Source organism: Harpia harpyja, chromosome Z (assembly GCF_026419915.1).
Source record: "Harpia harpyja isolate bHarHar1 chromosome Z, bHarHar1 primary haplotype, whole genome shotgun sequence".
Classification (NCBI taxonomy): domain Eukaryota; kingdom Metazoa; phylum Chordata; class Aves; order Accipitriformes; family Accipitridae; genus Harpia; species Harpia harpyja.
The window spans coordinates 33,878,480-34,021,465 of record NC_068969.1 but is presented as its reverse complement, the minus strand read 5'-3'; the positions used below and the strand labels follow the sequence as shown (position 1 = coordinate 34,021,465).

General features: G+C 40.2%; 1 protein-coding gene across 3 annotated transcripts; it reads left to right on the top strand.

Annotated features, from left to right (window-relative positions):
- The first annotated feature begins 31,391 nt into the window (after positions 1-31,391).
- Positions 31,392-142,650, top strand: VCAN (versican). Of its 3 annotated transcripts, XM_052776822.1 has the most exons (16): positions 31,392-31,621; positions 39,596-39,671; positions 48,431-48,802; positions 58,037-58,211; positions 58,326-58,453; positions 70,728-71,021; positions 83,199-86,396; positions 106,185-111,644; positions 113,797-113,910; positions 116,273-116,386; positions 123,179-123,337; positions 124,105-124,187; positions 139,057-139,201; positions 139,441-139,569; positions 140,347-140,529; positions 141,005-142,650. In XM_052776822.1, exons 2-16 carry the CDS (start codon positions 39,602-39,604, stop codon positions 141,133-141,135), a joined length of 10,755 nt encoding a protein of 3,584 aa, XP_052632782.1. In that variant the 5' UTR covers positions 31,392-31,621; positions 39,596-39,601; the 3' UTR covers positions 141,136-142,650. The 3 variants fall into 3 exon arrangements, with proteins under 3 accessions (XP_052632782.1, XP_052632783.1, XP_052632784.1); XM_052776823.1 differs by lacking the exon at positions 139,441-139,569; XM_052776824.1 differs by lacking the exon at positions 141,005-142,650 and having other exon boundaries at positions 139,693-140,490.
- The last annotated feature ends 336 nt before the right edge of the window (positions 142,651-142,986 follow it).

Sequence of the window (142,986 nt, the reverse complement as noted above, 5' to 3'; positions counted from 1 at the left end):
AAAGATTTACAATATTTTTTTCAAGAGAAAGAAAAAATGTTCTGAACCAAAAAAAAAACCCCTCTTCTCTTGAGGAAGTGCTGTATAAAGTATTGCGTTTGGGGTGAAAATATTTTCATTCTGAGATAATGTTTTGGCAATCTATATCACTGTTTTAACTACCTTCTTACTATTATTCCCAAAAGTAGACACTCGTGTGTATTTACGTGTGTATTAGATACATTGTTCTTCCTTGCTTTGTACGTGTAACATATAAATGTTTGTGTGTATAAACATGATTCCCTGGCAATGTTTAGTACGGTCTGGCTGGCTTTGACAACTTCTGCAGTTTGATCTAGCAGCCTGGAGGTACTTGAGGAAAGAAAAAGCCTTTACACATGGGAATTCAGATGCTGCTAAATGTTTAAGGTAAAGCTGCTTTTTTCTGGCTTGCCATCTGCTTTGTGGGAAGAATAAAATGTGGAAACAGTGAAGTAAGAATGGTAGGAAAACAAGGCAATAAAAGCATGTCCAGACTGCGTAGAGACTGAAGCTAATATATTTGAACATCTTCTGAGCAATACTACTATAGAAAAATGTGCCAGGAGCTGGTTATCCTATTGAAAGAGGAGCAGCTAAAAGAGGGTTTCCATCTTCTGGAAACCCTATTCTATTTCCTTTTGTCTCCAGTAATGCATCAATCCTCTCATCAGGAGGGCTTAGTACCTCTTTTCTGCTAAATATTTTTCTGCTCTAATTTTATTCTAATTCCCTTCACAAAGTCTGAGGTCTCATCAAATCTTTTTCCTAAATTTCCATTTGGCAATCTGTCATCCTCTGTCTCATTTCTTTTCCATATAATGTTGGTCAACATCTGAATTTTCATCCTTCTCTGACCATTAAATGATTACCCTGCTGTTACACTCCAAAACCAATTTAATTCATAAAATCTATCAGTATTAATCTGCTAGTGTTAGGAAAATGAAACACTGTATATTTTTAAAACTGACACTACTGAAAAGGAAAATACCAAGCTGAAGGAAGATTACTTCTGGAGGTCCTTAGGGATGAGCCTAGGGGCCAATCTCATGCAGCATTTTCACCAGTGGCATTGGCACAAAAGGTAGGAACTCCAATGAAACCTGTTGATGATGTGTATCTGCGAAGTCTTATGAGAAATAGCTGTTTCTTTTTTGAAGTAGAAGCAGCTGCTACCTTTAAACAATGCATGAGTAAGGCACACAGGGTTAGAAGTTTCTGATGTGTGTTGTGTTGTGGAGGTTTGTATGCCTGTACAGGGAGGGGGAAAAGCACAGGGGGGAAAAAACAGTAAAGCAGTGAAAAACCAAGGGCATGCCTGAGAAAAGCTCTAGGAGTCCAGCCTAAGAAAGAGAGAGAGAGCATGTGAGAGATGGCAAGAAAGAGAGAAAGTGAGAGCACTTTTGGCCTAAATATTGACTGGAAAAGGGAATGAGGACTGAGCAGAGACACCTGACCCTGTTTAATTCATTCTGTTTGGGAAACAGGATTGTAGCAGATGCCTGGCATTGTCTGATCTTGAATTGCCTGCTAATCCCACTGGTCAGAGGGGATAACAATAACCACAAATTGACCTGGAGAAAAAGAATGACCGTACTATTTTCAGGTTAATTCTTGGGAAGGAAGGATAGCCCTGTTTTGGGTTTTTTATGGCTCTATTTGTCTTGTGCAGAAATATTTAACTGAAGAAGATTTTCCCATCACATCTACAACATCACAGAGTCACAGGACAGTTGAGGTTGGAAGGGGACTCTGAAGACCATCTAGTCCAATGCTCAGAGAAGGGTCAACCATAGCAAGTTGCTCATGCCGTGCCCAGTCCGTTGTGATTTAGTAAGCAGAGAATAAATTTAATCTGCATCTTCCAAAAAACTTTAATATTTATAAATAGCAGTTCTGAATGTAAATCACTCTGCTGGGATTTTATGAAGCTTCTCCACTTACCTGGCAGCACCACTAATGAATGCTGCAGTCCCATCCTACTGCAAGTGTGTCTCTGTCTTCAGTGCTTATATGTGCCCCAGGTACTGTAAAGGTTTTCTTCTGCATGTTAGCTTTATGCCTCTGCTGAGACTTAAGCCAGTGGGTCCTAGCTGGAATAGTCTTCACAATTAGGAAACAAATACATTAAACCATTTTAATACTTAAGCTGAAAACTGCTGTCCTTATTATCCTCTGTTTGTGAAGGTCCTCTCCCACACAGAGTTGTCATTTATTTGAGAGAGACTGAGAGGAATATCTAATGGGAAAATGTAGATCCAGAGGTAGACATCCACTCTAGTACTTTCTGAAGGGCATGAAGATACATGTTTAATTATCTGGTTTTATGCAACTACTATTGTTATAGTATTTGTCGTGTAGTAGTCATCACTATAGCATGAAGTACCTATGTTGCTCTGAGTAAATTAAATAATATCACATTGTCCATCTTTTCCTGCTTAATTAAATATCACTTGGAAGTCCTGCCTCTCTTTTCTAGTGCACAGTTCTCATTCACATTGCTTGAGCCTGAGATCTGGATTTAATCAAAGCATCTACCCCAATTTTCTCATGTAGCCTGTTAGCTTCTGCTTTTCTTTCTGGGATGTTACAAGATCCTCTTTAACTTCCAAGGTAGTTGAAAGGTGATTTTAAAAATCAATTTTAAATTTTAACCAAAAGCCAGGGTTCTAAGCAGAAAAGGCTGGAAATAGTTGCACACCATCCTCCAGACTCACCTCCAGACTGCTTGGGCCATGTAAAACATAAAAAGGTAGTAAAATACATTTACAGGACTATTCACAAACCCCATATGGACAGCTGATTCCAGAGGGAGATTAAAATCACTGCCCAGGACCACTTAAATTTAGCGCTACTCTCATTGTCAAGTGAGAAAGAAAGAAAACCAACTAAGGCACAGCTTTGCTAATGCTTCCTCAGTGCTTGGCTGTTACTAATGCTTTGAAGTGCAAAGGGAAAACCTGTGTCATAAATGACAAAAACTAATGATGGAAAAGCCCTACCCTGTTAAGTCATCTCATTCCCCCTTTTGCCAAACTTGTGGGGAAAAACTACAAGATTGTGCCCAGAGGCGCTGGTCAGAGAGGTGAGGCATGGGTGGAGCTTGGGAAGGAAGTGAGCACAGTTCCTCCTTGGATGCTGGAGCTGCTGAGCCACCCCACACTGGAGTCCTCCTGGCCAAGTTGGCTTTGCCTCCAACGGTGAGCCCAGGAACATTGAGCGCAACCGATCAGCCTAACGTAGTATCCCAAATGGTGGGAAGCTGCTGCACGTGAAGGATGTGAGTGGAAAACTCTCTGGGCTGGATCATGTATGAGTTGAGATGTTCAGTCACCCCAGCTCCTTTGGCAGCAAGGAAGAGTTGGGTATCTTCAGCTTACCTATCTTGGAATGAGATGACTTGCTCCCAGATGATACCCTCTCTTTCTTCATGAGTATTGAGGGAATGTGGATGGCAAACATTGAAGCTTGTGGCTGCTTGAAGCTGCTTGAAGCTGCTTGAAGCTGGGTAGGTGACCATGGGTGGCCAGGCAGCCACTGTTGTGGCTTCTGCACTCCCGAGAGCGGTGAAGTGGTTCAGAATAGCTGACCTACAGGGTTGTCAGACCCTTTCAAGGTGGTGGGCAAAAGAAGTCACAGTGCACAATGACGTGTCTGTAGGCAGTCTCAGTGTGGTCCTTTTCATATCACCTGGGCACAGCTGACATCTGGACCCTCAAGGCCTGCTTCTGCAGCACTCGGGGAAAGGCATGTTCTCCTGTTGCCTTCGCTGCTGTTTGTTCCTCGTGTATCGTGCAGATATCAAGCAAAGTCACCTGAAAGAGGAAGCTGGCTTTTAGATTTTGATTTACAAGGATAATAGAAGAGCTTTTATGCCACAAAGAATTAAGGAGACAGAGAAGCAAAGAAATACTTACATTAAATAGTCGTTAAAAAATATATCAAAATATGAAATTCTGTGATCAAGCAGAAATCCATCTGCAATGACACAGATTAATTCGTTAGGGTTCTTGATATTCTGGGTAATTCAAAGACCTGTCTTATGAGTTTCCCACATCATCCAGGTGAATTTTTTTCTCCTTTTGACTTCTTGCTACATTAGGAAAGGAAGTACTAGCAATAATCTCCCGTACCATTTCCACATGGCGAGCCCATGGTTAATTTTCCTTCATATGGAGGAAAGAAGTTAAGCTTTATCCTTTCCGGTAACCTGCTAGAGAGGCTGCTGGCAGCCCTGGAGTGCAGCCTGATCTAAATACCATTTGCTCCATCACTCCTAGCCTCTGTCTCGCAGCCCCATCCAGAAAACCCTACAACCTGTCCTGAGCCCAAAGGGCATTTATGAGTATGTTCAAACTGAAATGCTGCCAGGATGTAGCCTTCTCAGCGCCAAGCACAACTGCTCTAGCACTTGGCATTCAGCGAGGCAGAGTCCCATTAAACGTGGCGCGGTCCAGCTTTCTCCACTGCACTCAGAGGCATTGTGCAGAGCATCCCGTGGAGCTGCTGGCACGCATGAGGCTGCTAGCACGCAGGTAGTGCAAACTCCTTCTGCGAGGGGAGTGGTCAGAGCAGAAAGGATCCTGCATTCGTACGAGCTGCTGTAAGTTTACTTTGGAAAATCAAAACCTCGTTAGACATTGTCTGCAGGGAACTTTTACCAGACATGTTGAAGTAAAGTTCACTCCACCCTCTTTTCAGCAGCTGTGGTGGAAGCCAAGTGCAAATGTTATATTAGGTGTGGACGTAGCGAGTGCAGCAGTACGACCAGTCCTCAGGAATGGATGTGTAAAGCTGAGCACTCAGATGCCTGACACGCATAGAAGAACACTGATATTAAATAACCAAGGTTCAAAACTGAAGCAAATAATGTCTGCCACATCTATACTTCTCCTGGGATGATCCCTCTACAAACACTGGTTAATTATTCTCTACAGCTGATCCAAGAGGCACATAGCCATGACGGGTGACTGAGGATGAGTGAGCCATTTACCCCCAGTTTTCCATGAAGTTGTTCAGATGAGAGTGGAGAAAGCTCAGCAATGTGGAGCACCAGTTTTCTGCTCAGATCAGACCATCCTCATCTCATTCACCCAGGAGATTGCAGTATAGTGATTTTAAGTCAGGGAAAAGTAAAAGTTAAAATACACGATGCTATGAATCTTTCCTACTTGTGAGTTAGAGGCATGTGTTCCTGCACACCGTTTTTTCAGCAAGACAGCCTGTCTTAGGTCAACTTTCATTCAGTGGTCATGTTCAAGGCTTGCCTTGCTAACCACATTTCTTCCACAGGCTGTGGCAGGTCTGTGGGAAAAGAATAGCTGAGAGTCCGTTTCTGAGCAGTTTCTCGTCCTCCCCTTGTTAACCATGCAGTGTAGTGTCAGTGTGGCTGATAGAGAGAAAAGCCTCTGTCCTGCTTCTTATGTCTGTGGGTATTTTAATTTTATGACTCCATATTTCCCACAACAGAGCCAAAAACAAAGAGATGGGAAATGAAATCAGCTGTCTAGAAGCTGTACTAATAAATATCTATAAAAATAAGATTGGATTTCCAAGAACAAAAGAGCAATTGAGACATTTAACCTAAACATCCATAATAAACTAATCAGAGCTGATTTATGGTGAGAAATTTTATGCTGCAAAGGCATGGAGGAAGTGAAATAATCTCTGCCTAACACTTGGCCTCTTGCAGCCTGTCTTGTTCCTCCTCACGCAAGCTTTGGGAAGATGTGACAAACCTCCTCATGACAAATTCCAGGAATGTTGTGTCTTCCCCTTTGACTTCAGCTGAGCTGAGCAGCCAAACTGGATGATGATTTATTGCAACTGCTCAATAATAAGGTGCAGTAAGGCCAGAATAAGCTGTTGTTTTGTAGTTTTTTTAATCTTGATTTTGGTTTGTTTTGTATGGAGGAACAAGTTATCAATTTTCTAGCTTTGCAGCCTTCTTTCTCCAACTGGAACTGCTGTGAGGACCTTTCCTGTTGCTCTCACTAATTTCAATGGATGATTCGTCTGCCCTCAGGTCAGCTTTTTGCATCGTTTAGCAGGTGCATTTGCTTAATTAAACTTAATCAGAGACATGTATGTTCATATGATTGGGATTCAGGCCACCAGAGGAGGTAGGATCAGTCAATGGAAAGACTCAAGCAGGACTAGAGATATTTCTTTTTTAATGGAGTGTTTCATTCAGATCCCAGATGGAGATTCAGGTACCGTTCCCCACTGCTTAGAGCTGTTCCCTGTCACAAAGTTCGTGGACAAACTTGCTTTCATGACACCAGGGCATACCTGACCTGTCAGTAAGATTCACAGGAGAAGTAAAGTCATGTGAAGTTCCTCCTAAAGAGCAGGGGTCCACACCATGAAACCTGCAGAATTGCTTGATGCAAGACTCCTGCAGGGGGGACATCTCTGGAGTTAAAGTCCCCAAATTAGGCAGCCGGGACCAAAGTTTTATGCATGAAAACCACTGGCAGTTCTCAAAACAATGGGATGTGGGAGGGTGACCCTGTTTGGTTTCATCACTCCAGTTCAAGACCGTAAAATGAGAAATGAAACTTAACTATCACTAGAAGATACACAAGCCAAAAAATGAAAGATGCAGTTTCTGATTTCAGAAAAGATATACATAGGTTTCACAATAACTTCTTCGTATCCTTTCCCTTCCCCTCAGCACATAAGTGATTTTGAGAGAAATAAAAAGATCAAGCTAAAGTGGAGGCAAGCACATTCTGGGCAGCTTTTACTGTTTAATAGTGATTTCTCTTTCCCAGCTCAGGGGAAAATGTTCAAATTGATGTTCACATCTCAGTAGGGCTGGTCTGAGGCTCTTTGTTCTCTTATTGCTTGTGATTGTAACACACTCACCCTCCCTCTCACCGGACCGGTTGCCAAATAGAAGTTACTCCACACCCAGCCCTGTGATTACAATTTGAATAGAAAACTGTCGCAAAATAAAATCCCTTTGAGGGCCTTGAAAATGTCTTAATAAATTCTAGTGACAGTGGTGCTTTTTCTTTATTTGCCTGGCTAGATTTTTACTTTAGCCCTTTTGTAATGCATTGCTTTCCATTGTAGCACATAATTACTTGATAGAGTTTTGCTAAGGGGGTCTGTGAGTCAAGTCCTCACCTCACTGCAGTCAAAACCAAATCTTATGTGGACTTCAGGGAAGCAACGATATGACCCACATGCTTTTTAAAGTTCATAAAAATGGTACTGCATGGCTAAGATGACAGACTAGAAGCAAAAAAGACAGTACGTAGGGGCACCTTACAGGCAGGAGGGCTTCGATGGTTAGGGTAATGTATGAAAAGGGATCTCCCTTAGCTGTGCTTTGGAGGAATGGGGTAGTCCTTGGTTGAGTTTTTGAAAAATGGGAGGTTGATTTTTTTATTTATAGAAGAGAATAGCCTAGGCTGTGGTACCACCGGTGGCCCCAGTGCTAAAGATGGGTGCAGTTTAACAGGTCCTCCCTGCCTTTCTGCTCTCTCTGCTGAGGGATGCTCTGAGCTGTCCAGGTGTGCCAAAACCAGGACTAGGGCTTTGGGTAACTTCTGAATTAAACTCACACACCTTTGAGTTTAATTGAGTATAGCTGCCCTGAATATAGGATTGACTGAAGAACTGCAGGCCTATGCAACCAAAAACTGCCTTTGCTGTACAGAAATACTGAGTCACATCTCAGTTTCCTCTGCTGTTTGTCATCCACAGAGGGTATGTAAGAGGACTATAGCATAAACAAAAAGGGTTTGGAAGTTAGCATGAGGCAGTGGGGAATGCTAGAGGGAGCGAGTAACAGAGCTTCAAACATAGCTAAAGAAGAACTGACAAACAAACTGAACAAACTAAAACAAACAAAAGGAAGCAGCTCTTCATGCAACCCCTGGAGCTCGTTGCCAAAGACAGGGTGGATGCGAAAAGCTAACACAGCTCCAAGAGGAAAAAGGTCAAGTGTTCCGGAACAGGGTCACCAAATGTAGGTCCAGGAGGTCCCCTGGGCTGACAGTGTCTGGGAGCTGAGAGAGTACTGGGGGAGAAGTGTCATATGTATTACCCTCTTGCTATGTGTCTCTTCTGCTTCTTGCCACTGTTGTGGACAGATGCTGAACTGAGTAGTCCTATGGTCTAAGCTAGGAGTGACTGTTCTTATGGGTATAGCTTATTAATAGGTTGCTGTATGCCTTGCCTAGGAACTAAAGCAGTTGCAAGAGCAAATGGGAAATTCCTACACACATTGGTGTTGTAATGAACATGGCAAATGTTTGCTTACAACCAATGAATGGATTTATCAGGAAGGCAGGTTCTAATCTTCTCAGTGCTCCTCATTGCCCATCTCCTATGTGTGTACCCCTGCTCCACATCATACGGCAGCACCAAATGTGATCATTGCATCCTTCCATCCAAGGTCAGAACTGAGTCTGGCCCTGCACTAAATTGTCTTCTCTTCAGCCTCCAGAGGTTAAAGTAATGCTTTGCCATGGTATTTGGTGTGATAAAGTGAGTTGTGTTTCAGCCAGTGTAAGAAAACTTCCTATTCAGGTGTTTAAATGTGACACTTTCAGGACACCATATAATCACTTTTTAAATAAGATGCGTATGTTTGCAGCTGCTGCAACAGAAAAGCCTTTGCTATGCAAGTCAACATCTGGCCAGCTGTTGACATGGACAGTTATCAACATATAAAGGGGTGACGTTAGGCACAGGTACAACTGCAGAGCATCCTTAGGCTTCCTGTTGGCAGTCAGTGGTAGAAAAATTGTTTCTGTTCCAAGAGTAGGAGCTGTAACCTTACAGCTGGACAAGGTCTAACTTGCATTATAGCCTGTTGTCTACCTGTGTGTCTTCTTGTAAAACATCTTGGCCTCCACTTACTTTTCTACATATTTGCACAGTATTGCCCTGTGTGAAAAACATTTCTTGTGTTTCAGCCTGAGAGACACATTTCACTGGCTAATTATAGTATTTGGTTTCCATGGCCAAGTGCTTTTTGATTAAAGTGCAGGGTTCTTGAGATATTGTTATTATGATTGTTTGATTTGATCATAAATGGATAATAACAGACCTGGCCCCAAGAAATCAGCCCTGGTAGCTGCTTGCTCCCTCCCCTCCTCTCCCTGCCAGCTGCGTTGCTCAATCTGTTGATCTGAAGATCGTTGCAGTGCAATTGCTTTGTTAGCTGTCTCTATTAACATACCAAACACAGCAGCTTAGGGAGGAGGATTGGTCACGGTGCCTCGTTTTCCTGTTCATATCTCACACTAGTTCATTAAAATTATGAACATGTTGTGAAATGAAAATAAATATAATTCAGGCTTATCTGGTGTAAAACTAGCTTAGTCATGCTGAGATAGTGACTGTCTACATCTGTTAATTATATCCTGACAGGCCTCAGCTTGAGACTTTTCAGACATCATAGGATTTTCTGAGGTCTCTTGATATAAACTTTTTCCCTAAAGTGCAGCAACAAGGGCCAGAAAAATTTTTTTGCTCTTAAAGACATCACTACGTTTAGTCCATCAGTCTAGATGTGAGTTACGCTTACTCTCCATTTATCTGGCACACAGGATTTGTCTTCAGAAAACCCATTGGCCATGGGCTCACATGCTGCCTTCATATCTGCACACAACGGCGTACACCACCCAGCACGGGTGCCTGTCACACTGGTGCCGAGGCGCTCCAAAGACTAATTCTTTCGAGAGCTGACTTGACATCAAATAGCTTTCATCAAGAAAATCTCTTCTCTTTCTCCCCCAGAGTGCTCTTAGCTTGAGGAACAGCAAGCATCAGTTGATGCCCTGTGGATGCTGGAGGTTAACGCTCGCCGGTTCCTCCTCTGAAACGTCTCCCTTTAGTGGTGGATCTGCTAAAAGTCCACAGCTGAGATCACTTCTTCATGCAGTGAGCAAGGCAAGACAAAAAGGCAAACCCTGTTTCTCATTGGAGTCCCACGCTCCAGGATATGCATATCTCACCTTCGTTTTAATATCTCATGTTTCTCTCTTGGGTCTCTTGAGCTGTACCACTCATACGTGGTAGATCTATTCAGTGTACTGATGGTGATGGTGCTACCAGCAGCGGTGTATTGCAGACACACCTAAAGAGGGCATTGGTTTCTCTGTTAGACAAGTAACTGAACCTCATACAAAACAGAGTGCTAACTATTGTAACTTAGAGGGGAATCTTCACTACAAAAACTCTGGAAGATAATGTTATCATTTAATGCTTAAAGCATTTTTTGCTGTTTTGAATTTAAAAATGCTGTAGAGAGTCCAACAAGTAAGTGTTAAACCTTCTATAAGAAACACATATGGAAGAGGAGAGAGTTGCTAAGTACAGGCCAATGCTGGATACCTAAAGCCCAGAGAGAGAACAGATGTTTTACCACCTGCACACTCTTTTCTACCAGAAAATAATTCAGATTTGGATGCTCCACACTGGATCAGTTTTTGTTTCTTTTTTAAAGCTGAGTTCCCTTCTTCTTATATTTAAAATGTAAGCAGGGGAAAACAAAAAGACATTAGTATTATACCCTAGGTTTTCCCAGTGCTTACAGGAAAATGTTAAAATGAAGTTTCTGTCTCTGGGGGTTAATAATGTATGGTTAATGTAAGGTTGTTATGAAAAGAACATAGTTACAGTGAGAGCATATGGCCAAATAAAAGAAGGAATCCAGCCTTTCGGAGATGCTGTTCTCATGGAAAGGGAAAGGCACAAGCTGACTGGAGCATAGACATGTTGTTAGCTGCAGCTTAAAGCTGCTTGTTTTCCTTCCAAAATGTGAGGATATTCCTTCAAGACATGCAGTAGGCTTCAAGGGTGATTTTTGGTGAAGAACTGTATTTCAGCTGTAGGGGTGAGTTTTTAGGCAGAGACCTGAGTGAAGTGCAACCACTGTAACACAGAATCACTGAGTTTAAAAGGTGTAAGGAATGGCTTAGACTGGGGTGGAATCCAATGCGTGTGCCTTGCCTAGGGGTAGGAGGTGATGGAGATTATTCCTGGGGGACTCTCCTCTATGTGCTAATGGATCAGACTACAAGAGAGTAGCAGGAAAGCCAGCCACAAAAAGACTGAATAAAGGCGTAAGTTAAATTAACACAGATACGATTTCTAGGTGTGGATCTTGGTAGATCTGAGCTAAGAAACAGAATTAATTTTACTTATCACAGAATCATAGAATGTTTTGGGTTGGAAGGGACCTCTGAAGATCATCTAGTCCAACCCCCTTGCCATGGGCAGGGACATCTTTCACTAGATCAGGTTGCTCAGAGCCCCGTCCAACCTGGCCTTGAATGTTTCCAGGGATGGAGCATCTACAACTTGCCTTTGACTCTAACGATGCAAGGTCATTTCTGTCCACTGTCACCCACGCAGGAGATCTCAGCTTTATACTGCAGTGATCCTGCTGAAGACAACAGGAGTTTTGCCTCCCGTTGTGCAGAGCATGGCTTTCTAAGCGCTGCCGATAATGTAATGATAGCTCATACTCTGCCATGAGCGGCACAGTGCCTAGACGCAACAGTGCAGAATACTTTCATTTCTAAACAACTAGAAGAGAGTTTACTTTACTGACAAATAAGCAGGAGGAGGCAGCTGTAAAAAGAATTCTATTGACCACTGACCTGAAAACATGTAGTTTTCCATAAAATAAGCACAAACTAAATAAAAGTGAATATCTAGATTCTGGAAAAATACTTCCTACAGAACCAAACCAATTAATTTTAGAGGGTGATATGAACTGAATATGTGAAAAGGGAAAAGGCATGGCTTTCTAGGCTGAATTACCATACATTTCAATATTACTAAATGGACATCTTTACTCTCTCAAATTAGACTAGAGCAGATGCCCTGACTGCTTCTGACTGTACATGGACCGATGATGAATTCTAACTCTGGCTTCACAGAACAAGCCCAGTTCTACACAGAGTAGGAAGCTCCTATTCCAGTGCCTTCAGTAATCTAAAGAAAAGTGTTAGTGACACAGCACTGGAAATAGCCCTGATTTTGTTGGTTCTTTTGATTTTGGGGTAGGGGGTTTTTTGCTTGGTTTTGATCAGGTTTGGTATATACCTAAAACAAGTATGTGTATGAGGGTTGGAGGTTTACGTGGAAGCCATCTTAGTCAATTCTCTTCTTCACTTGCAAAGACCAGAAATCAATTTAGTGATGGCTGCAGTTAATATATGCAAAGTTAAAGACAGAGGAACTTACAGCAATCTGAAAACTGGTCTGTAACCTTCCAGTAAATAAAAATACTGGTTTTTTTGTTATCATCCCCAACCACCTTCTCCACAACAGGTACCTAAATTTAAATCCAGCTGCACTTCTTAGCTGGGATAACAGGCTGATAAATGAGAGATATCTCGGGAGTTGGGTTGGCATCCCAAAATATAAGAGATTTGTTTACCTGAATTTGTCTAAATACTCCTGAAATCTTTCAAGAACTCCAGTACCTGAGGTGCCTGGGAAAGATGACCAAGCTCTGTACATGTTCTCTTGAGGTTACCTGCATTAAAGGTCAGATTGTCTAAGCACTAAGGTTACCTGTTAGAAAGTTTAGACCCAAACCTGAACATCCACCAGATCCTTCCAGGACGCTATCCTCGGTACGTAACTCCTGTCCAATACCCAAGTTTTACTGTGACACAGCTACAGCTGGCTTAAGGGTTTGAGCTTCTATATAGTATTTCTCTCAGGTATGACCTGTGTTTACATGCAGACTGAAGGGTAAAACTAGGCCTGGTTTGGGGAGGAGAGGGAGAAGAAAAAAAAAGAAAAAAAAAACTGTCAAAAAAAAATGTCAAGCCATTCATCTTCTAAAATAATAAAACCACTCTTGTTCCTTATGGGAAATTTTACTTTTACCTGGATGCCATAGTGCATGACTACTACTCAACCACTGCAGATCATCTAATGTATACTCTTTCCTACCAAGATCGGACTGACAGATCCAAGACAAAGAGCAAAAAATCCTAAAGAAAATCTAAGGAGTGAAATACTGCCAGCAAGCTCTCACAAATAAGTCGTTTCTCTATGAAGCTTGAAGGAAATGAATGGAAGTCCTTGGGCTGGTAGAAAGTGCCTGTAGAAACCACATACAAGCCACAGAGCCTGAAGTAGTAGTAGAAGATGGATACACCAGGCCACGTTTGGTTAGAGATGCATCTGAAGAACATGTAAGAGGAGTGACCACCATGAGACATGTTATTAAGCTACCTGCAAAAGCAAGCGTGCTCTTAGTGGTTGCAAGGAGGCAGCACTTACAGCTCAGCTTCGGCAATAACACGGCCTGGGAGAGCGGCTTGAAGCACTGGCAGAGCTGGCTCACGTCAGTGAAAGATGCTGCACAGACAGCCTTTGTCTGTGAAATCACAGATCCTTGCAGACACCCAACACAAACCATCTGACCCCAGGATGCTGCAGAGCATCGGCACCCTCTCACTTTCTGTTGAGCAGCAAACAAGCAGTGCTCTTGGCCAGCACCAGCCTCTTCTCTTGATGCTGCAGCCACATCCAGGCATGGTGAGCTCATGGCTCGGTGGCTTGCTTAGGGGTGGAGGACTTCTGCACCTTGCTTTACCTTTGCATGTCTGAGTTGCTTGTGGATCATGCTGCTGGCATGTCTTAGTTTGCAGCGTGGTATTTTAAGGCAAACAAAAGTTGGCTTTGTTTCCAAGTTCTCGCTGTATACCTTTTTGATGCCATACCACATCCCTATAAATCCAATGAACCTGAAAATAGTAACTATAGAAGAGTGAAACACTGCTTGGAGAAGATACTGTCCTACACTCAAATAAGGGAATTGTTTTTATTTTCACTTCCAACTGATGAATGAGTTATTAATGGGAAATAACCACCTTTCTGAGCTGTATTTACTATGGTTGCCATATGAGACTTCTGTCTAGTAGATTAGTTTGTTAGAACTGCCTAAAAATTTTTCTATGAAACATACATATGTGGTGATATCATAACATTTTAGAAATTCAAATCTGATTTTTGCCAAGTTGTTTGTCCTATAAAAATTCCCAGAAAGTCCAGGAAAAACTGGAAGCCAAAAGGAAACAGAAGTCCAAGCATTGCTTCAGATTATTTTTGGGATTTCCATTCAAACTTGTTTTTTGTTCCTCGGTTTCCTTAAGTTAGAAGTCTAAATCCAAAGCAAAATTATTTTTTAAGAATGAGAAAATAATGCTTAATCCCAAAGTAATTTTTTAGTTGACTGAAAGCGATAAACTTTGGATCAGCCTGAAATAAAGGTCCTCTTTTCTATTTGTCCTTTATTTTGTTTGTTTCCAACTAGCAGTTAAAAAAAAAAATCTGTTCTCTCCTCAGCTCTGGTTATAGGCAAGAAGTGCCAATAGAGCTGCTGGGATTTATTCAAATGAAGCAATAAGGAAAGTTTGACCTTTCCCTATCCTCCCCAGGCAGCCTGACTCTTCTGCCCTTGGGGCCTTCTGAATATATTTAGGAAAGGTGAAGGATAGAAACTCCCTCAGATGTGAGGTTGTCTTTGATGAAGAGTTGCTTTAAAAGTTACATCTTTTGCCATCAGCATTAATAAGCTTTTTCAAGCTAAATTTTTCTTCTGTTGTTTTTCTACTTGAAACAGGTTTGGGGTTTTTTTCAAATATTCTGATGTATAACTTGGACTGACGAACACCAACTGATGGATACTCCATGCTTTTTTTAACAACACATGTTAAAATGGGACCTGCTTGGGCACCTTCTTGGTGGCAAACCACCAGAATTTTGGTACTTGACTTCTATCTAGTGGACATCTACCAATTTGGCTTAGCAGGGATCCCCTTGGGATACCCCCTTTTTAATGCCAGTTGGACTTCCTGCAACTGAGCAGAGCTATAAAGCTTTTGCTGGTACTAACCATACCTTTTCCACTGAAGAAACAACATAGATAACATGTCATCATGAAAATAAAAAAAAGTGTTTTCCAATGCTATCGTATTATCCAGAGGCATTGTTGTTATCTTGTCAGTTGGTTTTTTTATCATGCAAAACATACATGCAAAAACTGGCTGATAAATATTATAGTTGCTTTCAAAATATGAAACAAATGGATCCTACAAACATCAGCCAACAGCTACATTCTGGAATTTGTTTTCAATGCAAGAGAGACAAGTGTGAGCTGAGAAATTAAGTCCCATAAATCTATCCTGTGCACATTGCCAGTTTATTTAAGTGATACAGTGTTATGTTAGTTGAAGTGATCATAAGAGAGTGCTAATAGCAAGTGATTAGTTGCTTAGGCATATTTATTTAAGAAATATAATAGATTAAAAGCCTTCTGGTCAGGGTAGATACTCCATCATGTTTAAAGTAAAATAATTCCTGCAATTTATGACTTCTTTTGTCATAATTCAGGCTTTAAAACCATGAATCACAACTGAATTGCTGTTGACTGGGCTGTAGGCAGAGACATTTCTAATGACGATAAAAAGAAAGTGGAAATTTATGATTGCTGAATTTATTTTCCTCTTCAAATAGGTTTCAAAAGAGAACACTGAAATGCTCTTTTCTAATGTCCCCATGCTTCTGACATTTTCAACTTCAAAAAGTCTCTTTAGCAACTGAAAGTACTATCACATTGTATAATAAAAGCATTTGCTTTACATTTTCATGGTAAGTGGAAAATGATACATGTTAAAAAGACAGCAATAAGATTTCTGTAAGCCTTATGTATTAAACTCTTTGTGTTATTTATTGCGTTGACATTCTACATAAGCACCATGAATGTGATACTTGAGCGTAAGTGGTGTGTGAGGCTAATTATAAAAACACAGCATAACAAGGAAGAGAACAGAAACTTCAGCCGCCGTGTGCTGATGGCCCCAAAGTCTGCATAAATGGGAACGTTAAAGGAGCTCATCAGGACCAGGACTATTTCTCTCACCTCTTCCGTGGCAGCCTTCTGATAGTCTTATTTCTGCACACCGGTGCCTTACCTCTGGGTAGAAAATTACTTACAGAATAAGCTGCTAAAAGGAGAGAGAACAGCAAAAGATCACCTGTAATTTTTAAATCAAAGTGGGGTTGGTCCCTTTTTCTATATACACATGGCTGCTATGGTCTTTTCTGTGCATCACGGTATAGCCCAGCACTCGAACAGGAACAAAGGCAACTGCCTCTCAGCTGCTGAAAAGTTTACATGTTGAGTTTATTTTCTGGAGGTGAGAGACTAGCTCAGTCTCGTTACCAAAAGATCTTGACTTCTTTGCCATGACATGCAATGGCAATGACATCTCAGTAAGGTCATGCCAAGTGTCTGTCATATTGTTTTGGTGTGACAAAGAATAAAGGTGAAATCACACATTGTGCAAACAGCGGTGAACACTGGTTACGATGCTCAGATACAGCTGAAGTGATCTGAATTTGATCTGCTGATCTCATCTTCCTCCTCACAAATTTCCTCTCCAAATTACCGTACATCCTTGTAGTTCATATAATCCCCTATATGCTACATCTGCCTTGTGACTTTAGTTTATCCATCCACCTTGCTTACCAAAGACACACTCAATCACTGCTTAGTGTTTGCTCGCTATGAGTTCCCACCATTATCTGACTCTTACTTGCAGTCTGGCTGCCTCGTAAACATTACAAAAAGTTTAAGTTATTGCTCAAGAGTGGAAGAAATACAGTATTGCTGCTCTACAGCAGTTGTGTATTGGGTGACCATCTCCCAAATTATTTAAATGTATCTCTCACTAGATGTGAAGCTCCCTCAAGTTCCAATACTTCTATCTGAAAAGTGGTAATGTAGTGATATTTTACTCTGCATTTAGAGAAATGAAAGGATAGACGTGGTTTTGATATCTTTATGTTAGAGTGGTGGGATATATTTTATACCATATCCACTTCTGTGTTCTTACAAAGATACTGAATATTTATAGACTAGACTTTGTCCATGGAGGTAGGTTACCTATTTCATACTAGTATGGGTGTAGGTCAGGGATGGGTAATTAGAAAGCCTTTTGGGAATGAATGCTAAGATTTATTGGACAATGCCTCACACCAAACTAGAAATGGCTACAATATTAAAGTACCTGCTCTTTCTAGTTTGCCTGGCTGCTAATAGAGTATTTGTTGCTCTAAAAAAAGGGCTGGCTATATAACTCTCAATCTGAATAGGTCATTGTGTAAGTCCTCTTCTGCAAGAGCTTTCATTTGCTATCTGGGACTCAATAATGGAATTGCTCTGTATGTGGGAGCACTTTTTCAAGTTAGGAATATGAAAAACATTCTTGTGTGACTTGCTGCATGGCAGTAGAAATGTTAATATATGTGTAATATGTAAGCAGAAGGTCTCTAATATCAAATCCTTCTGAAGGTGATCTGAGGTTGAACTAAAGCTTCTTTATGCTACACGCCAGCAGGAGTTGTGGTACTGGTGCATTTAAGTCACAGCTTCTCAATTCAGAGCTTATTTTTTCATTGGGCCAGTCCTTACATGAAGACTATAGCTGGGCTTTTCATAGGAGTCTGTGGAGCCTGCTCATATTTTTCCTCCAAGCAGATGATAGATGCATAGCCCAATCTCCCAGAGTGAAAAATCTCAGTCTAAAGTTGTGATCATTTTCCTGATTCAGTCATCAACATTTGCTGTGTCCATAAGACAGCTGCAACTGCACTTAGATTAGTTTCCTTCCATAATCCTTCATTCAAAAAACACTTCACCTGTATACATAAAAGTGTTTTTTGTATGAGTACCTATGTCTAACGATACAAAATTACCAGGATTATCAAGAAATCATTACATTGGGCTATATTCCTCTGTTTTAAAAATAATATCTATTTTTTCCATCCTAGGGATGGGCTCAGAAAACAAAAAAGCCAACGTTCACTTTCTGACCATTCTGTAGAGGCACCATTCAAAGATACCTCCTGCTCTTTCTGACAGGCTATTGTACACATGCTATTAACACACTGATTTGTAGACCGATAGGATGAATACCCAGGTGGTCTCCAGTCTCCCAAAGGAGTGCTCCCTCTCTCTCTGCCTTCAGGCAAAAAGAACCGCTCATTTAGATTAATGCTACCTTATCTTGCCTTTCTTCAAAGCTTGCCTAAGTCAAATCAGGGCTCAGCTTTCAGCTTGCAAACTCAGAGTTGTGAACTAAGCCCCTGAACTGAATGTTAATGTATTTTTTCTGAGGGTAATAGGCACGCAATAACAAAACCCACGGAATACTATTAGTCCTCTCGATAGGTGAAGTGTGTGGTATATGTATGCGTGGGCATGGGTGCATGAACTCACACAAACAGGGCATCCTAACTTAGTCTATTAAAATAATTGCATTATTATGTGAAGAGCTTATTGCAGTCTTCTGTGGAGGTTTAAATGCCTGGCCCTGAAAACATGCATTTCAGAAAGATAGCATTTTTCTGTTTAAATGCTTTCAGGTTTCCTTTTATAGAAGTGTAAGCACAGACAACATATTCTTTTTGTTTGGCAAGGGAGCCATAAGTTACTTTGCTCATCCAGGCTGAAGAGTGTGGTACCGTTAGGTGGGTACCAGCTATCCTTTGACAAAGTGAAGACTGTAAATGAATACTGAAGAGCTATAGCACATAAGAAATAGCTATTTTTTTTCTTGACTTAAATCTTTGCTATCGTTTTGCTGCACAAACCATTAACTCTTATGCAAAAGTTATGTAGAGACTTTCATGTAAGGTATTTCTATCCATGTTATGTGTGTTACTTTCAGTCTTAGCACTCAGTGAGTATCTTTGTAGCTTTTCAGCACCCGAGGATCATCAGTAGTTGGATAGTTAATACATTCCAACAGCAGGACATTGCTGGGGACCTGTCTCAGGGATGGCACTTACATATCTCACAGGTATTTTAATTATGACCCTAACTATAGTGAATAGCTTATTACTACTTTATATCTTAGGGGGCATTTTTGAGCTAGCTCCTTAATTTATCTTTACCATTTATTATCCGTAAAAGAATGAAGCAAAATCTAACAGTCTAAAGATTTCCTCAACTTTCCTGCTTAAGAGAACTTTATTTGCTTGGGTTTTTTTGTTGGGATGGAATTAACTCCATTCTCTTGTCAAAAGAAAAGCTTCTGCAAAAAGTTTGAGCACAGAGCAATGAAAGTAAAAATCTTTTTTTCCTCTGTTTGCCCTGTTTAGCCCTCTTCTCCTTAGTTTCACAGTTGCTTAATTTAATTAAGAGGAACAGGGATTGTGAAGACAATATGTGCGACGGGGGGTATTAGCACCTATGATTCAGTCTCCCTCGTGCTGATGGAAGTGATTATGATTTCGGAAGCAGAATTAGTGCTGCTGAATGCTCCTCAGACACAATCAGCTACTCCGGGGCACTGGGAATTTGAAGAACGATCCTGTGAAAATAGATGTTGACAAGACCTCAGATCCTGTTCTCCATCAGCACCCTGAGATACTGTAAGCATTCTTGTGTGGGAACTCAAACACAAACCAAGAGTTGGGATTTTCTCGGCTTTTAAGTCAAAATAGAAGGAGTGTTTGCCCAAGAAAAGGAGAGGCCCTGGAAGGAAGCAGACATGTTATACACTCAAGAAAGACATGTATGAACAGAAGACGCTGGGCAAACTTTGCAAGAAAAAGCAAAGCTCGTGGAAAGATTTCTCCAGTTGCTGCTGACAAGTACAGCAGTAAATTTACCAGGAGCTAACAGGGCTCTAGGACATCCACTGGTCCCAAAGCACCTCTCTACCATGTCTCGTGATGCAGTCCAGGATCTATACAGCCCTCTCACACGTCCAGCAGTCCCACTGCCTGTCCAGGGAGAAATCAGAGTCAATACAGCATCTGCAACAATGACCAAATTCTGGTCTTCAGATACAGATCACTTTCAAGGGATTTCACCAATATTAGAGACCTCAGCTTCAGCCCTGTATTCACAAACGGGAGCATGCTTATTCTTGTCAGCTTTGAAATATTATAGGTATAAAAACACTTTCACCTTTTATCCATCCAGCATTTTGTACTGAGCATTTGTTCTTTTTTTTTTTTCCCCCCATCTTGCATACCTGGGTTGCATATAAGGCAACTATTGCTGTGTGTGGCTGCAGTGACACAATTAGTATCTGTTAATAAGGCACCGAATCTGTAGTACAAAGTGGTGCACTGAAAGCTTTAGTGTGATGCTGAAAACAGCAGAATGGACTGGAATACGTTAGGAAGTTTTAAAAGACATTAATCCTGAGGGATATCACACGCAGAAACAATCCAGCCCTCTGTGAATCAGGGTGAAATGATTGTGGTAGTGCAGGGAGCGGAGGGCGATCAGCAGAGGCTACACTTTGTGAACTATTTTGCTAGAAACCACTCAGGCTCTTATAGCGCAAAAACACAATTACAACAAAATGAGCAAATTCTGAGAAAAAGCATTGTTCAAGCCTTCATTTGTGTTGCTTTAAGCCTGTGAGAGCTTATTAAACCATTCCACAAATACAAAATTATGTGTTCTCATTCAGTTTTTAAAAAATACAAATAGCTCTATTAAACTGAACATCTCAAGGCACTTCACAAAAACCATACAGACCCTGCCCTGGAAACTAAGGTCTCAATCCTCATGTGACAGCAGTTCCACTAAACATAGAGGAAAGTGGCTGAGCACAAAACCAGCATGCAAGTCTTAGCAAAACTGAGGCCTCCAAGTTCACCAAAAAATGGAGCTAACAAAGATGGATGGATAGAAAGTGAAAGGGGCAATGGGCGTGTGCAGGTATGAATGGATATCTGGTTGCATCACAGATGATACAGTATAAATACATCTGTGCACACATCAAAAAAATGTATAAATCCCCTCGTACCCTTTTCCCATTTGCATCCCACATGCTTCCGCCGAGCCACTCAGGACTCTGTAAAAGAGCCCACTGTTCGCCAGCAACCACGGAGCTGGGGGCAGCTTCTGAGCTTGGAAAAAGCCACATTTCACTTATCTTTCCTCCTCTCCTCGTGCCCAGATGCTTTGCAGAACAAACAAACTACATATCTACATATCATAGCCAAAACTACGTATCAGACTACATTCACTGAAAGCCTCACTGTCTGGAGCTGTAAGATTCAGCAAACCTTGGCTGGGCTGTCCATGAGCCTGCTGCTTGATTTATGTTTTCAGATGGGAACTATATGAAGCTCTTAGTTATGCCTGGTTTTCTGCCAAAATCAGTTTGACCTAAACTAGGCTTTATAGAAACTTAAAGCACAAGGTGAAATGTCACATAATCCACAGTAAAACCTGGCTCTCTTTTTTTTTTTTTTTAAAGAAAGTGTACATTTTCTTGGGCCAAACTCTGAAGGTTTTGCTCATTTTAAACTTTCTCTGTGGGTGCTGTGAAAGGAGTAGCTGGAAGGCCCAAATTGGCTTTCCGGTCTTGTCTTCTTTCACAGCGTATTGGTTGAGTCTGATACCAAGGCAACAAAGAAGGAATGAATGTTGAATTGGGACTGAAAGTTGTCTGTTTTCAATAACAAGCACTATCTCTAGAGAAAAGGATCCAACTTTATACACGTGTAGGAGGCTGACAAGTTTCAACAAAACAAATGCAGAGGCAAAGAAATCATTGTGAGCTCTAAGCATCTGAGAAAAAAAAAAGTGGAGATAAGAAGCCAAGCCAGACAATATTGACCAATCTCGTCTTTAAAAAAAAAATTGTACATCAGCTTCCATCCCCTGTAGCCGATTGAAAAGAGTAGGCAATGTTCATTAGCGGATATCAGACGCTCGGCTTAATTACTGTAATTTGTAAGAAGGGAAGTGCCACCTAGTGGCACGGGCCGTGCCGCCGCTCCCGCTGCAGGAGCTCAGCCTCCGAGAGGCAGCGAGTACGTGCTGCCTTGCCAGAGGTCCCCACAAATTTGCTAAATACTCTAGACTAATACGTGCTATTAATTCTTTATCAAGTGCCAATGGGAATCGTGGCACCAGGCAAACACAGCGGGCCTCCTAGTCTAATTTAGATGGGACAATAGGGCCCAGAGACCCAAGATGGATATCCCCAGTGCAGATGCATTCCTTTTAATTCTGTTTGGTTTACCAAATAGGAATTCCTCTAGGAAACCTCAACAAAGAAGCGGATTAATGAGAACCCTAGCAGAGAGTGTTTGCTGTATAAGCAATTCCAAGCCTAAGTAAAGTGAGGGGCAAAGTCTGATCAGCGTTCAGTACTAAACTCAAATAAATTCTGACAGAAGTGGGTGAAAAATGCACCAGCTGCAGGTCAACAAGAAATGCTAACAACTCTCAAACACTGGCCTGCCTATTTTCATTAAAGAGCAAACAGAGAGCAAGACAAACACTTATTTTTCCCCTGCCTTTTGTTGTTCTGTGGAGTTCATTTTGACACTCCTCCTCCTTCACCTAAACTGTCCCCTGGTTTCTTCTGTTTTCATGGCATCTTTCTGCCCCTCAACCCCCTTTACCTCTGCCTGGCTACATGCAAGATGGACTGCTCCTGCAATCAGGCTACATCGTCCCTCAGAGTACTTTCATCTTGTTGCTGCCAGGTCCATTCTCTGCCTCTGCTGTCCCAGTGGCTCCTCAAATTCCCTGGTGCAAAAGTTTGCTTTTATGTGTAGAAGCAGGAAGACATTTCTGTCCCAAGCTGCTTACAGCTGCTCCCCTGGAGCATATCAGGGGGAACCTCTCTCCTCTTGGACTGACCTGAGTCTGCAGTGCTAAAGACTTGCTTAATGCAAGAGAGGGATGTTGCTGTACTTCAAAGTGCTTTGTTGTAACCACTTGGTCATAGCTAGCATGCAGCAGCTATGTCCAAAGGACCAGCCAGCTTTTGCTTCACTATGAGTTATTGCTTCCATGCTGTGGGATCTCCTCTAACTTATATACTCTGTATTATTTTGGTTTCCTGGTAGGGCCAACACATTCTGGGACTGTGGAATAGTTGATGGGAACTAGCCAGAAGGCAGCCTGCAAGAAGCAAACTCCCCCAAAACTATGATCTCTCCTACCATCCCATGACCAGCATGGTCCCTGGGGTAGCTGACGCCATCTTCAAATGGTTAGCTGTTCGATCCACTGCACACAAAAAAGTGTGATATCCTGCAATGCTGGTAATAGGCAAGACACAGAAGCTGTGAAACAGGATATGCTACTGGGTAGCATTACTATTAGTTTCAGTAGAGACACCTAAAACCACAGCTTCCCTTATCCCTCGTGCATCTGAACCAGGGGAGAAAAAAAATGAGAAAGAAGGTGATCAAACAGCTCCTTCTTAAGTGGCTTTTCTTGGAATATTCTATGTAATGATGTAGCTGAGGCCAAAGACAAGAAAGAGAAATACATCCCCTCCCCATCTGAGCAGACCTGGACCACCTCTCGTCCTTCGAAATAAAATACCAGGCAGGTGGGTTTATCTATATTTATTGTGCCACAGCCCCCCTCATTTCTTGGCTCACAGGACCATTACTGGTGGCAGGATCAGGAGGAAGGACCAGCAGTGACTACAAAATGTCCGTATGGCAGCAGATTTCAGAGTCTCGGGGGAGCTCATGCCCCCACCATGAGAGCTCCTTACCTGCACTGGAGCATGTCACCGACTCCATTTGCAAACTCACCACCCAGAAAAGACAGCACAAACTGCTATCTAAGCACTTTGGGCATGGAAATGTCAATTTCAACTTGCCCTGAAGGCATGTGCTCAGCCAGGTGTCCTGTTCAAAACAGAAAAGTGGACCCCTCCATTGCACTCCTGCATCAGGATAACAGCAGTGGTAGGTCCACTGACATTAGTATGGAAAAGTCTCACAGTTTGTGGTACTTTTGCCTGATTTTATGCTAAAAAGGGCATTTTTTTTAGCTCCTATAGCCAATGTTATGAACACTAAAGTTGTTCCCATTCTCCCTCATCCTGGGAGACCCCACTCACCATGACAGAGGAAACCTTCCGCGAGATATCTGGATACTGGAAACACCTCTTTTTATCGTTCCATCAGAAGCTAGGGGATAATAATGGCATGTGTCTTCACGAGGTGGCCATTGCTAACAGACTGGCAAACATTGGTGAGTGATCCTTGGTTATTACCAAGCCTTGCTGATACTTACTGATAATGGAGACCTGGGAATGGGGGGGGGGGGGGATGTGGAGCTTGAGGCTCCTTGGGCAGAGTGCCCTGATTTGGTCTGCAGAGGCATTTCAGCAGCATCGCCTGATGCCTGGCTTTCAGGGCTTGCCTGGGGAGGTGTCTTAGTTTGCTGTACCTGCCTGCCACACCTGTTGGAGGAGGTGTGAGCTGCAGAGTGTGATGCTGGTGCTCATGGTGTACGCCATGAACAGATTCTCCCTTATTGACAGTTCCAGGCTTCCCAAAACACTGAGCCCATCTTCCTCTCAAACAATGAGATTGCTTTACAAATCACAGTTTTTTCTGTCTTTCATTATTTTTATTTGCACATTAAGTCTTCAGGGCAAAGTTGCTTCCTCTTTCCAAACTTCTCTCTGCTACCACCACGATTCAGATTCTGTGTTAAATGCAAATGAGCTTCTTGATTATTACATTTCCTGCTCCGAGGCCTTTTTTAAAAAAAAAAAAAACCATTAATCACAGAACATTCAACAAAGTGGGGTAGTTTTCATCAGAGAGGGACTCCTCTGGCAATGTAAGCATCATAGGCTGTGCTGAGGAGTCAGCAGTGGTGGCATCCACAGCAGGAATAGCAGAGAAGCCATCACAGCTCCTGGCAGGAGCCAAGACCACGTGCAGCCCTGCCTGCTCCTCAGCACCAAAGGGAGATGGTTCTCCAGTGAAAGGACTGAATATTTCTGTCCACTTTTATACCCATCCTTTCCCAACTGAACAAAAAAGGATCACTTCCTACATAGGAAGTGATAAGCTTTTTGTGGGGGAAATGTTTGCAACTACCCCAAGAGTCTTATAAATTGTGCAAGATGTACTTGCAGACCCCTTTGCCCTTTTTATTTATTTGTTTATTTTAAATGAAGCTATCACAGATATTATCCTGGCCATGTCCGGGAGCCAGCCAGAAGATGGGGATGCCAGCAATAGGCCCAGCTCAGCTCAGCTCTTTCAACCTGCTTGCACTCTCTTTTTCTCAAGGTGGGTTATGACTCTTTATGTAGACATGGATCTTTTCATCTCTCCTTGCCTGCTAACAGCCACCAAAATTTCCACCTTTTTATTTTGATCTGCAAAAAGGAGTCCCCAGGGAAGAAAAGTAGAGATTTTCTTGTATGATGGAGGACAAAGCAAAAGCCTGCAGTCTCCCTTTCCTCCTCCTTTTGGGGTCTTCCTGCTCCCCTTCATTTCTTTGCTCTCCTTCACACATGGCGAAGGAGAAGAAACTATTGACTGACACTTGTGGAGTCAGCAGGCTGTTTCTAGTGACTTCAGTGGGTTTAGGATTAATCACATTGTGAATGTTTGTTATTGCTTTAGCAAAGGATGAGAAGGCCCAGGAAAAAGAGATTAGTTAAGAAAATCTCTCTTAATCCATTTCAAGAGCTTGCCCTATCAGTGTAGAACCAGACCCAGCAAGTTTATTCTTTGCACAATGGTGGTACCTTCATATCATAAAAATTAAAAAAAAAAAAAAAAAAAAAAAAGAGAAGTTATGAAAGGCTTATTTCTTTTGGTAACAGTAAGTGAACAAAACCACATTTGATTATTCAGGATTATTTCTGCACTAAAGCTTATGAAGCAGCCACAGACTTATCAAAACAAAAATAATGTGTGTCCATGATGGAATTTATCAGAGGAAGCCCAGGACAGTACGGACTAGCACAACACTTGACTATGGGTCAGGCTGCCCCATGCTGGTAAGTTTCTTAGTTTCTTTCCCCCTTGCTTGCCTTGTCCTGCATTTGGTCCTCATAGGGATCAGCATTGAGAAGGACCTCAGCAGTGACCTGCCCACCCTAACAACTCCTCCCCAAAATTACAAAGCAACTATTCTTTAAAAAGTCAGATCTGGCTGCATAAAGCAGACTGCTTTTTGAGCCTGACTTGAGACAGAGCCTGATACTTTGGCTTACACCAAGCAGAACCAAACGCCACCAACTTTCCGACACAGATTTTGGTGGGACTAGCTGTGGAAGCATAGGTAAAAACATCCCAGCCTGGCACCTTGTCCTTGGAGTCAGGGCAGAAACACAGAGACAGAAAAGGCAGCATCGGAACGCAGGAGAAAAACATACCATTGTCTTTGCCACCATCAAGGGTGCTGAAAGCCTCGATGTCCTGGACCTTCTCCTGATAAACTCTGTCCTGGAAGCTGACTATCTTATTGTAGATAATGCTGTGTCTGCCTCATTACATTTAATGCAGAAATAATACCTAACCATCAATTGTGGTTTGTTCTGTTACCAAATGAAACACTCTATTCATAATTTTTCATAGCTGAATGGTCTCTCCACTGCAGAAATATGGAGTAAAAATAGGTGGAGAAGCGTTTTGCCACAAAAGAAACATTGACATAACCCATCAAGTGTTTCATTTGAGAAAGTGGTTGTATAGACTACAGTTATCTGGCTGCTAAGCTTGACTCCTTTGAAGAGTTTTAATTTGGCTCTAAAAACGTATTTGACTTGAAGCGTAGGAGAGAGAAGGACTGCGAAAAGGTTTTCTTAAACAGAATCTGAGAACTTGAAAAAGTCTATTGTTTCAAAAGATTTTGTGGTTTCTGAAAACACATTGGGTTTTAGATAACTGAATCACTGCAGAATCGGGAAGCAGCCTACATTTCTGTACCTTAAAGAGGAAAATTGGACCGATGGACTCATTTTCAGCACAGCTGGCATGGTGCAGCCCTTTCCAAGTAGATGGGAATGGGAAGTTAGACCTTCAGAGCTAGTGGCCAAGTGGAATAACTTCGCAAGGATCTTTGATTTGCCTGAACTGACCTTAGTATTTCTGGCATCTAAATTACATGAATTATTTCCTTGACTTTTACATAAGGCTTTTCACACACAGCAGCTCAGGAGGAAAAAAAGGAGGAAAAAAAGCATAGGAAAAGATGAAGAAAAGGTGACTGTAAAGTCACAGAAGATGGCTTGAGAGAACCTATGCCAGACAAATTAGTTTTTCCTTGATAGACTGTGTTTCAGATTCACAATATTCTTTCAAGTGATGGGAAGCTTTTTTTTTCCACAGATGTTCAGTTTGATATTTGCACATTGGCTGTAGCCACGGTCTAATTAATTTCAGATACTTCAAAACAATGGTTTCTCATACAGAACCATTTAGGGTCTGTGTTTCACATTTAAAATTATAATCATTGTTTAGTCAGTAACATAAAACCTGTGCTTAAAAAGTGTGTAATGAAAATAGTATTTTTCATCATTTCAGGACTATGATGTAGCTAGCAGGATTTTTTTTTTCTTCAATGATACTGCTTTAGGATTGAGACAAAGCCTAAACATTTTCCCTTTGTTGGGTTTTCTCACACAAATCTCAACATCTGAAAACAATGATTTGTCATGGGAGACATTTGGCAGCCGTAGCAAAGGTTTACTGTTTCTACTTTGCCTAAAATATTTACAAAGAAAAATATCTGACATTCACAGTAAATCAGACAATGTTTCAGGCCTCTGACACAATTCATTGGAGGAAGACTGCGTGATCTCTCTGAGAGAAGAAAAGGAGATCCCGTTTCAGGACAGTTTTTGGTTCAGAGCAGAAACCTTAGCTCTCAAGGAAGAAGGGGAGAGTTAAATAAAGTGGGATGAAAATACCTAGGGAGGGGTTGCTGAGGTCTGTTTTTCTAGCTTGATCAGCTCCTCACTTTCCCCAGTCCTTGTCTCCGTTCCTAAAAGCCCTGAGGGTCTCCAGTGCAAACCACCCTCCTTCCTCCAGGGATTTCTTTCTGTCCCGGGCTGGGGATGCCCGGGATGAGTTCCTCTTCCCTCCTACCCCGGCCCCACATTTCTGTCTGGCGACAGGAGCACAGGGAAAGAGGCGGGGGGGGGGACGGCACGGACTCTGCGACCACCTTCACCATCTCCGCCCGTGCCTTTGTCTCACCAGCCCGAAAGTCTCCCCTCTGTCCAGAAATCTCCACCCCACCGCGGATGCAAACGACCCCCCTAACGCTTCAAGGCGGAGCGGGGCGGGGGGGGGGGGGGGGAGAACAACAGAGCTTCTCGTCTGCCTCCTCTCTTTGTCGCTTCTCTCCGGTTGCCCCGCCGGAAAGGTGAGGGGAGGCGGGGGCCGGCTCCGCTTTGCCCCCCCGCCTCGCTGCGGGGCTCCGCGGCTCCAGCCCCGGGGCCGCTTGGCTCCGCGGGGGCGCCGGGAGCTCCGCGCCGGGGGCGAGCGGGGCCGGGCCGCGGGAGGAGGAGGAGGAGGAGGAGGAGGAGGAGGAGGAGGAGGAGGAGGAGGAGGAGGAGGAGGAGCGGGGCGGGGGTGGAGGGGGGGGGGGTCGGAAGGGGGTGGTTTCTGCATCCTCCGCTTTCTTCCCAGCTCCGTGAATGAGCGGCTTGGTCGTCCGGTTCCCATCAGGGCTCCGGCGTTCGGGGGGTGGGAGAAGAAAGGGGGGGGTGGGGGGTGGAGGAGAAGGTCTTTTCTTTAAAAATAATCTCTTTTCTTTCCCGTCGTGAAAAAAAAGGGGTGCAAGCAAGCAGACCTGGGGCTGGGTTAGCCCCAGGGTTTAACTCCTCGTTGCTTCTTGGTGGTGCCTGTAGAGAGCTGCCCCCACTCCCAGATTTCTGGTCATACCCAGTGTCTCCCTGTCCCCAGGAGGCTTGGCCAGCTCTTCAGCTGGACCCCTGGCACAGCGGGTGCCCCCGTGGACAAGGGCAGCTGCAACTTGCCCTGTTGGGGTTGTCCCACTTGCTCCTGGGGCAGCCACAGCTGCAAGAAGATGCTCATAGCTCAGCTCCGCAGGAGAGCAGAGATCCTCATCAGGCAGGGACAGCAGAGTCACCGACTCCTCTTCCCTTCCTTTTACAGGAGCAGTTGTTCAAACTCCAGTGGCCGGGAGTCAAGAGGTGACGGAGGAGCGAGATCAGGGCTGCGGAGGTGGCTTCTGCTTTGTTAAAGATCACCCCTCTGCCTGAAGCCAAGGCAGGGAGTGGAGTAAGAACAGATGAAGCTGGAAAGATGGGGTGGATGGTGGAGACTAGAGGGGACAAATGAGGTACCTTCAGTTTGACCGTGATGCCTGATCATTTATGAGTTCTCTGTTTGTCCTGGAGGGTGGCCTGGAGAAGGGGAGAGACCCGATGCCACAGGGTATGTCCTGCCCTCCTTTCCTGAGACCTGGGACGGTGGCAGGAGTCCCACTACTTCCTCCAGAAAAGGGAATGTGCCACTGGGACTGGTACAAAGGAGTGGATCTGTCCAGAGAGATTCCCACCTATGTATGTGTCCTCAAAGGGTTTCATCTGCAGCCCAAGAGGGAGCTGAGATTGTATGGGGAGAGGGAACAGTGCCCTTACCATGCATCTCACACAACCCCCTTATGTCTAGGAGGGCTGAAGAGGCTTCTCTGAAACAACGTTGGAGAAATTCAATGTTAGTTTTCTCCTTTCATCATAACATTGTGCAGAGGAAGTGTGCACACCCTCAACAGTGAGGGTTGCCATCTACATGTGACAAGTCAGGGAAGGCCAGGCTAGCAGAGTTAACTCTGACAACCCCCTTACTGTGACTTAATATGAACGGCAAGGCCTTTGTGTGAATTCACATCAAAAAGCCTCAAAAATATTCCTGCAACTCTTTGTAGCACCTGTTTGAAAGCACAAAGTTGCATTTCTGTCAACTGTTCCACTGCACAAGGTTTAAGGATTGAGAAACCCACAGCCCAAGATGGAGCAGGTCCGGTCTGTCGAGACAAGGTGCTGCCCAGGAGGGACCGACCCATGCAAGAGGAACTGGAGGGTCTGGTGCCAGGGGGGTGGCAGTGATAGGGAGGCTGCTTCACACTGTCTACATTCACATGGGAGAAGGGGATCAGCCTCTCTTCAATGCCCTTGCTAGCAAGTAAGCAATTGTGGATTTACCCTATTTAAGGAGGAAAGAGCAACAAGCTCTGCAAAGATGAGATAAGGATTTCACCCAGCGGTTTAGCTCCATTCACACCCAGGCCACAGCTCACGCAAACCTGATCTGGTTTAAGCCACCAGGTCTCCATTTCCCCCTGCTTGGCTGTCATCTCTTCCACCTCCCGCTCCTCTAACTCGGCATGGAGGGCTGTCTTTGGAAACGGCTTTGGGCTTGTCTCAAACCCACTGTCAGCATAAGTCTGGAGACAGAGTAGCTGCAACAATAACAAGAGAGTGGCATTGAAGGAAAACTTCTCCTGCCTCTTCTTAGCAGTTGTACATGGAGCTGCCAAAAACATGCCTCGAGCGGTGCGATCAGACACACCTATTTCTCCAGGCTCTTCTTTTCTGGCTCCGGATTTACACCTTCCTGGAGGAGGGGGGATTGTGGCACGCGCTTCTCTGAAAGGGAGCACGCCAGAAGCACTGCTCTTGCCAGCATTTTGTGGCTGGTGAAGGGTGCCTTAAGCGTCTGTCACATACCAAGATAGGTACCTTTTGGGAAAGGAGCTGCCTGAGGAGCACAGCAGACCCTTTATTAATTGGTGAAAGTCCCTTGTAAAAGGGTGGTTTAGAGTTCTGCTTCTGACTTCATCTCAGAGAGGTTTGGACAGAAAATGCAGAGTATAATCTTAAAAAAAAAAGGGGGGGGGGAAGAAAAGTGGCTGGAGATGCGTAAAACTAGGGTGGAGAAGCTTGGCTCGGGAGGCTGCCGATGCGAGACTGCCTGTGAATTGGCACCAGCGGGGGAAGTTTGGAACAAGCACCAATATATTCTTTCACTGCAACCTCCGCTGAGATTGGGGAGGCAAAAGGGAAAAAGGCATTTCGGTCCCAGTCACTTTCCCCATTTCAGCCGGCTTCGCGAGCCAGGGTGGAGGAGGTCTCTCCATTCTCTTCCCGGTTAATTGTTTAATTGGGGAACAATGCGCCTTTCGCACCCGCCTGCCCCTCTCCGCAGGGCCGGTGCCGGGCGAGCGGAGGGACCCGTCCCGCCGCACGGGCTGCGGCTCCCCGGTACTTTCGGGGCCGCTCCGGGGCTGGGGTCTGCGGGGTCCCGAGGTTTCCCCGAGGGGGCGGCCGGGCCGGGGCGGCGGGAGGCGGCGGCGGCGGCGGGGGGACCGAGGGGGCACTGGGGGGACTGGGGCGCGCCGCTCCGCGGAGGCAGGCGCTGGGGGCTCTCCTGCGCCCAGCAGCTGCGGGAGCTTTGCAAATTGCAAGGAGGCTCTTGCAGAGCTTGTGAACCCTCCTCTCCCGAGCCAGCGCCCCTCCTCTGCAGCGCTGACGGTACAACGATATAATAATGATGGGTGGCTGAGGCTCGCATTTGAACTTGCAGGCGAGCTCCCTGTGCCTACAACTCGGTTCAGGCTCCGCAGCTCCGAGTCAGGTGCTCGCCGGCGGGGAGGGAGGGGAGGCCGAGCTCTGGGAGAAGGGGAGACCCCCCGGAACCACCGTCTCCTTCCAGCACTAACGAGGGGATTTACTCTTTCATGCGGCCACTGGGATCTCTGGACTAGCCTAGCCACCACGTTGTGATTTTTTGCAATCTCTGCAATACGCTACCTTCTAAGGTAACTATAACTCTTTTAATGCGGGTTGGTTTTTTTGTGGGTTTTTTTGTTGGGTTGGTTTTTTTTTTTCCTTTACATATGATTGCCAGCAAACACCTAGTGTAAGATTTAAAACGATTGTTTTACTGCTGGTACCTGTAAGGACAAAGAGTTGAACTGCAAACCTTAAGCGGGAGAGAATAGCGATGATTGGTGAATTTAAACAACCTGGGGTAAGTTCAACGACACGAGGGGGGAGAGCAGAAGGGATGCTCGGGGACCCACAAAAATCCCCTGGTGCCAAGAGAACAAAGAACAGTAGGAAATAAAAGACTTTGGGGTGGGAGCCCTGACAGAAGTCTTTGGTACTGGTTGTTTGAATGACCGGGAAGGTAGAGCTGCACCTTGGTTTGCGATGGAGCTCAGGAGGGTGAAAGAAGGAAGCTATTTCCTACGGGTGTTAAATACACAAAGCGCCCGTGTGGCAGGAGCGACAAGAATGGACCTTTTCTTCGGCCACCAGTTTTTGGTTTGGTGGGTTTTTTTGGTGTTGTGGGGGTTTTGGTTTTTTTTGTTTGTTTGTTTGTTTTCTCCTGGGAAAAGCGTGTGCTTAGTCTCCTCCGCTTTTGTGTGTTCCCCCCATCTTTTTTTTTTTTTTTTTTCTTCCCGTCCCTTCCCCTGGTGTTCTTGGAAAGCTGCTTACAGGGCAGAGCGGGGCTGAGGTGCTCAGACAGCATCTCTCCAGAGGAGACGGAGAGCAGGCGTCCTCTGAGCCACATTTTCAGTGCTGAAAGGGGGGCGGTGGGTGAGGAGGAGAATCACAAGGTCAGTGGAGCAAAACGCCCCCTTTTACACCCACGGCCAGCTTCTCGGGGCACGGGCACTGCCTTCCCCCTCCGCTCCTCGGGATTTCGCCTTTGTTTTACAAAGAAAAAGTGAGAGCATCGTGGAAGGAATTAAGGGAGTTTCGACGGCGGGAAAAAGCGGGTGGGTGTGTGTGGGGGGCGTCATCGGCAGAGGGTCGGGATCCCCTCGGCAGGGGATGGGACCCCGCGGGCAGCCTCCATCCGGCCCCCAGGCACCGTCCCCACACAAAGGGGCGACGGGGAGCGGGCGAGGGCTGGGGCCAGCCCTCATTGTCCCCCATGTCACGTCCTCCCCGGCCACCCCCTCTCCCTCCGGGCACCGGCTTTCGGGATTAAGCCCCGATGGCTTTTCTTTTCTTTTTTTTCCCCCCTTTTTCTTTTCTCTTTTTTTTTTTTTTTTTTTTTTTTTTTAAGGAATGAGTGTTGAAACGTGTTGCAGAAGCCTATCCCAGGATGGAAGAGTGTAAATGTTGGGTGTTTCGTTTGGGTTTTTTTTTGTGTGTGTATTTTCTTTTTTTTTTTTTTTTTTCTCTTAAAAAGGCTGAGCGAAAGGGGAAGTTTCCTTCCCCAAAGAAATGAGTAAGATTTGGCGGAGCGAGAGGGGCGCAGCGCCCGGCGGGGAGCCCTGGCTGTGGCGACGATGCGCGCTGGCGGGGCGGACCCGGCCGCCCCCGGGACGCGCTGCCGGGAGGGGCAGGGGGGAGAGGCTCTGCCGGGGCTCGGCTGTGGGGGTCGCCGACGGCCGCTGCTTAAAGGCGTCCTGGGTCCCCAGGCGGGCGGAGGGGGGAAAGGCAGGCGGGGGTTGGCGGGGAGCGGCGGGCCGGGGCCGGGGCCGGGGGGTCCCGCCGCAGGCGGGCGCGGCCCCGGCCGCTCTCGAGGAACGGGACGGGACGGGACGGGCGCGGCGGCGGCACCGCGGCGCCCCCTGGCGGCGAGCGGCGGGCTCGCCGTTTCTGTAGTTGCTCGTTTCCCGCCAGAGGGCTCCGGTTTCCCTCACCGTGAAGATGGGGGTGGGAGGTGGAGAAGGGGGAAATCATCATCGTCATAATAAAATAATTTTTAAAAATTGTCGCCGCGGCTTTTCGGGCTGTTCCTCGCGCTCCCCGGAGCGACGCGGGAGCCGACACCGTCGATGGCCGCCCGTCGGGTGGTGGTTGACAGCGGGGCGGGACCGGCGGGTTTCCAGCCTCCGGCCGGGCCCTCTCAGCACCCCGGGCTCAGGGCGTGAGGCGGGCCCGAGGGCGCTGGTCCCGGCTGAGCACCCGCCGCCTCCTGAGCGCCCAGTGCTGTCGCTGAGACGGGACAAGCCGGTAAGACACGGTGAGGAAACACTCGTCCAGCCGACGCACTGATCCGTCCGCGTGCTGGGCCCTGCGATGGCGGTGCGGAGTCGTGCCGGTGGGCGCCATGAGCTGCATCTTTACATCTTTTTCCCGTTGCTGCGCCTCACACGTGCCTCTTGCTCCCTTCACCGTGCCGGTGGTGTGGGTGCTGGGGAGAGGTGGGGCAGAAGAGGTCCGCAGCTGTCCTGGACAGCAGGCTGGCAGGCGAGAAGGCAGATCCTGCCTTTGGGGGTGCGCGTGGCTCCGCAGGCACGTGAGCTCTGGGACCTCGCTCCACGCGCTGCCTCCGACCGTTTTCCACCGTGTCTCCGTGAGGCCGCCTGAGAGCCCAGAGTCACTTCTGGCATAAATTAGCGTGGGCCTGGGAGGGATGTCCTCAGGCAGCAGCTTCTCGGCAGCTGCCAGAGCGCGGAGCGCCAGAACACGCTGTGCTCTGGTCGCTTTCCCCGCCTGCGCCTCTGCCTGCGCTTGGGGCTGGAGGCAGCACCGCTCGCCTGTTGAGGCTCCAGCACGGGAACTGTTCCCCTTGCGGCTGCTGGTGCTGGAGGTGGGGAGGGAGGGATGATGCCCCTAGGAATTCTGGCAGGAGGTCTTAGGAGGACCTTTGCAAGTGATCATGTGGGCTAAGCAGAAGCCACTGGTGAATCGGATGCAGGCCGAGTCCGCCATGTGGCAGCAGAGTGGGCTAATTAGTCAAATGGCAGAGACGTAGTGAAACTGGCAAAGTTAATTAGGCAGCATTTACGGTGAGGTTGATACATGTCAGCAATTAACAGTCAGATGGCACAAAAGGATCAAAGGACTGCAAAAGCAAAAGAACGTGCAGACTGTGTGTGTTTGAGAGAGGATAGCAGCTGTGAAGGTTTCAGGCAGAGTTCGGAAGGTAGCAAGAGGTGTGCTGTGTCTGGGATCGGTCATTTCTAGCTTGCTGGGCTTTCACTAGAAAGCTGTGTAATTTACTGTTTTACCCATTAGTAGGAGCAGCAACCTCAAGTCACTTCTCTGGTGCCAGGTTCTGTTAGGGTTCGTCCCCCTCCCTTTTTTTTTTTTTTTTTTTAAATTTTTTTATGTGAACCTGCCCTACTGGAGGCAAGGAAAGTCCACAGGCAGAGACTGCTTTTTATGTGTTTAAGGAACACATCCAGCTTTCACAATACAGCTGTAGAGCATGTGCTGAATCAATCTCAGTGTGACCTGAAAAGCTGCAGCTTTTAAAGACAGTGTCATCTCTATGAAAGTAGCTAATTTCTCATTGTACCAACTTCAGAGAAATTGGAAATGGTTTTTAGGTGGTAGATTTTATTCTGTTCCGCACCAGGATAATTTAAAAATATCCCGGAGTTTAAAACAGAGAGACGTGATGTTCTCCCATCCGGTTAAATTAAAATAGCATTGGTGTGAGATCAGGCTTACACTGTAAACTAAACAGGAGCTGGAATTTGGTCAGAACTTATTGCTCCTACGAGTTTTGCTGTGGTAAGGAAAGGTAGCAGTGCCTGCAAAAACAGGAGCCCTGTTCTCTCCCCACACAGAGAACCTCAGCTGCTAGTTTTTAAAGATGTGAAGTTTGTCAAGGACTTGGCATCTTTTGGATAAAAGATGTTGTGCTCAGGGTTGCATCCAGTTTGAAAATGTAGTGCAAATTACTACTGTAGATCGGTCTGCCTGTAGTAGGTCCTAAAAAAATGGATCAGTCCAGTTGGAAACTAGCCAGCAGGCAACCCAAGTTTGGTCACGTTAAGTGAGATACTTTTTTAACAGAAGGTGGAAATTAAACACTTACTCAAGTCTTGTGGTCTTGACTTGGCAGGATTTTCTTACTGTGTCCATAGTATTATGGCTTTCTCTTTCTCTAGGTGTAGTGACACCAAGGGGGGTGAAAGGCTTGTGGAAAAAGGCATGGTTAGAAGGATTTTGGCTAATTACAGTGGACTTGGGAGCAGTACGGCAGCCAGCCAGCAGAGGCCTTTGTAAATTGTAGAGTGCGGGAACGGGAAGTACAAACCAGTTTTAGAGCAGGGATTTTGCTCAGGAGGCTACAAGGGAGCACAGTTAGCTGCAGCCTCTGCAAGCAAAAGGGGAGGAGGCAGGAGCAGTCACATCTGATAGTGGTGGCCTGGAAATGGGGGCAGCACTGAATGGGAATTGGGGTGCTAGGTGTAAGCAGCAGCCTCTGCCTTGCCTGTGGCTCTTGGAAGAGGGTTGCTGGTACTGGGCCTGCAGAGCTCTGCTTTCTCTTAAGCTAGGCTGCCCTGGGGGGCTGAGCAAGGTACTGCTGTTATTATCTGCACACTGTCATTTGGAGAGGGTGGCGGGGTAATTGCACATTTAATTCTGGCAGCTGTAGTGGAACAGCACTCAGTAGCCCAGGAGCCTTTATGGGAGCCCACCAAGGACCAGAGTGTGAAAACCCTTGTGCATGGAGGGTTGCAATGGAGGGAATCATGCTCAGGAGCCCAAGGGCTGAAAATCAGACCCTTCCCCCAACTTTTTTCATTGCTTGAGTAAGCACCTTGGGATAGAGGAGATTTAGAAAAAGAAAGGGTTGAGAGATGATTTTCCGAGAGCCAGGTGGGCATTTTTGGCAGGTGTCTCATATTAAGCTCCATGCTCAAACAGTACAGTTTTTCTGAGCTATTCTAGCTCTTGGTGCAGCAGGTGTAATTCCTGCAGTACTCAGTAAAAGGCCAACTAGCCATCACAACCATGAATGCTCTCTTCTTACCAATGGTTGAGTTCAGCAGTCATAGGGTATCTTGAAAATTATCCTTCCATGATTGTCTTTCTGTTTTCATACTTCATTGTGGGTGTATGTATTGTGTTTAGTGACTGGAAGCTGAAGATGTGAGGTTTTTTTCAATAAGATTGCTCAAATTCCATTTGCAACGCACTCACCAACATGACATTGGAGGATCAGCGCTCTGTGCTTGTACGCAAAGTGGAGAGGAACGGGAAGCTGAGGTCCTCCCTGTACTCTGGACTTGTAGCGTAGGGCAGAAGCTCACATTCAGAGCTCTCCATTGCCTCTGAGCATAGCAGCAGTGTTGTCTTACCAAATGTGGAAACGATTATACCGCTTCTTGTCAAGACAGTATAGCAATGAGCTTCTGAAGGCAATGGGCCTCCCATTGGCACGTGCCAAATACGTAGGTACTCCTAGTCCAGGCCAGTGCAGTGGAGCAGGCGGTGCTTGCAACATGCAACCAGCCCTGTTTAGGTACAGCATGACTGTCTTCCAGGAAAAAGAAAATCCTTTATTCTCTTTCTCTGAGAATTTCTTTGATTCCCTTGTTTCTGGTCCCAAAAGCCAACATTGCCTTCTGGGGGAGGAGGGAGATAAAGCATATGGGTAAACATGGAAAGCTAAACTTGTAAACAGTTTGTTCTAGATTTTTGTTTAGCTGTTGGTGCAGCCAGTGTGTGATGCGTGGGAAACACATATGGACAGAACATCTCAAAAGAAGGTCTGGAGCCACTATGCTTACACAGGGGTCAGAGATTTCGCATTGTCTTGCAGGCAGGTCCAACATTCACCACCTTTGAAGGTGGAGAATTCTGTTGGTCTTGTTGTGCTGTCTTTAGACTGCTTGAGTTACTGAAGGAACTAGTCATCAGTAGTTTTGGTGCTTGAGGCTTTCAGTAGTTTCAGGAAACACGGGTTGCTTGAAGGGCCTTCTAGTCTGTACACATCTGTAGGCTCAACGTGACCTCTCATTTTTTTTAAATGTTGTGTAATGATGAGGATCGTTTAAGTATTTCTCTAAGCAAACACATGACTGCCTGTATTTCAGAGCTGGTCCATTGCATTAAAAGGACATTGATGTCTGCAGCTCTTACCTTGTGCAACCTCCTCACTCATAACAAGCTTCTACAAGGAATTACTAGGACATACATCATATACCAGGACACAGTATAGATTTTTAAAGTTAGTTGATAAATAGCCACTTTTGTTTTCTCCATGTACAGGTTGGCTTGTGTAAGTGCAGGGAGAGATAAAACTTTGGCTGAATGGTGTTGGGGGTATGTGTTAAGAGTCTTCAGAAAAAGTTTTATGGCAGATAGGGCTCAAACTGAATGAAGTCAAAGAAGTCCCGTTTCTTGTTTGGGACTCAGTCATAAAAAGTGCAAATTCCATGAAGTTAGTATTGCGAAATAAGTGATATCACATTATATGCTCAGCTCTACTGAATGGCTGAAGCAGAGATGGGGCGTCTTTGGCAGCATGCAGTCTGCTCTACAGAAAGCAGCTGTATTCTTTCCTCCACGCCCTGGGAATAGGTTGCAGCATATGTTTCACAGTGCAACTAGCCAGCTCTGGCCATCCACAGAGAGGGAATGAAAAGCTCTTGGGTTTTCAGCCCTTTTGGGTGGGAATTTTTAACACGATGCTGTTATGTTAGAAATTGCCTCATTGGAAAGGCTTGGTTTGAGATGTTTTGCGTCTTTTCTGAACTGTTCAGTCATTACAGGATAGATGCCAATTCACACAGACTCATGTGAAGTTTGGGCTGCAGCTGTAAGCTGTGGAGAAAACTTTCCTGAGATTGAACACGTCACCAGTACTTTCTGAAGATGTTTCTCTCTGTGTCTTGCTATCATGTTCAGTATAGCTTGTGGAGGTTTTTGAATGTATTAGTTAATGTTTTAACCGTAAAGCATTATACGTAAGTACAAATAACTAAAATGGTAATGTAAAAAATGCTAAAATGGGTATGTGCAATACAAGTTCCATACTTATAACACAGATATCTATTAACTCTGTTTCACTGTTCCTTAAAGCAGTTCAACTGTAATCTCTCTTGGACAGGAAAAAACTATCAGTTCAGGTTACTTGTCCAAGTAAAGAACCCAAGTAGCATATTTTGACAGCAGTATCAGGAAACTCAGAATTTTGTGATAAAAATTTTTCAGTGGCAGTGTTTGACAAACTGTTGCTGAAAGTTATTTCGTACGTTGGCTAGCTAGTACATATGTGTAACTATATGGAAGAGGGACTATCTATAAACCCTTTATGGTAGTTGATGTTGATGGGACTTGTAATGCCTTTGTTAGTGTACTTTTGAAATTTTCAGGATATTTACAGATTCAACATGTGTAATTAAGAACTGGAATGAAAATGAAGATACACTATTATGAACTTGCAATATATTGTTATGTGCATAGGATATATGTGGAGAACTTTTCAGCCATTTGAAGGTGGAGCCTGTAAAGGAAGTGAGAAGCAAACCCAAAGGGAACTGACACGTCTGAGTATCTCTCTGGACTCAATAACCTGAAACTCATTATGAATCTGTATTTGATAGGGACACATTGTCATTATAACAAATTTTCACCATAAAATATTACATGGAGAAATCTTGAAAGCAAGAAGTCATCTGGCGACCTACTTGGAGATGGGAAGGATCATAGTGTGGCCATTGATTCAGCATCAAAATTGATGAGAAGTTTGTCATGGGAACCCCTTCTGACATGAAACGGGTTTTTAGCTGTTGCTAAATGACCGGGTAGTTTGTGTTATGGACATAAAACCACCCAGAGATTGAATCTGAACTTGCAACACCACACTAGGAAAACTCATACTCATATACTGCTCCCACTGTATGGGAATAAATTTAAAATGGCAGAAGATCAATATATTAAGAATTATTCAGTGTCCTGCTGAACATCTTTTTTTAAGTAGATGACTCCTTCTGATCTCAATGACGAATATTGGTGTACTGAGTTACAGCACTTGATAAGGATATAACGCAGTACTAACCACTTACTCTGTTGTTCTTTATTTGTAGGTCAAGATGTTGTTAAGTATAAAAAGTATCTTATGGATGTACTCTACGTTAGTTATAACATATATGCTACCTAAAGGTAAGTCTGATATACACAGAGCAATTTATTAAAATTAATTTTAGTTAGGTAGGGTATTTCCCAGGACTCAGGAAACAACAACATTTCATTTTCTGGTCTTGCCTCTGCCATTCCTTTTGCTGCACTGTGTAACTAACTTTGTTTCTGCATTCTCCTCATTGTCTTACTGATTTATATAGAAAACTCTTGGTCGGGGGGCATGTTTTTGACAAGGTTTTTACATGCCTGTCTGATGTCTCCTGAAGTTTGTAAGTGCCATTACTACAATTCAAGTAATAATAAAAAAAATGCCATAGAATTACATTGTATAAAGCAAAATAGATTGCCTTCTCCAAATATTCAAGAATGCATTTTAATCCTTTAACCTGTGCTTCTGAAATGTTGGACCTGTTGGCCAGGTATGTCTCTCACCTTCATTTTCCATGATCCACTAAGGAGGGCCTTGCAGTAGATGAGGTGAGGGCTGACAGGGGTGGCTAATTTTAATGAAGGGCAGACACCTTCCATGGGAGCTTCAGCTTGGTGCCACAGAAGGAGCAGCGAGCAGTGCTGGCAGCGTGGGAGCAGGAGCAGGTTCCTGGGACAGACCTTGCCAGGCTGCAGAAGTAGTGAATAAAATGGAGGAGTTTTTTGGCTACAGGAATACTGGTTTGGCACACCTCCCAGTCAGATCCTAATGCATGTGCTCATGTATGTCGTGCCACACAGCCTTTTTGGTCTGTAGGTCACAGCTCGCATCCTCTCTGTATACAGGGTGAAAGGTGCCATGTGCAAATGGGATACAGGGGAAACTAGTAGCCTGTTTCTGCTTTGCTCTGTGATCTGTCAAGGAGCCCTGGAGGAAATGCCTCTGGAGTGGGCAGTCTGGCTGCCAGCCCCCTGTTGTGGGGGGACTGCCATGAGCAAACCTAGTGGCAGGTCCCTTGGCTGCTGGACTCTGGAGCAAGGACGTGTAAGGGCAGCTGCAGGTCTTCGGTTTGGGTGATTACATGCTAACACTAAAGTATGTATTCATGTGTGGTTGCCATGGTTATTTGAAAATTTGAATCAAGTCTTTAGTAAGGAAAAGGTCTCTACAGCTGCTGCAGGCTCACAAAATTGGGATAATAGCTTTCCCAAGCCTCAAAGCAAGATTTTTCTTGATTTTTTTTTTTTTTTTTTCTTCTTTCCAGGAATTCCTCAAACTGATTTTAGGCTTTGGGAAAATCGAATGTACTCTTTTTTTTTTTCCCAGCTTGAGCACTGTTACTAGCAAATTCTTTAGGTAGTCCTGTAAGATAAAGGAAAACACTGTTGTGCTGAGAGGATCCAACTAAAAAAAAAGTGGTTTTTTGATTCAAGCAAGCTGGGAGCACCATCCTTTACTGTTTCCTAGCATCACTTCCTCCGTAAAGCTGGTTTTGTTTTTCCATTCTTCATTAAACACACAACAGGCCAGGATGATTAGACTTGTCTTCAGGGACAACAGACTCAAAGCTTCCGGCAGGGGGCAAGCCACTAAAACTGAGCTTCCATTTTGTTACTCGTGGAGGGCTGAGACTGATTTGGTTATTCAATGTCATGCATTTTTTTCTCCCCCCATTTTTTTACTTAGTAAAATATCTGTAAGTGTAGACTGATGTATGGATCTTGGATCCACAGCTGACATTTAATAATTTGTTCATATGAAGCATTTGGAGAGGCAAAGTAAGTGATTGTGAGAAGAGGTCTTGGACTTGCAATGTAAATCTGCATGGTGAACTTGGAAGTTTTTAGTTGATAAGCTACTTATACTTAGAGGGGCTTCATAAGAGATAGAGACTTTTTAGCAGAGCAGGACAAGGGGCAACAGTTTTAAACTGAACGAGAGTAGGTTTAGATTGGACATAAGGAAGAAATTTTTTTACAGTAAGGGTGGTGAGACACTGGAACAGGTCACACAACACAAGAGAAGTTGTGGATGCCGCCTCCCTGGAAGTGTTCAAAGTCAGGTTGGATGAGGCTTTCAGCAACCTGATATGGTAGAAGATGTCCCTGCCCATGGCAGTGTGGTTGGACTAGACAATCTTTGATTCAACCAAACCACTCTGTGATTCTAAGTTATAGCTTTCTTTAAGGCAGAAATGTCTGGTTTAAGATACAGGAAAAGGAAGAGCTGCTAGCAATAATTGGTCAGCTTCAAAATGGAGTGAATGGTAGTACATTACTCACATGAGGAAAGGTCTGAAGTTAAGATTTTATCTGCAAATCAGCCTTGGGATGGAGAACATGTAAGGAGGTACAATAATTAAGGCAAAGGAATCTGACAAGAAATTTAAACCTAGCGTTTCTGTTATGACCTACTGAAAGACTCTTCATGTTTACTTAGGGCATAGTTCCATGGTCAGTCTAATCACACAAACATTTTAACACTAGATAGGATAGTCCTGCCCCTTTTCAATCTCCTGGTGCTAGTTTTTGTGCTTTCCTTTGTGCTGACACTAGTATTTATGTGGGTATATGGCCAGCTGAGTCAGGTAAATGACTTGTTTGAAATAGCATGTGGCATTTCTTGCAGGTTATTTTTCCAATGAATCAGACCTTTGATCTGACTCACTGCTTTGTGCAAATGCTAGTGCTGGCAGAATTCAGGGACTGGGTGTGCATGGCTGGAAGTGGGGAGAAGTGGGATGGATCCTTAGAGTAGTAGAATATGGGATGGCACCTTTAGATGTCCCCTGACTTACTCCACCTTTTATCACCTCTTAAATGGCTCATGTTGTCTCCAGAGTAGAATTTTTAGTACTTAAGCAAGTTCTGTATGAACATACCAGTAAGGGCTTCTCAGGAATATAGACCAGGGTCTGACTGGTCCTTATTTGCCTGAATCTTTTGGAAGGAATTTAGAAAGACCCTTATGTTCCTAGAATACACTGTGAAAACGTGGGGTTTATTTTTGAAGTTGGGAGCCATACTTTTGCCATAGAGAGTCTTAAACATGTTCAGAGTATGGTCATGGTGAAGAAGACAAAGATGAAAAACTTCTTTTTGGATCAACTTGAATTGATCCAAAAGAGTCTGTGGGATCAACTCATCTTTCTGTTTTGTAGAAATGTCAGTCAGTTTGTGTAATAACATTTTTGAGGATGAGTGTTACAAGTTTACAGACAGTCTTTACAAGTATGGCTGTTTCTTTTGTTTAAAAAAATAGTCTAAAAATAAAATACACCTCTGCATTTTGAAGAGTTAGACATTTTAAGTTTCAACTTTTTAAATCCTGAATTTAAATATAAACTTGAAGCTTTGAAATCTTTCCTGAAACACAAATTCCTGTGCTTCCATTCCCACAATGGATTGGATCACTCCATATGATTTAAGTAAATTTAATTAAATAGTGACTTCAATATGATGCATTGCAATATCTCCTTTAAAAAGATTTCAGGCAAAATTATTCTGAAAGTTTAAAATTTTTCTTTTGAGAGTCATATGGAAAATTTGTCAAAATCGGCAGTTATTTTAAAAGTGTAAATCCTGGAATCTGTGAGTCTTAATGTTAAGTCATAACAAAAACGAAGCTTAATTTAGAGCATAGCAAGTTATAAGCATGCAAAATTTTATGTGTTCACCCCTAATCATTATTCCCATCTTTGTTTTCTCTTCCACTCTCATCTTTGTTGAATGGTCACATTCATGAATACCTAGCATGGCGTGCTCGTTAGATTTTATGTAGCAACAAAAGTATTTTTCCTTTGAGGGCAAATTGAGAATGGTCTTGCATGGCTTCTTTAAGACTTTAAATTCTCAGAAGATGTGTCTCAGGAAGGCAGCAGGAAACATGGTGTAAGCTTCTGGGGTCATGGGAGTGCCCCTCTCCGAGACCTTTGCTGTTTGCTGTGGTACATGTGAAGGATTAATGACAGAAGTTCACGAGCAAGGCTTACGCCTACTGCTAGTGTGGCATTTACTCACTTTGAGCTAGCTGGTGTTAGGATATTGTAGTATACAGGCTGAACCTTGTGATTATGATCAATATCGGAGTTTATCTTACCCATTTTAAGTGACTATTTGTCATGCCATGTGTAGAGTATGCTTTCATGAAAGCCCTGTAATCCAGAAGACAGTAGAAATCCCCTAGACTGCAGTGTGTGATATAGAACAAATATAGAACAACTATATGTTCTTTCAAAGGTATACAAATAATATACCAGTTTAAACATCAGTTTATCTGATCATGTTTGTGTTCTATATGTGCTATAAAATACATGTGTGCATGCCTATGATGTCTGTATACGTTGTGTTGAGTTCTGCAGCTGAGACTTACATTTGCCTGGCTCCCTGTGAGTTTGTTGTAGAATGTGAAAGTAGTTGGTTCTTCATCACTCTATGCCTGCTTCTCCTATTCTGCTTGCTCAGACCACAAATCACCTGGTAAAGAGCTCAGTGAGGGTTTTTGTTGGGTCTCAGTCTGTTACCTCAGCTGTCAGTCTCATACAAGTTTGTGTAAGCAGTGCATTGATTTTAATTTATCATTATCTTCATTAAAAGTTGTATGGTTAAAGAAAAGACTTCTCTTAGGCTCAGTGTTAGTAGTCAGATTAACAGAACACATAATTTCATTCATCCTTTCTATAGCTGCTGGTGGGCAGGGTAGTATGCCATGTGTCTAGGCAGGTTGTTGATTAACTAAAAAACGAGATTCAAATTTTTTTGTCTCATAAATTTGGCTTAAAAGAAATAGAATCTTTTATTCTTTAAGCATGTGTTTTTTGTCTGCATACTCAGTAGCAACATTCTGTTCAGTTAAGCTTAATTATATAGCAAAATTGCTCTCTAAGCAGTGTCACTTCATGTAGGGCATTCTTTTCTTCAGACTTCTTGTCCGTTACAGACCTAGTGGCCTGGTCATTATGGTTAATGTAATACAAAACAGCAGAATTCTGTCTTTTTTTTTTTCCTCTTTAGTTTTCTTTTCTAAGAGTTTTGTAACATTTGCAACATAAAAAATGTACACATTCTAGGGAAAGAGACTTTGTTCTCAAGCAAGAAGTTCTTGTGTAGTTTGTCTCACACTTCAACAGAAAGGTATCAAGCTGTGTGTCATTGGTAGGATGAGCTGACTGCAGCTGAAATGGTGGACTGGGAGGATCTAGGGCAGTTTTGCTGGCAAAAAAACCATGAAAAGGCAAGCTGGAATTTTTATTTTTATTTTTTTAAAGAAAGTATGCCACAGGCCATCATCCGCATGATACAAATGCATAGCCATAGCTTTAGGTTTGGAGAAAATAAGACATTAGTAAGTTGTGGCAAAGTCCTACCCAGTAAGTTAGACCTGACAGGACTGTCTTCTGTCAGGACATCACATGGGAGAAGTTTTCATTCTGCATTCTGTTCCTGCTACTTATTCTGATGCTGGAGATATTAAATATTTGAACAGGGGAAGACAACAAAAAATACCCAACTACTAAGGCACACTATCTACTGAGTCTACCTGTAATGTGACTGCATTGTGCTGCTCTTAGCCCAACTCTGTAGTCCTATCATCTTGTACAAGTCTCCCATTGACTTTGCTGGGAGTTCTGCCAAGGTATGTGTTTGTGGCCGGGTGATTTGGACTTAGTTGTGTATTTTATTTCTTTATTGTCTGTGTATTTTCCCTAATGAATTAATTATGCATGAGTGATACGTATTAGTTAGCAACAGAAAAAAATGCTTATATTAATTGCCAACCAGCTTAGCCATTTCAAAACAATCCTCTTGTTGAAGAGTATATGATGTTACAAGTATTCTAGGTCCTACCTGACAAGGTGGAGATATGGTATAAAACAATGTTGGCAAATACCTGCTTTTCTCAGCTTGTGTTCCAATTTACAAAGTTACAAAATGTTTTGTTACTATTTTTGCCTGCCACATCCCTTCTAAGGAACAGTCTATCACATACCATTGATAGTGGCTAAAGAGGAGATATAACATGGAGTATAAGCATAGGGAAAATGCTAAAGGAACAAAATACCTATATGGAATAATAGAAGATATTGATGCTTTCTGCATTGGCCAGTAAATTCTGCTTGACTAGCTTGGACTGCTGCAGGAAATCAAGCTTTTTGGAACTGTGCTGGAATGTCACTTAATTTTGTGTTTTGGTGCCATTTTTTTTTTTTTCTTCTCTGTAGGTAAAAGCTTCTCCCCTCTTCTTCTCCCCCTCCTCTCGTCAAAACACAGAGTGCTTTTATATAGTGTTTTATAATGCTTTCTACAGTTAGATGGGCATGTTTGTAGCTACATGGTCTCCTATTCTGGGATGTAGCCTGGTTTAGAATAGATCATAGTTTGCATATGATGACGATATGTGTTTTTTGCCAAGGGTTTCAGTCTGCTGATGTAAAGACACAAATTTTAAAGAGAGGAAGTTTCCTCAGGGTTCATTGCTGATATTCCAGATCACTCATAACCAGAAACAATGTTCTCGAAAGTTTATTAAAATTCTGTCAGTCAGGATAATTATAACTAGGTCCTTTTTCATTTAAGAAGTTCCTGTAATGTATATAGATGACAAGAGATCATAATAAATACTAAATATTTTGAGACTGATTTTAATCTCCCACCTGTGCAATTTGGCAGTAATTCTATCACAACTGATAGGACTGAGTATTCATTCTGTTTCTTTATCTCTAACCCACTGTAACTCAGTGAACTGTTTCAAGAAATTAAAGGTGATATAAAAGGTAGTGGTGTTTCTATAGTGTACATCTTCAGGATAAAATCAGTCCTTTCTAGTTTTTAGCAATCAATTGACTAGGTGAGTTGACTTTTTATGTCTTTATGGAAATAATAAAAAAAAAAACCTCAATGTAATTTTTTTTCCTAAAGAAATGTGTAGGCAGTCAAAGCTTTTGAACTAGTCTTTAGTCTTCAATAACTTCTACAGGCTTGTCTTCAAGCCTTGTGAATTCTCCAGTCTTCAGCTATAAAGCTGCATTGGACCAGGTTTTTGTCTTTCTCTGTTTTACAAATAAATTCTTGCTAGGTCCGGGCCCAAAGTATATTAATTGATTGGTTTGTTTGACTATTAAATGTGAGTTGTACCATCACCAGTCTCTGTTTATGAGTTAATAGAAGAATGAAAATCTCACCATATGCCTGAAGCACAGAGTAAGCATCTTGCTGGTAAATGTGCTCAGACAGTGCCATTCCATGTGAACTTTTAAGGTGAGCTTTGGGTGCAGCGCAGCTGTTTTGGCACAACACTACCCCATTGTTGTTATACTCTCTCTGGTCTAATCAGTTTTGATACAGTCATCTCTAGTGTATCTGCATTGTGTTCCCAAGAATTTCTAGTTAGGTAGGCATGGATGGAAAGGACCTGGGGACTTCCATTCAAACTTCTGGTTCTTCCTTGGTCAGTCCATATTTTTTGTTTTTCTAGTTAATGCTTCATTATTGAAATGCTTGGCCATCAAACTGATGATTCTTGTATTGAACCTTTTTAGATAATACCATTAATACTTTATCCTGTATGAAGTCGTCTGCCTCTATTAAAAATAATAAACTTAATGAGCAGTTTTTCCTTTTTTTTTCCCCATTCTCCCCCCCCCCCCCCCCCCCAGTCTTCTGCTCTATATGGATTTATGGAGAGATAATATTTTTGATGATAGGTAAATAGCTAGATAATTTTCATGTGGTGGTGTCTCCTGTTTCATGTATCACCCTGTTGGTGGCTAGTATTTGAGGTTATTGTATTTCTAAACATTATGAATCCTAGCTCACTTCAAATTAATGATCAGCATGTTCCACCTTTCAAAAAAAGTTAGTGTGCAGGACAGTGAAAGAGGTAGGATAGATACTGTTGTGCATCAGCTTTTAATCTTCATTAAGCCATTATGTAGAGTGAAATAACATCACGTAAAAAAATAAATCTTAACAGAAATCCTCTCTTCAGACGGTTGCTGTGTGCAGATTGGATGAACAGTAGTCGACTTTCCCCTCAGGATATTGTCAGATGGAAGCATTTCACTGTAAAGTGTTTGCAGCTGGAGATGTCACAAAAAATGATAAAGGTCCTACCATGTCAAGTCTGAGCCAAGTAGGGACTTTCTGTGTGCTTTACTTCCTTCTTTGCTTTAACATCCTGAAACACTTTATTTCTGCAATGTGTTAAAGTGCCTGAGGCTACAAGGAAATAATTTTAAAAGAATGACTATTTGGGAGAATCTCACTGGAAGGGCTTTTTTTTCAGCACATATGCAATAAAAAGAGTTAACCCTTGAAAGAATAATGGAGTAAGGGATGTCATGTATACAAAGTCATGGGCTATGCTTTACTCTTAGGACAGGAGCAAATGAACAAGCTACTGTGAGTTAAGGCAAGGTGTAAGCATCAGTAGCTCCCCTGTATGCATGCTTTTGGCCAGCAATAGATGTGAGGTAACTCACCATCTTTCACTCAGAGTGGTCTTCCCCCATTACGTAAAAAACCATAGCTCATCTGTCAACTAAAATTTCAAAACACTTTCTGAAGAATGTCAATAACTTGGTGACTATAACAAATGGAGAAAATAAGTCAAAGAGCAGTGAATTAAACTTTCCCAAACAGAAAAGGGCTCCCTCAGCAGCCTAGGATATTGGTGCAAGCTTTTTTAGCTTATACTAATCAGTCCTTTTACAAATTATCTAAGTTTGTGGATTTCAAGTCTTGCATGGCTGTGAATCATTAAATAACAATGAAATGTATCTGTTTCCGATTTCGCTGTTCCACAAATGTGATTTCTCCTTTCTCTCCCCCCCTCCCGTCTTCCCTTTTTCTAGTTAAAGCAGAAAAAAAAACCCTGGTAAAGGGATCCCTGTCTGGAACTTCAGTCCTGCCATGCTTCTTTTCAACCACACCCACCATAGCCTCCAGCTATGCAGCTGAGTATCTTCGAATCAAATGGTCAAAGGTTGAACTGGATAAAAGTGGAAAAGATGCAAAAGAAACCACAGTCCTGGTGGCCCAAAATGGCAACATCAAAATAGGTCAAAGCTACAAAGACAGAGTGTCTGTTCCGACCCATTCAGAGGAGACCGGTGACGCTTCGCTGACTTTCTCTAAGCTGCGTGCAAGTGATGCAGGAGTATATCGCTGTGATGTTATGTACGGAGTTGAAGACACACAAGGCATTGTATCACTGGCTGTTGAGGGTAAGGATTTATCCATTTCATTCGTAATCAACAGTGATTCCAGTTAAAACAGTAAAAGTTAGTAATTAACATATAACTAGAGAGTGTTTAAAGGAGTATCTTTAGCAATTTACCCTTCCTTAACTGTTCACTCTCCCCCTGCTCTTTCTGTCTTTTATTTATTCTTATGAATCTTTTCCAATCCATAGCTCTCTCATTTCTCACTTCCACCTTTGGGGAGCCTACTCTTGATTCCTGGAACAAACACTGTTTGCTTATTCCCAGAGCAGTTTTATACTTTGATTGGGTTTATCTCCTTTGCAAGACAAGATCCTACTACTACTTTTTTCTTTTTTTTTTTAGGAGATACCTCTAAAGTTTTATCAAACCAGCCCTTTTGAAACATGATTCATATTGTACTAATACATCTGTCTGAAAATTTCAGTGTCCTTACAAGAAGACAGACTTGGCAGGCAGAAGTGGTTTCTTTTTAGTTGTTTGTGTAGAATGGAAAGAAGCAACTGCCTTTCTACTGGAGCCGTGCCTGGCCTATCTTGCCACTTCATGTACAAAATCATGATGCCAACAAAACCGGGAGACCCTCTCTCTGTGATAGGAACATCAAGCACAAAGGAAGAGTTTCTTTTGTCTCAGTAATAAAGGTTGGATATGTAGGAGGAATCCCATCTGGCAGAATCTGCAGGAAAACAAGTAGGGAGGTGGCTGCTAATGTTCTTCCATGTGGAGGATCCAGGGCTAAAATTTTGCTTGCCATCACTGTAAGGAAATAGCTTTCAAAACTTTGAGATGGAGAAGTGTACATGTAGAGACCTAGAAGAGACAGAGCTTTCAAAAGCATGTAGGTGGCAAAAGGAGAATCTGATCTGTAGATGGTTTTCTCCTAATAGCATGCTTATACAGCATGAGAAGTACAGTGTAGAGACTGCTTCAGAGCCTGGTGCTGTATAGTCCTGTCAGTTTGGCGCTGAGCCTGAGCTAACAAATTGTGCTGAAAGGCAGGACACATTAGCCCAAGCCCTGTGCCATGTAAATGCAAATTCTGGACCCAAATTACTCAGCATGCTTAGAACAACACTGCTGTGTGGATGTATCAGCTCACGTGAGCCTTAGTTTGGTCTGTGCCTTGCGCTCCTTTGTGCTTAGGTGTTTTTTGAAAGTTTGGTATTTACTCAAATGACTGAATCCCAAAACAAACATCAATATCTGCTGCTGGAAATTATGGCTTTGGCTAAGAGTTTTTTTGTGAGCTTAATACTGCATTGTTCTTCCAATATGCTTAACCTAACTTGAACATTCTTTTGGCATTGATTCAATGAAAGGTTTTGAAGGTGTGGTCTTAATTTGGAAATACAATAAATCAGTGTAACCATTAATGTCTGTAGAACTTCATAAACTGTTTAGTCCTTATGGCAAAAGCAAAAGAAATCCTGGTTTGAATATTACTTTTCAGTAACTAGTGTACCTGGCATTCCTTATTCCTTTTCAAGTGCTCCCTTGACTACATATCTATATCCAGGAGCAGCAGATGTTTACTACAATAAAATATTTTAGCAATACTTTAGCTTCTGTAGTTAGTGCTTTTGCAAATCACTGCAATGAGAAGAACTGATCAGTTTTGATTTTTTAATTGAAAGAAGATTTCACACACTCCATTTTCTTTCTGCAACCGTTCTTTCCTATGATTGCTTTCATGTCAAAGTTTCAGGAGGGGAAAAAGCCAGATCTTGACCCAAATGGAAAACAGCATTGTTAGATTGTCATTTGTGCGCTCCATTCCTCATTTTCTACATTAAGTAAACAAATGCCATTTATCAGATACATAAGGATTTCATGTGAATGTTGCTGCTCACATCTTCTGCCCTCATTTCAGTAAGGCTTTATATTTTTTTTTGTGATTTCAGCTTTTATTTAAAAAAACCCCACAACATTAGTCTCAATTTATTTCTATTAAGTTGTCTTTTTGAATCTGCACCCCAAAAGTGGTAACAATTGGAGAGACGTGATCTTCTGTACACTCTCTTTGTGCATTCATCTCTGCCTGTTGTTAGTGTGGTGTGGGGAGATCTTTCCACATTAATTGCAGTAACTTCAGATCTGACAGCTAGCATGGTTCAGCACTGTGCTTCGGTCAGCTCTCCCGGGTGGAGCTGGGGCTGGTGTTTACGAGGCGACTCATGAAGTCCTGGTAAAATTATCACCAGTTTTGCTATTCTCCACATTTTATGCTCATCACAAGTGAAACAAAATGCATTTGTGTAGCACTCTTTCTCTGAGGACTGAGCAGGCGTGTGTTGCTTTAGCTTTTCAGTGAATTAAAAGTATGGAGAGAAACTGGTAACTCTAGCTCAGGTAGTACTTGCTTAACCCTTATGTGAAGCAGAATAATTTTATTAAAGATAGGAAGCTTCTGCAAAATTCCCTGTTTGGGGCAATTTAGGTGTGGGAAGAAAGGCTACTAATGCTTCGGAAGGCAACATTCATCTGTTTCTTTAAGTGCCAATGCTGTTATGTGTGTTGAGTCTAATTTAATAAATTTCTCAGAAATGGCCAAATGAAGTAGGCCAAAACTTACTTGTATCATTCCGCTGAAGTAGATGAAATGACTCTTTTGTTATTAAGATATCTTCATGGTGTTTGTATGCTTGTTTGTTTGAGTATTTTTAAACCAATGCGGGACTTGAGTTCTAGATATTTTCAGGATTTCCATTTGGTTTACAGACATTCCCTCATTTGAAACTTTCAAACACAAAGCACATTACGGCATCAATAAAGCCAGGTAGATAAGCTTAGACAGCTGTGCTGTTTGTTTTTCAAATGAACCTTTGCAAGTAAGATAATAGATAACTGGGAGAGCTAACTTGAAAAGAAAAAAAATACTGTAACTGCTGTTTCTATCCTTTCAGTTAGGTATGTTAGGAATATAAAACTGCTATTGAACCCATTGTGATCAAATGAATGTATCCTACCAGTGGTGGAATGTTGCCTGCCCTGCTTGTTAATTGCAACCACAGAGCTGTCCTTGAGGCAGGGGACAGCGCCAGTGCCGACAGGTCTGCCAGTTCGCACAGAGGGGCAGTTTCATCACACTAGATACCTCCTTTCCTGTTACTAATGGCAGGAAATGTTTTCCTTACACCCTGGTTGCTGCTATAATTACATCAACCCCTCAGACAGGTATATTTTATCTTCAAAATGTATCTAACAGTGTTTCAGTGCTATGTTCTTCAACTCCTTACAGGAAGAGAAATATGCAGAACAAGTAATTCATATTCATTTTTCGTTCTATGTGTTGTCTTCTCTGCTGCCTCTGCACGACCCTCTGAAATTTCCCCTTTTTCTCGGGAGCAACTCTTCCTTTGTCAGCTCTTGTAATTTCATCTTTCTACGGTGTTTTGAGCTTTTCTTCTGACCTTTCTTGATGTTATTAAACCCACAAGTCAAACTGTCTCACGTTAGGAGTCCTTGGCCTCACAGTTTTTGAATGCTTAATATTATTTTGCCTTTATTCTTAGCCATTTCCTTGCCACTGTTGTGTGGTGCTATCATATTGGGCAGTAAAAAAGAACATGTTATGACCAAGTGTAATCAAAAAGAAAAAATCTGAACAAACCATTCATTTGAGCTGATTTTTTTGTTATTCTCCTTGGAAATTATTTGATTTAAAGGAATCAAAGTGGCAAATGGGATCCTTCCAGTTCTGTTGCTCTTTTTTCATATCTTGGCGGTGAATATTTTTTACCAATAGTGAGAGCACTTTATCCTTTTCTTACTGATGTTGTGGGAGAACTCTGTTTTCTTAGGCCTCATTTTGGTAGCTTCTGTTTGATTCTGCTGCAAGTGTGAGACACTTTTTTAGTCTTTTTCGTTTGGTTTTTTGTTGTTTTTTTTTCTTTGGTTGGTTTTTTAAAGCCAATAAAGAAAATCCTAGGCTTAAAACACTGACCTTGTTAATGGAAAGAAACGGCAACTAGGGAAGCAGAGTAGATGGTAATTCACATTTTCATTTTTATGCAAACTCTTCTTTCTTGCAGGCATTATAATGATAATAAATGGGAGTTGTTTCCGATGTGGGAACGCTGCCACTCAATTGTGCTGTTAGCCCTGAGAGATTGTGTTGACAGCCTAATTGATTTATTCTCTCCACAGCCAGAACTCCCCTTCATTATCTCTTAAGTATGGCATTTGAAGAGATGCTTTTATTTAATCTTTTAGACTTACCTGTCTTGAAACCATACCACCTCTTGATGTTGAACTTCACCGCTTCCTTGCTAACTAAATTAACATGGGCTGCTGCATTTATTGTGTTTTACTCTCCTGCATCATGGATCCCAAGGAACCTCCGACTTCTGTAGCTGGGAACAAAAGAGCACAATGGGTAATGGCCATCAAAGGATGGAAAAGGGAAATTTATTTCTGGGTGAGAAAAACCCAGGGTCTACGTGCAATGCGCATCAGGAACAGGGAAGCAAATGTTCTGATCAAGCTGCCGTGTTCCTCATGTAGGGACTAGGAAAATGGCAGCTGATGGGCAGGCTGGTGGGATTTCTGCATCAGGCTGGATAGAGGACATTCAGTGGGAGAGCTCTGAGCCCAGGAAGTGCATGGCATGTCTTCACATGCAGGATGGTAGAGCAGAGGCCAGTACTAATGGCTAAACTGTTTTTAGGATGTTGGTCATACCCCAGTATGAGGACGTTTCTGAGAAGCTGTGTATTTTCTTTTTAAAGTAATTTTAATTTAAGTAGCTGTGCCTTGGCCTCATTGAACACTTGTGTGACCTAGTACATTGCTGTGCAGAGATAATGGGGTGGGGCAAGTGATCCCACTGTGTATTCAGAAATTAATACAGATGTAGTAAAGAAGTCCTCCCCCTGAGGAAAATACAGGTAAATCTCCACATCAATCACGTTCCTTATCTGGACCAACTTGTTCAGAGGAGCTTGTGTACACCTGCATGCAACTGTGTTGGTCTGTAAGGATGGACACAAAGATTTTGCACGGGGAAGCAACGTGCGAATTACTGCAAGAAGTCTCTGTCCCTGGAGAGCAGGAGGCACTGGGGCTGACAGAGCAGAGGGTTTGGAATGCACTTTCTCTCCCCACGATGAGAAGCTCTGTGAGGCTTTTGGCAAGGGAGCTCCTGCAAGGCGAGCCTGTGCTTCTCAGGTTGCCAAAGCCTGAGACAGGGGTCAGAAGATGGGTGCAAAACCTCGAATGAGGAACTCAAATGAATTATTCATGCAGGAAGCTGAAAATACTGCCCTATTCCTTCCTTTCATACAGTGCTCAGTCCTGTAACCTCTATTTTGGCATGCATTTGTAATGTAAATTGTCTTCTGCATTAAAGGCTAGGAGGATCACCAAACCGCATGGTAGCTTTGGCAGTGGGTTGGGGGTTGTTTCAGGGGTCTGCACCACAGTGGCTAAGGTTGGAACATAAAAATTAACAGAGTAACAACCACTGCCGTCATAATCTTTTCTCTTTAGATGTTCTTTGCTGTGTGAGGCAACTTCTGAAATTCAGGCTTTATGTGACTCCAGAAGTGCATGTTGCAGCAGTGTGGGCTCACTAGTGAAATTGAACTGTAGTCTATTAGTGCTACCAGGATCCCTTTCCCTTCAGGTCCCGGAGGTTTTGCTGCATGATACCCTGGCAGGTAATAAAGCAAAGTTGTAACCCAAATACGTGAAACCACAGAACTAGGCTCTTACCCGTGGAAGCCCTACTTTGTTAAAAGTGAAATACTTCATATTTTCATTTTCTGGTCTAAGACAGAGATAAATGATTAAAAGACATTCTCTTTTGCTCAGACAGAAGTGACTTTTAGATGCTACAAATTACTTTCCTGTGAGTGCTCTTTTTTGCAGACGCTGCTACTCCTTCCTGTAATTACACTGACTTTGTTTGCCAGATGTTCAGTGACAACATTATACTGCTGTAGTCTGTTTTCCAGTTGCTTTATTTGTTCCTAGGACAACTCCTTTCTTGCCTTTTCTTTCAGAAAGGAAATAGACAAAGGGAGAAAAAATCCTTTGCAAATGTTTTAAAGTGCAAAAACTCGGACAATGGATTTTGTCACTCTCTCTCTGTCTAACTGAAACAATGAAAGTCCCGCACTTTAATCTTCTTAGCCCCAGGGGGTCTTCTAATTATTGCAGCTGTTGCACAGGCTTATACATACTGATGTCCTCCTTCCCATTCATCTTGCAGGCTCTTTTATGTCCATTAGCTCCTCACTGGAAATGGAAGAGCCTTCAAATCTAAGAATAGGTGAAGTTTACCTTTTGGATCAGGGTGAGGAGAACAAAGCATTCTCCAAGTTCCTTTTCAGGATTTACAAATGACCAAAGGCTCTTCTCAGCACTGCAAAAGCTACTTTAAATTGGTAGTGATATTAACTCTTTAGTCCTGCCTTATTCAGGTATCACAGGGATCCCAAACATGCCAACTAGGAAGGGCAGTGGGTGCTTCCAACATGGAAGAAATGAGAGGCGAGAGAGATGGTCGTGGAGAGTACACTCATATATTTAAGCAGTAGGAAGCTTTAAAAAAAGTACAAGTTCAGAGAAATACATTGCCATCTCCTGCTAAGTTAATGAACATTTTTGTGCTTGTACTGAGCAGCAGTGCTCTTGTGCCCAGCTGAAGTCATACAGCATCAGTTAAGCAAACTTGAAAAAAAAACCCCAACAACAACAAAAAAGGCAATTAATCTAAATTCATATAAAATACATTTTTATAAGATTAAAATAACAAATCGAATGAACAAATTGCTTCACATACTTGGGCATTTCTGGTTTGACCCTGAGTTATAGAGTCAGTGTCAAATATTTTATACTACAGAAACACCAAAAAAGAAAGGTTTAAAATGTTTGTATATATTTAACAATAACAGGCAGTAAAGCCTGATGCCCAGCTTGTGAATATTATTATGGGTTCATACTTATGATTCAGGGTAAATGTTTTATCTGCTTCTGTTGTGAGCTCTATAGAACTTGACTATTTCTTATTTCTAGATCCAGAACACCATGTAGGTCATTTGAACTCATGTTTTTATTTACTACTGTGCCACTGAATATAGTAATGCTCATTTATACCAGCAGGTAACTTGCTCACAGTGTCAACCAAAGTTACTAAATTCTGAATATATTAAAATAAGTATTTTAATGCATACCACAGCTTAAAAAAAATCTTTAAATCATATTTTTGTTATTTTAAGCTTTTAAATTCCAAATGTGATTAGTTGCTGTTGCCTAACTCTTTTTATGTTGTGAGGTAGTGCTCTGTGTTCGACATGTGGTAAATGACTGTGTTGTTTAGGGTACACAAAGCCAAAATATGTGCGCACACACACACACACATATATACATATATGTATAAGTAAAGTTTTGCACATCTTAAGACAATGTAAATGGTATGTAAAGTTGCCCTAACCAGCCAATGGAGGATGCCCTATAGCAGAGAAACTGCAGGGATACAGGAGCTAGTAAAGCTATCTCTCTGACATTCCCTTTCAATCTCTCCTGGTACAGATAGTTCACAATAGTAAGAAAATGTGCTTGAGGCTGTGCTTCAGCACTGAGGCTGTCTGGAGTGGTGGGGCCCCCATCTGTGCTGTTAGGCTCCTTTGGCTTCCAGCACAGGATGAAGATGCCCACTGGAAGTCGTCTCTGGTCTTTGCTAGCTACTGAAGTCTGACCAGAAATTGTTTGGAAGCCTGTTATGGGGCCTGGGCCAAATAATGCTGTGAACTAATCTAACAATTTAACAGTCTTGATGACTGTATTGCAGGCACCTGGAATATGTAATTTAGTAATATAAACATAGCCATAATTTTTCAGGGTGTATTCTTCACTTGTCACTGTTGCCAAACAATGCTTGGGTCCATTTGAAGTGAAATTACATTGTTGTTTGGAAGAAGCACTGGGTTCGGTCAGTGGTTCTGAAAAGACATTTTATGGGGATGCTAGTGGTCTGTAAGCTTCCGGTTAGTGGCTGCAGCGGGTGTGTGACTCCATATTAAATGATGAAATATGAGGATTCCCAGCGTTTCCTCTTCTATTTCCTGTTTCTCTGCCAGTAGCTTTGAAAAAATTGGTGTCTGATGATTGAGGTTTAACCTACCTGTGAGTAGTTTTCAGATAATCTATTTTAATGTCAGAAAACTTCTTAGTGAGTCACAACAAGAAGAAAAATGTGTATTTTCTATTTATTGGCCTTATCCATACCTTTGATAAGTGGCAAAATTTTACTCAATTTGTCTGCATGTTGCTGAATTACATGTACATAGAAAACAGAATGTGGCTTCTAGACAGATCTCATCTTAACCAAAACCATCTTAACTTGAGGCCTTCGTCTCCAAACATCTGACATGCTCAAGTAACTTTTGAAATTGTCAAGATTCTTTCCAGAACCAGAAAGGCCCCAAATAAAAGCAAGCCTTGTTTTGTCTGTATCATTTTTAGTGTGTGCAGGAAAACATGGTTATGAAAAATTGACCAACAGCCATATATTTATAAATGTTATATTTGTAGTAAGCTTTGATTCATAGGAACAGACATCAAGGCCATCACCAATTAACAAATCTGCATCAAAAGCACAATTTTTTTGGTCACATGTCTCACTGCAGCTAGCAGACCTCAAGGACTCAAGGGATCCCCCATTCACTGTTGGCACTTCTGCGTGCAGTTACTGCAGCTTGCTGCTTTAGAAAGTCTATTTTTAAGCCCACTTTTTCCCAGGATTAGATGTGCTTTGTCTTGTCTGGTCATGCAGTTTGACTCATGGCCAATAAGCCAACATGTCAGGTAGCACTGTTAGCATAAGCAACCTTGCCTGCAATGCAATTAGCTGACCAGCACTTGGAACTGGAAGAGTCTGGGTAACTATGTGATATCGTTGACTTATTTTAGCATTCATTCTCCCTTTTGATCATGATTTTCTGTAATACAGCAGTGAAAATGCATATATGGTTTAATTACTTTTTTCTGTGTGTACAGTGAATATAATTTCACCAACTATTAATAACATAAGGTGTTGTACAAGTACTCATAGCAGCCACTAGAGGGGGAGACATCACTTATGTGATAGCATATCTCTTAGCCTTTTACTACTATTTTTTTTTACCCATCTGTTGTCAGCATTGTAACAATACGTAGGTGAAGTTACGGTATGATGATGGTTGCAGAAACGATGCAAAATGTGTCATTAATGTAAGCTTTTTGTCATTTCAGGTGTTGTATTTCACTACCGTGCAGCAACCAGCAGGTATACTCTGAATTTTACACAAGCTCAGCAGACTTGTCTGGACAACGGTGCTGTCATAGCAAGCCCAGAACAACTGAAAGCAGCCTATGAAGATGGATTTGAGCAATGTGATGCTGGCTGGTTGTCTGACCAGACTGTTAGGTGAGACATTTAAAAGGCCTCTTGACACAGTTTCCCCAAATTAATATGCTTAGCCTGTACAGACTTAAAATGCTGATTTATCATAATAATAAATATGAGCATGCTGCATTTCAGGTATCCAATTAGACATCCAAGAATTGGCTGCTTTGGAGATAAAATGGGAAAGAAAGGAGTCAGAACATATGGGCGCCGTTTTCCTAATGAAACTTATGATGTGTACTGCTATGTGGAACACATGGAAGGTAAGATAGGCCCGTATTTAGTCTGCACTGCAAAATTTAAAAAATGACTGGAGATTCTAATGTGGAAAGGCAAAGAAATAGGAAATTCTGTGTAAAATAAGTTTTGGCTGTTTTGAATCTGAAGAAAATTGCTGAATGAAGTGAACCTATAGTTTGTGGTCTAGCAGGCTTTAATTATAGGCAAATATGGAGTCTACAAAGAGACAGTCAGGTTTAAAGCTGCTATAGTTAGTGCAGTAGATCTCACAAAAGTTGCAGTTGAAGCATTTTATTTTCTGAATGTTATAAAAGGATTTTCAAAGAAACGCATTTAATGTTTGAGAAACTGTATGTACTATATATATATAAAGATGGATATAGTACATGTGCTAACAGTATTATAGTTCATAAAGTATGTAATTAAGGTTTTTACATGTCCATGGCATAAAATTAGACAGATATTTAATTACAATCCAAGTTTAATAATATCTTTTTAAAAAGGGACATCTCAGCATCAAAAAGAAACAAACAAGCAAGAACTTTCCGGTGAGGAATCTGGATCTTCTTTAATAAAATCCTTTGCAATTCCATAGTACAGCTATAGTCTTTGCAAAAGCTGCTAATTAAATGGCTCTAATGAAGCAGAGTGATTATGATTCTGCCACTTGGTGACTGTGAACCATGGATCATATTGTGAGCCCCATGATACCTTGTGATCCATTGTTAGGCTCTGTGATTGGTCTTTATTCAACAAAGAGTTTCATGGTAAAAAGAAAAATATGGTAAATTTTTCTGTGATTGGGCAGTTCTAGCATGCACAAATCTCCATATTACAGGTGTGATATTGTAATCGTTTCTTACAATCTCTCTTCTGGAAGTGAATTTAACGATATCCTTACAGTGGGCCATAGATATGTTCCACATGCCAGATATCCTTATGCTTAGTCATTATTGTGACTAGTTAAGTATGTATACTTAAAATATAAATGCAGAAATAACCTTTCCTGTCCTGTAGCCTTTCTTTTTTTTGTCTTTTTGCTGGTTATGCACATGGGAACTTCATTCTGGTACAGAAATACTTTGCAACCAGGACCAAAGTACATTTTCCATTTACTGCAGTGGTCTAAGTGTGTCACACTGCTTCTGTCTTGACAGGTTTTTATTCCATACCAGTTTCACTGTTCCTTTCTAAAAAAATACTCATAGTTCCTAATTAAATATCTTTTGGGCTGATCCTTGACTGATATGCATTTAGTTTAGTGCTCTTGAACTTAGCAGAACAATAAGCAGCCATGGCTCTGAGCAAGCCTGCTTTTGTATGCGTACATATATTTGTAACAAGTAATTGCAAAATTAAGGTGCTCAGTGTTTGTTTGTATTCTATCTTGGAGCACAAAGAAATCAGATCATGCAAAGTTTTCTCCTGCTCATGACAAAGATTTTTAGTCATTGAAATCAGTAAGTGTTTTTCTCTAACATTTAATAGCTAAGGATCTGCCCCATATTGTGTTCACCTTGGAGAGTTATAAAATACAAGCGAAATGAGACTTGCAATGACTCAAAAAAAAAAAATAAGCTTGGGAACTCTGATAATTAAGTGATGGAATTTTGTTAGTGCTCAATATTGTCTTAATTTTACTTATGTTCCATCTATATCTGTCAGTGAGCAGCACATTTGAACACCTAGAGTTCATAACATGGATCCTCCATCAATCCTTTATGGGATTGAATTCTGAATCAAGGCTTTCAAATTCAGTTTGCGTCTTTCCTAGCTTACAAAAAGAAATTTTGACTAATCTGTATCATTCCTGGATGTTCCTTTCCCTCTTAAGAACAGAGAAGGGTAACTAATATGGAGAAGCTTATCCTGGATGCATGTGAGCCAGAAATTTCTCAGGGTCAAATATTCTCACTGAGCTTTTAAAAATAAAAATTAAAAAAAGTCAAAACTGAAGCCTGTTTCACTGAGGCTAATGTTCTGTGTTCAAAACAACCTGGAATGAGGCCATGAGGTTCAAAGGGGTTGCAGTGACTGTGCAGTCTTCTTTGATGAAGATGCACATGCATAGGTTTTCAATTTCTCATGAACGTTAATTAATTCTTCTTTGTTAGAGAATTTCATTTACCAAGATTTATGAGCTGGCTTTACTCTATGGATAGCTATACATTTCTGTCCTATTGGTGTGGATGATTTTCTCTTTAAACATATGCATGTCTTTGTGGCCTGTCGGCTGGACTGCGGTAATGTGATCTGCTTGGATATGAATCCTTCAGCATTTAAGAAACATAAGCTAGCACAGAATATTGGGGAGATTTGGTCTATCAACCCAGGTATCAATAAGCACGTTCATTTTACCTTCTTCCTTGCATAGTAGCTTCCTGTGGAAACTGGTTAAAGCAAATTCACAGTTTCAGCCTTTATCGTAAAGGCTCCATAGCCTGGGACAAGGGTTAAAGACCTGCAAGGGCAAGATCTACAAGGGCTTGTAGGTCTGACTTGAAGACTGTGATTGACCACTTCACCTCTGGGATCCATTGAAACCCTCCAAGATTGTTACAAAGCCCATTGTATGGTAACAAAATGCTCATAGAAATGGGTACAGGTTCAGAATGAAACTCTGCAGGAGGCAAAGATCCCTGTGAGTTTCATTATCGTCCTTCCCAAAGGCAAAGTGTGTTTGACCTAGCCTTTATCTAAATGATTGTCAGAATATGCATTTATAAAAATGTTCTAGAATCTTTTTGCCCAAATTAGGGAAAGAGCAGTCCATCTTAGGCTGGTACATACTGTATGCTTTTTCGGCACTGAAGAGGGTGTGAGAAAACAGTGTGATAAATGACGGCTGCATGTTTTGTTATGTTAATAGATAATGCCATTGCCACTAGGAGCACTTTAATGTGGCAGTAAGCCGAATTTGAGAAGAGAGGAGAATTCCCTTTACAGTTTTACCATTGACTTCAAGAAGACAGTGTCAGGTCAACACTGAGCACACAGGGAAACTCATCCTTAAGCTATTTATGTAGCAGGAAGGTCCTGTATGTGCTGTGAAGAGGTAACTGCTGTGAATGAGATAACTGCCAATTAGGTGTACAGCCTCAACCCGCTGCATAGGGATTTTTTTTTCTGATTATATTGATCAATTTTAATGCCAGATTATTGTAACAGTTAACCAAAGATACTTCCCCCACCTCCTTTTTTCATGTTTTTTTTTGTCCCACCTATTTTCACACAGTTTTCAAATGAATTGGAGTCTGAAAATAACAACTAGGAGTCAGAAGGAGTGATGGTTTTGTGGATACGGGGTATAGGTATGGTGTAGACATGTTATACTGACATGCAGAGGAGTTAATTTATTCTGTTTGGATGAAGAGAAACAGATGCATGTTAGGAAGACACAGTACCACATTATGGTATGGTGCAGGATAAATTATTTTTCAGTGCCTTCACAGAAACTTGAGCCTCTAAGCCAGACTTCCTTTTTAAGATGGGGCTAAGGAGCCAAGATGGCTTTGTCTATATAACAGACAGTTACTTACAGTTTCTGTAAGAACAAAGGTTAATTTCAAATGCAGAGCTTGTTTGAAGTTACATAGCATCAATGAGATTACACTTTGGAACCACTCACACACAGAAGACAGAAAATTAGATAAAATGTCTGTGGAATTTATTAGAAAGCAAACATAGCAGTAAACTAGATCCTGTGTTTTGTTTGCTGTATTGCAACATGTTCATATGCTGGTAGAAGACTTACAGTTCAAGGTTTAAGGTTATGCCAGATTTCTGATTGCCCTGTCTACCAAAGGCTGATTCTGCAAGGAACAACCTTTCTCTTGTAATGACTGCTTTCAACACTTCATTAATAACAAAGAACATTCATGGCACTTACTATACTGTAGAACTGTGCTTAAACATGATTTTTTCCATGTGAATTTGTAAGTTCATATCTGCATAGTCTATTCTGATTCAATGCCAGATCTATTAGACATACTTGCACTAAATAGGTCCTTATTTGGAGAGCCAGGGTCAGTGGGATAACTATTCATGGAATAAGATGGTACTTGATTAATGATATCAAAATCAGGGCCATAATGAGAATGTCGTCATGGAAGTCATTGAACAGTTATTGGTGTGTTGGCCACTATTAATGTGTTAGCCCAGAAGGCCATAAATGGTGGTAGGAATTCTTGCAATACATTTTAAATTAAATGTGTATTGAATTGACAGTACTAATTTTAGTACTTGCACTGAGAATTTGTAGGAGCAACACCATTTCAGTTTTCTTCCTTTCTGGTCATATGAAATCACAAAGTTAGCCAGAAACATGGATTTCTCCCTGAAACACAAACTGTTAGCTTAAATTGAAACCAGTTGTCTAGGCTAACTCTTACCGTTTCCTTGTTCTGAGGAAAGCCAGAGAGATTAAAGACTGCACAATAAGTTAAATATTTCGAGTTTTGCTAAAACACACAGAAGAATAATTATGGGAATGATTCAAAATTTCTGAGGTCCTAGTAATAAAAATAAGAATCTGAAGTCAAAATATCATTAAATAGGTACTGGGCATGGTCTCTTATTACAAACTGATTTACATTCCTCATATTTAATCACATATTTCACTGTACCAAGCATTAACAAATACATTTAGGATACCTTTAACTGCAGGAGATGATTTATTAATAAAGAGTTTAATCTAAAGTGATTAAGCTGCAAATGTTTGGATATAACTCTGAGATTCTCTTAACACCTCCAGCTGAAGTGGTGTCTGCACCAGTGTCTTCTGTGGAATAATCCCTTGAATGGAAATGTGTGACGGGGAAGGACCGATTTCCATTCTATCTTCAGATAAGCATGTATGTGATTGATTTGACAGTGCTGTGGTGTCAGAAATGGAGACAAAGTGAGATCTGCTCGCCAAAGCCCACTGATGAAGTGAGGGGCTGTGAGTGTGTGGTGCAGAGCCAAGGCACAAACTACTCCATGCAGCATTGTCTTCTGGCCAAAGCCAGTTAGAAGCCATATATGTCTAACAAGAGTATGTAATATGCAGATGGGGACTCATGCTAAGAAAGTTATTTTGGGGTGGCTGTGGGGAAGATTATAGTCTCCCTTCCATGCACCATTTCCCCCCCCACAGTGAGTGCAGGGAAAAAAAAGAAAAAAACAAAACCAGATGTCCTTTAAATACTTTCCACCTAGTCTCATGCAGTTTTGCTATTGTCATGGAAATTTCTGTGAGAATAATAGTAATTAAAGAAGTCACAATCTAAAATATGGCTTCAGGTGAGAAGTTTTTTCTGTGTTTTGGGAGCTAAAGATATTTTCCAGAATCCATCCTGATTATGGAGCAACAATTAGATTAGATTTTAAAATAGGGACACAGAGAAAAGGATCTTGTCTTTTCTTCTTAGTTCAGGGCCTGTGGTAGAGTCACAGCCTTTGCATTGGCTTATACTGGACACTTCTCCAGCCTTGGTGTGATCTAATGCAGGGTCATGGATCCAAGAGTTCTCAAGAAGGGTACAGAGCCCAAAGAGAGTAAACCAAAAAGGAAATAATACAATGGTGGTTTTTATGCATGACATTGTATTCGAGCTCATAGAATGATAAAGCTCATCTTTGGGGAGATCCAAAAATCCTGATGTCTAAATGATTTTTGTAAGAGTAAGGCACAACACCCCCCCCCAAAAAAAACCCCAAAACACATAGAATGCAGAATTCATTTTCCCCCCTCTGTATACATAAAAGCCAGTAACACTTGGCAACTGCAGCAGAGCTCTCTAAGGGTATAGCAGTTGCTATGCTACTCTTCATGCTTGAGGGCAAGCCTATTGGGAAAAGTATACTCTTCCAGTCTTGTCAAATGATTCCTGTTCAGCCTATGGTTTTGCATAGAATAGACCTAAAAAATTCAGGAGAGTTTTTAATTAAATCATTACTGATATGTATCAAAAGGAATCAACTAACTTGTTCTAACGTGTAAGAGACACTTCTTCAGCTTGTCTAGCATTCTGCTTTAAAGTTGAACCTAGCCGCTTAGGTCTTTGTGGTTTACCAGTTCTAGAGAGTGTTTCACAGTAATTTGTGACTTTGTTAAGGATACCTCTTTATTAGTCTGGTGTGTCAGAGAACCAGCCCTTAACAGCAGCAGGATGGGGGAAGAGAACTGCAGCTGAGACAAGGTGTTTTGTCTGTGCAGTTTGGGAAAGAAGGGGAAGGCTGGAGCATGAGTTGGATTAATAAACAGGCTAACTATATGTAGCCTCCAGGGCCCCTGCCTATGGTGAAGACAGATGTAACTTTTCATGTCTGTCTTGGCCCAAATGTATCTGTATTTTTTTTCCAGAGTATTCAAGACAAGGCTAGTGGTCTCCATTATCTTTATACAAGTGTGGAGAAGAGGGATAGATATGGGCAGTAGGTCTTACCTCCTTCGTGTATAAGCAGTCTATTAGTCCTGTTGGTGGCTGCTGCTGCATTTTTGCACGGGCCTTTTGGCCAAAGAGAGAAAGAGAGGAGGAGGAAATGGAAATTCTTAGGACACATGGTCCTCAAGGTGCAAGGGTAAATGCTTTAGTCCCCGAAGTGGCCACAGTATTCCTGCTTCTTTGTACACTTGACTAGATTGAAGGTTTGGGCAGATTCTATGTTTCTAAGGAAAATAAAGTCATGATGGCAGTGTCTCATGACTGCTTGAGCTTTGAACTACTGACCATGTAGCTGTGACCAAATGTTTATGAAGAGCAGTAACACCAGGTTACAGCTGCAGGTGGGGAAATGTCCTTAGAATGTTCCATATAACCTCAGGAAAAGATGACATTTTGTCACTTTTTGCCATCTTTCATACCTGACTCAGGGCACCCTGATCTGCAACTGTAGTCACAGAACCCTGGAGCTCTACTAACCCCATGAGGGCATCTTTGCTTGCTGAGCTTGGTGGGTGCCACCATCTCCCAGAAACAACTAAAGAACAGGTCTGGAGTTCACCATAGACCCATTAAGCTCAAAAAAGGAGAGGTGCCAGATTGTTAGTGGGAGATAATGTTTCTTCTCCTGAAACAAGAATACCACCAAGAAGCTAAGATGGAAAGGTACTGTCTTGTTTTTATTTAAAATTGTTAGAGTTAAGCATTTCCATCTATGGGAATGATTAGCTTTTTGTGTATTTAATATCCCTTTGGATATTCTTATGTCTTCCTTTAGTTGACACTGAAGGTAGTGGAGGTTGTAGAATCTGAGCACCCAACCACAAGGTAATGCTTGTGAGCACCAAATTCTGGATAGGACAGTAATAATGAAGGCTCCTGTTGCTCTGGGAGAGAAAAATGGGGGAAAAGACTAAAAATATTACAACCAAATAAATATATGTGTCTCCTTAGTATTTGTCATTCCCTCACATAGATTGGATAATAGCGAGGACATTTTACAGGTGGTTGACGAGCCACCATCCACAGCAGTTGTGTTACCAGGTGTGTCAAAAGCATTCAGTAGGAGACTCACAGGTTACCTGTTAAGCTTCTCTGCAGTTTGGGAGAATCCTTCAGACATCTGTAAAACTTTTGTCATGGACTTGCATGTGATGCCTTCATCTGCCTGGTGCAAGTGGCTTGTAGCTCATTTTGTTGTACCTGGCATGGTGGGTGATGGTATGTGAAGTTGAGGAGATGATGCTCTGCTCTGAGAGGAGAACGCCATATAGTCAGGCTCAAAGACCTCCTCTAGGAAGTAGCAACCCGCCAATCCCTTAATTGTGGTTTCATGTATGGAAAAAGAAATTACTGATGAGGTCTGTGCTGGAGGGCTTACATCTAGATTCATTACTTCTACCCTAGTCAATACACGTTGTGTAGTGACCCCCGGCTATAGTTCTACCCTGCCCTTATTTCTGTGCTTGCTTTTAAGATGTGTGATTCATGAAATTTGCATCTATAAACATGCCCAGCTCAGTAGAGACGTCTCCTGATGAGAGAGAATAAGTGAATTAACCTTCAAAGGAATGAAGCTTGCTATAAAACCAGCTGATAAGTCTGTAGATCTTCAGTTTTTTCCTTGGGGGTTGTAGTGAATCAGCTTTTGTCTTCAAGAGAAAAACCTGGCTTCTTCATCTGGCTTGATATATTTGAAAGAGAGGGAAAAAGCATGACTTTCATCAGGTGGCTGTTTTAACCAAGCAAAACAAACACATGTAACAGGAAAATCCTGGGGATTCTTCATGTGCTCTGACCGGTGAGGCTCGATGATCAACTTGAAGCTTGGTTTTAAATGGGAGCCAGCAATAATATACATTACATTATTGTCTGCAGTCTAAACATTGTCACGGTCTCAATTTCACCCCCTGGTACTGTAGAACTAGTTTCTGTTCATCTGCTGGTCTAAGCCCTGGGGTTTGCCTGCATAATATTGCTAAGTTGTTTGGAGTGTGCTCCAGCTATAAAAACATTGCACGGGGCTTTTAACACACACACACACAAAATTGAATCTGCCCTGCTTTGGTATTGGTGGCTATGTCATTTGTTTATCAACCAGACAAGTTTTCTCTCTTAATTTCCTTGTTTCCAGTGTTTTGGCTGGGAAATTTAGGTGTTTTCAGGTATCATAATAAAGACACTGTAGGAGTGTGTCAGGAGGAATCCTTCTGCTAAATAGGGAACCCATTGTACTTCCAAAAATAGCAATTAATTTTAAAGACTCTGTGGATTAAATACATTTTATTAGATTCACTATTAAATTTCTTGGTTTTTAGAGGAAGTTTCTGTGCAAGGGTCAAATGCTTTTCTCTTTGGTACTTTGAAGGAGTAAGGATGTTTCAGGTACATTGACTGACATGCTGGAAGTCAGGATTAGAGCACAGGTCCCTTTTCCGTGGCCTCTTGAAAGCCTCTGTCAGTTTTGAGGTTGAGTCCATGAAAGAGTTCAGCAGAACCTGAGTTCCATTGTATGATTTTTTCCCTAAGTGTTTGGTGGTGTCAGAGGAAGTTCCTTGAGCTTCTCGCTGTTCTTAAGCCACGTTGACAGTGACGTAAGACCAGTGCTCTTTTCACATACGATAAACTGAATTTCCACATTGCTGTGAGGATAAAGTGGGAGGTTATTAAGAAGCTCTTCCAGAACATGCACCCAAAATATCAACAGTTTTGTAGCCATCTCTTTCTGACCAAGGAGACTGGTGGTGAGCAAGTGTCTCAGCACTAATCACGTCAGAGAGGTGACATGGATAGCAAAATGTCATCCCTGCACATTCTAAGTGATTGCACTTACTGTACACAAACAATAGGTCCTGATTAGTTGTCTTTGTGCTGTATGGGTCACCATATCCCTGAAGTGCTAAGTCTGCTGTCATGAAGTATACATGCCCACAGTCTGCTCCAGGTGAGAAGAGCAGGAAAGGTTGTGCACACTTTCTCATCAAATAATTTAGAGCTGCTGTAAATCAAACTGATGCCATTCAGCTGAAGAAGTGTTTTGAGCACTGTTTTCTTCCCAAGCTCTCAACAGAAAACGTAAACCTTTCTCTCTCTTTTTTTGTAAGGTGGTTTTGGAAGATTGCAGGACAACTTTTAAGAGTTTCTGGATTTATATAGCACACAGTCCTACAGGATTTTAATTTATTTTCAAACTGGACAGACAAATTGCAGAGTCGTATCTCTTAGAGTAAATGACTGATACTTGGAATGTGACTCTTGCACTTCACTGGATTTTTTTTTAAATAAGCATTCTGGAATCATAGAAAAACACTCTTTAACAAGAGGAATTGCAAGCTGCCATGTTTTAACATCTTTGTACCCTTTATCTTATCACTAGCATTCCTGAAATAAACGATTATTTACTTGGTATGTGATGGAATGACATTTTGCTGAGTGCGCTGGCACCTTTTTGCCTTCTTGTGAATTTATCATCACAAATTCTTTAATATGCCAAATCAGTGGCAAAGAATATGACTTTTGACTTCACTTATTGAACTGTTCTGGTTATGATGCATTTGTCCTTAAACACATGGGAGTTTTTATCATTTAGTTTTTTTGGTAAAACACCCTTTGACAAAGATACCTGTATGACAGCAGCTGATTTTATGAAATGAACCAAATAAATAGATGTGGCGTCAGTCGAATAGATTCAATACAAAGAAAGATATGCCACCCATCTTTAAATGTGCAGTATTATCAATATTGGATATGCAGGCATACTCCAACCAAATTTAAGGCAGCTTTCCATGTAGAAATGCTCTTGTGCAACTTTGATAAGTAAGTTCTCTGCCAAGTGTCCTCTCTTATACAAGTACTGATTGAACCCTGCTTTTTGAAGTCTTATAACAAGACATAATCATTCACTAAGTTTATTTGCTTTAACAGAGAGCAGATAACAGCTCAGAAGAATAAATACCCCTAACTTTAATGATGTTATGCACAAGCTCCATTTGGAGGCAGTGATCCAGATCAGTTTATGGAAAAATTGCTTTGCTATTAATCTTGTACTGTTTACCCATTTTCCTGTGTATTCAAAAAGTTTCTCTCAGAAGGATGCTGTTGGGATTGTTTGACATTATTTAGTTTTTGATCCATCATGTTTGTTTCTAGAAACCATGAAAATGCATTGTTTTTGTTACTTGTCTCATTTTCTTGTCTAACCAGACCGATATCTGCTATTTAATTGCAATAGTTTTAACTGCTAATTTTCATATCATATACATCATGGTTGCTGTGTGAGAGGATAAGTGAATAGTCCTCAGAACAGAGAGGGCTGCTCTGGAGATGTCTTTCTTTGCTCCATTGTTTCATGATACTGCTGTTGGGAGAGTATGGTGGGATAACTGCATTCATCATTCTGTACTAGCCATGATACCAGATCCCTCTTGATGCAGAAAAAGCTGTCTTCTGCAGAGGTGTTTAATAAAAAAGTGCATTATCGATACGGTCTGAAGAGCTGAATGAAGCATTCTGGTACTTCTGAGGATGAATGATTCTTTGCTTTCCTTTTCTGTCTCTCTCCAACAGACATGCTCTGTCCCTTTACCACTGAATTAGAAACTCCTTACAACATATATAAAGAAACTTACGCTGTGGAATTGATACTGTAATTGATACAGCTGTAATAACAAATCAGAGTTTCTACCTAGAAGGAAAAAGAATATTGGTACATTGCCTCCTTTCACACTTGCATTCCTTTCAAGCCCGAAACAAGCATAATATTGACGTGAATGAAACTGCTTGGGGTGATGTAGTTTCTGTTTGCCTTTTGCTAGGTTGCCTTGAGACAACTGCAGAGGTAAGACAGCTTGCATGTCCAATATGAATAAGCAGTGCTTTCCTTCAGCAGTGACTGTTGTGTTCGGCCTACTGTACCTGAGGAAGAGAATTACTGTCTTGTAACAAATGTTTTGAATTTGCACTGTTTTCTGCAGCTGAACATGTTGATTTTGGGTCTCATCAGTTTCATTTGAAGCCTGATCAAAAACTAGAAAGCAGTCACTTTACTGTTTCACTCCCAGGACATGAATATTAGAGCCTTGATTTTGTTTATAGTGTTCGAGTGAATGAGGCAACCAAGCCAACTGCATAATAGTGATTTAGCTTGGAAGTAAAATATTAGATGTGCTATTTGTTTTGTTTCAGTTTCCAACTGGACGGCTATTATTTACAAATTGTTTTTCCATGGAAGCTAAACTATACTACCAGCATTCTAGACTAATTCGGCTTTTTCACACAAAAAGGGCTTTGTGTATGCAACATGTCTCTTGCATTCCCTCACCTTTGTTTCCCTATGGGGCAAGATGAAGACTGGTGGAACTATGACATTAGAAGCTGTTGTGGAACAGCCAGTGAAGAACATTTGGGTTTTTTGTGTATCTCAAGTGAGATTCTAGTGATGACTAAAAAGGTCAGGTAAGAGGCTTGCAGATGTAAAAGATTTGTTTTACTGAGAAAGTAAATTCTGTTGGACTGGATTTAATTAGTGCAGCTGAGTTGCCACATCTACTCCAACAGAGGTCACAGAGGAACTTCGAGGCTGCTGTTACCTCTGCCTAGCAACTGAGGGAGGGACCCAATCTCCAACCACAGTGTACTTCGTGGCATAAAGTTTGCATATTTATGCTTATGCTTTGTGGTATGTTCAATTTCATATTCAAATCTGGGACATTTGACTTTCCAACTATCTGATTTTTTTAAGCAAAAAACTATTCAAACAGTTTTTGGAAAAAATTCCCAACCTTGCAGGACGCTGACTGGAAGAGGGGAACTAAGCTGGCATGATGGTGGAATGTGATACTCAGTCTTTATTATCTTTGTTTTCTTCCTGTAGATGAAGTGGTTCATGTCTCAGTCCCCGAGAAGCTCACCTTTGAGGAAGCTAAAGAGCTGTGTCGGAAAAGAGATGGTGTTCTTGCTTCTGTTGGGAATCTGTATGTCGCCTGGAGGAATGGCTTTGACCAATGTGACTATGGCTGGCTGGCGGATGGCAGTGTTCGTTACCCAGCCTCAGTGGCAAGGCCCCAGTGTGGTGGAGGTTTACTTGGGGTGAGAACCCTGTATCGCTATGAAAACCAAACAGGCTTTCCTTACCCAGATAGCAAGTTTGATGCCTACTGCTATGAACGTAAGCTTTTTTTTAGTTATAATTTTCAGTATGCTCACCGTGCTAACCCTGAAAAGTGTTTTCTTTAATATGTGTTTTGTTTCAGTTCTTGCAGTGTACATGAGTTTTTAAAAAATTGTTTTATCACTATGGCTTTACAAAAAAGAAAGAAAAGCAGAACTAAAATGAGTGTCTAAAAGTAACATTGACAGACAAAGATAGGCAAAGTTTTAAGGTAAGATTTCAGCCTGAGTAGTGTTTTTAGACAGAGGGACACACCATACGCATAGTCACCCTCAGTCTGCAGATGCTAGATAATTTGGTGCCTGAGTGCCCCCTGGTCTCTTTGTGTCAATGAACATAAAAACAGAAGAAATGTCCTACTTGACCAGGTGAATGACTGTGTCTAACTTGATGTTCTGTCTCCAGTGATGGCAATTAGAGAGACTGTTTACAGACTGTGTACAAGCTTGGCCATTTTCAGTTCTCTGAGATGATGGTAATTTGGGGGTTATCTGCATTCCAGGCATTTTGTCCTATCATATTTTTCAGGCTTCTAAAGCAGTTGTAAGTTGTCCTTTCACTCACTCAGTGTTTCACACGCTAGTCAGCTGGTACTGTGGATGGTCTAAATTGCCTTTCTTACTGCTGCTTGTTTCTCTCCTGGTACTTTCAGAGATGCAGCAAGCATTTGCCACATTCACCCGTTAGACTGCCTCAATCTTAAGCCAGATGTCCTCCACACCTGTCAGCTTTCATTTGGCTTTGGAGTTAAATATTCCTCTGTAACCTTGTTCATGGTCAGTGCCAGCAGCCTGGCTCTGCTATTATTATGGTGCAGCCTATCCTTGCATAGGTTTCTTTTGTCCCAAAAGGTTAACCAGCTTCTAGTGTACCTGAGTTTCTTTTCCCTATATCATCTCACCTGTGCACCACTTCTAGACCCCTGCCTGTCTCCTAGGCCTTCCTGGAACTGACACTGCTTCACAGACTGCCACCATGGAGGTCCTGGTCTCATCTGCCTGGCCTCCTCCAGAACATCCCTCCTACATTTTTCTCTGGCATTAGTGATGACTACTTACTCTTTCCCTACACCTCCAGAAACCCATCCATGCATCTCAAGATGCGCAACATGTACGTTTCTGTGTAGCCCTTTCAAATACCACAGACCAGCTATCTGTGTCTGTTAAGAGAGGATTCCATCACTTTAGTTGTACCCTTTTAAGATCCCCTCCATCACAGGATGTTGTTCTTTGTGCAAGAGGACACTGATACTGTTGGAAGGTGCATCACATCGAAGAGATCAGAGTGCTTCAAAGAGATCAGAGTGCTTCTTCCCAGCTGAATATCCTGCTTCCCTGAGGCTTGAAGCCTCCTCAGCAACATAGGGAGGTTGGACTGCTCAACAGTTTTCCTGCAGGCCTCTCTGTTCAAGGAAGTTCCTGTGGCTGCAAATAGTACAATTGACATTAACATGTAAAGGCTACTTGTGTTGAGTTAAAAGTTCAGAACTTGGTCTTTAACTATGAATATCTAGGTTTTTTTGACTCAGTCTTGTAAGTCAGAACAGCTTGAAATGTGCAGCCTGTACTGTCCTCATTTTTGTGGGTGGTGAACCAACTGCAGCTGCAGATCTTTCTAACTCAGGCATTGAAGGCTCATTTATGAACAAACTTTACTGCTTGAGAACAAATCACAACATCTGGTGCAATGTTACAATCTGGCTGTTCTCAGACACTCTTCTCTGCAATATTTTAAAATAGAATTTATTTTTTTTTTTAATCTTTATTGCTTGTGGGTAAGGTGTTCCAAAACTTTGCATGTGGAAGTAGTCCTAATGGACTTCAAGGGAACTGCATAAAGGAATAAGGACTAGTTAAATTCAGGAGTGTGTGCTGTAATCTGCAGAGCAGAGTTTTGTCATATCACTCCTGTTCTTCCCCCAAATTGTTTATGATCGGTTTCAAGTGTTGTGGGTAAAATTGACTTTAATGGGGATGAAAATCATCAGTCCTTCTAAAAGACCAGAGTAGGGACTGGACATTTTGCCTGTAATCTAGTCTTTAGTTAGGACAAATTCTAACCTTCTGTCTGTCTGTGTGAATTTCTCCCCTTTTAAACAACATGTGCCTTTTCAATGTTCTTTCTGGAAGTTTTAGTTAACAAATTCTAGTGACATACCATTTGTTCTGAAAACATCCTTGATAAGCATTGGATTGTTGCCTTTTGTATAACTGCTTTTTCTGCAAACTCTTGCCCTTGATACACGGAGAATAAATATTTCATCAGTTTGCAACCCAGGAAGTAGACAGTCTATGACTGTCAACCCTTTTACAAGAAAAAAACAGACTAAACAGAACCAACACAATTTGGTATACAGTGGGCTGCTCTCTAGCAATTTTAATTGCATTCAACTTTACATCAGAATTAATTAAACACCGCTAGCTAGATGACTCAGGTTTTGCCAAATACATCTGGTTTTGTGTAGAGAAATGCAGCAGTGTAATGCTGACCCGTGTACCCTCCTTCAGGGTGCCTGTCTGCCACATATTTCAGAAGTTACTGAAGGCACTCTCTCCCTCTCAGAAGGTGCTTGGGATCTCACAGGAACCAGCTGTAACTCTTCATTGCTTTTACTAAAAGATTTATGCAAGTGGTGAGTAATGAGACTTGCTGCCTAGCATCTTGGTCTTTCATATCTCAAGCAGCTGCCTGAAGCAGCGGCTGTAGAGTGAGTCATTCCCTCCTGTTGGAGCCTTGGAGCCAGTCCCTTCTTTGGGGCAGAAAAAGCGAGAGGAAGAAAAAAATGGCTCTACAGTATAGCAGGAGGCTTGAATTTAAGTCCTTGTTTCAAATCAGCTTTTGTCTGGAAGTTTCTTCCAAAACTTCTCATTGTCTCTATTTTAAATTTTCAGTGCAGTAGTCCATTACATAAAGTCCACTATCCCCAAGTTCTTCTTTTAGCTCGATATGAAGCTTTTACACAGTGATTCCCACCATGCCAGGCAACAAAACTGTTCTCCCAAAGACCTTGACTCTTTCCACGTAACTCCAATCCAGTGCTTATGGCTCTTACTGAGGTCATTTTGTGTCTCACATTACATTGTTACGTTTCCTTCCTCACCTGAATACCCAGTCACACCAGAAAAAACTTCTGTTGCTGAAAAAGAAGAAAAAAGGGATGTTGTTACATGCATTTATGAGATCTTGGTCAGCTAAAGGGAAAAACACAGAGTGCCTCTGTGAACAGGGCAGGATCAAGCCAGCTATCCAGGTAGCACCAGTGCTGAAGGTCTGCAGCACAGATGTTCATGTGGTGATCTCAGTTCTTTTACAGTCTCCCCATAAAGTTTCCTCTGCCTCCTGTGTGAAAGCTAGTGAAGTTCCCATTGACTCAGCTCCAAGGGTAATGGCCACATGTTGCGCATTTAGTCTGAAGTGAAATGGCAATGATGAAGGACCTGTGTCTGCCACTTTTACTCATGCTGAGTAATACTATACTCCCTGAGTAAGGGCACCAAAATAAATGCCTCACAGCCACAGAGAGGATGAGTCCGGTGCTTGACTTTATACATACTCTGAAGCAATAGATTTGTGGCAAAGCAGGCATCTGTTTTAGTCATTACAAAGACAAATCGTGTATTTAAGAAAGGGGATATCTCTTTCTTCAGCCCTGCTTAGACTCTTCACTCCTATACTGTGGTTAAAAGTCTCTTTGGTGGAAAATCTCAAAATACTAATTTTAAATTGCAGCTCAAAGAAACCTCAATCTGTATTTTGAACATTTTACTTACTTTCAAAAAGGAATCATGTTTATTAAAATACATGAAAAACAGTAACCCGAGCAGTAAATTCAACTTAAAAATAATATGCACTAGTTTCAATAAAACAGCCAACCTGGACAACATTTAACAGTACAGTTAAGTTCAGGATTTTAACTTCAGCAGTGTTCTTGTTACAAAATTACATTGTGCAAAGTATCTTGACTTTATGAAAATAAAAGTGGCCCAGACTAATAATACATGATTTCAAATCTAAAAATCTTGTTAAAAAAACCAAACAACCTTCTTCACTTTGATCATAAGTGTTTTTCACTCTACAGAAACCACATGGCTCTGAGTTTCTGAAACATTATCCCCGTGTTGCATATCATCCCTCCAAGACTTTTGCCAGAATTTTAAGTTCTTTTTTTCTGAGAGGTACCCAATCATGTGTCTGATGGGGCTTGAAAAAGTTGCAGGTTAGACACATGATTAAGTACTTGAAAATCCTTGGAGGCCATCATCAGAGGAAAAGTTTTTCAAATGTTATCATATAGGACTTATAACATATTAACATATTTACAAATAAAAGAAAAAAAAACATAGAACAGCTGTTGCTGAACATGTTTATCTGTAAGAGAAAAAACATTGTATCAGCAAAAAAATTTTAATTTTTAATGGGTATCAATTTAATAGTTAGTTCTTGCATAAAGCTATAGGATATTTATTTAATTCCATCCCTCTATCTCCCAGTCCCGTCATTTCTAATTCACTGAAGTTTTTGGGAATCTTGCCACAGACTTCAACTGACTTTGGATGGGGCATTTTATACTACAGCATCTGTAGAATAAGTTGCACTCCAGAAATGCACTAATCTAAAGGTATACAGTTTTTGTCTTACACACCTGCAACAAAACTGAACTTGATGAACTTCATTCACAGAGGCGGTTGAATTTTTGAAACGTAAATTCTGCGTTTTGCTGAGAAACACTGATTTATTAAAGCTGAATTCTTTCGTAGACCTGTATTGATTTTGGCGAATCTTTCAGCAAAACTTTTTCTGCTTGACTCAAAACACGTGTTGACTGTTTTGCTCTGGATTTGACCATTTTGTTTCAACTTTGCTCTTTCATTTTGACTTTGTTTCATGCACCTTTGTTGTTTCTTTTTGTTATGCCACTTTGGTTTGGCATTATGATTTCATTTTAGCTGGAGACTGGAAAATTCCAGTTCTGAGACAGCGTTGCTGTATGTGTTCATCATGAATGGAGTCCACGTTATTTCGATTTCAGTACAGCCCCATCAAGAGTGTATCCAAGTCAACCACTGCTTGTGACTGAGGGCCTTTTTCTTTGATGCTTCATCCATCTAACGCTCAAAATCAGAGTGCACTTTTATAGAATAAATATAGGAAGCAAGCAACCTTCATACGTATCAGGACAGACCTTTGTAAGATGAAAGTGGAGAATAAAGGTCTCTCTGTGAACCTCGTCCCTTCCCCCCTCAAAACCTCTCCAACCAAACCCTCTGTTTCTTGTCAGTTCAAGTAAGAGTGTTTCGCTAGGACAGGGGTGTTTGGTAATGCAAGGTGACTTGCAGGCAGTGTTCTTCTATGGAGGACTTCAGAGAAGGGAAAGAGAAAAAAGCCCCTTCTTTGGGAGGTCCTAGAGTATGAGCCACCATAATTGCAGACTAAGGCTCAGAAAACATCAAATGTGCTCCACTTGTCCAGCAGCAGAATGGATAAGATTTTTAGGCATAGCTCAAAAGCTGGCAGAAGAAATGTTGTCTTCCCTTTTGCTGCATGTGACTTAGTTTGGAAAACTTTGAATAACTAAGCAGTTCTGTCCCTCTCCACAGCAACCGTCAGTAGCTACATGTCCCAGCTATTTCCTGGATGAGGGAATTATTTCCAGCCTGATGTCAGGGACTCTATTAAGGGAGATCTGTGGATTTTTGATCAGTGTGGGAACGACCACAGAATACTGAAGATATAGGGTGTGGTGACACCCAGGGAACAAAATTATCAATCTGAAGAAAAAGAGCAAAAAAAGAGTTTATCTTAGATGAAACACAATAGAGTGCTGAACATAATAAAGCCAATGTCCTCCACCATTTCACAGTCCAGTATCAGAACGGGTAAAATGCCTTTGAGCAGGCAAGCATCTCAAGGTCATGGCACTGACCACAGTGTATACAAGGCTGTTGGCTCTGGTCGTGCTTCCTTTCCCCTCTGTGAAGGTGAAGATATGCAAAAGGCTTAAGCTGCCTTACTGAGGCAGCTACCACTGGATAACAATTCTCTAGCTTTTATTGTTTTGCTAAGAAGGTAGATCTCTGCTTCTCTCAGGTATGCAGTTTAGCAAGACCTACATAGCTGCAGAGATCTCCAGTAATATCTTGGACCAGGTGTAGGAAGAATAAATCCCTGAAGCTCTCTGCTAGGTTTATAGCAACAAGCAAACATCACAGAGACTGTGCACACGAACAGCTTGCAGCATGTTTCTTACTCCACTCTGCTTCAGTTGCATGGCGAAGGAATTTTGAGAAGTCAAACAGATCATGCTGAAAACGGCAAGAAGATCTCAATCTGCTTCAGACAGTCCTGTGCCATAGACCTCACTAGTACCTCACCCTGAGAAGGAGGTGGTGGTTGGGTGCAGCTTGACCCTTAAATGCAGTGTAAAGTATGAACAGAGAGAACCTGATTTATCAATCTAATCTGCTCCATGTATGTGGAGCAACTGTTTGGAGCCTGAGGAGGTGGAGGTTCAGGTGGAGATGCTTCTTTTACCAAAGCAAGTGAACTTGCATTTGTCTCAGTGATTCAAAACTGGGTTCCTTAAGAATAGTCCCTAGGTGCAAACACTGGACAGAGGGAAAGAGGAAAGAAAAGAGGACACAGTTGAAGACATTTTCCTTTCATTCCCCCAGATCACTGAATGGTTCAGGTAACAAGGACAGGATTAGGAGCAACAAGGTGAAGAAGTAAAAGATCCATCCCTTTAGGTGTTCAAGTACAGGAAACATAAATTGGTTTTGCTCTTTATTACCTTTGCTCACTGCTGTGGGAACTGGGTACCACTCATGGGACATACGAGTAGTTTGTCTTGTTTCACAGTAGGTGAGGAGAGTAAAGCAGCAAGAACTTTGCTGTTGGTTCCTGACCCGAGGGACAATCTTGGCTCTCGTTGTTCTCCAATTGGTTTTTGCAGTCAGGAAGCAAAGATTACTGCTTTTATTTGGTGCTGGGCTACAGATTTCATTAGGAAGAACTGAGTAAAAAGACTCGCTGATTTTTTGTCCTCTGGCAGTTTTATTATAAATGTGGAAAGAGAAATGCTTTTTGCTATTGTTCTTTTGTGGATAGATTGACAGGTTATAATTTGTTCACAGAACTACACTTGCATGTGGGAATACCAGGAGATAACATATCCTTTTGCCTTTAACCGTCTGACTTCAGAAGTTATGAAATAGCAAGTGGTTTTACTTAAGACTGTTTGTGTTCACAGAGCTAATAGAGCTGCGGCCTCTGCTGTTTTGTTGGCTGGAAGAAAAGAACCTTGGGCAATGGTGTGACGAGGATGCATGGCCTTTCATTATGTTTTTAAGTTTTTCCTTACAAATAAGCTAGACTAATAGCTTTTAAATTTCTTTTTTTTAAGAATCCAATTCATTTTCTCTGATATTGCACATATTTTGTAATTGGGAATGGATACTGCATTTAGATTTTTGAATTATTTTTCTCATTACATTTGGCTCATGTTTTGATGTCAAAACACAGTGTAGGTAAGTGGGAGTTACACCTGGCGTTGTAGAGAAACTCCTGTAGCTGCAGTATCAGATTTTGAATCCTCCTTATGCTGCCACATGTCTTGTAAGTAATGAACAAAACTCCACATCCCCTGTCCACCTTTCTGCTTCCTGAAATGAGTGAATGAGCGGGTACTAAGTCAGTGTAATAATGAGTGGTTTCTGGCTCAGTCTGTAACACAGAGCACCAATTTTTTTTTTTTTTTAATCTGTTCTTACTCTTAGGCTTGTCCAGTGTGGAAGGTTCTGCCAGTAATTTAAACTCCAGCTGGCATACTTCTTGGAGTCAGGGGAGCATTCAAGACCATGTCTCTGCCAGGGTTGGTAGCAGGGAAAGGAGAGACACACAGGACAAACTTAACAAAGCAGCAAACAAATTAACATACAAAAAATATGTAAAAATTAAGCAAAGCAACCTTTCTGCGTAGGCATCGTGCTCTAAATGGGCTGGAAGATGTCAAACTGATATTTTGGAATAATTTCTTTTGGCTGTTATTCACAAAAAGAATTCACCATTTCCAGGTTTTTTTTTTACTTAAAACAATTTTTGTTGTTTTGGCTGTTGGCAATAACTCAAAACGATTTCTTTTTCTATCTGTAGGGTCTATGTCCTTCCAGATTCTTAAGTACCTACCTAAATGTAAATGCACAAACAATATTTCTGAGTGCAGAGAAATTGCTCAAGTGGTTCAAGTTAGACACATAGTTAAAATTTTTGTGGAGCTGGTTATGCTGTAAATGCATATATATAAATTATAACATATATAATATATATAATCTTTAAAATAAGAATTTTCTCCTCCAGAAAGTACACCCAGATATCCTGAAAATATTATTAAACAGCACAGAACACATTAAAAATCTTATTTGGTAATTGCAAAGTTAAACCATGTCTAAAGTTGTGTAGTGTGATTTCCTTGAAAATATATTAAATTTTAATATTGCTGCATTATTTTGAATCCTTATTTAAACAATGGTGGGAGGGAAGAAGAAGAAAATGCTATACAGTGAAAGCATAAAATAAATAAACAGAGAGTGAGAAAATATAGTATCTCTGCAAAGTCATATACTCCATCCAAAATCAACTTCATGCAGGTTGTTCAATATAAAAGGAATTGATTAAAAAATGACAAGATAGTCTTTGATATGAGCAGCTGTTGGTGAGATAATTTGCTTTCTTGCTTCTAATAAGTTCATGAATTTTATTAGGAAAATCTGCCTCATGTCTTGAATCAGAAGAAGGTCAAAGGAGATAGCATATTGCATGCATGATGCAAGGAGTACAGTAATGCAAAACATCTGGGTGGAGTGGACAACAGTTCAAACTGATGTTCAGTCTATTGAAAAAGCAACCTTCTCTTTTTTTTTTTTATTTTCTCACAGAAAAAAAAATGACATTGATAGATTTCTCCTTGAAGAAGCATCTTTTTTTGGTCCACTCAAATAAGTTTGCAAACCTGAATGATCTGTATGAAAAATCTTATATTTATGACAAAGCAGTTTTAGAGGTCCTGTAGTTGATTTTAACCAGAACTGCTATTTGCACACCGGTAACCCCGTGTCAGTTTCCACAGGAGAAAATTTGGTGTTTATTGATAAACTCTTCAAAAATATGTGCTTTTCTTATACCAGTATATGAATTTGATATTTATCGATTCACTTATTAATATAAGCAAATAAAATACGCTTCATGTTTTTTCCGGTTTACTTCATAAATGTGTAGCTATTTTATCAAGTAATTAGTAGATAATGAGTCACGAACAACAAATAACTGCATCTCAGGCATAAATATGTGAACTTTTGGGACTTCCAAACATTTCTTGGAAATTAGGAAGCTACGTGAGTGGTTGTGAGTAAGTGTAAACAGTTTCCCAGCAGTGATGAAATAAAGTTACCTTTTTTCCACAGATTTTAAAATCTATTCTCATGCTTTCATTTTTGTCTAGCTTTGTTAGAAGGTGTTATGTTTTCATATTCTTTCAAACAGTAATAGTCATTTAAAATATGGTAATTGGGTTCTGAATAAGTACTTGATGTTGGCTGCAAAACAAATTCAATTGCATTAAGGAAACTTATCCTATGGTTAGAAAGGAGAATATGAGAGTATGCTGTCTCCTTTCCATTTTGCCATAAAAAAGAGCTGTTAAGGCAAATTGGTGGATTCTTTGGTAGAAATTTAATGATTACCAACTACCACTCAGGAGGACGGAGCTAGCTTACTTGTGTGCACTCTTCACTCCCTAGTTGTGAAGTAAAACTGTGGTTTAAATGATTCTCATGCAAGCAGAGAGGGAAACAATTGTAAGAATTTGCTGATTCTTGATTATGTGAATGCCATCTTGAATCACATAGGCATTGAAAAGAGCAGTAAATATCCACTTTAGGTTGTAGAACCCCAAAACACAAAAATCACTTGTGTAAAAGCTGTGCTTTGCTTAGTGGGATTTCAAGAACTTTACTGTCTTGCTCAACTGAATGTTTTAACCTACAAAAAAAAGAGTATATAAGTAGCTAAGTCATCTTTGTAAAACCACAAAAAGATTTAACATACAGTAGGGAAAAGAATCCATTCCTTTTTCTGCTGGCAAAGAACACCAGAACTTCTAAACATAGCAACGTCATATTTTCTTACCCTCACAATTTTCTTTTCACTTTCACTTCTCATTCAAGAAAGCTGAAATATCAGCTCTTTTTTTCTCATTTCCCTACTCTGTAAATCTACCCTTTCGTCTAGAAATCCTGTGTAGCCATCATCTGGCAAGCCTGTCTACTTCAGGGTAAATCAAATAGGTCTCTTGCACAGGTGACATTTTCAAAGTTCAGTGTGTGAAACTAAACAAATATTTGTGTGACCCTAACTTACATATGTGGAATTCATATCTACAAATATCAAAGCCGTACCTAATTAGACATGGGTGCATGAAAAGAACTGATTTGTGCACATACACTGTGTATGCTCGAGTATAAAGTGTCATTGTACAGATATGTGACTGAGTTGAGTCTTTCTAAATTTTTCACTTATTTTCTTCCTCTTCTTTGCTCATACTATTAGCTCCTGCAAACCCTGATTTAGGCAGAGGCTGCACCATCATCTAGAACATCTTCATCCCTATATGCTAGACAGTAAAAATTCAATCTCAGAACTCACTTTTTCCCCTGATAACTGATATTCCTACCTTACATTGAGTAGTTTCCTCATCTCTTTTATTAACTCACAGCTATAGTAATGAGCCTTTAGCCTTTCGTGTAAAATACTGTAACTGCTTTGATTTCTGCATGTTAGGGGAATAGACTTCTTTGCTGTATTGGAAGTTGAGCAATATTTTCTTTTGCAAGAAGGTATATGTGTATTTTTGTCTGTCTGGTAAGCAGTTAGTCCTCATATACACAGTCTGTTTAATGCATTCTTCATATGCCTGGTGTAATTTAAAGGACCATATTTAGCTTTTTACTTGTATCCATATAAGGCTTTTGACTGTCAGTCACAGCAATTAACAGCACTGATTTAAGACATTCACAACTTTCACCTATCTGTTCCTGTTGCTCTTCTGAAGATTACTGACCTGGAAGTACTGGCAAAAGGGAAGATGTTTCAGCCTTGAGCTTTTCCTGAGTAAATCCTGTTTTCTGAGCACAAACCACCTTTTTCAGGAGTTTAAAATCCAATACCAGACTTCACAGTGTCATAGCTGTTGACACACATTTCTTCTTCAGATAGGACGGAAATCTGGGGTGGAAGGAATGGACAAGGCATAAGGCAGCGAGATTTTTTTAAACATCACAATTTAGTTCACTGGAAAGACCTTTCTTTGTGTCTCTTGTGAATCTAGGATAGCTACCCCCTTACTCTTTCCATCATTCAGAGGGTTCAACACTCTGCCTTTTTATGTTCAACATTCCCATAGAAGCACTTTTTTGTGTGAAGGAGTTTCAGATGTATATCTTTGAAGTGTTTTCCAAAGATCAACATCATTATAGTATTAAGTTTATGATCTTATGGTTTACTGTTCTCACCTTTCCCCATAATAAATTTTTCTCAGTATAATTTAAATGTAACACAGCAGCTCTTGTGGCATTGAAGAACAGTACTTTCTGATGGCATGTTTGTTCCTGTTGATTAAGCATGCTGTCACTCCAGTGAGGATTCCTTTTTGCAATTTGTTATGTGCTGAAAGTAAACTAAAGTGGTATTTCACTCCCTTTATACATTTGAGTTGTACGCTACAGTAAGCTTTGAAGAAAACCCACAGGTTTGCAGTACCACTCATTCATGATATCATGAAATAAACTTTTATATTTCCTGATCAGTACTTAGCTGTCTGATGGGTACTTGTGTGATATGAGGACTTCTAGGGATACTTATATGAACAATGAATATGAAGAATACTGCTACTCTTCTTGTTTCATCTGACTTTAAGTTAGATGTTCTGTAGCTTTATAATGTGTTACCTTATGTCATTCAAAGCTCTGTTGTACGCTAAACAGCTATCTAAAGCCTTTGATCTTTCTACTTATTTCTCAGTGTAGCATTTAGTTTTTGTTGGGAACATTCAAACTGCATTAAAGTAACATTTGTTTGTATTCTGACTGAATGATTCCTTAACATTTTTTTTTCTCTTTTAAGGTAAAAAAATCATATCAGAGCCTACAACTGTTAAGCTGATTACATCCCTGAAAACTGACAGTGTGAAATTGTCATCTGCTAAAGTTACCCTTAAACCTCCTGTTTTTGAGACTTCAACTGCTGAAGTGGCTGTCACCAAAACAGAGGTCCCTGCTTTGGAGGAAACAACCCTAGAGACTGAAGAAGATACAGAAATGACTACTGATGTGGCTGAGGAAAAAAGGGAAATGGAGGTGCTTATGGAGAACATTAAGTTAACCACCCTTCTACCTCAGACTGTCACAGATGGCGAAATAAGCACTTACGATACACTCGGAAGGACTGAATATGATGTTTCACCTAGGTTAACAGAGAGCACATCTGCAGCTTTGGAACTGGAGCACACTTACTCTGAAGCAGAATTGCCCGAGGAACAAGGTAGGTCTGAAAGCATTGAGGACGCTTTCTTGACCTCTATAATTTTTCAGGATAGCACAGCTGTAGCTAAGATTTCCACTGGTTCATGGGAAGATACTGAAACAGGAGATACACAAAAACATGATGCTGATAATCAGACTGAACAAATAGAAGTGGGTCCTATGATGACAGCTACAGATAGCTTGTTATCAACTTCTCGGAGAGAGTTTCCCAGGACAGGGACTTCAGTTTCACTAACAAAAGATAATATGTATCTTGGTGCACACTCAACAAAAGAACCCACAAAAAAGTCAATGGAGGCGAAATCTGACAAGAAACTTACAACTGTTGTAATCCCTAAAGCTTTGTTCACTGATCAGTATGATCTTACTACAGAGGGGGAGGGCAGAGAGAGCATGTACACTGTTATGCCTGATAGAGTTTCTGGCATGGCTACTGGTAGTGTCCCAGAATCAGATGTGCCTGCTGCGTCAGAGACACTTGTAGATGAGCATGCAGTAACCACTGGACAATTTTCTACAGCAGATGAGTCAACTCCATTTGTTAAATTTAGTTCTACAATGGTGTTTGATAATGAGGCATCAGCTGAAGGAAGCAGAGAGGACCTGAGAGATGTGCAGCCTACAGTGTCATCTGGAATACCTGTATCCTTTTCTGTATCAACTGTTAATCAAACAGGATCTGAGGCCGTCACTCTCTCAGCAATTACCGTTTCCCTGCAAAACTTTGGAGAAGGCACCACATCTGTTATCCACTCATCTCAGCAAACAGAAGGATCAGCTGTTTTAGAGGAGCAGGAAAAAACAAAGGAGCCAGAAATGAGAACAATGGATATTAAGATCCCTCACGCCATAACCGCCACTCCTACTTGTGTTACAGCAGAGTCTGAGGGATGTTCTGCAAGTGAGAAGTTCACACAGGCTCCTCCAGCTTCTGGCATGTGGCTGCCAACAGATAAACATCAGGGGTATATGACAAAAGAGTCATCTCATACTAAGAGAATACATGAGTTAGATACAGAAGATGGTGTCTCTGGAATGGAGCCTACATCATCTCCAGGGCAAATTACAGAATATACAAAGCATCCAGGAGCTCCAGTTTCAGCAGTTATAGATGAAACTGAGACAAGCAAGGAGCCAGCAGAAATAAAAAGTGATGAAGAGGCTGTATCAGCTGATTTTGATCACAGAAAAGATACTACAGGTGTCTCCCACACAAGCAGCTCTTTGGATTTGGAAATGGTCGTAGTATCCAAAATATCAGTGGATGAAACTAGTGCAACAATAAAGTCTTTTAGCTCCTCAGGTGTTACCGTATTACCAACTGCTATGCCCACAATCATGGAGATAACTGAACATGAAGGAGATGAAACGTCAGGGTATATTTTGAAAACGTCCATTCCTACCCCAGAAGTTGAACAAAGAGAGGCTACTGACACATCGGTAGCAACGCCTGCTGAAGAAGTCTCTACTGAAATGGGGGTCTCAAAATATACAGTGACAGAGGAAGGCCAGACAAGTATTGCGACATCAACTGAGGAAGAGTCAGTGGCAACAGTTCAAGACAGAAAAGGAACACCATCAGCTGGCTTTGGAGGGACAAAGGAATCCATTATATTTACAGATGTAACAAAGGTAGATGCTACCATTCCACAGAAAGAACGTGATGCTTCCCTAGTTCCAGTTACTGTAGTGAGTGAGGTCACTAGACATATGCCAGTTACTGATCAGACTCCTTTTGATGGTGTCTTACATACAGAAGCAATAGAAACAACTGCAAAAGATAGTGAGGTGTTCCCAGAGGAACTCTCCACGAAAGATCAAGATAAGGAACTAGATACTGCCACAGAGTCTACCTTATCTGTGACATCTGTCCAAATGCATGAAAAAAAGACAACACCAGGATCTGAATCATCTCAAACAGCTATTCAGGAAAAACAGGATGAGACAGGTTCAGCTTATGATGAGACATATCCAGCAACCGAAGTATTAGTGCCTGCAGTGAAGCTCACAGATTATGGAAGAGTTCTGGGACCTGATGAAACCAGCACCAGGACCTTGCATCTCACAGTGACTCCAAAAGCTGAAACTGCTACTGATCAAGAAGAGAAGGTCACTGAAGTGATGCCTATAACAGTGGGTACCCAAGCAAAAACATATGAAAGAACAGGACCCCCCACCAGGGAAGAAGACAGTGATGTAGAGAGCCTGGAATCTGTGTTGCCCCCCCATATGATGCCGACAGGTCGTTCTACTGTGGAAAGCATTACTCATCTGACTTTGGGAGCTTCTGCAAGCCAAACTCTGGAAGGTTCAGGAATATCAGAAGAACCTGAAGATATCAAACCAGCTGTATTTTCAGCTAATGCAACAGATAAGGCAGCAATTCTCAGTGATGTAACAACACCTTCCATTAATGCTGTAGACAAAATTCAGCCTACATCAGCATCCAAACCTGTTGTTACTCAAAAGTCACCACGTATCATTCCTGAGGAAGAAGAAGAGGTAACAAGCAATGACATCATCATCATTGATGAATCCGTTTCTCCCAGTAAAGCCACTGCTGATGATGATCTGACAGGAAAGATGTTAGAACCAGAAATTGATAAGGAATATTTCACAGCATCAACTGCTACTGCAGTTGCACGACCTACTGCACCACCCAAAGTGAAGGAGGCCACAGAGGCTTTACAACCTCAAGAGGTGTCTCCTTCTGCTTCACACCCTGATAGTGGAAATGACATAAGATTGTATGTTATTCAAATCACAGGCAATGACACAGGTAAGATTTTGCCTTTTAGACCTGCAGTCCATCAGAATGGACCGTTTATCACAACAAACTGGTGTACTTTAGAATGTACTGGGGATGTTTCTTGGATCACTGAAGGATGCAAAGTACAAGTTTTATCTAGACAGCAACTTACTAAATATTGGTAGGTCTATTTCTCTATCCATTAAAAAACTCTCAGAAATGTGGTATGTGTGTGGTTTGGGGTAAGATTAATTTCTATGTAAGAACAAATATGAAACTGTTGTATTTCCTCTTAAAAGTCATGATGGCTAAAGTCCAGTTTTCTTATTTAATGTTGTCAAGCCACTGATTTAACTTGACCTGTGAAACAAGCATTTTAATTTCATAGCTTCCATTCCATGCATTACTAGTCCTAAACGAAGCACTAGAGTATTTTAACATTCCATTAGTCTGTAGCAATTAACAATGCCATGTACAGTGTAGTCAGCTAAAAAAGGTTAATTTGCATCTGCAAATTGACATAATTTTTAGTTTTGTTACATTTTTTAGCTGATGGCACTGTACATGTGTATGTAGCTTCAATTCCATGGGTATCCAGAACAGAAACTCCTGAAGTAGCAAGGAACTCTTGAGTTTTATGATGACTATGTCTCCATAATGCAATAGCTGAAGGCTATGCAATTTTCCATTACAGAAGCGGGTCAATGGACTGTTATTTAGGATGTCTTGGTAAAACCTTATTTTTTAAAATGAAACGTGAAAGAACTGACAAAAAGGATAAAGCTCAAAATATCTATTAGGTTCAACGTTGCATTCTGTATAATTATTTTATAATTACTTTATAATTAATTTATTTTTTGAAGGAACATAGTAAAAATTCATTTTATGTCTTATCTGCCTTAACTATATGCAATGCTTTTGAATGGTTATATAAGAAACTGTTTTCTCATTGGTTCTCAGCCATAACATCTTTGAAGCCATAACATATCTTTGAAGAACTTATCCAACAGAATTCATAATTTATGGAAGACTTTTGGTTGGTTTTGTCAGGTTTGTGTTTGGTAGAGTTTAATTCAAAAATCAAAAGGCAGAAGTAGTTTCCTTGAGATGTGCCATATCATTATTGGACTTTTCATACAGTGAATTTTGTGTCTTTATTCACTTTATGCTTATTATCCTACTTTATATTTACAAGATGTAAAACTGCACAAGTCATATGAGCGGTAGCTTAACCTTCTATTTCAGAAAATAATAGTTCTGTTATTTTAACATTTAAACACTACTTTTGTTTCTGTGGTATAGTATCATTTTCTCTGAAGCTTTAGATGTTGCCGGTGTCTTGGAAGTCTCAATTAAATGAGACAAGTCTGGTAAGTCAGAGCAGAAGGGTAATTTCTGAAGACTAGAGTTAAGCCACATATTAAATACATTTGTACCTGTGGAAATTTGGTTAATTCAGCTTAATAATTAATAGCTGGACTGTGTAGGAGTAAACTAGTTTTGCCTGTTACATTGTTGAGTTACACCACAGTTTATTGAGTATGGGGTTGTGCTAGGTAGCTGTATGTTCCAGGTGGATGGAAAGAAGTAGGATGGTTTGGGAGGCTGTGGAAACTTGGTGTTTTCTTCAGATAGTGCACAAAGTATATGATCCAGGATTTCTCTGCATATACGTCAAGGAGAGTCTTATTTTGTACTTTTTTTTCAGAATGCGTGGGCATTGGGATTCATTAAATTAGGAATTAGTTCCAGCTGGATTATCTAAAGGACAGTAGATCAATGCATAGCTGCTCTTCATAGCTACTCTTGCTTTCACATGGGCGATCAGGTCCTTAGGACAGACTTTCTTCATGATTTGCCTTCTGCATCTTCACAAACTTTCAAAGCTGTGCATGCATTTTCCAGGTATATATATGTGCATACATGTGTGGGTTTTTATAAGCAGAGTTAAAGCTATACATCCTTAAAATTCTGCCTTTAGGAATGATTTAGTCTGTCAGCATAGAAAAAAAACTCTTTTTCTTGAAATATGAAATTCTCTATATGGAAGTCTCTCTGTTCTCTTTAAACATAAAGGGATTTGTCATGTATCTAGCGCAAGGTCAAAAGGAGTTTTCTTTATTTTTCTGTTTCCAGAATCTGACAGCAGAAATTCCTTCATTTAGCTATCCACAGAGAAAAAGCACCCTGTACCTACTTACCACAAGTTAAGTTAGAGCTGCCAAAGATTTATTCTGTCTAAGGATTCAGATTAGTGTTTTCTTTTCTTTCTCCAGAAGTGAAAGACTGCATCTGAAAAAACCTGTCAAGCCCAGTTTCACTACATTGTTCCTCAGTCCATAAAATTTTCTTTGTGCTGAAGAAAATGTACATAGGAGGTGCTGAAGAGGAATGAATTTGGCAAATATTAGTAACATATGCCTTTCACAAGGATGTAGTTCAACTTCTTATTCTGTCACTCTTTGTTTGAAAATTGATCTGCAGTCATACAGGAACTACATAAACTGTACCTTTGGCTTTTTGTTCTCAGCTAAATGGGAACAAGAAATACAGTTTTCATCATAACATCTCTCTGATAAAACAAAGGTTTTTCCTCCTTTGCTTTGGCATGTTTTCTAGGTAATATAGCTTAACATTCTTAAATAAAATAATCAGTGAGGGTTATAAGCAAAAGCCTTCATGATTTTCAAGTCAAGAGTCCAAAAGTACCTCCTAAGAAATAACAACTTGCTTCCCAAAGCCCTTCAAATAATAGCTGTTTCAAATAGGAATAATAATGAGAGGTTTGCTGTATAAATGGCATTGTGTATAAATAAATATAATATTTTCCTTTTTGTGTATGCACAAGTGTTGGAAATATTTATGAGGGGTTTTTTTCCGCATCTTTCTTCGCCTCCTTGTTATTCACCTTTTGCCAGAAGCAACAGTTTAATAGTGAAGCAGGGCTCAGTGGAAATATGGTACCATGTTTTGTTTCCTATCAGCCATATCACTTAATTACAGTAAAAACTTGCTATTATACTAACACAGCTGAATATTACTCTCTGCAGCTCCGTTTACCATCTGTAGCATAAGCATAATAATATTTAAGTGCTCCATAGAGGTGCTATTAGGCTTTGTTAGTTATGAGCAATATTTTATACTCCTTGTGGAAGAGAAGGGTCATGCCAAACAAATGGAATTTTGAGAGATGCAGACGTTTTTAGTAGTTCCCAGCAAGCAGGACAGAGCATATCCCTTGCAGTGTAGGAGTCCTTTTGTGATCAGTGGGTGTCCTACCTCCCAGTGAAGTGTGGCGAGAGCAGCCCACTGCTGCTCTGGGTCTGATGAGTTCACCTGTGGCCATGCACTGGTAGAGGGAGAAGCAGGAAGGATTTCTTGAGCCTTTCTTCTCAGTCTCAAACCCTTGCTAAACTGGCACCATCTTCACTGAAGCACTTTGAAGTCTTTGGCTGGAATGTGCTGTTGATGTATGGAATGTGTTATGGAAGTATGGAATGTGGGGGATATTATTCTTCATTATTATTGTGGACTCAAGCTGCACTTGAAAGACGTTGAATGTTGACTGGGTTAAATTCAATTAAATATAGTGGCAAGGATCTTAGGCTGTCTGAGACACACACACCCCCTTTAATATGAAGTAGTACAATACATAAGTGAAATCTGATATTACATATTTTCAATTTTTAATACAATAAGCCCTTAAATTTATTAGACCAGAAAAATTTCTCCTAGAGGACTTCTTTTCTTATGCCATCCAAGAGGTAAATAGTTATACTCCTAGCTTTTAAAATGCATGCTTGCAATCAATTAAAACTTCCATAAAGGAAGTTTCAGTTACTTTTAGATAAAAAAAATTTACCCATGGAAACAGAAGTAATTTCAGAGCCTGGTGGAAGGTCAAGCTCATTAGCTTAAATTCTGGAAAAATGCGCGCTAGTGCTGAACACACCACTGAATGGATTAAGCTGCTTATTTGTATAAGAATAGAGCAGTTTTTATTGAGAAAATGTATTGTACAAACAATCCATATACTTCCATGTGAGCAAGTGTGAGGCAGGTGCACAAATTAATGAAGGATATAAGGCATGTTTTTTCTGACAGCCTACGGCACATGGGCAGATCTAGGGCAGGTGTTCCAATTAATGAGGAAAATATATTTGTGCATTGGGAAACATCCCTTTTTATGCTACAAAAAGGGCCACGCACATGTTTCAAAATGGAAGGAGCTTGGGACTTCATTCACTTGAGTGGAACAACGGGCTATTGCCTTGGGATCATGATCGTGTTGTGAAAGTGAGAAAGCAAAATAGCCCTGCGCTGTGATGTGTTATCACATTAGCAGCTTTCTATTGCATTAGATAGGACAGAGGAGTTTGTCTTTCACTGCAAAGATCCAAAACTTGCCACCTCATGCCCTTTTATGTTCTCAGAGCTCCTATGTATTGTAGAGATGAAGGCTGATGCTGTTGCTGGAAGGTAATGGATTAGCAGCTGAAAAAAAACCAAACCTGAAGGAACTTTTCAGCTCATAAAGCTTTTATGAGCTGAAAAATGCTTGTGGGGGTGTTGTTTAACAGTGGTTGAGGGGATGCTGGAAACATAACTCCTGCCTGTATCAGGAGTAATTTGCACACCTGCATTTTTTGGAGACATTTAAAAGTCTTTACTTAGTGAATATGTTTCAAAGTGCTTATTGGACCCTGGGACTCACACCAGCTCTGTCTGGTTTCTTGTCCCCTCCAGCTTTGAACAGAATGAAATTGCAGGAACTTGTGCTTTGTCTATGTGGAATTTTATGGAAAGAGGTTACAAACCTTTGTGTTTCAACATGTAATTCTCTGACACGCATATTTCTGTCTTAGCAGTGTAAGAGGGCATGTGAAATTTGAATGAAATGCAGAATGGTAATGAGTCATAGTCATAAACCTTAACAAAGAAGGCAGAACAGAGTCTTTTCAGGTCCGTCTTAGGCCTTGTCTTAAAATTCATTTAATCCTGTTGTCTTCACAGCTCCTTCTGGAGGGCTGTCCCGTATCGTCATGGCTCTCTTCAAGTCTGATTCTAATATCTAGCCTGAATTGCTTCTTGGCCAGTTTATACCCATGTTTATTCTTGCCAGCATTGTCTTTAGCTTGAATAGGTCCTTTTTCTTCCTGACACTTATCCTTTGATACTTTTATTTCTCTGTTCAGTTATAGAGAATAACCATGTCCCCTTTCAGCCTTCATTTTGCTAACTTCTGAGCGGAATGTGTGCGTGGGAGAGTGGAAATGTGCTGGGACCATGCTGGGAGGAAAGACGCTGGCTCTGTTCTGGAGGCTGTGGATGTCAGGATGGTGCTATCACCAGACCAGATGATGGCATGGAGGGACAGGAGCAGCATGCCTCGCAACACTATTTCCAGGCAGCACCTCACTTGCAATAGAGCCAGCTTAAAAGCATGCAGCATGTAGACTTGTATCTGTCTGCACCTGTAGCCACACTGTTCTCTTTCAAGTTATTTTATTTATGCCCACTGGCAAATATCTATCTGGACACTGTTCTTTGTAGTATATGCACATGTGCTACGTGCAATTTTTGGTGTACCTTTCAAAAATTACATGTATTAATTATTATGTTAGAGAGACTTCTGCTGAAGGTGAGGAGACTGTCTTTTATGTGCTGAAATCACCATTTGTTTGTCTTCAAATGAAAAGTATATGCTACTGAAACCTATTCTTTATTCATAGGGCCCATTTCAAATCAAAGTTTATTGTAAAGGAAAGATGCTGTCTTGCATTCACTGCATTCTGCTGCTTTATGCAGTGACTGATAACACACCCAAGTGGATGTGTATGACTAGGACCTCCCTGCCTGGGCAAGCTGTTTGGCTTTCTTAACAAATGCTTAATTCTTGATACCACTGTCCTGCATTTAAGAGAAGAAGAGTTCCAAATTTACCTAAACATTGCGGTGAACAAAGTACCATTTAATTTGCAAGTACCTTTCAACTTGTATGCATTTGGACGTGGTGTTCTGCGGCCACGGTTTATTGGTATTGTGCAACTAGACTGTCCTGAATTAATTTCTGGCAGGATGTTGATGCAATAGTAAAAGTGGCCTCACGTGGGCTGAACCAACTTCCCATCTTATTAAATACAAAATCTCTTATTTGTTTAATGGAGGACTGGGCTTGTCTCCTTATTAACTTAATGTTCCAGCTGACATTCAGACTATGGCAGCTGCTGCTCTTCATCAACCCTGGAGAAAGGCTACATTCCCTGCTGCCCTGAGCGTGCTGCAGTCAATGGACATGGTCTTATTTCACTGTTTGAATTAGTAATGCAGTCCTTCCTGGTAGTGTTTTGTTTTGAGCCCTGGGCTTGTGTGTTCAGCTAAGAAAGAAAACCATCTAGTGGTTTTGAAACACATTTCCAAATGAAACCGGTTTGTCGATGTCCAATAGCTACTCAAGTCTTTTTCATGCCCTGAATGACCAAACTCTCTGTGTTATTCATAAAACCTGGCATAGAGACAGCCAAGTTCTCTTTTTGTCTAGAGTAGCTGAAGTGTTAAATGCTAAGTAACGTGGCCAGATTCTGGTATCATCTTCCCCAGTGTAATTACACCATAGTAATTCCAATGAGGTGATTGAGAGCAGAATTGTTGCAGGGATGTGGGGATGGTAGGTATCAGAACGTCTTCATAACGTTTACAGCTTCTGGTTCATTTTACAGTTAGGTGATTTTTCGTGCAGAACAAATCTGTATCATGTATTTAACCCAAACTGATAGACCCGTTGCTTAATTAAACCAGTTGGAATTTTTTTATATTAGAATACTCATGTTGTACTGGTGATGTGGAGGGCTTTTTAAAATAGGTTGGACACCATCCCATATAAATCATATTTAAAATGTAACAGCAATGATGCTCTGCATGAAAGCAAGCCCTAATGAACAAGTGACTGTAATAAATTCAAGCTTTTTGTACACTGCTCCTTTTTCTAAAACAAAGGAAAAGAAAAAAAACAACCCCATATCCAACAGAGACGAAACTTGTTACTTAGAAAGTTTCACAAGCTAAGACTGTGAATTAATAAGTAGTTTTAGGCCACTATTGCTGGCTCTTCCTGAAGACTTATTATAGAACAATCATTTCTTTTTTCACATTCCTTTATAGACTTCCATAGATACAAGGAACAGTGCTCTCACATTAAATACTGTTCAGAGGATGCCTACACATTCCCTGCTGTTTTTGCATTGTTTCCAAGGAAACGTCTCAGATCTAGACATAGGGATTACACATTTCTAGCTTTCTTATAGCTCTTTGTTTATTCATGAGAGAAATGAAGGAATTTTATTCATAGGTACAATGTAGTTTTTCATACTTCTGTTGTGAAGGAGAGGAATCCTTTTAGAAGTTTTGTTTACATGTGGAGAAAGTCTTAAGAAATCCTATTGCAGAAAAGATGAGCTGTCTTTTATATGGAAACACAGTATGAATTAATTTTTTTGAGGAAAGTGGTTTTCTGTACCAAAGTTTTCTGAATGATCATCCTTTTTTGCCTCTTTCAGAAAATATTATCTACACTATTTTACTTTACATAAAATGATTCATTGGATACAGTGAAACTCTGAGTGTATACAGGATGTGATCCTGGAAATATAAATAAAGATATTTTTAAAAGTGGATCAAAGGCTAAGGATCTTCATAGAAAGTTATTCCCTTAATATACATCACTTGATAATTAGCCTGATAACAGCACTATAAAATATTTGTTGGCTATTCTTTCATTTTGAGTATGTAGTTTTCAGTTGTCTTTTTTGCAGTTGTTCTTTGCACATTTTAGATTTAATGGTTGAATTAATCCTTGCTAATCCGGCTAGTGGTTTTGAATCTCCCTTTTTCTGGAAGTGTTTAGATGATAAATTTGATCAATAATATACATAATACCTGCTGATGTCTTTCAAGGTACTTGTGAATTATTTCCTGGCACAAGTCAGGATGTGTTCCGAGTGTCTGCTGCATATTTTGTGTCACCTTTGGGAACATGTGAAATTATTTATCTTTTTCTCTGGAGTAATTTACATTTTTTTAAAAATGGCTCGGTGAATTGTATTAGGACTTGCTTGACCAGTCCTGCATTACTATTTGCTTAAATGATGAGAATTCAATATAAAAAATTGTATAGAAATTTCTCTTCATTAATGATTAGATCTGAAATCCCTGAGGAGGAGAAATGCAGTTTGAATTTTGTTGCTGATCAGGAGCAATCTTATCTTCCAGTGGTCCATGCCTGCTTTGGTATTACCTCTGATGCACTTCACTACTTTTTTGTTACCCAGCATTAGCTTAAAGAGTGCATAAGAAACATTAATTTTTAACTTTTTAAACCATAACCTTGGATTTTTCATGTAGTACTTCATCAAGTAAGAGTTCCATAGTTTCAGTGGGAAGTTTTTGGCATTAGCAAAAGAATTTCCATGTATTTGATGTAACTTTTTTGCCAAAATAACAGCAAAGAATATGTGTATGTGTACACAGAGTAGCATCGGGATTTTTTATAAGGTTTTATTGTGGGATTTTGTCTAAACTATTTTTTTCCTTTCTTGGAAGTGGTGAGTGAAGTGATTCTTGGGTTACTCATGTATCTACTACTCAGGCTTGTAGTGAGTTTCCAGTGACACATTCAGTTAAATATTAAATATTACAAACAAAATTCTTGAGTCCTTTGGAAATGCTGGTGCACTTGGTCCAACTGACAGGCAAGGATAAAGACCACAGGATATATCCTCTGGTGAAACCAGACAGTGATAATGGGGTTGTAATGGTGAGTGAACCTGGAAAAAGCTTTTCAGTAGTTACAGTGTCTTTTGCCTTAGTGCAGGTACTCCTTTTCAATGCTTGAAGAAACCAAAGTTAGTGTAATTTCCCACAGAATTTATTGGACTAATCATCTGAACAACTGAATTTGGTGGATTTCATGCCGTCAGGGAGAAAGGCACTGATGTCAAACACATCACAGTTTGGAGATTACTAAATTGCAATAGATAACAAAGACACTGATGCTTGTTTTTGCTGTTTGTGGGTGTTGGATGTAGGAGTGCAACGTTGCCAGGTGAGATACACAGCTGAGCATTGCAGTGCACGTATTAGATAGCAGTTTAGCACAGTATTGAGTTACCAGGATTACCAGATGACCTAACAGGGAATAAGCTAGTTGTATACTCTACCCTACGTTGACATAGGAACACTGTGAAAATCAGTTAAATGGAAGTATTTCTATGTCTCCAAAATGTTACTCAAGCATTTATTTATTCTTACCTAAACTGAATTATTTGGCTTCTTAGGCTATATGCTTCTTTTTCAGCTTATTCTGCCCACATTCAGAGCCTGTCAGGTGGGAACTAATTCTGAGTCAGTAGCCATGTAACCATGTTAGGATAGGATGGAGTTTGTGCTAATAGGTTTATAGTCAAAAGTCTGTCCACCTCTGCCATTTTTTTAGTGCTGCACCAAGCTTACCACAGCTAAGGATCTATTTTTGACTATAGTTGGTTGAAAACTTTTCCTCTCAAGTATTGTCCAACAAAAATGTCTTTTTCAAAAACCAAGTGTTTCTAGAAACAAATTAATATTTTTCCAAAACAAATGTTCCATTTTTTCCAAGAAAAAAATACTTAGGTGGAAAAAGTTCTGCTTTTAAAAGAAAAATGAAGCCATTTCCCATTTTTATATATGCATGTGATTATACGGTTGAAAACAAGCTCACGTTCTCTATGCATTATATGTTCTTTTCCCAGCTCTGAGCAATGAAATGGTTAAATATTTACAGGTATACCACAGCTTGCTCTCAGATAAGTCTCCTACAGTTATAAACTTCTACAATATTGCTGCATCAGGCTTCCTTTTCTGCTCTGCTCTTTTTTCTATTTCATCTGCTGTTTATATGTCTCTACAGAGTTCAGGAAAGTGTGAGGATCAAAGGCACTCCAAAAGTTGATCCAGGTAGAAATTATGTATCAAAATACTGTTTAGTACCTATTTTTTGAAAGGCTTTCAAGCACATGGCGCTGCACTCCATTTCTTAAAATTGTGTCTGAAAGAGGGAGTCACACTTGTGTCACTCCGTCTGCAGCAGCGGGGTTTTTACAGCCTTATGTTGGTTTAACTGAGAATCTGGTTTATTCCTAGACTGCTTTGGATGTTTAATACCCAAAGCAATCATGTTTATTAACCCCTATAGCTAAATTTCAATTTTTTTTCTGCTTTTTTTCCCACAAGGCAGGGGATGATGCTAAGAATACTCCATTAAAATGGCAATTACAGAATCTACTCTGTGTCTTCTGAATAATATTTGCAAAACACAAGAGTCAGATCTATGTGCAAAAATTCATGTGCCATGTATGTCAATATTTGTGTGCATAATTACTCTAATTGTATATTCTAAAACATGTATTTGCATTTAAGATATTATGAAGATACTCTAGTAACTTGAGTTACTACTGCTACTGCTGTATTAACTCAAGTCATTTTGCACAAGCAGATGGGTCCAGGACAAGAGTGATTTGCCCCACAATGGACTATTCCAGCAAAGCTTTGGTCATATTTCAATGAAGAAAACTGAAGCTTAAAGAAAGATTTGCCATGACAGCATGAGTGTATGTTGCCACATGATTAACAGCTCTAAATATCTCCCCCAAAGTAGCAGGGATGGCAGCCAAACAGTGTATCTAATCAGCTGTGATTTTGAGTGCTGGCTGCATGACCAGTGGGCTTGTGCAGACATTAAATTAAAAGTGAGCTTATGAGGTACTTGAAAGATGCTTGGAAAACTGTAGGGGATAAAATGTCAGAAAAGCATCATGCTAAGTGGCAGTACAGATACATAAACTTCTCCAGATATCTGTAAAAAAAGCATTGTGGGGTAGATCAGGTGGGGTAATTATCATTATAGCTTTAGTTCTTTGAACAGAGTTATTCAGAAAAAAGCCATTTTGCATAGGGAGGATCCTCCTGAAAATGTATGTTTCTTTTTCTTTCTTTTCCTTCCTTCCTTCTTCCCTTCCTCCCTTCCTTTTCTCCTCTTTCTTTCTTTCTTTGTTTTTTCTCTCTGTCTCCTTTTTTCTTTTTCCCTTTCCCTTTCCCTTTCCCTTTCCCTTTCCCTTTCCCTTTCCCTCCCTTCCCTATATACAGCCACGTATATAAACACTTCTGTCTGTCTTAAAGCTTGAACATCAGAATATTTTCTGGTTTTATTTTTTGCCACATAAAATTCCTCCTTTGGGACAAGTTACTTAGATTAAGAAAGTAAGATTTAGCACATGCCTACTATGTAAAACAACCTTTACTACTCCTACACTAATCTGATTTCAACGTAATTTTTTCCAGAACTGCCACATTAAGGAGTATACTGTAAGATTGCTCCTAAAGCCAAATATTGTTGACATTACTGAAGAAAGGGACGGGGGAAGGAACATTCATTACAGGCCATTTCACATCTGAGCAGCCACAGGAGCAGTGAAATTGTGGACATTTGCTTCAACATTGTAACTGTAGTATTTTGACTTTTGCCTCAAATTTTTGTTGTGATAGGTCATTTTTGGCACTTCTGGGAGGGGACATTCTCTTCCCATGTTAGTAGGGCCAGAACTGGTTCCGTCTGTGTAATGGCAGAAGCATTTGAGGTTGCCCCGGTGTAACACGGTGTAAGTGTAACCAAGGGATGGTGGTGAAGTGGGCTAGGAAAGGGCAAGACCCGTTGATATCTCACTGTTTCCACCTCAGTTGTGGAATACCAAACATGAGGTCAAGGCTGAAGTCATTTTGGTGAGCAGTTAGTTTCTGTCCCAGCCAGCTCTTCTGTTTACTGCCTGACCTAGTGAGTTGTCCTGTGGAGTTGGACTTTTCTATATATATATATCCAGACAGACCAGCTAATCCAGATACCGTGTGACTGCACAGTCTGAATTTTTGCTTTGTTTAGGATTTCAGCTGAGAAAATGATTTATTACTTGCAAGTTGTTTGGTTTTGGGTTGTTTAGCCCTGCAGAGTTTTAGAATTGTCTTCTCCATAGGCAGTAAGTAAAATGTTGTCATTGGAAGGATGCTTGTGTCAGGGACCGCTCAGGAGGAGACACTGCTGGCTGGAGTGTCATTTTGTTAATGACATTGAAGAAGAAAGGAAGTGGGAATAGTTGTCCTTAGAATATTTTATGACAAATATTCAGTCATTACCCAGGGAACTGTATCCTGCACTTGTTGGGGCTTAGACTTGACACTGCAAGGCTGCCATTTTTAACAATTGACATTTTTCTCAATCTGTTTTTTCTTAACAAGTTTACTGCTGCATCGGGCGGGAACACAGGAAGCAATGAGGCTGAAGGAAATGCCAGAGATTGCCAGAAGGCTTCATGATATGCTTTTATAATAAAAAGTTTCCTTTATTTTTGACATGGTTTTTGCATCATCATGTCTATTACTTTAAAATTTGGCAGGGGTGTTTAAGCACAGCCCTGCAGGCCAGAGCCCTGTGCAAAACAGATGTCCACATCAGCGACATCCACTTTCCACAGGTGTTTCTGGTCATAGCCAACAACTCTGTCAAGATGGAGCTTGGGGAAATGGTATAGCTCTACAAAGGCTGCAGTTTAGGAACATGCCAGCAATTGATGCTCAGGTTTTCAACAGGACTGTGTCTTACTTGGAAACGGAGACACCCAAATATGCTAAAGCAGACTGGATAAGTGAATTTGAGTAGGCAAGACTGACCACCCACCTTGAATTACTTTCAACTCCTACCCAGCCAGCTGTGAAAAAATTACTCTTTTCAAATACTTTCTTCCAGAAATTTACTTGAGTAGTTGAGATTTTTATGCAAGGTCAATTTATATATGATTTTTTTTTTTTACTGCTGATGAGATTTAAAAGCGTGAACTTCTCTTTTGACTGTCAGAGGGAGAACAAAACATAAATTATGATAAAATTTAGAAGGTAAAAAAAAATAAACCTATTGAAATGTGCCCTATGTCCTTAAGCATTTCTAAAGGAAGCCAAAGTTAACAAAACTTTTAGAAATATATATCCATCTGGGAAACATTTTAAAGTGAACTAAATAAAACCTTTTTTTTATTTAGACTGAACAGTAATCAAGAACTGGATTTTACTAGACCTCATGATACATACTAGTCATGTTAATGTGAGGTAGAAGGATTAAAATAATCAAAAATTGAATTATTTCCGGACCTTTCTTTGTTGTCTTTTACTTAGGTGTGTATAATAGTAGCCATGTTTCTTTAACACCTTAGACCAGTTCCTTGGCAGTATTCCCACCTTTTCCTGACGGGGGAGATGGGGTGTGCCTGAAGCACTGTTGCACTTTGACCGTGCTTAGGTAGGTTAATGATATTACAAGATGGCACAAGTTAGAGGAATTGCATGTACCAAAGGCTGACACTTGGAATTTTCCTTCAGCAGGAAATGTCTGTATTTCAAAATCTTATTTCTTTTGAAATGAGATGAAAAGAACAATTAAAAAAATCCCTTTTCTATGAAACAAAATGGCCCAAAAGATGTTATCAGAATGTTTTATTTCTGTAAAATTGAAGCTTTCTGTTCCAATTTAAATGTAATATTTTAAGGGGGAAAATAAACCCCTAAATACAAAGGGTTTGAAACAAAAAAAATCAAATAGATTTTTTTTGTATGGGGGCTGTCTTGTCAGATCGCTTCTTTACTTTTTCAGTATGCTTTTAAAACAAAATATATTCAATGAGACTGACACATTCCTGTGGAATTGGTTGAGTTTTGTTTCACTGGAAGAGTTTCAGCAAGCCGTAGTCATAAAACTGCTTGAATCCACACAGACTGCAAATCTGGTCCCTGGCAGAGCTGAGGTTCAAGGGAGTCAATATATGACATAAAGCTGTTTAAGTCTTTTCTCATGCTAGATCCTCTCCCAAGCCCAAATACGAGGCTTCACTGTACTTTCAGAGGATTTAAATAAACCACTTTGAACCTATTCTACTTTGAGGACTCCTAAATATTTTCCAGATGAAGTGGAGACACCTGTTGGCTGTATTTAAGTCTGCTGGCTGTAGGCTAGCTCTTGGTAGGTCACCTTTGCAAAACCATCAGGAGTGTCCCACAAGTATGCAGGGATTTTGAAATAGCACATAAAAGCCATTCGTTTAGGTTATTCAGAGAGTCTTACGTTACATGGAGTATGTACATTTACTGAATTATTCTGTGAATTGTCTGTTTGGATGCACTTTTCATAGCAACTTCAATCTCCAGCAAGTTCTATGGATGTACCAAAATGAGGAAGATAATGATTCATGCATCTGCCTTTGGTTCTCATTGCTGTCAGTGTGCTTTTCATAGCATATTTTTACAAGCTGTTCCTGCAATTACTTTCTCAGAATAATGTTTTTTGAACGAGTAAGGGTCTGACCAATAGCTGTTAATGAACAGATGTTGAGACATCTGACTTGGGTTGTCATTTAACAGCCTACCTAAGCTGATGGTCTGTTCTTTGATGATGAGTTGAACCATTATGCTAACTGCTAGGTATTAGGTATTTTGCTTGTCCCATTTTCCTAGTCCCAGACAGCTCTGACCTTGATCTCAGAGCATCTGATTAGTTGGAGGTGATGTTTAAGGTTGTTGCTATGGAGTGCTAGCACATCATCATGTGTGTGATGGGAGTCTTCTGCAGGAGGTGATGACCATGGTACTGTGGAGACCAACTGTAGTAAAGAGAAGGCATATAAAAATAAATGTAGAGTACATATCTGTGGGGAAGAAACAAGGTGACTTAACATGGAAAACAGAGTAGTTAACAAGTATGCACAGGGGGAAACCCCCTCAGATTTTCTCAATTTTTATCTTAAATTAATTTGTTTATTGCTTTTCTCTCTGAGCCAAACATTTTTAATTTTTGTTGCAAGTTACCGCATTATATACATATATATAATACATATATAGAATATTTTAATGACATTTTAGTCATACTATGGTCTGAATTCACCCTGATATATATCTGTTGAAGCCAAAACCAAAATTTTCTGGTTATCAAGTGCAGGAAGAAATTTGACTATTGCAAACTATTTTGTTTTCTCATGCTAACCTGTCTTGTCTTGCTTATGGGTTCTTGGTAGTGAACATTATGGGGTTTGTGATAGTGTCACATTATGCAATGAAATGCACGCTTTCGAAACCAACAGTCCAAAATGTTTCTGGTCTTCTTTTTAAATTATTTTTTTCTTTTTAGCTCTATTCTAATAAAAATATAGGGCCTGATTCAAAGTCCACAGAACATTTTGTGAATTGTTATGTGAATTTCATGGGTTTATCAGACTTCTAGTCCTTCTACAAAAGCCTGAACTCTACTACTTCTCATGAACAACTCAGCATGTTGCTCTGAAGCAATAAATGGACAAATTGCAGGAATCTATAGGTGAAATTCTGCTATCTGCAGGATGCCAGATTAGATGTTAACAGTCCCTTTTTGAATGAGACTTCAAAAACCCCTGCTAAATCCATAAGTCTTCTGAATGAAATATATTGGTTTTTGAAAGTTTGGAAAACATCAGAATGTTTTCTATTTAATTCTCTGTTAATTCTTCTATCTGAAGGTTTTTGAGAGAGAAAATGCTCTTTACTGCCTGTCCCCTCAAAAATGATCTTGGAAAAGCCCTTTGGGGTTCCTTGTAGAATATGAAAAGTCTTCTCAAGAAAAAATGTTACTATACATTACACATTTTTTGGATGTGCATCAGTAACATAGAGGCAAGTTTTATATTTGATCCAGTGAAAAATTATTGTGGGTTTAGAACCAATTGTCATTAGAAAGGTTGTAATGGAAATTAATGCCACCTCAGTCAGTCACTCTGTGGTTGTATGTAGTAGCAGTCAAGTCCTCTTGCGGCTAAAAAGCGCCCTGTAGCCAGAGGGATTTGCGTTTCTTACACATAGTTGACTGTTACTGAAATAGATGCCTATTCCATACAGGTAATTTAAAACATCTAGACATATTAAATGGATTAAGAAACACTCTAGGCTGCATATACACTCATCCACCTATCTATTCCATCTCTATTTCAGTGCATACCTCATCACTTTCCTCAATAAGAGGCTTTACTGATAAATCTCCTTTAGGATTTGTTTGGATTGGCAGTCTGAACTGACAACCCTTGACTTTACTACTTCTTAGCTACTTGTTTTTACTTTCTTTTTCTTGGAGCCATGGTAACAAAGCACCTTTTTGAACAAGTGCTCCTTATGGCTTGTTTGCCATGATAATGTGTGAACTATTGATAAACTTATTTAGGAGCCAAACTCCTTTCCTTTAAAGTCCTTATTTCATCTCTTATTAATAGTCTCAGGTCTGTATGTCTTCACCTGCAGCTGGTATGGACAAGAACATAAATAGGAGCAACATATGTCAGCTGCATCTAGCCAGTTTAAAACTATTGCAAGTGTTCATGTGTCTGCCCTAATGGTCTAACAAACCAGTTCAACATATAAGACTTTTCCCTCCTGTATTTGTATTTTATGTTAGCACTTAGGTTTTCATCCTAGTGTCTCGCTTATTCTTACAGGACAAGGTTATATGTTATATGAGCTATATTTTTACATAGATTATTGGCCATCTCTAGCGTTTAAGAGAATTTTCCATAGCTGTTAGCCCTGAGCATTGGCAACTTGATTGCTGCCACTGAATAATCAAAGCTCTAGAAAGAAGAAGAAATTCAAATAAAAAAATAATTCAATTGGATTCTTTACTATTTTCTTAAAAGCTGGTTATTTTTTTTCTTGGAAAAAGAAACCAAAACAAAACCACTTAGTATTTAATGAAGGAGCCTCCTGAAAGTTTATTATTGGAAGATCATACCTTTAGCTAAGGTTCTTTTATGTGGATCTTTGTGGCATGTGAGATCTTGAAAAAGCTAACAAAGTAAAAGTAAGGTCTGATAGAGATCTTTGCGTATGTAAGAATTTGTATATGTCTTCTAGGTGAATTTGGAACAGATGTTGTTCATTAAATTTATTACCTACCATAAATGATTTAGTGTGAGCAAGTAATTTGAGGGACTCCCAGGTGTGCACTGCTACAAAAATAATACACTGGTCAGAACTTGTTAGTCATGGTACCCTCTTACAAATTACAGCCTATCCAGTCGCATCCAAGTTTTATAATTTTTTTTAATGTACAGTTCTGTGCAAAAGCATGCTACATGCTTTGTGCACACAATCCTAACAACTGTGTATGAAATCATAATTAATCCTTATGCCACATTAGTCTATATACGAGGTTATTTATACATATTCCTTCTTAAGCTGTGCACACAGTACAAGCCATCTTTCTTGCCCATGCACATTTCTATATGTAGTTCTCTGGTTCTGTATGTTGGTGCAATTATTTTATGGTGAGTTTACTGAGAATCAGAAACTCTCAAAGCTCTCTAGCAGCTTTGACTTGCCATTCCCCTTTCAGTTATTGAATTCCTATGTATTTTTGCATTCATGGTTTTGAAAGAAGGTGTACAATTCTGTGTCGATTAGAGCTTCTACTTTTATGAAAATATGATTCCTCGGTATGAATAGCGTGGCTGTTTGCTAAAATTTGTGGATTCTGAAAGTGATGTTATTAGACATGCTTCTCCATGTCATATTGCAAATCTTGGACAAATAACTAAATTCTTGCTTTTCTGCTTGAACAAAATTTGAAAGGGAGATCTGGGAAGACTCAAATACATGGCTGCAGAAGCTATATATTTCTGTGGCATTGGGCAACCTCTGTAAATATTTGTAGCCTACTGGAGGAAGGAACAGGGAGAAATTCTCTCTTTATGAGCATTGCATAAAACAACTCCCAACAAGCACATGTGAGGGAGAGAGAAGGAGTTTCAATTCTGTAGTCATCTAATAGAGCTGTCATAGCACAAAGTAAACACCTGGTTTCATTGGGTAGAATAGAATACCCAGGCAGAAATGAGGTTAAAACCAAACTTTTCTTGTTGCAATGGGAAAGCTGAGCTTAGTGCTGTACAAACTGAATATTTTAGTAGAAATACACAATGCTGAAGGTTATTTGTTCTCTGTAAGACTGGCATGGATCTTAATTTTTCCCAAGTTGTTTAACAATTACATCAAAGCCTCAGATTCAGGGCATCTTATTATGCATTCTTTGTGAAACAGACCTGAAGTTGCCATTTACTCTTCAGCTGGACGTTTAGCAAAACGAAGATTCAGTAACTTCATGAGTTTAGCTGTAAACACAGCGTGAGATATTAGAATACTAATTGTGTTGCAATTTGCACACAAAAAACGCCCCAAGCCAAAGAATCACAAGCCTTTCACAGTGCTCTGCATTGGTTTAATGTGATTTAATACATTATTTTCCAGAATGATCACCTGATTATCTCTGAGGGCTCAGTAGTCATAGAGGTTAAATGATGTTCATATGTAGAGGAATTAATTCAAACTAATCAAATACTTTACCTGTCAGATTCTCATTTTTTTACGTCTTGCAAATAGTTTTAATGAGGAAGATTTCCTTAAAAATTGTGCTATGTCATACTCTGGGTATGCCAGAATACTGGCAAATATTCTTTGGGGAGCAATCATTGCTAACAGTGCTGTAAGACAGGAGTCCTGTATGTTGGTTCAGATCTTCTCCTGGCAAAAGTAGACAGAGTTCCATTGGCTATACCCATTTATACCAGCAAACAGTAATTTTACTTTGGACGAAATGGTTATAAACATAGACTCAGAAGAAAGATAGATTCTTGGAATAAGATTTCAGCACAAGGTCTCCAGCTTCAAGTCAGCTGGTCAAACCTGAAATTTGGCTTTTTTCTGTGTCTGTTGTATCCTTTTTTTTTTTTTTTTTTTTTAATGAGGGTAGCATCTGTTGTCTGGAACAGAAGGTTTGTAGTAATGTTTGTGCTGAGAGGGCATATTTAAAAAGTGTCTATGGAATTTGGGATCATAAATCTTAGAGGAATTCATGAGGGCTTCTGCAGCTAAAACCTTGTCTACTTAGAACTTACTTCCTCTTCTTTATCTGCTTGGCCACCTACAGAAAAATTTGAGAGGTTTGTAGTTTGTGGGGTGTGTAAATAATTCAAAGTTAGTGGTAAACAGAAGAAAATAGCTGGACTTTACTCATGTCACTGTCTGAATTCTGACTGATTTTTGAATTTGGGATATTTTTTCTTATTTGCTTCAGAGTGCTTTGTAATGCCAAATAGCAACAACTTTGTAAAGTGAGACTTTATTTACCTAGGGTCCAAGTGTAAAGAATAGATTAACTCATGTAGTTTTTATGGTGTTCCTAGTAATTTGAATTACTCTATACCAAGAATAAATGGAGTTGCAGAAGCATATTCTACATGTCCTATTTTATTTTAGACTTTGCCTGGCTTAGCTTTGTCCAAGTTCAATTTTTGGTAAAGGTTAGCTAGTGTCTCAAATCATTGGAAGCAGTTGCTGCAGGTTGGGACCAGAGTCTTTTGGTCTAAAAATGGTTTTCATCTTGTCCATTTCTTATCTCTGCTGAATAGTCTAGGATAAGTTAGCTCAGGTGTGCATTTAGGACTAAACACGCCTGGCAATCAACAGTATTACATAATCAAGGCTTCAACTAGAAGGTCAAACACGGTGGCAGCATTTAACTTTGTGTCAATAGAACACACTGAGTTTACTATGTTAATTTTGATTTTTTTTGTTGTTTTTTTTTCTCCTATGGATTGCTTATACTTCATATGTCTACTATAATGCGCAACCATCGCTGTCACTTAGGGATTATGAAAAGCTCTCTTTTTTTTGCAGATCATCCGGTGAATGAATTTTTGGATCTGTTCAGTCGCCACATGCTTCCTCATGCAATAGATGAACCCCACATTGATGCAGAATCAGCTCAGACTGAACCCTGTACTTCAGACTCTGTGCAGGATTCATCTGAATATATAATATTGGATCCTTTCTTTCCAGACTTTGTACAGTTTGAAGAAGAGGAAGACTGTGAAAATACTACTGATGTTACAACTCCTCCAGCTTTGCAGTTCATCAATGGAAAGCAGCAAGTTACTAGTGCACCTAAGAGCACAAAAGCTGAGGAAGCGAGAAGTGACCAAATTGAAAGTGTTGCACATTCAAAAAATGTAACCTTTTCTCAAATCAATGAAACAAACACATTTATAATACCTGAAACTGAAGCTTCTGGTACTATGCAACCAAGCAAAGCTGGAGAAGTAATAGGGGCATTTGAAGTTACACAACCAACAGCAGATGTTGCAATGTTAGAACCTGTTTATAGTGGTGAGTCAGAAGTTGCTGCAACAGATAAATCAATAACCATTACTTCTTCATATGAGCAGTCACTGCAAAAAGATAAAGAGACCATAACATGGGATGGAACTGAGGAGAGCTCTACTAAAGATGCAAAAAACTTGGTTTTGATTACTAACGAATCTTCTGGAGATAGCTCCACTGAATCTGATTTATCCAGTTCTGTCTTCTCAGAAATTGTGACAATGTCAAGAAAGGAAGATGATGAAAAGAATTCTGGTATAACTTCTGCTCCTGATCCATTTACTGTGGAAAGTTTTGCTGTAACTGCTTCTCTGGATGCACTTTTTCATACTGCTACGGTAGGCATAGGTGTGAAAGACCTTATTCCAGAAGAGGTAACCCCTACTCCAGATCATTATAAATCAACTATTAAACTTAATGCAAATTCCTCTGTTGAAAATCTTCTGGAAACAAGTAGTCATATAGCAAAGCCTGAGATGAGTGCTTCGTCTTTTAGAGTTCTAGAAGGCTCTGGAGATGTCGAAGAGGACATCACCATAACTTCAGCCATGACGATGGAAAAAGCAGTAACAGAAACACTTTCAATGCAAGATATTTCTTTGGGCTCTGGCACAGTACTGCCAACAGAAACTTCTGTAACCATTTCAGGAATCACCTCTGCTTTGCCCAGAGGAATAAGCACTCTTTATTCTGCTTTTGATCAAAGTTCTGAAGTAACTGTTGCCACCAATTCTGTGTCTGAGTTTATTATGGAGAAAGTAGTTGCCAACTCTCTTGTAACTGAAAAGAATATTGAAGATGAAAAAGAAATGCAGACCACTGTTTATTCAAGTCAGGAAAATTCAGCTACTGCTGCAGCGGGAAATTTGGAGTTGAGCGAACTTGGGAGCACTACTAGTGAAGTCAGAACTGTAAGTCAAGAGCCCACCCTGTTCAGAAGAACAGGACTGGTAACAGGTACGATAAGTCCTGAAATCAAAAAGGTCACTACCATTCCTCTCTTGAGAGAGAAGAAGCTTTTTATAAATGAAGGATCAGCAGAAGAACCAGCAGACATATTTTCAGGGGGTCCCACAAGAAAAGTGGTAAGTACTGACTCCCCACTTATTGATCCAGGTTCTGGAGACATAGATGTTACCATTGAGTCTGCTACTTTGACTTCAGTTCCATTAAGGCCTGTCACTGAAACACAAACAGAAAAGCACGAAGGAAAAGTTTACAGCATAGGTCATGCCTCACTGAAGAATGCAATAACAGAATATGAAGAACATGCAAGAACAGATGAATCAGCAATATCAGTTTCAAGTACTGAGTCAGATGGCTTAACAAAGGAGCCTGGAGTAGCAAGTCAGATGTCCTGGGATGTGTTTAGTACGGGAAACCCAGGAGAAAAAAATCAAGAAACAGAACCAACTTACACAACTCCTCCTGTAGTAAAAACTAGTCCTGGTTCTAGAAAAGAGATAATATCTCATGTTGCACCAGGAGTTAAAACTGAAGATTTAGAAACAAATGAGGTCACATCATCTCCAGAATCAGTAGTTAGTAACAGCCCTCATGACATCATGGTGATACATGGTACTGGCAGTATAAAAGCAGTAGCTGAACCTACAGAAAGCAAAAATGCAAAAGTTGGTTCTTCAACTGTCTCATTAGGCAAGATTCTTCTGATTGAACATGGCTCTGGAGAAGAATTCAAAGGTGACAGCAGCACCACAAAACTAATGTCTAATGGACCTACTGAAGAAATACTTGGAAGTAATTTCTCATTTATTGACCAGGGATCTGGAGAAGCAGACACATTCATTGAATCATTTGCAAAAACAGCAGTTTCACCCACTGGGAGACCAGAAACACAAGAGAAGTATGACGAAAAAGTTGTCAGCCCAACATCTATGGATCATGCCTTTGCTACTGAACCTGATGAGCTAGTCATGGGTACTGAACATGAAGTAACCACAATGGGAACTGTAACTGACATAAGAATGGAAGAGAAAACAACTGATGAACTGACAGTGAGTGCTTTTTCTACAAAGATTCCTTTGGTGGAAGATATACATTCTGGGGAAGACAGGCCAAGGGAAATTTCACCAAAAGCTATAGAATCTTCTGAAGAAACAACAACAGACCCGTTCTTTAAAAGTACACTGGCTAACCATGAACATCTGGGATTTCCAAATGTTCCGACTGTCAGTCCACATTCAGAAGAAAAGGAATTAGAAACAGAATCTCTTAAAAAAATACTTTTGCCATTTAATGATGACAGAGTAACTGAGCCTGTAAAGATTGAAAGGAAATACATAAGCTCTCCAGTTACAGATATAGAGCAAGAGGAGGAGTTGGTACAAAATATTTTCCCTATGAGAGATATTCCCAGATCACTGACACCCGAAGAAGAAAAGCTAACAAATGATGAGGTCATCAGTGATCCATTATTTTCAGGACAAGGTTCGGGAGACGACCTTGCTGTTCTTCCTTCTGTAGTGCCATTGGCTGTTGAAGAAGTCATGAGTACTTCAAGTCCTCAAACTTCTTATACTGCAAGTATGGGACCCAAACTTTCAACTGACAAGACACAAGACTTTGAAAGAGGAAGTACTGAATCAAATGCTGAAGTTACTGAAGACGTTACAAATGCTGTAACTGAGCTGCTGCCAGAAACAGAAGAGCAGTTCCTGAGCTCAGTGATCACCAGTTCCCCAGATTTAACAGAAGAGAGTTCCAAGAGCTTCAGCTCTAAAGAGATTAAAGAGATGACACATTATTTTGTTGCAATTGAAGAACCTCACAGTAAGGGAACTAACTATAGGGAAGGAGAAAATGAAACAGATAGGACAACAGGTACTTCTAAAGCTGTTTCTCAAGAGGAAACTTCACAGTTGCTGATTAAAGATGGCATAACTCCTGTTTCTGTAATACTGAGTGGAACTCCTGATCTTGAAACAGAAGAATCGCTTGTCACTTCAACAACAAAAATGCCAGCCAGAGTATTACCTGAAAGCTCTGGAGAAGGATCTGGCTGGGTTGGTGTTTTGGATTCATCTTCTCCTGATATGTTTACTCATTTGCCAATACCACCTATGTCAAAAGTGACAACAAAGGCACCGATAGATGTATCACAGACTGTGATCACAGGACTAGCATCCCTTTTTACAGAAGAAAAAGAGATTGTGGCAAATCCATCTGCTGTTCAACCAAAGACAGCTACATCAGAAGAACTAACAAGTGATACTGGGATATATGAGAAAATTATTCCCATGATTGATGATAAAAGAAGTGTTATATTGAATGTTTCTGTTTATGGTGATATTACACTAATTGAAGAACGACTTCAAATCCCATCAGAAGAAACAACGATTATAGATATGGATCATTCAAAATCAATGCCTGAAGATATAATAAGTGTGCAGACAATGCCAAATCCTGTCATACAATCAACATACAGCAGTGATGATAGCATGACAGCTGAAGGGAAGAGATACGAATCAACACCTAAATTTGCCATAACCAAAGAGAAGACACTTGGATCTGGTGATAGTCTTTCCTTGGCTACTTCCAGTCAGCCAAGTAGTGAATCTGTAACAGCTGGGCACAGACCAAAATCAGATGACAAGGATTTGGGTTCAGGGAATGCCATGAAGTTTGCAACAGAAACTCTTATCGCTACCGAACTCTCTGAACTGGGCGTTTTCCTTCCTACAGTACCATCACTGGCAAGCCCTCATGTGCCTCATGAGTCTAAACATGTTGTAACAAGCACAACAGAAGACACCTATGAGCTGAATACTTCGGCAAACAACCGAGTAATAGCAGATCAAAGTGAAACAATCTCTGTCTCTGGCTTTTCTGGAATGGGCCAAGAAGAACTGTATGATAAGCAGCCTGTGGTTCCTTCTCTTACACCAGTTTTAACTACTGAGACAGAAAAGTCTTTGACAACTGACATGCTTGATATAAGTGTTGTCACCACACAGCGTACAACCCAACTGACAACTGTATCATCTAGCAAGAATGAAGAAAAGCATCCTACAGTATACACAAACACAAAATCGGCATCAGCAGAGTATGAAGAAACAGATTCAGTGAGCTTTTCTTCTGTACCTCAAACTCCTAAATCCTCAGTAACTGTTCAGTTAGTTAATGGAGTATCTGAGTATCCTGAGGTAATCATTCCAAGTACATCATCATCAAAGGATTTAGATCAGTCTGACCATTCATCAGAAGGTACCTTCAAAGAGGTTAGTTCTGATATTGCAGCAACATATAAACCACCCACGACAGACCTTCTTGACAGAACAGAGTCTTCTCTGCTGGAGTTTTCTCCCAAGCCTGTTTCAGAAAGTACAACTACTGAAAGTACTCCTCACTTTAATAGACTTGTAACAGACAGAACAGAGGAGACTGTAACTGTAACTGATTTGGCTGTTGAGGAAGAAGCTACTGTTTCTGGAGATTCTCCATCAATACACGTCTTGCCTACTGCTTTTCTGAATTTTGGAGAAAGAGTGAGCACAGATGTTCCGAAAGTTAGCACAATAGAAGCTGAAGCTTCCTCAGGGACAGTGAACAACCCCCATCAAGAAGGTGACAGGAGTACTGAGAGAGAGATCCCATGGCTTTTTTCCACAACTGTTTCAGATTCACCCAATACTATTGAAAACAAAGTATTTAAACCTGACCAGGAAGCATTTACAATGCTAGCTTCATCTTCACAACCTTTGGATAGAAGCATGGAAACACAATCAGCTTTGTTTGGTCGAGAAGAGATCACGACAATTTCTTCTAACATTGCAACAAATGGCACTGCCCCTGGAAACAGTCCATATCAAAATGAGCAGTCAACGATAAGCTCTGAGGAGCCAAATAGTATTGAACTTGTAACTTCATCATTTTCCCTTCCGGAAGTCACTAATGGATCAGATTTCCTGATTGGCACCAGTGTGGGTTCAGTTGAAGGCACAGCAGTGCAAATTCCAGGTAACTTCCAAATATGATCACTGTCTTATATGTTTGTTATGGTACTTGTAAATGTGTGTCTTAACTCTGATAAGAGGTATGACAATCAAAGCACCGAATGAAGTAACAACAGAACTCATGAGCCTCAAGCTTTGAAGTCAGCATGATTGTAACCTCTACAAAGTGAAGGAGAATGGGGGTACCAAAACTCAAGTTCAGTGACTTTTCCTGAGTGTTTGCATCATGGAGCTCTGGATCAGACTTGAGGTGACCAGCCAGTTCTAAAAGACAGGAAGGTAACATTGATTGTGGTAGAGAATTCAGCTGTAATTACTTAATTTTCCAATTTCCAACAGATAATTTTGTCTGATAGCTTTTCTGTGTTGGCATGATGATAGTACTTATACAATTGGTTTATAGATAGGGTTGTTTTATAACATTTTGCAGTTGACTTAGCAGATCCAGTGTGCATTTTAGGATCCTAATTTTCTATAAAAATTAACTTCTCTTAAGCTACAAGATGACTTTCCAGACAAAAGAAAACCGAGACTTCATGTTTTCAGCCTGTCTGTAGCTTTAACTGGTTGATACAGTGTCTGTCTCATAAATTACAGATCTTTTCACTAGACATCATTTGCCACAGTATTTTGTTTTACATAATGGTTATTAGGCACCATTTCACCAAATACACAGATGATGCAGGTAGGGTCAGTACAAGTAGCATTGCTTCAATTCATATTTTATCTAGATATAGCTGAGGAAAGAATTGAACTGGCTTAATTTTGTATGGTTTTCTATTATTTTTCCTCAAATAATCCAGATAGGTGTCAATTTGAAAATGTTTACTGGGAAAATACCTAGTCCGTAGGAGGACAGACAGTAAACGCATAATAAACATCATTAGGTTCTTAATATAGCCCTACATTTGCAACTTTCAGTGAAGCAGTCCTAAAACATGCACCCTATTTTATGGATATGATCAGATTATTTTCAAAACCTCCAAAGCAAGATCTTGCCCAATTAATTACAGTCCCATCTTACGTAGATGGGATTTTCTTCTGGAGGCTTTCAACTGAACCTTTTGCTTTCCAGTGACTAGATAGGGAACTTGGTGCTTTAGGAAGACTTCTTTGAATGTGTAACTTGCAAGGGTAAAATAGATGTTACTTATCTTTTAATTCATAAACCATAGTCAGATGCTTTGGAAAAATATAACCAAAAATCTAAACTTTCCTCGTGTCTCTGAATTAACTTAGGTTACAGAACTCTTTTACCCATTTTGTAAGTTCTCAAAGCCAGGGCTTTCTTCTTGTATCCCAGAAGGACTGTCTTCATGATTTTCCTCTAACTCTGAGAAGCTGATACTTAGAAATGGTTATCTAGTGAGTACTTGTGTGAGTGATTGCTCCTAGGCATTAAATCAAATGCAGATACCTAGGTATCTAAACTAAGTTGAAATAAACATCTCTAGAAGGCATAAAGTTCTGCAAGGAAAAGCTGTTTAAATGATAACTCCCGTAACAACTGAGGATTTCACAGCAGGTAAGCTTTTATCTTAATGTTTAGTTCAGTTACGAATGTATTCAGTACTTATATTTGTATTCTTGTTTTTTAAGAAACACAGGTAGGAAATATGCATATTTGAAAACATCCTTTCAAAGAAATAAGACTGTGGGCATTGGTTGATCAAATGTAAAACAGTCAAACAACAGCAGCCAGCCAGTATGTTCTGTGTACCCAATCATTCTACATAAACTAACCCTGTTGAAAAAAAAAAAAAGCATTTTCCATTCATTTTGCATATGCTTAACTGTTTTCAGCTATAATTAATTGTCATGTCATACAAACTAAATCCTCAATAGAATATCATGACTGCCAAATATAGTACAAATTGCTATGAAAAAATATAATTCCGAAAATTATTTATATTGGTTCATAGTAAATGCCATGTTGTTGTTAAAGTTGAAAATAGTGATGCCTGAAAATAAGCTTTACTATTTTACAAAACCATCTTATTCTCAGTAGTCTATTATGTTAATAGAGTTTCTGTAACTACAGTAAAGCCTGCAACATCTGTGCAGAAATGAAGAAAGATTTCTTCTTCCAAAAAATCAAAAAGACACCAGTTCCTTTAAACTACAGAGTCAATTTTCTTTTTCTACTTGTTTAACAGGCCAAGATCCATGCAAAAGCAATCCCTGCCTTAATGGTGGTACCTGTTATCCACGTGGTTCATTTTACATCTGTACATGTTTGCCAGGTTTCAACGGCGAGCAGTGTGAATTAGGTAAGCTGATGCCATCTAGATACCGATTAAGTTGAGTATAAAGTTTTCATACGTAAGATCTGCAAAAGTGGTGTTTTGAAGTTGAAGAATACATAGACATTTGAAAAATTCTATAATGATGCCTTACTTGAGAACCATAAAATGAAGGAGGTCCCCTTACCCCTTTTGTCTCTCCCAATAAAGTGCATAGATGTGTATGTACACAAACATTAAGACAATTGTAAATGAACTATATGACCTAGAATTCATAACATTATATTCATAAATACATCAGCTAAACCCAAATAAACATTAATATTTGGGATAGTTCTTAAAAGCTTTGTGTAATTATTTGAAAGAGTGGTAAGATAAACTAATCCCAAATGTGACTGGGAAGCTGAGCACTGAATGCCAGCTTGATATTTTTTCAAGTAAATTGTACACATGATCATAATTGTATGCATCTTTGGTATAAATTAGTATTTTGGTAACTCTTCTAGCTGAGGACCTCTTCAAGCTGCCTGTGACATTTGTGTTTACCTGCTATGACTGGGAGCTTCAAGAGACTCACCAGTACAGTTCAGAATAACTAGCTTTTCCTTCCATCAGCAAGCCAAAGTATGACAGAAGTGGTAGTTTGGCTGTTTAGTGTAGAGCTGGTTTAGGCTTTTGAAAATTTGTAACTTTCATTCCCTGATAAAAACCATGGATTTGCCTATTACACAGTTGTCTGCCAAACCTGAAAGAAAAAAACTCATTCAATGTTACTAAAATGAGTTCAACTCATCATATATAGCTTGGGAGAAAAAAACCAACCCCAACCAAAGGTTGATATCAGTGCAGCATAGTTGTCAGGATTACTATGGTTTTATTTGTGTTCTGCAAGACAGTATATGATTAAAAAAATAATTAGCCAGTGTTTTTCTCTGCTTTCCTAGCTCATGTTGATGAGTTTGCTAGTTCCCTAGTGGGTTGCTGCTGGTAGATATCAAGTTTTAGATGTTGCATCTTGAATCTTCTTCTTTGTCAGGGAATATGGCATGCCTGGTTGCAAACCAGAGGTCAGAGATAATAATTTTCTCTTTTTTTTCAGATTATAAAAGAATAATCTGGCCACTTCTTGCCCCCTAAAACTCTTAGTGGCTTATTAACAAATTGGAGTGGGACACTCCACGGCCAGTCACCATATAGAAATATGTTCTGTGGTGCTTAAGAAAGTAAACTTCAGCATTTTTAGCCCTGGATTCAGGGATAGTCTGTATACAAGGCATAAAACATTGATTTGAGAGCTTTCCAAATGACTGGAACAAATAAGACCTAGCATAAAATTTGAACAGAAGTAATTTTTTTAAATAAAAATATCTTTAAAAAACCTTTCAGGTGATGCAGCAATTATTCCTAGGGTTGCAGAACTGCTTGTTGGTTTGTAGATGTGTTTAACTTCTCTCTTATACTTTAATAGTCAATCACTACCAGCAGTTCACTTTGGACTAAGTTGTTTGCAAAATCTGCATTGAAGTTTATGCTGTGATTGTTTCAGAGGAACAGCACTCATTAGAAAACACCATATGATCTTTATAAAGAGACTTAATAGCTTATAATCTGTGTGAATACATGCACAAAATAATTGTATTAAATGAATTACTGCTCCAATTTAAAAGGCAAAGACAAGGTATTTTAGCAGCCAGAGGAGCAGGGGAGAGAAATGTTATTTGTTTAGCCTAGAGCCATAGGCTCAGCAGTAAACTTGTGCATGATTATGAATGTTACTATCTGACTGGTCATTTAGTGAGATTGTCTTTATGATGCTTTGTCCTTACCTTGATAAGATTAGACAAGGACGAAATGAGAAATGCAAACCAATAAGATGCCAGGGCACGCTGCTTTGCAGACTGAAATTAGCAGTCTGTTTGATGGTATATGATAAGATTTCCAATACTTGAGATTCGTGAAGATATTTGAGGTCTCCAATACTTGGTGAGAATTTTTTGTGCCATGGTCACACACTTAAGTCAAATTTTCTGCCAGTACAGGAAAATACTACACACTGCACAGTATCCCTTCTTTCTCAGCTACAAAATGAGGAATTGAAGGTCTAGATTTTAGAAATTAACTCAGGAGTTAGAGTGCAGGATATAAAATTGTGGGTCAGTAATGTCACATTTCCTGAGGAAACTGCTTCTTGGCATCTGGATGAAGAGAAAGGAAGGTTGTGTGTAGTGAAATCAGTTATCATGCAAATAAACTGGTCATTTGGATCTTTTGCAATACTTCATTCTTCTGGATTGAATTGGTCCTAGTAATAAGTATGACTGAGGCTGAAGAACATTTCCCTTCTAGGAGGTGGGTGGATTTTAAAAACACTTTTATCTGTATGTTGTAGATATCGATGAATGCCAGTCTAACCCATGCCGGAATGGAGCCACGTGTATAGATGGCCTCAATACCTTTACTTGCTTGTGTCTGCCAAGCTATGTAGGTGCTCTCTGTGAACAAGGTAAGGTGTGTTCTTTAATCTATGGTGATCGAGGTCATCTGTTTCCATTTCAAGACCCTTCTGGAGTAACTAGGCAAAGCCTCCTAAAATTGAGAGGATGGAAGAAACTAGAAATTTTTGAGTGTGTTAGACTCCCATAATTTGTGGCTCAGGACTTTTTGTTTGTTAAATCTGCACCATCATTTGCAGATGGATGAAAGCAAACTCTATCCACATGCTAACCTGACTAGAAGTCACATTACTGCTGTACCAAATATAAACTGATATATTGGGCAGTTTCTGTGTCAAAATAACAACAGCTGTATAGTTTTCAGGTGGTTCGAAAGCAAGCATAGCCTGCTTATATTGGCTTGCAAACCATGGGGAAGACACATACTGAGCTTCTCTTGTTACTGTAGTGATGCTTATGGGATAATGAGTGGGAACAGAGTTACTCTCTGACCAAGCTTCTGTCCTAAAAAATTATATACAGTATGAAAGACATATCAGAACCAGTAACTTCCAAGTATTGCTGGAAAGTAGCAATAATCTACTGAACATGCCAGATTACCCATCCACTGGGAACCATAGCCTTTACAACTTCATCCCAGAATTTTCAAAATGATTTGTTCTGTGATTATTTTAGGAATAGTAGGTGCAGGATCACAATTACAAAGAAGTTGTAAAAGGCTTTCTAAACTGGACAACTGAAATCAGATTAAACATCCAGGTCTCTGTAATTGTTAGAACATCGCCTGCAAGAAATCCCACTGTATTTACATGAAATACTGACAGTGCAAGATGCTTACTCAGTATGTGCATGTAGGAGGAGGAATAGGGTAGCAAAATCTGTTTTGTCAGTAAAATTAATGAAGGCATTTCCATGGGAAAAATAAGTGGTGTTTTAAAGTGTACTTTCTAAAGCTTATGAAAATATTTTTCTCTTTTTCTTCAGCTGAATGGTTTTGGTCACAGGTGAATGAACTAGGCCTTTGGATTTGTTTAATTAATACTGTGTCATTGTCATGTTTGTTTCTCATCTTCAGTGAAAGGCAGTTTGCAAACTCTTCTAGCTCAACCTATAGAGATTTGTTTGTCAGAGCTGAAAACTCTCAAAACTGACCAGCTCGAGCACTTTTCACTGTTTAACTTTTTCTGTAGTCTGCTAACCCTGCAATTTGAAAGGACTTTCTGAATCTGTTCTCCAAAATTATAAGTTGACAGTGTTTTCACAACAAAAGAAACAAATCTTCTCACTCCCTTCCTCCTCCCCTTCATTGCAGCAAATCCATAGTAGCGAGTGGCTCTGAGTACTGTGGTAGCTTTGAGCTGCTTTTTATGACCAACCTGAGAGCACATTTTAGGTGGTTAATGGGAACATTTCCTAGTTTGTCAATCAGAACCAGAGCCCTGCTCACTCAGCTTTGGAATTTAAATTTCCTCCACTTAAAGTCCTGCAGTGGTTTGGGACTTGGGAAAAGCATTTAGTGCCAAATTTCCACTCCACCAGACAAAATAAAACTGTGTTGGCAATTCAGACACACTTGTCTGGCAAGCAGACTTTATTTCAAGGCACCAGTCCTGACCTCACTAGATTTAAAGACCAGCCAGAACGACAGAATGTGTACCTCGGTACCACAGGAAAGGTGGAGTTGAGCACACCGAGATTATGTTTCATTACTCTTTTTTTTTTTCCCCTCCAATATATACTATTCATTTTAGAAAGCTTTGAAAAAAGTCAGGCTGAAGGCCTTTCTTAGGCATGGTGCTGAGTATTCAAAATGCTGTGGAAGGGAATGGAAGCAGTGAGTGTACATTGCCTCTGGAAAAGAAGCTCAAAGTAGGAGACAACTCCACCATGTCCTTGTCCCATGACACTGGTACAGAAAAAACTTAGAGCTCAGAATTTCACCCAAATGCCCCCGTGAGACTTTCTAGACTAAAGGATCTTTGGCTGATGTATTACGCCTGTGTCAGCATTAGGAGGGGATGTGACCAGAGGACAGTGCAGCTGCACATCAGGCAGCTCCGGCAGGTGGTAGAAGTTAGAGGAGCCTTCAGGGTGATCTAACCTAGGGTGAGGGAAATCAATCCTGAGACTCAGTGAGCTGTAATTGGCTCCCTGACAGCCATTTTTCTTGCCAGGTGGAAACGGTTCAGCAGACAATCTGAGCCCAGGAACTTCTTCCTGAAGAGAGCTAAAGCTGCCTGATGTTAGAAATAGAGCAGCTGAGGGTGTTTCCTTTTTCAACTAGATTGGTGGCTCAGTAAGCCAGCATTGTTTCTGGTTCAGACTAGATTAAAAGTGAGTGGAGTACTCTGTTAGATAATACTCTCTTTTGCCCACCACATGTAACTTTTCAAAGTACAGATGCATATTCTGCATGCCACTTGGTGACCTTTGAACATCACTTCTGAAAATGCAGAAATATGCCAAAAACACTTTTTCAAAGGGTGACTGCAGGCTACAGTAGATCTTCATGCGAGTCTTACCCTGGGGGAGCCATGAGTCTTTCCATCGTCATCCCCCTGTGAAAAGCCCTTATGAGTGCTCTCGGTGTCCAGATAAATGAGCCCAGAGCTCAGATCTTGCCAATTTGTTGCCTGAAGTGTTGCTTTGCAAGCTCCATGTTTGGGGAAAGAGGAGAGGAGGGTTGTTTGATACCCTGTTTCACACTGGGCTGGTGGAACGAACTGTAGAGAATAGTCCCCAGGGACCAGTGGGGTGTATGAAAGTCTGTGGCTGTTGTTGCATTATCTGGCCATCTGTATCTGTGGTGAGGAGTACCTTCCTTCATGAATAGTTACATGGGAAACAACAAAATGGTAGAGACTTGCAATTTGAACCTCAATTTCAAGAATAAGTGTTCTTCATGAGGACTGGACAAGCACCTATTTAAATTTTCTGCTTCCTTTTCTTTTTCTCCTTTTGCTATTCTAACTGGTGTCTACCCGCTTTCAAGGAATGGTGTTTGTGTTTTAAACCTAAGGTTTGGGTTTCTCCACTGCAGGATCTCTGCAGGAGCACCTAGGCTAGCCTGTTTACCAAATGCAGCTGCATGCATGGACCTGTGTGCCAAAATGGCACATATCTGTTTGTTATGGGATGTGCCTCCTTGGGATAATAAAACCAGCTGTTGTCTTCCAGGTTCTGAAAATAAAACAACTGGGTTTTTTAATCATCATATCAGGAACAATGGTTTTTTATAACCCAAGTTCATTGTTTAAATGTCTGTGACTACTCTGGTCTCATTTGATTCACTTTGTTCCCAGGGCTTGGTAGCTTGGGGTGGAAGTATTTGAGAAGGGCTCAGTGCAAAGATACTTTCTGAAAACAGATGGTCTCTAACTGATGTCTTTCAGCTGAGAAGAGATTATTTTGAATATTTACCAGAGAAAAGGTTTCTCCTCAAGATGTGTGGGCTAATGGGCCTCAGACTTTTGTTCATTAGCTGAAGGCAGACAGTAACAGATAAAATTCACAGCTGAGTAAAACTCTCATTATGTTCTAGTACCTGTGTTTCTTTAGTTTCTTTAAGCCTCTTATGGAATTTCTTTAAAGACAAGGCACCTATTGTCAGCAGCTTATTGCAGCTGTTGAAAAAGCGGTAGCTATCTATGTATTAAACCTACAGAGAACTTTTTTTTAAATGCAGAGTTTAGAGATGTTGTTATACATATACAACTGCAGTTACAGAGAACAGAAGCTGTGTAAGTAACTCCTTGCACACATCACTGAAAAGGCCTGTAAATTGTCATAAATCTTAAGTCTAGTGAGACAACTTTTAAAACACCATAAATATGGCAAGCAGTGTTTCAGTCTTTCCATCATGTTCTGGAATAAGGTTACAGAAAGCTGTGATTACCTCCCTGGATAAGTATACAATGAACATGGAGTATTGTATTCAGTAAGTGCTTGCACCTACTTTGCTTACAGGTGATCAGGTCAGAAAATGTACAGCCACCTGCAATTAGACTTTACTGGTTCAGTAAAGGCATTAATAACTTATACCTATATGGAGGCCTTATCTTTGTGTCACCCTTTCAGCTTTTTTAATGTAGTAAGATACACACACTCAGGACAAAACACTGCAGAGACAAAACAGTCCCCACATTTTTACTTGCGTGGTTTGCATTTTTCATCCTCTAGCCTCCTGACTCTCCCTTTCCACATTTCTTTCTCCCCTCTTCTCATTAACTTCTCCTCTCAAAAAAACCCCAACAAAAACCACCAAAACCCAAATCTTCTCTTTCCCTTTCTAAAAATCATACGTATTTTATAGCCATCATCCCTGTCTTTTTCTGTCTTTGTAGATTTGGGCTACAAACAGGTGCTGAAGAAGTTATTCAACTTTTCCCTTTTGGAAAAAAACACGCCATTTTGGATAAGAGGGAGTTTTATGTGCACGGCAGTGCAGGCATTTCAACTAAGAGTACCTATGTCACCATTCCGCACCCTCTACCTTAAGACAAGAAATTTTGTCATTTATGATTCATGCTCAGGCCATTATTGCTCATTCTTTGAACCCAGTGCACTTCTTCCCTAGCAGAGGCCAGAGAAGGCTTGATTAGAATAGCCTGGAAATGCTCTCTGGCCACGATTTTCTCAGCATGCAATGCTGCTTGTTATTATCTGACTTCTTTCCTGTGGGACAAGGGTGTACCTGAACAAGATGAATAATAAAATCTTAAGTGCCTTCACAAAGGACATAGCACTATTAGTCAGCATCATGTGGTTAAACAAATGTTCTAGAAAGCCAAAGGCAGACTAAGCTTTAAAATGGCCTAGATGCCAGAGATTAAAGCTGTATCTGCAGCCTGCACCTCATACAGAATACAAAGAGGGAAAAAGATAAAAAACTAACAAGCTGGTAGTATAGATTACATTCCTTTTTCATAGCTGGGATTACTCAAGACACAAGCAGTTTTCTACAGCTTAACTTGTTGAAAATAGAAGAGACGTAATCAGTGTAAGCTCTATTATGCCTTTGTGTTTGATAGATTTATGTCTGTAGTGATGACTTTTAGAATACGATTTTGATACCAGACTCCTAAGACAATGACTGCTGTGTTATCAGTGTTGCCAGGAATTGTCAGAGAAATTCTGATAAACCTCCAAAGTGATATGTTTGCACTTTTAAATCCATTTATGTACGTGTAAACTCTAGTTTTTATCTTGGAAGTTTTAAAGACTTTTTAAAAAATTAGACATTTTGGTGCTTCAGGATGTAAATGGCCTCTTCCCGCTATGAATTAAGAAACAGCCTTCTGTTGTGAAAAAACTATTCCACAATTGTCTTTCAGGTGGTAGCTGTTCAAACCTAAGAAATATCATAGTTAAAGAATTTGCAGTTGTTTGTCGTTGGCATATACTGTAATATATGGCTTTTTCTGTACTAATGCAAAAAGAGCCCCTTTGGCCAAAGCATGTTATTGACTGTTGACTATATTGGCTCACTGAATATAAATCCAATTTCATACCCAGAACATATCTGTACCTCTGGAAATGCCAGACAGTTGCTTTCAGGCACAGATTTGTTTAGGGATTGGTAAAACTTGGTGGGAAGTGGCAAATTTCTGTTTGGTGGGTGGGGTGGGGAAGGCCAAACTTTGTGTTTCAGTTCTTCAACATCTGCAACTGAGGTCTTTCAGGGTGAGCCATTATGTACTTAGATAGCTGGAACTGGCTGTAGTCAGAACAAGCTGTAATCTTGTGCTGAAGTGTCCTTTATGATGCCATTTCATCTGCCGTAACTCAAAACAGTCTGAGTTTTCCCTATTGTTTCTCCCATTCCTTCCTAAAACTCTTCTCAGTGGCAAGTTCTTCCGATCATCAAGCACAGCTCAGACACATTCAGGCATCATATTTGTTAATCCAATCTTATTAATACTGATTTTCATCTGTGATACATTCCTGTAGTGTTGATGCAGAAGCAAACTTGGAATGGGAACTTTGTTGGTTCTTGCCGTCTGTTCTGTTTACAGCTGCCTAACCTTGACAAAATAATTAATGTCAAGTCCATGGATTGTTACTGTTCCAGGGCTTGTGTTTGTTTATTTCTCTTTAGATGGAAGGATATACTGGCTGATGTAAACGTCTGTCTATTATGCATTCTTATCAGTACCATCCCTCATACAAGCACACACAATGTGCATTTCATTATTTTGTATTTCAGTTTTACAGCCTTCCTTAGAAACTGATGCCTAAAGTTTATTAAGTTAGACTTTGTCAAGGAAGATGGGTTTTAGAGGAGGATTTGGAGGGGAAAGTTCAGAAAGATAATACTTCAGCTTTGCATCTGTGGACTGAACAATCACAAGCACTTTCCTTCATATTATTTTCAGTTATTTGTTTCCTCCAAACCAAAGTAATTCAGTACAGTCACTCAAAGAACTATTTGCCCTTGCAAGTAAAAATTCCCATCCCCATATACAGACTCAGAAAACTCGGATGAAATTTAGTCTAACTGCAGTCCAACATCCAGACATTTCATTCATCAAGAGTTATGGACTGAAGATGTCCTCCTGAGATTGTCCAAATACAGCACAATTTGACCAGTGGAAGCTCACAAAGTTGCCAGTTGCAATTATACACCTTACATAAGTAATATTTTTGCAGCTTGTACTGGGTAAACAGAAGTACCTGAAAATGTAATGAGGTCTCAAGGATGAGTGTTGATTGTTTGCATTTGTACTGCTTAACAGGTGGGTATCTTCTTGAACCTCTGCCCTGAAGAAAATCTATCTGCTTGCATGAAACATGCCTGTGTTTCATGCCCATTGACAGAGATGTGATTTATTTATTTGTCACAGACACAGAGACCTGTGATTATGGCTGGCACAAGTTCCAAGGACAGTGCTACAAATACTTTGCCCATCGGCGTACATGGGACACAGCTGAAAGGGAATGCCGTCTCCAGGGAGCACACTTGACAAGCATCTTGTCTCATGAGGAGCAGATCTTTGTGAACCGTATGTACTGTTAGGATTCCTCTAAACAAGAGTGGGCACTGAGGGTTCAAAGCTAGTGAAATATCCTCCTGATGACTCAGCTTTTACATCTCCATCTTAAAATATACTTTTAGAATGTTTAAAAGGCACACTTTGTGTTCTTCATGTTTATTTTTTCAGTGAATGCAAGTTCCCTATAACTATTAAGTTATTATTTGTTACATAGCAAATACTTTGTTTTTGAGGAGGAGAACAGGAACTGTTTTTTTGGCATTGGAAATTGATGAAACATATTTTTCTGGAGGCTTTAGATTTTTTGTGCACCTGACATCAACGACCACGCCACCATATATTATATTAGGTAGGCATAAAGAAATAGTTCCTGTATGTTGTGTGACACAATTTAGACAACACTGGTCACAGCCTAATCAAAACTTTAAAAAAGTAGATTAAAATACATGCTTTTATTATTTTAATCTTTTTTGCTTTTTTTCCTCCCCTTCATATGCGGTCAGGTAGGAAACTAATCTGTTTTCTTTGGGAGACACCATCAGGAGGGAAGAGACATGATTGTTTAAAACTGTAGATGAGAATCTGCGTATTTATAGACATCCCAAATTAAAACCAAAAAGCTGAAAAACAGCCTGTAAATAGTTGTTTGTATAATGAGTAGAAGAATCTTAAGAACAGGATGTCTGATTCATTCTGTGCAAATTCTTTTTATTTTCTTTGGTGAAATCTCTTCCTTTTATGGGAAGGTTAATAAAAATATCCTTCTGGTTCCTTAGGTATTGGGCATGACTACCAGTGGATTGGCCTCAACGACAAGATGTTTGAGCGTGATTTCCGCTGGACTGATGGTAGCCCACTGGTAAGATGCCTTTGAAATGAAATCACTCATTCATTTCTTTTTGTGGTGGCTTATCAAATTCCCACCAGCAATGAGGGAAGCTTCATGAAAAAATGTAGTCACTAAATATGCACCCATGCAAACAGCCAGCAAACTCTTGTTTTGGGATAACTACTATTTTGTGGTGTAGTTCTAAAATCTTATTCTTAGTTCTTTTTATTGTATATGTGGGAGCTCTCAAAGCTTCCAAACAGAAAAACAAAAAATCTAAGACTGTAATTTAAGGGTCTCTGCAGGAGCTGGTTTGTTCTCTTCTGGTCTTACACAAGCACACATGTGGCAATTCTCCTCTCCCTTCTGTATATGAAGCAGAATGCATTTTTTGGGTGAGAATATGGCATTCAAGCTCTTGCATTCGCTGGGTCTGTGAGAGTGCACAAAGGAGCCTCGCAAGTATTGTTGGAGATTGTTTCTAGTCTGTATGGCAGCTCTACAGCTAGGATGGAGAAGCAGCCATCCTTAGGTGGTTCAGGAGGCCTGTAACCAATAATCTGTCCATAAAATTTTAAGATGCTGTTGATACCTCTATTGCTTTAAAACAAGAAGGAAAATCAGCAGAAGGAGAGGGAGAACACTCTCTACCTACATTTAACTAACCTAAATCAAAGAGCTGATGGATACAGGAAATGATTGAGCTCTTTCCAATTCAAAACAGTCTCTTTTGTAGAAGGGACAGGTGATTTATTGCTGTTTAACACCTATTGAAGAACATTACTTTAAAAAAAAGCCAAACTGGTTATGCTTATTATTTTCCTTTCCAGTTGTGAATTCTTAAAGCAGAAAGCATCTGGACACACGTACGCACATGCTCACACATGCATGCAGTGATCATTGCTGCATACCATGTGGCTACAACTTATGTAGAAAGACACCTGGGGCAAAGCAGGTTTCATTTATTACCATTTCATTAAATAACCAGAGGTTTAAAATCCTCTAAAATGACTTGTAAATCAGCCATTTCTTGGGGAAACTACCATGTGTGGCAGGTGACAGCACAGGGAGTAAGAAAAAGATAATGAAACTTTTTGTTGCCTGACTGATTGCTCAGTGTATCTGCAGTGGTACCAATGCACCCATTTGTGCTTGGAGCCACAAAGTCTTGCAGAATGTAAGCAGAAGGGTTTCATTTCATCATTTTCTCTTGCCTATCCTTATGTATTTTTGGGCACACAAGATGTGCCATGGCCTTGAACTTTAGTCATTCTGGGTGAGTTCATTCTCTGTCTCCTGATGTGGCTTCTTACACCTCACTGACAGTAACAGGCACCCTCTGAGGGTGTTTCAGGTTTGGTTGGAGCTCAGGGGTGGTCCAGGCTGTCTGCAGTGGCTGGTCAAGGATCTTACACTTTACTAAGGGATCTAAATTTAGGTGAGATAAATTTGGGCATAAATGTAGTGCCTGAAGGGGCAGACCATCTTACACTAGGAAGTGTAAAACAAGATATACACTCATATATTCCAAAGACAAGTTTGGTATGTCACTGAATGATGAATTCAAGGAAATTAAAATTGGGGCTGAGATTCTCTTTTTTATTTCAGGCTACTGGGCAAATGTGGTATTACATTTTTACTTTAATTTTCAATTTTAAGAAACAAAGATATCCTAGGAACAGAATAAGACCATCTGTCCAACAGATTTATCTTTTGATTGATCTTTTTTCCACTTTATTTTTCTTTTCTTTTTAACAACTTCCCTCTGTCTCTTCCTTCAGAAACAATTTAGGTGTCTCTTGAAATCATTTATGTTCATTGCTTCAATAGGTTTCCCTCATAACTTATTCCATATGGTTTCTGGATACCATGGTTCTGAGCAGCTTCCTCATTTGCTCCTTTTCCCTAGTTTTTAACTTATTTTTCTTACTTTCTAACCACTCTTCTGGTTACAGTGATTTATTACTTTTCTAGTAATTAATAGGAACAATAACATAATTAAATACATGAATCAAATGTATTTCCCTGATGATTGTCTTAAAATTCCAATGAATTTGAATACTAAGTCAAAAAATTACGTCATTTATATATTTGCAGGTGAACAGTAGTCATTATAGTGTTAAATGCATTAATATAATTTATGATCATAAAAATCAGCATTATTACATCAACACTCAGGTTCTAACTTGAATTTCTGGGATTAGAGCTAGCTCTTGCATATAGCCAAAATATAAATAGCCTTCTTGTGTTTTACGTATCAGGGTGCATCTGTAATTCAGCTGTTTCTAGTTTTGTTGCCCAGCTCCATGCTTTCTCCAAGACAATATTATCTATCTACAGATCTATTCAACACTTCTGGCATAAAGGACAATTTCTCAAATCTGGTGAGGATTCCTCTGATATAAGAGTTTTCTTGGACATACTATCAGAAAAGTCACTCCAGCTCTTAGATAGACTGTGCATCTGCAATTCACATACATTCATCTTTATTTTGATACTTGTTTGAATTTTCTGCCAATAACAGCTTGGTTTAATTTGAAAAACATGCTTACATGATTTTATTAGGTTTTGGATTAAAAAAAAAAAGTTCTGATGCTTGGTAGAGTTAAAAGAAAAAGCAAATGAACAGCAACAGCAAGACATATTGTGGATGGAATTGTTGGTGCAGTGCTGCAGTTGACCCATTACTGCCCAGATGAAATAGCTGTGATATATTTTAGTGATTTCTCTTTCACATGAGTTTTCTTTCTGAACCAAAAAAAAGCCCCTAGAATTGGGAATCATTGAACCACAGGCTCTACCAAGGGAGATTATGGAATAAGTTTGGATTACTTTGGTACTCATTTTCCATGGACATAAGGAAACCCACAACTTAAATACCCAGTATGTTGAAAGGAACTCTTTTGCCAGGTGTTGGCATGTATTTTATTAGCAATTTCTGGAAAAAGGATCAAATACCCTTTTTTTTCTTTGCATCTAAAAGGTATTTCAACCAATGAGTTCAATGGAAGGAAATCAGCCATTTTTTGACATTTTCAGCTCATGCCACATTGTGTTTTCCAGATTTTTTAAGCTGAAGCTAAGTGCCAGTTACCATTAAAAATGATAGCTGGACAAAGCACGTACATGAGTTCCCTAGTGAAAACCAACAAACGTACTTCCAAGTGCACTGCACTTTGTTTCTAACTACAGTGAACTATTAAATACACATGCCTACCCTTAGCTATTTTTTGTGGACATCATAGCCATATGCAGCACTGCCATATAAATCTTGTGCTCTCCAACTTCCATTGGCTACCAAAATACAGGGGGGGCTTTTTTTGAGCACACTTCTTGTCTCTCCATGTGAGATGAGGGTGATAAACTCACCTTTGTCATTGGCCTAGTAATGTGAGAAAGCTTAAATTCTCAGATGAGGCTGTGGAAATTTTCCTTACCTCATCAATCAGTGGATCATAGTTTTGCCGATCAAATAAGCGAGGGCCATTCAGTTTTCTGTGCAGTGTCCAGGTGAGATCAGTTCATGACCCTTCACTGGGATTGGAGGTTGGTTTGTTTTTTAAGGTGTGTGGGACAATGTAACCAAGATTTTTAAAAAGTGAGCATATAGAATTAAGGTTCTTACTGGGAAACCTACACTGAACCTAGAATACCCTTGACAGGCCCACAGCCCTACTAAAAACAGGGGCAATTATTTAGGGGCCTAGTAGTGGAGTAAGTATAGTCAGCCACTTTTGATATCTTGCCATTCTTTTTTTAACCCCTATAGAAAATACTGGCTGTTAGCAATTCATCAAAACCAGCAGCAGTCAAAAAAGCCCCTCTATTCCTGTGCATGTTTTTCAGGTATCAACTGGAATTTCTGTTTAACTTGCAAAAATAATGCCAGTAAGCAAGTATTGGAATAAATGAAGTGTGATCTTGTAAATACATGCTCTGATTCTCAGAGTTCCTCAAGGAAAATGTTGATGTCTTGAATAGCAAAGCAAGTACAATCTGATTCAGTGAGAAGGCAAGGAATAGTGCTTTAAAACTTTTTGGTCCACGTGACTTTTGTCCATATCTGTATTGAGTCTACCCGTTTTCCATAACAAGAGCTTTTAAGACAAGGAAAATTATCCTAACAAAATAGAAGTGGGCACATTCCTAAATCATAGTATTATAGGCTCTGTTCTTGCAAAGAAAACTTGAGGAGGCTTTTTGATCTACCTCACTGAAGTGTTTGATGCATAGTTATCTGTGTGCTTTTAGGGGATTTTGGCAGGTTTATTTCTTAACTGTGAAGTGGTTTTTAATTTAAAACTGCTCAGCAGTTTCCTGCCTTTCAGGCAAAATGTCATAATCTTATGCAATGGATGGGGTTGTGTAGGTAAAGTCTCACCATCTCCCAGTAAAAAGATGCCTTTTCAGCATGCTGTACCCACTACATCCCAAACACATACTGAGCTTGAAAAGTGCAAAATAACATGAATGAAGTAGTTGGGTCATACCTCTCATGCCCTAAAGTTTAATTTCAGTTCAGGTGCTACTTTTCCATAAAGAAATTACTTTCCAGGTAACTGATATTTCATTATATTGTATTTTATTGTCCAGGACAATTTGCTTATAATTGTCTTTTTTGCAATTCCTTTAAAAAACAAATTGGGACCTTATTGGCTAAGGTCAGAGTATGTCTTCAAAGAAGCTCCTTGGCTAAGCTTAGGCTACCTTGTTCAACAAGCAGAACAAAATAAGCTATAATTATACTAAACTGTGGAATCCATTGCTGACCATCCATATGAATCTGATTTGTTCTGATTTTATGTACTCTATCTGTATGGCAGAAAGCAATCTTTTCTCATCTACAATGTGTTCCTGCTCTGTCTCTCTGTTCTCTTTTCTTTTTTCTGTTTTTGAAAGAAAGAATTTTTCAGTGTTTCCAGTGGTTGGGAGAGGTGGATTCGTGTTCTGGACCTGATGGGCCACATGAAGAACACTTGGCAGCAGCAACCATTCCCTTTTTATATCAAGGGAAAAGAGTTGATTGCAGCTGTGTTAGTACAGCATAAAAAGTGAATGCTCTTTCAGGAAACCTAGATCCTCACTTGTGGTGCAAGTTCAGTGAGAGTTGGAGATTAGGGGCCACTGCCACAACCATGGACTTGGAATACCAGCAACATCTGAGATAGCATGGGCCAGTAGGAAGGGAATTTGTAAGCTGCAAACTTTGGCATATCTGCCTAGTCCCTAACTTCAGATAATTTGTTTCAAAGGTGAAGGTAGTGAGAGCAGGTACTGAAGTGTGTTCAGAGAACTCACAGCACCCCAACGTTTTTAAAGCTTCATTATTCATTACTTCCTTAAAATAAAGCCAATTTCTGCTTAAGACATTTCAGGTATGATTACATTGACAGATGGAAGAGGCAGAAGAAAATAATATAGTATTTTAAAGAGCATGTTTCATTAGCTCTGCTTTTCTTCTATTGCAGTGTAGTTATAGGGCTGTTCTGTTGGCATTTGGTATGGGAAAGCATTAGTTTTCCTCTGATTTACATTCTACATGGGAATGAAGATGGCTATATGTAAGACTGTGTTTACATTTAAAAAATTACAGAATCAAAATTTTTCCTGCACTTTTCTGTAGACTTTTCTCCCAGCATTTCTGTGATAGTGAACAACTCTTTAAGGATGAATCATGGATAATCTTCATCCTACGATTATCATAAAAAGCTCTAAGCAATAAAAAAAATTGTATTTGGGAAAATCACAGTGATACAGGAGAAGAAAGCAAGGCCCAAATACTTGCACAACTATGTGAACAGAGGAATTTGTCCATGCCTACTTGGATCTTTGTATACTTTAAACTTGATGTAATACAAACTACAAAATAACAGAACTTACATTATCAGTGGAGACATTTAATAATTGGCTTGATCAAAGGAAGAGTGAACACAATGTGACATTTGAAAATATCTTAGGGAAATTGAATTTAAATAATTCACTTAGTTCTGTGAATAGTAACTTTTACAGCTGTAAAGCACACCCATCCAAATAGAAAAAATCTGGTGTTGCTTTTGGCAGCTTCTCCATTGTATTTGGACTGCTGGCCTTTCACTGTTAAGGACCCTTGTGAGCAGGCATAGCGGTAAAGGAGTCCTTTGGAGCTATTCATGTTATGGATTAAGCGCATATAGCTACTTGGGGTTGTGCCTTGGGCCTCTGTCTCACAAGGGGAGTTATTCATATCCCTTGGAAAATGCTGCTGATAATTAGTGCTTTGTAGGGCGGTGAGCTCACTCCCATTACATAAGATTAGTGCTGTAATAAGGAGCTGGCTAGTGTCGGTGGCCAGATTGTCTGTCACTTGGAGAATGCTGCCAGCTAGGAAAGTAATGGGGCATATTGCCACTTTTAAAACTGTCCAGAGACTCTACATTAGTTTTTCTTCCCTTCAGGATAGGAGCGTTTATGCTTTGTGTTTTGCAGTGCTGGACCTCAGGTTGTCAGTATTAGGTAGCTATATTAAAAAAAACAACAACAACAAAAAAAGGAAAATAAAACAGAAGTTTAATTCTGGCAAAAACAAAGCCCTCTCTTTTCCTTCCTTTATTGGTCAGTGAATCAGAATGCTTTAACTTGAGCAAATCTGTAACTGCACCCCTCTCAGAGTAACTTCATTAAACACAAAAACCTTCAAAAGGCATGGAGTATTGTAGGGAAGGAGCCTGCCTCTGAGGGTTAAATAAAGCAAACAAACTAAAAAGTACTGTAGTCAGCTGCAAACAAAAAGCTTATTGTGCCCATGTCCCACAGGATCCTTGGAGAAGGAGATTTTAAATCTACCAAATGTTTTCGTTTTGTGCTGCAGTCAGTCATTACAGCCTCTTTTTAAGATGCTCATTTGACCTGCATTTAAATGGAGGAGAACTATATAATGTTATTAATGACAGGTATATTTTTAGTTCAGTATGTCATAGGCAGTAAGGAGGGCCTCTTGGACAAAGTGGTTTTTTGTCTCATTTTTACAAGGGGGGTCAGCAGTTACTTCAGAGCCTCATTATGGTTGGCTCTGGGCTAAAACTCTTGGACAGCTTCAAACCTGTAGTAATTGTTGATATAAATGACAAAGTGCAGGATTTTCCTTTTTTTCAGTGGCTGTCCTGGTAGTTGTGTACAAAAAGAATGAGTCACACCCCATGCAATTTGCATCATGTTGATAATATATAACTATGTTAGTGTGACTTCCAAAGAACATGTATTATACTAAGCAACATTTAACACCCTGCCATACTTTTCTTCCACAGTAAAACACCTGCCCATTAGCAAGAGAATTTCACCAACTCTTTGCCACTCATTTTTCAGTCTCTGTGCTAAGGTGACTTCTGAAAGCCCAACACACACAGTATACCCACAAAATTGAACTATACAGTGTGTGAACCATGATGAAAGTTATTACTCTAAGAAGAGTTGGTACAGAGCAGATAAAAGTCAATGGAGTTGTGTCCACTGGCTTCAGTTAGTTTTTAAAGAGTTAATAAAAGAGATATCTTTTCTGAATTATTATTGTGCAACTACACAAAATTAGTATCTGGACTCAGTAATGTGTAGACATTGCCATCTAGTGGGGGCTTCCTGCTATACTTAGTGGTTTCTGCTTCTCATGGGAAAGTCATACTCTGGTATTGTTTCAAAAAAATGTCAGAGCTAGTCATCCGCTCCACCACACAATCAACTCCCCCCTAAAAGACAGCACTAATAGTGCTTTTATGTTTCAGCTTCATCAGCTAGCCTTTTTTACTTGTTTCATTTCTATTTCTTAGATTTCTTTCCCAAATTTATTTTTGCATAGATCTGACGGCTTATTCAATCTGCAATCAGTGCTTGTGGATATTCATAGATATACATGAGTGTATGTTATTCAGAGTCCTTTTTTTGCAAGCTGTTGCACAGGAAATCAAAGAGTCTTTCAATACATCCCGCTGCTCTCTTACCAAAAATCCTTTTCAGGTGAAATCTTTTGCAAGGGTCTTTAGCAAAGCTCCTTCTGGGAGTTTGTCTTTCTCACAGTGTGACTGTGTAATGGTGAGTGTTGGGTGCCTGCCTCATCCAAATCCTGCCAGTTTCCCAAATCCCATGCAAAAAAACCCCTCAGATTAAGGGCTTGAGGGAAGCCATTCAACTATGATATAACATATATCAGGATCATGACATGATTTTTATGTGTACTTGTAGATAAGTTTAAATACAGCAGCTGCCTTCAAATTGACTAAAATTTCTCCCAGCAAAGATTTACCAACACACTTAGCTTGGTGCCTCCTTCAGCAAGTTACTTTAGCATGTGTCTGAATTGTGCATGGGATCTACCCTATAGAGTTTAGGGCACCACCTATGTCTTTAAAGCAAGGTATATGCTTAAGCATTCACTGAATGGAGTTTTTAATCTCATGAATGCTTTTGGTGAGTTCTGTCAGACTGCTCCCATTCATAAAATTAAACAGAAAAATCCTTTGCAGGACTGGGGTGAAATTAAGTGAAACAGAGCCTATGCTCTAAGCTAGTTTCTTGTCTTTCCCAATGTATAAATGCATTTAAATACTAGGTGAACTTAATGGAAGTATTTCAGACATTGCCAAATCTTCACAGTAATCTGTTTGAATTTTTTTTATCAAAAGGAAATGCAATCCCTTTGAAACTTCCCATGAGTGTCTCATGTAACAGAATCAGTGCTGTATAACAGCATGAGACACGAACGAGGGTTTTCTGAACTGATCCATATACTCATTGTAACCTTGTGCTGATCTTGTTGTAGTTCAGCCAATCTATAAAACTGGGTAATTGCCAGGACTTACTGAAAGTGAAATGTAATTTTTAGTTAAGCTATCCAATTACAACAGAACCTCCACAGCGAGGGACTTGTTCAGGGGCTTTCCTGATAAAGATTTCTAAGAATTTGTTTGCTATTGTGAAAAATATGTATTCCTCTTCTTAGCAGAGTTATGGGGGGAAAAAAGGACAATAGCCAGTAAGATTTGCAGTGGTGGTTTCAGCTTGTTTAGTGATAAATACCAGGCAGGAAGAGTTGCTTCACTTTAAGATGAAGTATCCAGTCAGCCAGTCCCTACATCTTTCCTTGTTTTTTTGATTTGCCTCATTAGTCTTGTATTAGGAAGCAATCAGACAGGGAAGCAGCTAGAATGAATGAAAATAAAAATCACACTAGAAATTACAGGTCCCCAAAAGTGCCAAGACAGATTTGTACTTTAAGCTTATTCAAACATGTTGAAAACATGCTTCCTTTTCCCAGAAGGAAAAGCATTAACCCTGTAAATCTAAACAGATGTATTTCAAGTAAATTATGTCCTAGCTTTAGTTATGTACAGAAGATTATTTGCCTTTACACATTAAGGAGGTCAAGCAGTAAAGTTTTGTTTGCATCAGTAGTTTATTTTGTTGTGCTTCATTGAACACAGTGCTTGTTGACTATTTTGGAATACAAAATCCAAGCGATTGATCTCAGCCACTTGGTATGCCTTTTGAAGATAAGGAATGACTGAAATTTCCAGATGATTGTCACAAAGCTGAGATACTGCTTACACATGGATTCAGCTTGGCAGTGCAAACATCTGAAAGAACTGAGTGGATTACTCACTAATAAGGAAATGAGTCTCTCAAATAAGGCTGGTTATCTGAAAATTTAAATAACAAATCTCCCACAAGGTAGGATCTTGTTCATGATGGGAAGGCTATGCTCATTCAGTTTAATTAGCAGCCATCTGAATGAGAAAAAATAGTGAGTAGCTAATAAAGTTAGCTGCTTTACAGTTCTTGCTATAATCCTGGCTTTCTTAGATTTAATTTATGTGAAAAGTAGGCCTGTCACCCAACTGGCAGATTATGGCTGTGCATTAATTCAATGCCATATAAGGAAATCCTCCCCCAAAATGTGGAACTTAATAATATGTCTTCATGGGCTCTTGTAACCATCACATCCAAGCTCCTCCTGTGAGGCAAGAGAATATATAGTCACTGTTTTACAGACTGGGAATCAGCCAGTCAAGTGCATTGTCTAATGCCACGTAGGAAGCCTGAAGAACTGAATCCCATCTCAGCTGCAGCTCGGTTAACCCATGGACCATTCACCCTCTTTCTGCAGGAAAATTTTCAGAGCTCTTTACCAGAGAAAGCTAGAACAACTAAATCTAATGTGTCAGCACAGACTTTGGTTTCAACAAAAAAACTGTACAAGAAAGATTAATTAATTATTACAGTATCGTTAAAGGCATAAAGAGCATAACAAGAGCTCCAGTTTTCAGCCTGAAATGATGGCAAGACAGACAAGTGGTGTGGCTCCCGAAGGACCAAATGAATGTACAGGGACAAAAATCCTGTCCCCAATGCTAGGTCCTGCAGTTGCCTGATTACACAGAAACCACAGTTTTTTGATAAAAAACACCCAAGTGTCTTGCTATCATGGATGTTGAGATTTGCAGAGTGGCAGGTGCAGTGGTGTCTGCCTGAGCCTGAGGTGTGTGTTTGCAGGCTTCACTCCCCTGCATTGCTTTGAACTTCCCTCTCCACAGCCATCTCAGCAAAGCACGCTTAATAGCTGGAGGAGAAAAGTGTAGCTGGCCAAACCTCCTTTGAAGTACATTTTGAGTCATGTACATAATTAAGATTATATGTCCTAAAATGTACAGTCTGGCAGTGCTTTACATCTTAATCCATGGGAAAACTTCACGTGTTATGGTAATGTTTCTTAAAAAACAGGGTAGTAATAGTTTTTATGTCCCCCTGTGTGATCATCCAGTGTTAAGTATTTCTGCTGAGGGAGAACTAAAAGGGTCATAGCAGCTTTTCTTCCATGTATTAACTTAGCATTTGAATCTATTTAGGTTTACAGAAACATAAGTTGTATCTTATGAATGATACAGCTAAGAGTATTGCTAAAGGTGTCTACTGAAGCTTGGTTGTTGGGAAAAGGATGTCTTGAGCTTTATCAATTCAAACACAGTGCTCCTTAGTGCAGTTTCATTGGTCTGCTGAGACAATGACAGTTTACATGAAGATATAACCTAGCAGCAGGGTGGCTGGAATGATGCCAGCAGGTTTTGGCTCATCTGTGAATATGCCTGATCTTTTTTGGACATGATCTTAAAAACCAAACAAACCTAAATGATACATGTTGCCAAGGCCTGAAGTTAATTTTTTTTTTTTTTTGTACAATATACTTTTCTAAAAGACATTATGCATTGAAATACAAGGATCTTAAATGACATAGCCACTTTGAAAAGGGAATTGTATTCAGGGTATTTTGAGCAGTGTTTCTCAACAGAATAATTATGACCTGAGTATCTTAGATGCTTACTGCACTTATTGCAAGGGTAGGGGAGTCTTAGCACACTTGGTATGAGAGATTGTAAGGAATACCTTTGAAAACAAACAGTACAAATCAATATGTGACTTATGAAATTTGGTTCTTTCCCATTGATTTTTTGATGATATAGGTTTACTGGAGATAGTGTAGTCACTCCTGTTTTAGACTAGTGTAAGTGAAAAACAGAATCATGCTCATGGTCATGCAAAAATGTATCTGTAAGAGGAAAACAAAATATTAGTTTATTTGTCTAGCAACTTATTCCACTCAAACTGTGAGAATCTTTTTGTATCGTTATCCCATTATCAGTGGCTAAATAAGGCATTGAAAAACTACAGAAGAGCTGGGTGGAGACCTAAGAAAGCAATTCAGCAGTCTGGAACTTCCTCTGCTAAGCAATTCTGGCACTAAACCCAAGCAAAATCAGAGTTACTCAGCCAAAATAAATCTGTGCAATGACGATATCAAATGTGAGGTAACAGCAAGTCACGCTGGAGGATATCAGACATTCTTGAATAAACCACAGGGCCTAGATTGGCCTTTGCCATTACACTGCAGCCCTGCCAGCAAAGCAAACAAATATTCTGGAGTCATTATGGCAAGGCAAGTAAGAGCATATGGAGTCTATGTGCTTAGGGTGGGAGCTGGCAAGCTGCTGAGCACCTTCAGCTCACACGCCCCCAATAGCCATTAAATATCCTTCATTCCCACACTCTGATCCCTATGGAAGCAAACATCTCTGTAGTATAATTTCCACAAGAAACAGCTGCAAGGCTTGTTTAAGTCTTTCTTTTGCTGTCAGGGTGTATTGATCAAAATTTTCTATCACTAACCTGGCTGTTTAATTTTTCTATGTGTCTGTATGTCTGGGCATATTCTTGAAGGTTATTGGATTGCCTCAGCTTAAGAAGTTGCTGCCCATTGTCTGAGCAGTGTAACCAACCATGCATACACTCGTGACTTACATTAGCACATCTTAATTTTCAGCTGGGTTGGGTAGTAAGACATTCAGAGGTGAAAGTGAGAGGTGATCGCTTCTTGCTGCTTACCCCATCTCCGCAACACTCAGACAGATTTCCCTGCAGCATGAGTGAAACCTACACCGATTTTCCTTCAATGCCTTATACTTTGTGGTGCTCCGGAAGGTGCATCACAGCCCCCCATGTAGAGGACATGGAGCAGGTATCTGGGGCAGTACCATCAGCAAGCCTAAGCCTTCCATGTGTGCATGCACTCAGCTATCTCTGGTTTAGGCGGCAGTAGCTTTCTATGTTGTGGTAGCATGACCTTTTCCAATCAGATTCCTGCATCCTTAACCAGCTCTGCTATAAAAAGGTGCTAGACCTTTGGCTCAGTGGCCATTCCAAAATACCCTTTTGGAAAAGGGGTCTTGGAGCACCCTAAATTACATTAATACACACCATGCATAGGCATATTCCTTCCTCCTCTTTTTCCTTCTCGCTGGCTCATGAGATACACACAGAACTTGCTTTTCTTTTTTGCACTAGGTGTTGCAGGAAGCCCCCCCCCCCCCCCCCCCGCAGATCCCATTTGACTCATATGTATGGTATTTGGCTACTGTGCTTGCAAAACTCATACTCTGATTTATAAGCTAATGTGAAATGCTGAATTCTGCACTTGAGTGCACTTGACTTAGTGTGTATTGTAGTTTAGGACTATTAAACACTGAAAGGTAGAGATGGAATTAAGTTAGTTCCACATAAAAAGGGGGATGCTTTATTAGAGGTAATAAATTCAGTGCAGAACGAATTTATTTAGACCATGATTGTTAAATTGCTTGGATAATTAAAACCTGTGATGGTTAAGATGACACGTGGTTGGAAAAGGTTAAGTATTTAACTCAGTTTTTTCATAGTTTGATTCATTGTAAGGTAAATACTACTTGTGTGGGATATGTTAACTTTATTTCTAAAATGTGTTTGCCCAGGCAGTGAATAGCGGTTATTTCATAATGTTAAGAAAATAGAAAGCTAAACTTTCATGACATTTATATGGGCCAGCTCTAGACAGAAAGATGTAAGCACTGAGGAAAATATAAGCACTGTAGAAACTGTGTCATTTTGACCATACAAGGGGCTAGCTGCCTGTTTAATGTCTGGCATTTATGTAAATTCCAGTTCTTTCAGATATCTATTTTTATCCTTCATTAAATTCTTCTTGGAGTGACACAACAGAAATCCCAAAGAAAATCGCTAAGAATAGTTTCCCAAACCTTCTCTTGCTTTTCTTTACATAACATTATGCAAATCTCAATTTACTGTGCTTCATTTTGAACAAAGATGAAACAAGAAGTGGGATAACGATTACCCCACCTCTACTGATTGCAAGGACAGTAGGCTATATGTCCCCTACCAAGGACTACTGCATAGATTTTCAATCAGTGTGACACTCCCTTTGTTTCTATTTTACTTGCTTATTGATTGAGAAACAGACTGAATCCTCCCTAATTTTCATCCCAAAATGACATTGTGCAATGATGAGCTTAGCCATGCTTGAAAGAGTCCATTCTACAGTGGAATAAATGCAGGTTTAGCCCATGCATGGAGCTGTGCGCAGCCTGCCAGCAGCCAGCATCCGCAGCTCCTAGCAGGGACATATCTTTAGGCAGATGCAGAGCTGAAAGCTGCAGAGATGTAGAGCTAAATAACTGCAGACCCACATGGAGCCAGCTTGGATCCCAAAGGACAGAGCCTGCCAGATCGATATGCCAGACGTATGTCCTAGGTGCAGGGCTAAGAAACTATTTTTTATTTTTTATGCTAAAGATATTTTTCAGCTATTCAAATGTTCTTTTTTCTGTGTGTGTCACATACCAACAATCAGATTTCTACTTGTAAAACTAGTGTGCCAGTTTCTGGTTTTATTCATATATATTCATAGATATCTGGAGTTAGTTTTTCTACAGAGGGCAGAATTTGGATCATCATTTCTAAAGCTGAAAGGCTGCTATATATGCTTAGACTGCCACCTAGGCCTTTTTAATGGAAATATCAATCTGCAATGCTCTGGGGGCACATTTTGACACCTTTACTTATTTTACACCTAATTCTGCACGTCATGCCATTGAATGACTTCATTAAATGAGGTCAGAGAATAAATAATTTGAGTCTGAGAAGGTAGCCTGTAATTTGCCATTTAGTAGACGTGGACTAACAAGGGTTACAGGCTATTTACTACATTTCCTAGCATTCCACTTCATGTCTGTCTATGTAGGAAAGAGTGTGTTTCAACACACTTAGGATCAGATTTTGCTTGTGCTGAAATGTGTCACTTTGTTTTGTTCATCTGAGATCAGTTTACAGTAAGTGAGAAGTTAGATCAGATTTTTTTTTTCCCCATTAATATAATCTGTTAATAGAGTGGGAGGATATTATAAATCTAGCTTTGTTTAGTTCGTGGTTAACAGCCAGAATCAAACAATTGAGATTGCTTTTCACCGAAGTTAATATTGTGTGTTCTTCTGTAAAATGGAATGTAAATATACTCCAGCACTGGGAATAATGGTTTTGCTCCTCTTTTCTGCAGCAATATGAGAACTGGCGACCAAATCAGCCAGACAGCTTCTTTTCTGCTGGAGAAGACTGTGTTGTTATAATATGGCATGAGAATGGGCAGTGGAATGATGTACCATGCAATTATCACCTTACCTATACCTGCAAGAAAGGAACAGGTACAAACTTTCCAGTAACAATAGCATAAGTCTCTAAATTCCAGTTTTATAAAGTTAAAATGACAATTTCTAGCTGATTTCTGGTGACCAATACAGTGAGCCCTCAACTGAGTTAGCCTCACAAAGTCATCCTTTGTCTGTATCCACGTATTACATCTCTAGCTAATCTGTTCTTGAGTCAGGAACAAAAGTGCACACAGCTGAAACTCTTGGTTAAAACCAGGCAAATTTCTTCTTAGGTACAGATCTCAGCAAAACAGGCATTCATGTACCTGGCAGGCCTGCTTTACTTGCATACCATGAAAATATTGCCAACTCTTCTTTCCTGCGATGGCATCACCATGAAGTATGTGGGCAGCAGAATACTGGTAGGCAGTCAGAGCAGGCAGCTGACCATTGGTATGTGGTTAGCTTTTTGTTTTCAGTTGAGCTTACTCTTCACCCATCAAGTAATGTTGACCTTTGTCTTCCTCTTTTCCAAAACCATCTAGTTTAATGGCACCGCTGGAATCTGAAAAGCACATTTAGTTTCTACACTGTTAAAGCTGATACTTACAGGAAACCTGACTGTTACCAGGAGCTGTACAGAAATACTTTAGGAATTGCCTCTGCCTCTTCAGACTGGGAAAGTAAAGAAGCAGCCAAAATCTTGTGTGTGCTCCATTGTTTCCTGATTACCATTTACAACTTTTTGTTAACATGTTCTCTGGGCATTGAAGGATCCATCAGTTTTAAGTGCTTTTAAATAGTCTATTGTTGAGGAAGTATTGAAAATGAGACTTTTGTCTTAAATGCCTGTAATAACTTCACTGATTTTCAGGTTTTGCAGCTTTCCAGTGAAAATCACTTCTTTACGTGAGTATGCCAACCTTTTTGGCTCAAGTTTACATCAGAAATTTAAACCCCAAAGGCAATACTAGCCGTACTGTCTGCTGTTTTCCAATTTTCATCATTACTGTATTTGGTCTACAAGACTGGAGAACTACATAAAAGATTGATCTCCCCGTCCTTATTTGGATATGTCTCTTGGGAGTCTAACTGAAGTCCCTTGACATCTTCCCTTAGCCAGGGTTTAGAGGTCAGTACCATATTCAGAAGTGCATTTACAACCTGATGTTTTGGGTTATGTTCTCTCTTCCTTTCAGTTGCTTGTGGTCAGCCTCCCGTTGTGGAAAACGCAAAGACCTTTGGGAAGATGAAACCTCGTTATGAGATCAACTCCCTTATTAGATATCACTGCAAAGATGGTTTCATCCAGCGTCATATTCCAACCATCCGGTGTCAAGGGAATGGAAGATGGGATATGCCTAAAATTACTTGCATGAATCGTGAGTTCTTTGAAAGCAAACCAGTGCTGGATCAGAAGCAATAGACTAATTTAAGATTAATAAGTAATGAACATGTAGTTTAAGAGAAGTGCAAATCTGGTATGACAGATTATGACAGTAATACTGCTCACTCTAGCTGTAGGAAAAAACACCAGGCCTCCAAAACTAATGAAAATGTTCCTCTTCTGTTTTTACAGAAGCCACTAAGATTCTTTTAAAGTGAAAAACAATGCTCTTACAAAGCCCCTGAAATCAACAGGTTCCTAATAATACTAACAATCCTTTCTGCAACTGTGGTCTAAGTGTGTGTAAGAGATGCTTCTCCTGTCTGTAACATGGTCATAGTACCAATTATTCATTTGTTAACCCTCTCATTAATCAAGAATAAATGGAACTGTAATGTGAAGCATAGCCAGCCCAGTCATAGTTAAATAATTTTAAATTAATTTCCCCTTTTTCCTCCTTCTCATTGCAGCGTCCACATACCAAAGGACTTACTCTAAGAAATACTACTATAAACATTCTTCATCAGGAAAGGGAACATCATTAAATTCATCAAAACACTACCATCGTTGGATCAGGACATGGCAGGACTCAAGGCGCTGAGAGCTAAATGGTGAATGGGGATTTCCACCATTTCCGCCAAAGTCATAACTTTCTGTGCCTTTTCTATCACTTATGGGAGTATTATCGAATTGTTTTGAAACTATGGACTGCGGTATTCACAATGAATTTTGCAAAAATATGGTGTTTATCAGAAAATTAAAAAAAAAAAAAAAAAAGGAGAAGTGCTTATGGGGATAAAAGGTAACCATTTCCAGCCTATAAAGATTATTAGTTTTCTATATGCCATCGGTGTGGACCATTTTATGATATATACCAGCCTTCTGCAATATTTAAACAGCTCGATTTTAGCACCAATGAAAATGTAAATAAGATGATTTTAATGTTGTTTAATTGTGTGTTGTTTTTGAAATCCTGTATATAAAATGAAAAGTCACACTAATTTCTGGCATATTTATGGTTAGAATGGCCTCAGAGGTCTTCAGTCATTTATGACATTGTTTCTGTGTTGTTTACCTAGGCTGGAAATGGTTGAAATAACTTCACTGACTGAAATTTGCTCTTATCAGGTGAAGATAAACACACAAGTGACATGACTTTTTTTTTTAATGGCAACTGTGCCAATTTCTATCCAAGGTACAGTTTGTGTCCATGTGATGCAAAGTTTAGACAGAGCACATAAAAGTGGCATGAAGCATGAACTAGGGACTGCAATGTGGAACTTTATTTCTGCTCTCCATTCCAGCTTCACCATTCATGAGAAAGGACTGCATGGAGGAGTTGTGTATGACAAGGAGGGCCTGTAAAAATCCAAGTGCTAATACATTAACTTTATCAACCAGGGCCACTTTTTTGAAAAGAAAAAAAAAAGGAAAAAAAAGAAAAAAATTTACTTTCACAACATTAACCACAAGGTCTATATTACAGGTCTCTGCATTCTAAAATGGAGATAGACCTGGTGTTTGGGGGATTTTTTTTTGTAAAAAACAAACAAAAATCAAAAAAGTAAATAATTTTGTATATATAACCATTTTTTAATCTTTTTATAAAGTAATGAATGTTTGTGTATGAATGCTGCAGCTGTGAAGCGTACATAAATAAATGAAGTAAGCCATACTGATTTAATTTATTGGATGTTATTTTACCCATGCAAAGAAGATTAAAAGAGCTCGCCAGTGCAGTATTAGCCCCTGAGCTCCACTTTTGGAACCATCTTTCAGTTCAACTGCTATTTCCCTGGAGAACAAAATTCCTGCTATACAGGATCATTTGTTTGTGGTTAGATGGGTGAGAACCGTGTGACTTACAGAAGAATCAGAATCTTGGCTTTCTAGAAAGAAGTGTGTGCACAGAGAGATTATAGGTTGTAGTTGGTGCAGTGTGTACGTAGGAGTTTTCTATTATGATTTCTTACCCTGGTCAGCTCGATGACTGACCTGGATGTGTACAGTAAATGTAGAAGGTAACATTTGAAACGACCTCTCCACAGAAAGGACTGTTATTTCTGCAAAGTGCCTTGCACACCTTTGGGCACAGGACAAAAAACAAAAAACAAAACACAACAAAAGGTGAAAATAAAGAACAGTAAGTTCCCAATGATATACCTTTTAAAATAACATTACAAATACAAACACAGATGGGAGGTTTACGCCTTTGTGTTAGTGTGGGGATATGATGCAAAAAAGTTGAAAGGGAAAGGAAAAGAAATGAAACCCAGCCAACACGTAAGAGTTTGTACTAGGCAGAGCTGCCCATGGAGTGACCCTGCCATAGCTCATTGGGAACAGTAATTACAGCTCCAGACAACATCTCTTAAAAAATTGCAGTGACTGCTCCATCAAGTGTACCCAATCTTTATGCGTTCAATGTGGCAGTGCGTCACTGTGTTGGCTG

Bases quoted from the DNA above. Each gene is read 5' to 3' on its own strand.
- VCAN (XM_052776822.1), top strand. From the start codon at position 39,602: ATGTTGTTAAGTATAAAAAGTATCTTATGGATGTACTCTACGTTAGTT. The intron at 58,454-70,727 runs GTAAGATAGGCC...TTCTTCCTGTAG, and splicing joins CTATGTGGAACACATGGAAG to ATGAAGTGGTTCATGTCTCA. The intron at 116,387-123,178 runs GTAAGGTGTGTT...TATTTGTCACAG, and splicing joins AGGTGCTCTCTGTGAACAAG to ACACAGAGACCTGTGATTAT.